Source organism: Lithobates pipiens, unplaced genomic scaffold (genome assembly GCF_037356315.1).
Source record: "Lithobates pipiens isolate NorthernLeopardFrog02 unplaced genomic scaffold, aLitPip1_a1.2 Scaffold_28, whole genome shotgun sequence".
NCBI lineage: Eukaryota > Metazoa > Chordata > Amphibia > Anura > Ranidae > Lithobates > Lithobates pipiens.
The window spans coordinates 49,839,960-49,984,138 of NW_027507789.1; the positions used below are offsets into that span (position 1 = coordinate 49,839,960).

At 43.6% G+C, this 144,179-nt stretch overlaps 1 protein-coding gene across 1 annotated transcript; it reads left to right on the plus strand.

Moving 5' to 3' along the window:
* The first annotated feature begins 26,310 nt into the window (after nucleotides 1–26,310).
* LOC143935371 (protein-glutamine gamma-glutamyltransferase E-like) lies at nucleotides 26,311–94,438 on the plus strand. The gene is made up of 12 exons (XM_077459192.1): nucleotides 26,311–26,478; nucleotides 43,534–43,776; nucleotides 46,261–46,379; nucleotides 52,433–52,561; nucleotides 52,647–52,818; nucleotides 58,087–58,225; nucleotides 59,911–60,014; nucleotides 62,772–63,014; nucleotides 66,540–66,845; nucleotides 71,551–71,708; nucleotides 85,149–85,282; nucleotides 92,989–94,438. The coding sequence occupies exons 1-12, from the start codon at nucleotides 26,385–26,387 to the stop codon at nucleotides 93,137–93,139; spliced, it is 1,992 nt and encodes a 663-aa protein (XP_077315318.1). The 5' UTR covers nucleotides 26,311–26,384; the 3' UTR covers nucleotides 93,140–94,438.
* The last annotated feature ends 49,741 nt before the right edge of the window (nucleotides 94,439–144,179 follow it).

A 144,179-nucleotide genomic window follows, 5' to 3' on the forward strand; every position in this document is an offset into this window, starting at 1 on the left:
CATCCGGAGTTGATGGCCAGCTTGGGCGTCCGGAGGCCGCCCCTTGGGGGGGGGGGGGGCACTATCAGGGAAGTAATTTGAATCAAACTCACTATCTACCTGCGCATAGACGCACACAAATTTGCCATGGATCGGCGCTCTGGCGCACGCACATTCGCAGCCCTACTGAGAGGCGTGCGCGAGTGCGCTCAAGCACACGCATAACGTGAATTCCCTGACCAGTCTATAAAAGGATCCTTAGCACACAGACAAGTTGCTGGTTTGTCTCAGCTCACCTGTGTTTCCCTGCTTCCTGTTCCTGTTTGCCACTTCCTGTTTTGACCCGGAGTGCCTGAAGACTATGCTGATTCTCTCCTGACCTGACCCCTGGCTTGTTTAAACGGACTTCCTACTCTTAGCCTTGCTGCGCACTGGACTGATACTTGTGTTTGACCCTCGGCCTGCCTCTGGATTATTCTCTGTCTGCTGCACTTAGCCTTGCTGGCTCCAGGACTGATCACCTGTGTTTGACCCTCGGCCTGCCTCTGGATTATCCTCTGCATTCAGCCTTGCTGGCTCCAGGACTGATTACTGGTGTTTGACCCTCGGCCTGTTTCTGCACTTTCTTTACTTGTTTTACAGACCTGCTGGCTGCTTACCTTCTGGTCCGGTCCATCCTGCACAAGCCTTCCTCCAGACCTTCACTCAAGTCAGGTATCCCGCTGGAGGCTTGTGCCTCTTGGTGCAACCCATTCCCTGTATCACCTCCAGGGGTGGTGTGCGCTGAGTCGCAACAGCCCCCGCTCTCTGCATCTTGGTCTCGGTGTGCACCTCTTTGCTGATAGGTAGGAGGATAGCTGGACTTGCGAAGAGGGTCTGGAATACAATGCCCTAAGAGCAGCGATAAAGGGACCTTCAATGCCAAAGTGAGAGAGCGTGGCAAACATAAATGGCCATCTGAGTCTATGGAACGCCTTTTGAGCGTCAAGGCTCAGTATTAGAGCCGGGCGGTTTGTTTTATTTAGTAAGTCAATCAAATCTACGGTACGTATAGTATTGTCCCCTGCATGTCTAGCCAATACAAAACCTACTTGGTCCTTGTGGATGAGCTGTGGTATTAAACGAGATAGCCTATTCGCCAAGATTTTGGTGAAGATTTTGTAATCGGAATTTAGCAGCGCAATAGGCCTGTAATTATCTTGTCTTTATCTGGTCTTTACCCGGTTTCGGGATCACTGAGACGTGGGCATGAAGAAACTGGGGGTCAGGAATGGTGCCTTTTAGTAAGGAGGAGAATAGGGAAAGTAGGTGTGGACTCAGAAACGGAAGAAAAGTTTTGTAGTAGGAATATGGTACAAAAGATACTATGTGGGGGCGTGACCGGATGTGTAAGGTGGAGTGAGAGATGTGAGACGCCGTGTGTTACCTCCTCTATGGCCCCATGGGGAGAGCGTGGCGTGTATGACGTTGTGGCTGGATGCACTGTGAGGAGGGTCGGAGCCACTTGCTGAAGCCGAACGGGAGGAGAGGCGACGATACACGTTCGCATTACGGAGCCGAGCCCCCGGGGGAACAACGTCTACTTCCGGGTTCCGAGTCCCTGACGAAAACGGCCGAGGACATACGAGGATACACGAGCACCCCCCAGAGCCGACTGTTTCAGAGCCGCCGAGTCTCGCTGAACTTCAGCAACCAACTTTACATACAGCTGGCAACAAGAGGCTCTCCCCGCCCGCCCGTAAGCCGCGACAGGAGGAGGGAGGTAAGCGGTGGCGTGCGGGGGGGGGGACGAAGATAGAGGAGTGAGGTGTGGAAAAATAACGCTGTGGACATAGTGGACATTGCGGTGTCTGAAAACAGTCAAAAACAGTCAAAAAGCCAACAGGAGAGTGCTGGTTGAGGGTGAGGAGGTCTTTGAGCGTCTCTTATTTTTCTTTCCCCCTCCCTCACTGGAGTGCATTGCATTGCTCTGTATTGCTCTGTATGTCTCACCAGGATGTATTGCCTATCAAGATGAATGTATGGTATCAAGCGGTGTATGCAACTAATCACTTGCTGTAAAGGCAGTAGTTTGCGGCTAGTGAAGCCAGGAAAACTGTGACGCTTGAGTTGAATATTGGAATATCTGTGGAATGGCTATAAGGCAAGACTGCTGGTGCACTAAGTGATTTATCAAGGGATCGTGGCAGTCCTGAAAAAACTAACTGATTTTCTGAATCTGTGCATGTGAAATAAGCATCGGCTGTGAAGTAAAAAAAAAAAAAAAGTAGGGAGTTAAATGTGATTCATGAAGTGTACACTGGAATGCTGGACTAACACTGTATTAAACCTCTGAATGAGTGGCGGTGGAGGACGGATGTGTCACAATGTTAAGAAAGTGTTAAATACAATATTCAGGACTGATTTGAAGATCGGATGGGAACAAGATAAATAAAGAGGGGGGCGCATGCGCGGAGCTCAGCATGGCGGACGCAAGTCACTAGAGCTCCGCACTCACCGCTGCTGTACCGGCTCATAAATCGCTATATTTCGCTGCTAACGATCTCCGAATCAGCTCCGGTCCTCGGGAACCCCACTGCCCCTCACCCGGGATGGTTCTTACAGGTCAGCGAGGGAAGCAAAAGCAGAAACCTATTAAAGAGGCCTTAGCGCGCGATACCTCTAAAATGGCGGCGAAGGCCCTTGCTGCCACACAACTACAAGGCCTACCTCGAGGCCATGGTAGCAGTAGCGAGGAGGATGATGAGAGGCCTCAATCTCCGGCCTCCCCAACACCACCGGTATCTGGCATGTCTCAGGCCGATTTTCTGGCGCATATGGACCTAATGCTTAAGAAAGCACTGAAAACGACATCGGATCAGATAACTGATAGACTTTCCCGAGAAATTCGTGAGCTGGGTCAACGCACGGCGGACTTGGAAACCAGGGCCGACGACACCGAGCTCAATTTGCGTGAATTGGCACAAGAACAGGAGGCTCTCCGGGAGGAAAATGCTGCTCTGCTGTCCCGACTGGAAGATACCGAGAACCGGTCGCGTCGGTCGAACCTTCGTTTGAGAGGTATTCCTGAATCAGTTGATGATCTCCAGTCATTTACGATGGCTTTGTTTCAAGAGCTATCCCCCTCTATTCCAATCGAACGGTTGGAATTCGATCGTATCCACAGAGCGCTCACTAGACGCCAAGCGGACGGACCACCGCGCGACATTATCGTTAAGCTACATTACTTCCGAACGAAGGAACAACTCATGTCTATAGCCCGCGAAAAGAATAACCTTCAGTTCCAGGGCCATTCCTACCAGCTGTTCACAGATTTAGCCCCACTAACCATTGCAATGAGGCGTGCAATGAAGCCACAGTTACTAATCCTTCAACAGCATCAAATTAAGTATGCATGGCGGTTCCCATTTGCTCTCTACTTTTCATACCAGGGACAGCAACATACTTGCTCTACACCGGCGATTCTTCAAACCCTCTTAGAGAACCTCCAATTGGCCCCGTCAGCCCCACCCCCACCAGTGGGAGAAGTGGTGCCTCGGACCCCGGCACGAGCTGCACCCTACCCTAACATGGCTACCCCGAGGAGGAATCGGCAGGATCTCTCTGGCGTTTCTGTGCCTCGGGGAGGCACTCCTAAATCCTCTTCTAGACTGAGTTATCCTAGCCCAAAGGTATTCATACCTCGCTGATCTCCCTTTGTTCAATTACTTCTTCCTTTATCTTTCTCTATCCAATTTTTAATGCCGTAACCTGAACTCACCATGAGACTAACGTTATTTGAGCGCAGGCCAGCAAGCATATACTGTTCCAGGCAGAGAGCCGAGTCTAAGACGCTGCCACTTTCTTCGAAGTACTTTAACCACATCTTTTCCCCTCCAACCATTTGCCCCCCCCCCCCCCCCCTTTTTTTTTTTTTTTTTTTTTCCTAAACCGGTCCACTTTTATATGTGTTCTACGTGACAGTTGACGACCAAGTTGGACCGGTAATGGTTGTACCTACTGACCATCCTAGATACCAGCTCGCGGGCCGATGATCTGGCCAAGATTGGCGGGTCACTGACTCGCAGGCCTGACCGTCTCCTCGCGAGTTCTTTGTTTATTTATATACTCTTAACTACTTTTAGAATGTTAATGTCGCACGATGCTTTTATGGTCTGTGCTTATTCTTATCATCCTGAATCCCCCTCCCTACCTTATCTTGTCCCCCCCCCTCCCCCTGTTCCCTTTTCCCCCCCCAACACCTTTTTCCTGTTCCCCGTCCCCCCCTTATCTCCCTATTTTTAAGCAGCTGCGATTTCCCAAATCCCGGCAGAACAGTAACAAGGTTTAAAATAGTTAGTATTACTTGATAACCTTTAAGTATCACAGTTTGTACCCCTAGGTTTTCTAGCCTGTTTTATTATTGGATCGTTTTCTGTTATTATCTATTTTATCTATTTGCAAATGTATGTTTTTTCGTTACCGGTTCGCAGCGGTGAATTGTCACTGCTCCCCCTCCTAATGGTGCGACCCCCTGTTGACTGGCGAGTCGGCAGGTTGATTGTCGTTCCCCCTAGTTGCTGGGTTCGGCCCACACCGCCCCGTGCAACACTCTTTTTTTCCTCTTACCTTTGCTATTCTTTACTCTAACCTTTGTTCTTTCAGGTCTCTCTCTATCCTCTCCCCCTTCTTTCTCTGGTCGATCGGTCCGTGCAGCCTTGGGTAGGCTAATGTTCGCTTATTTTTACCAAGTCTCATGGCCCCCCTGAGTATCTTATCACTTAATGTGAAGGGACTCAATTCCCCCAACAAGCGAGTTAAGGCCTTTAGAACCTTTGTCTCCTTGAAAGCCCAAGTAGTCGCACTACAAGAAACACACTTTGCAGCCCATACCACGCCTAAATTTTTCAGTGCCAAATTCCCTCAAGTCTACACAGCCTCCTCCTCCACGAAACACAGAGGTGTTCTCTTAGCTTTCCATCATTCACTTCTATTCTCTATCTCGTCGGAAGTAAGAGATCCGGAAGGTCGCTATCTATTGGTTTCGGGACATATACAGGACACCGAAGTTACCTTTGTGTCATACTACGCCCCCAATACTAACCCTAACCCCTTTTTCTCGCATTTACTACAGATAATTCAGACGCATGCTAGAGGAGTGCTGTATGTCTGTGGCGACTCCAACTTAGTCCTACATCCACACCTAGATAAGTCCCCATACTCGTCAGAAAATTTTTCTCTCTCTAAAAGACTAAGCAAACAGCTTGCTCACGCGACCCTCCTCGATACATGGCGTGAATGCAACCCCCTTAAGAAGAACTATACTTTTTACTCAAACCCTCATAAATCCTTCTCGAGGATCGACCACATTTTTATCCCGCTTGCTGCTGCACCCACTCTGATGCATTCCCGCATACACCCGATATCCTGGTCTGACCATAGCGCGGTGATCACGACAGTTTCGTCAATAATCCCACAGAACACGGACAGGACTTGGTCTTTAAATGAATCTCAGCTTTCTAACCCATCATATTGTTTAGACATTCAGACAGCCTTAAATGACTATGTTTCCTTTAATGACACCCCGGGAATTTCTCCTACCCTTCTCTGGGAAGCTCATAAACCAGTTATCCGTGGTACAATTATCTCGGTATCCTCTCAACTTAAGAAATTCAGACAGGCCCAACTACAACAGCTAGAGGAAGACCATCAGCGTTCTTTTCTTCTCTTTCAGTCAGACCCCACTGAGGCTAATAAACTTGCTCTAGATAAAGCCAAGTTGGCCCTGGATCTTGTGCTTGCTGAAGAGGCGGATAAGTCTATCCACAAATCGGCGCATAGACTTTATACAAAGACGAATAAACCTAGCACCTTTTTAGCACTGCGCCTACGGCATCCTCATAGGTCCTTTAAGCCTATTAAGCTTCGGCTGGCACAAGGTGGCATGACCAATAACCCTATGAAAATCTTAACAGAATTCAGCACTCGACTATCTAAACTGTATGAATCAGGTACGCCTTTCTCTAGCACCCAGGCGAGTTCCCTCCTCAATCCGCTATCTCTCCCTAATCTTTCAAGCGCTGACCGCTCAGCAATAGAAGAACCTATATCGACTGTAGAAATTCTTGCAGCTATCAAATCCCTTAAACCTAACAAAAGGCCCGGCCCCGACGGTTTACCGGCCTTATACTACAAAAAATTTGCCCACACCCTCTCCCCCCTCTTAACTAAATCCTTTAATTCTCTCCTCCAGCAACACTCCTTCGGCAGAGATGCGCTAACAGCCATTATCTCAATGATTCCTAAACCAAACACTGACTCGACAATATGGTCTAACTTTAGGCCGATATCATTACTCAATGTTGACGTCAAAATTCTAGCCAAGGTCCTGGCGCTACGGCTCAATCCAGTCATTGGGAAGCTAATACATAGGGACCAGGTTGGGTTCATCCCCAAGAGACAGGCCAGTGATAATGTCCGGAGGATCATCTTGCTGCAGCATATTGCTAAAGCTCGTAAGATCCCCATGCATTTGCTCTCATTGGATATACGCAAGGCATTTGATACGGTCTCGTGGCCATACCTGCAATATATACTTCAATACTGGGGATTTGGTCCTCATTTCCTCAAATGGATAGGGGCACTTTACACCCAGCCTTGTGCTTATGTACGCTATGCTGGCTTTAAGTCGGAACGCTTTCCTATACAGAGAGGAACGAGACAGGGCTGTCCCCTCTCCCCCTTGTTGTTCGCCTTGGCTATCGAACCCTTGGCTGCTTTAATTAGGGCAGACCCGAACATCCGGGGATTGGAGATAGCAAACACGACACATAAATTGTGTCTGTTTGCCGATGATGCTTTGCTGTTCGTTACTACTCCTCATACGACCTTGCCTAATTTATGTAAATTGCTGGAGCAGTTCGCTGCTATTTCCGGCCTAGAGGTCAATCAGGCTAAATCTAGAGCTCTAGACGTATCTCTGCCGAGTGATGAGCTTAATCTTCTTCGCAGCAATTTCCCTTTCCAATGGTCCTCATCCTCTATCCCGTATCTTGGTGTCAATCTCACAAAAGACCCGTTACATTTGTTCCAATATAACTATCTTCCGCTGCTTCGGAAGCTGACCAGTCTCCTGTCGTCCTGGCAGCCACTGTGCGTATCGTGGTTAGGTCGCATAGTGGCAGTCAAAATGACACTGCTGCCTAAACTATTGTATCTATACCGGGTCCTTCTGATTCGTGTCCCGCTATATTTTCACCGATTGATTCAAGGTAGAGTCTTTAAATACATCTGGGGAACAATTAGGCCTAGAGTCACTAAAGCCACCATGTACCGCCACAAAACATTAGGTGGGTTAGGAGTACCTAATTTTAGACACTATTACTGTGCTGCTCAAATTGCACAACTCACCCTGTACCATGCTAGAACGGAGATACCGATATGGGTTAGCCTAGAAGCTATAGACGCCTCTCCGATAAATATATCCAATCTATTGTGGCTCCCCCATACACTGAGAAGCAGACTTAGTAATCTGATCACAGCACACTCCCTCAGAGTCTGGGACGAGACCCACAAATCTTTCCAGCTTAAATCTCGTCATCTACCATTACTCTCTATTATCGGCCACCCATCATTTATCCCTGCCTTTTCTGAACCTGGACTCTTTACGGCTTGGTCTGGGGCAGGGCTCGACCGAGTTGGCACCCTTATACGCAATGGCAAAGTCAGGTCCTTCCCTGCTCTCCAGGCCCAATCACGCTTACCTAATGGCGAATGTTTTCGTTACCTGCAGATCGCCCATTTCCTCAACTCGATCCCTAAACCTATTAGTCCCCATGATACTAACACTTTTTACGAGCAGATATGCGAAACAGACCCGCATGCACCAGGCATTATCTCCCAACTGTACACTCAATTCTCTTCCCCCCCTACAACTCTCCCATCTTATACTAGGGGCTGGTCCGCAGACCTTGAATTAGACCTCGAAGAAGATGCATGGAATACAATCTGGACTAACACAAATAAAGCAACGCAGAATGTTATAGCCTCTGAAGCTAATTATAAAGTCCTTATGCGCTGGTACTTGGTCCCAGCCAGGATTGCCAAATTTGTTCCGGGATATCCCGCTACATGCTTCAGGGGCTGTAACGCAGCGGGCACACATTTCCACATATGGTGGTCTTGTCCAGTAGCACAGCGTTTTTGGATAACTTCCTTCCAGATAGCATCGACCCTTACGGGACACTCTATTTTACCAGACCCTTCGCTAGCCCTTCTCAACTCTACTCCCCATAACTATACTCGTAGTCAATTGGCTTTATTTTTGCAGCTTACCACAGCAGCTAAACAAACTATTGCCAAGGCGTGGAAAACCCCCACGCTTCCAGTGGCTGAAATGAAGAATAGGGTTACAAAGGCCATGATTCACTCTAAATCAGAGGCGAAACTCCTTGATCGTATGCCCCAATTCTATAAAATATGGCAGCCCTGGATACAACACTTTCTCCCCCCAGATCTCGACCCCTATCTACTTGAGCCCTAGGTTAATTGCAGAACTGGGTTGGCCTCAGACGTTTGAAAGCCTGGGTCTGTGCGGACCGGTTGACCAACTCTCCTGCTTTCCTTTTCTCCTACTCTCTCTCCCCTTTCCCTTTACTCTATCTTCCGACTTGTATTTCTGTCCTCTTCTAGCTGTTCTCTCCTTCTCCACCCTTCTTTTTATTTGGAAATCTTTTTGTACATGCAGTACCATTACTCCTCTATTAGCTACCAATATAGAGGAAGAGTGTATCTAAGTTGGCTGACTCCGACTCAATCGGAGTGTTTCAATTCTGTTCGATATATGCTTCGGTTGACACTCTTTGTACAACTCTAAGCGGCATACGCATATGTTTGCTTGTACCGTATTCTTTAGTATGATGTCGCTTGTTCCCTAGTTTATTGTTTTATATACTCTGTTATACTGAAACTACGTAAACAGTGTACTGTATACTCTGTCTGTTTATTGATAATAAAACTTTTTGAAAGAAGATAGATAAAGAGGGAAATACCTAAAGAGAAGGGGGAGGAAAGTGGCGAGAAAAGGAAAAAAGAAAGAAAGAAAGATGCAGCATCTGCGCTCGGCCAAGGAGAGGGGGGAAAAAAGCACGCAACAGTCTGTTACAGCAGCCAAACTAGAACAATTTGCCCACAATCCAACACAAACATCTCAGACCCCTCCAAAAAAGGGGCAGACAAAGGGTCAACAAGGGACACTGCCTGAAAGGAAAAGTACGGGGCATTTAAATACTAATATTAATATACAGGCTTGCGCAGTGGCAAAAGGATTAGCTAATAAGAATCCGGGTGCAGGGGAATTGAATTTGGAGAATTTAGAGACTATAACAGCTGATCCTCTCCCGTTGGAAAAAGAAAAAGAGCCTACTATTAAGGATGTGCTAATAGCCGTAAACGCATGTAACACCTCACTGAAGGAATTGTGTACCCAAATGAAGGGAGTGAAGGAGGACCTGCTGGTGGTAAAGCAAGATTTACAGAAAGTGGTGGAGAGGACAGTAGAACTTGAGACAAGGACCAGTAGGTTAGAAGATGATACAACCTTCTTAACTAAAGAGTTGGAAGCTTTGAAGGAGCAGTTTATAGGATACACAATAAAAATGGACGAAATGGAAAACAGACTTCGGAGGGACAATGTGCGTGTAGTGGGTCTCCCTGAAAAAAGCGAGGGTGTAAATCCCGCTGAGTTCATGGAACATTTATTAATTGATATGTTTGGAAGAGACTCATATTCAGCAATGTTTTCTGTAGAAAGGGCGCACAGAGTCCCCTTTAGAGTTCCACCTGAGGGAAGTCGCCCTAGGCCATTATTGATGAAATTACTAAATTATAAAGATAAAGTGGTGTTGTTACGGAAAGCAAGGGAAATGGGGAATATGTTGTATAAGGGGGTTAGAATCTCATTATATGCCGATTTTTCCCCAGAACTTCAGAGAAAAAGGGCAGAGTTCTTCCAGGTGAAGCGCAGGCTACAGAAACTTAGATTGACATACGCTCTTCTTTATCCTGCAAAGTTGAGGATTAATGCATTAGGGTATACTCAGGTTTTTAGCTCCCCAATGGAGGTGGAAAAGTGGATTGAAGTAAATAGAGAAAAATTTTAGCATCTATGGTTCCTGGTTACGAGTGTGAGTCTGGTTGGAAGGCAGAAGGGTGGGGGGGTGAGTTTGAATGGGTTTTTTTTTTTTTTTTTTTTGGGGAAGAGTGGTAATACACGGCGGGAAGGAGTGGAGAAGGGATATGTGGTATATATGGTGTGAAAAGAGTGGAATAAGGTCACTAAGAAGCCCCCTGAATATCACCTGGGTAGGTGGGGGGAGGGTTGTTGGGAGGGGGGGAGGGGAGGGAGGGGAGAAAAGGGGGAAGGTTGGGGGGCAAAAAAATATGTGTGTACTATTGAATGGGGTTCAGGAGATAACTCAAATAAAGAAAAAATATAAAACACTGAGTAGCAAAAAACAAGTAAAACTGACTGGTAACACGGGGAAAAAATGTGATAAACAAGTAGATAGCACAACTCACGTTAGGAGATATATAATAGATGAAATAGCGGTGTTGGTCAAAAAATATGGCATCTTAGTGGGGATCAAGGTCTTGGAAGCCAGGTTTAACTTAATAAAGAAGATAGTGAAGAGGTGGAAGGTGTGGGGATATGGGAAGACCTTAATCTCTACACTCTCCAGAAATATATTCTGCCCTTTCTCTGTTTTTTTACTTTGCGGATGCAGGACGGGGAAATTAAGATAGGCTCCTGGAATGTGAGGGGCCTGGGGACGCAGGTGAAACAAAAAGCGGTGTTTCTATGATGGAGGGATACGGAGTTGGGCTGGTCTGTCTGCAGGAGACGCACTTGATGAAAGATACAGTGCATCGGCTGCAGAACAGAAAATATCAATATCAATACCACTCCGTATACTCGTCATACAGTAGAGGGGTGAGCGTTATGGTAAGAACAGGGGTGAACTTTGTTTGTAAACGTGCCATCCAAGACGAAAAGGGTAAATATATATTTTTACATTGTTTAATTGAAAACAGAGAATGTGTACTGGCAAATATCTATATCCCCCCACCATTTAGAATGGAAGTGTTGTTTGAACTATATGAATTTTTATTGGGGATAGATGGAATCCCTATTATAATAGTAGGGGACTTCAACACAGTTTTAGATACTAAACTGGATAGATTCTCAGAAAAGATACTGGTGGAATCTGCTGGGCATGGGAGGCTGGGTCAATACATGGAAGAAGTAGGACTACTGGATCTATGGAGAACGGGGAATCCGGGAGCCCGGCAGTATAGCTGCCGTTCGGCCTCGCATGCCACTTTATCCAGAATAGACATGACATTGGGGAACGACCTGGCCCTACAGCTGGTGGAAAAGATAGAATATCAGCCCAGGGGTATATCAGATCATTCCCCAATGATAGTAACCTTAAAAATGAGGGAACGGAGGGGACAGAAGGTATGGAAATTGAACCCTCTGTGGTTAGAACTAATAAAAAAAGAGTGAGGAGAAGGTCTAGAGAAAATCCAGATGGAACTAAAAGAATTCTTAAAAAACAACCGAGGTACAGTATGTCCAGGGATGTTATGGGATGCCTTGAAAGCATTTTTGTGGGGACTCCTGATTCAATCCATTGCAAAATCTAATAGAAAGTCAAGAGAGCAGGAGGCGAGTATAGGGAGAGAAGTGCTAGAGGCTGAAAGGAATTATATCAGTGATCCCACCCTGGAAAAAGAAAAATTGTGGCTAGATAAACAAGAAGAATTCAGGTTGATAGCCTTGAAAAAAGCAGAGACACAACGCATGTTCTATCGCCAAGTCTCCTTTGCAGAAGGGGAAAGCATGGGAAAAGTGTTAGCACAACTAGTGAAGAGCAATTCTGGCCCATCTTCAATCCCGGGGATTAGAACAACGGAGGGGGTGGTTACAACGGAAACTGGGAGTATAGGTCAAGCATTTAGAGAATATTATAAAAAATTATACACTGCACAGAAAATAGGGATGGATAAGCAGATGGAGTCATTTCTGGGCCATCTAGAGGTGCCTTGTTTGAAACAAGAAGAAAGAGAAGAGTTGGAAGCCCCAATCACTTTGAAAGAACTTCAGGAAGCAGTTGCAAGCATGTCAAATCAAAAATCGCCTGGGCCAGATGGCCTTCCGATTGAAGTTTATAAAAATTTTGGTGAAATACTGCTCCCTGAATTGTTGGAGATATTAAGAGGAGTAAGTGGGGAGGGCAAATTGCCTCTATCAATGATGGAGGCAATTATAATTTTACTGTATAAGGAAGGTAAAGATCCATTAAATGTAGCAGCGTACAGACCAATTTCTCTTCTGTGCACTGATGCAAAGATACTGGCCAAAGTATTAGCAATTAGACTTAACCGAGTTATAGTAAGATTAGTGCACATGGATCAAACAGGATTTATAGCTAATAGGTCAACCAGCATGAACATTAGGAGAGCCTTCTTGAACTTACAGATTCCAACAGATAATGATTCCCCGGGTGCAGTAGTGGCACTAGACGCAACAAAAGCATTTGACAGTGTAGAATGGGGTTACATATGGAAAGTATTGGAGAAATTTGGTTTAGGCCCATCCTTTATTGGTTGGATTAAGATGTTATATGATAAACCCAGTGCTAGATTGAAAATCAATAATGAGCTTTCCGATAAAATAGAGCTAGGGAGAGGAACGAGGCAGGGGTGCCCATTGTCACCCCTACTCTTCGCCCTCACTATAGAGCCCTTGGCCTGTGAAATTAGGGCAAACCAGGAGATAGTCGGTTTTTTAAGAAAATCTGGGGAGGAAAAAATAGCGCTCTACGCAGATGATATTTTGTTATTTTTGGGAGATATGGGACATTCTTTGACAAAAGCAATAGGCACAGTGCAGGAGTTTGGTGATTTTACTGGGTTGGAGATTAACTGGGAAAAGTCGGAATGTCTCCCAATGGACTCAGTTGACCAACAAACAGCCCTAGGAGTACCCCAAATGGTGATAGTGGACAAATTGAAATATCTCGGAATTACTCTGACTAAGGATCCCAAGCAATTTATAAGTTATAATTTAGCCCCTTTACTAGTTAAGTTTAAACAAAAAACTGCTATATGGAGGCGACTTCCTCTGTCGGTGGCTGGCAGATGTAATTTGATAAAAATGATTTGGATGCCCCAACTTCTTTATATATTGCATAATTCCCCGATATGGATTAACAGAAGCTGGTTTAGTAAGATCGAGATGCTGTTCAGGGAATTGATATGGAAGGGGGGACAGGCCAGATTGCTTCTGCGGGTACTCCAGCTACCAGTAGAGGAGGGGGGCTTTGCAGTCCCATACCCAGAGTGTTATTTTTGGTCAGCACAACTTCAACAGTTAGAGGGAATTGAGGTGGCGAATGGAGGAAGCCCAAATGGGAGACTGGTGTTAACAGGTTCGCCACATAGGACGCTGATCGAGACCTTAGAAGCAGATTCATTTCAGCTTAGATGCCCTACAGTAAAAATGATGTTAAAGATATGGCATATGGTCAAAAAAAAAATGGGATACAGGGAAATAACTAAGTACACCCCTCTATGGAATAACAAGAAGCTACAAGAATTAGGGCGAGTGGGTAAAATCTTAGAATGGGAAAAATGTGGTATTGTAAGGTTGAATCAGGAATATGGTAGGCCATCAGGGCCAGGGGCTTTTTGGTTGGGAAGATTCTCCACCACCTCAGATAATTCCTCAGGGGAGATAGCGGAGTTCAGGGATGGGAGGTGGTCAGGAGAGAGCTTGGGAAGGGGCAATGATTCCACAAAGGAGTTGAATTTCTCCTGTGTGAAAGCGTATTGATCATCAGTGAGTAAACAATTATACAACTTATGGTAGAATTGGCCAAATATTTTGGACATTGTGAGAGGGCAGTAAGAGGGGGAACCATCAATTTGTTTAAGGGAATCAGGATATGCTTGGAAGGGTCTAGGTTTAAGTTTGTTTACTAGTATCCTGTGGGGCTTATTAGAGTACTCGTAAAATTTCTGTTTAGACCATAGGAGGGATTTATCTATTTTCTGCATATCAAGTGATCTAAGGTGGTTGCGTAAGTAGACAACAGTCCTAAGCCCTGACACCGTGGGAGAGGAGAACAAACGGTCCTCGGCCTTGCAAAGCCTAAGAAGAGCCGAGGCTCATTGGTGTGTGGAATCTCTTTTGAGTCAGGAGCTTACTGCAATACAATGCCCCCTGAACACAGGTTTATGTGCCTCCCACAGAGTCGAGGGCTCTGAGACGGTGCCAGCGTTAAGCTTAAAATACTCGGTAAGGCAAGCGGACAGTTGAGCCTTAGTCTCAGGGTTACGCAGAAGAGTCTCATTGAGCCGCCAGTGACAGGTGCGGGGGAAGGCCGAGGATAGGGAGAGTTCCAGATGGACATTAAGAATGACCCGAGCAGGGGACGGGATTCATTTCCGAGGATACTGCAGCTGTCAAGAGGGTGTGGAGATGAAAAAATGGTCTAATCTAGAGAAGAGTTTATCAGGGTGGGAGTAGAAAGTATATTGTTTCTGAGTGGGGTGTTTAATCCTCCATATATCTAATAAACGTCGGGCTCTGATAAGTCTGCGGAACGATTTGGAGAGTGAGTCTACATTGGAGGGGGTTTTAGAGGGGAACAAGACATGTTTGTCTTTACCAGGGGACATGACCATATTAAAATCTCCACCAATCACTGTAAAAGGGTGTGCATATTTATCTAACATGTCAAAGACAGCATTGAGAAAGTGTACCTGACCATAATTGGGAGCATATACATTCAGGATCGTGATAGGTTGAGACTGAAATGTGCAATCCAGAATAATAAATCTGCCGTGGGGGTCCAGGTAAGAAGATTGAATTCGCAACGAGCAGGAGCGGCCAATCAGAATCGCCACGCCCGCCTTGCCAGATGGATCTGAAGCCAGAAAAGAGGTCGGAAATGCTTTGCTGGCAAATTTAAGGGAACCCCCAGGACGGAAGTGTGTCTCCTGGATCAGTATCACGTCAGCCCTGGAAGCTTTAAACTCTTTCAGAGCCAACCACCTCTTCCGAACAGAGTTTAAACCTTTCACATTACTGGTAAAAAATTTCAGCGACATATCAAAGGAGACTGGTGAAAAAGCATAGAAAGAATTACAGAACAATCAGTGGGTACTGAGTCCCAAGTGGTAGGGAGTAAGAAGCAAGAGAAGAAAAGGAAATAAAAGAAGAGAAAGAGAGAGAGCCTGACACTCTGGGGTACATTGGTATAACAGCAATATTGACAGTGACATTCATCTAAAAAATTGTGGCAATCGGTCACCAAGAAATACAAAGGAGACCGAAACCTGAACAAAAGGGACTTCCCAAAAAACCCGAATGTAATATTGAGCGGCGTCACAAGGATATGTGAATATGTGATATATAAACAAAAAAACTAAAGGAAACAAAAAAAACAGCCTATGGGGAGACTGCATGGACAGCAACAACAAAAAAAAACTGAAAAAGAGAAAAACCAAAAATAGAAATGACATCCGAAGAGAAACCTGGAGAAAAATAACCTCCAGGAAGCCCAGGTCTGAGCCCGGGACCAGAGCGGGGGTCACGAGGACCACCTAGTATGGGGGAGGGGAGCCCAGAGGCCACCCCCCGCCTTCTATAGCCTGAAAAACTGATTCAGCCAGCCTTCAAAAAAGAGCCAAGCAACTGTGTAAGAAAATGTAAAAAAGATAAAATAACAGTCAAAATGCAATATACCAGAGCTGTAAACAGTAAATAATGAGCAATGAACAATGAACAATGAACATTGCACCCCGTGGGCGTCGGGGAATAGGTATGGGGGATCCACCATGGTATAGCGGCAAAAGATTACACCATGGAAAATCCAACAAAGCCCCATCAGAGGGGGTATATAGACTCAATTGTGTTCCGATGCGGTGTCCCTCATGTCGGGGGTCTGAAGGACGGTCTCCGTTGAGGGGTGAGGTTGGATCTAGAAGGCTTTGGTCGAACTGGGGTCCAAATCCGGGCTGGAAGTGCGGACGGCTGAGGTGTAGAGGGAAGTGGAGTAGGCTCTTCATCTGGAAGAGGAGGGAGGCCAAGGCTACGCAGGAAGGCGTCGCTTTCATGTAGATCACGAAGAGAGAATTGAGTGCCTTCTCGGGTCACTGAGAGGCGGAAGGGAAAACCCCATCTGTATGGAATCTTGTGGGTTTGGAGATGAAGCGTCAGTGGACGGAGGTTCCTTCGTCTCGCTAAGGTAATGGGCGAGAGATCATTAAATATTTGAATTTTGGCTCCTTTAAAGTCCAGCCTGGGTTGATTACGAGTGGAGAGCGTAAGTGCTTTCTTGCTGTCAAAGTAGTGGAACCGAACCACCACGTCCCTTGGGTTAGCACCTGCAGGGGGTTTAGGCGCCAGTGATCTATGAGCCCTGTCTAATCGCCAATCAATATCCGGAACTTGGGGGGCTACCACGTTAAACAAGCTTAGAAGGTAGGAGCAGAGATCCCTGTCCTCTACCGCTTCAGGAATGCCTCTGATCTGCAGGTTCTGTCTGCGTTCACAATTTTCGAGGTCTTCTTGTTGTGTTTGGAGTTGAGAAACAGAGTGTTTATGGAGTGTGTGATAGCTTTGAGCAGGGATTGGAGCTTAGCGTCTAGGACATCTGCCGTCAACAAAGTGGGTGAACCCTGGTCTAGGGTGGGCAAAAGAGCGCCCGAGACGTTCAAATCTGGTTCATGGCGAGCATGAGGGTCTGATGCAGGGTCTCCCTCCAGTTGGGAGGAGGGGGTGGGTTTGTGTAGATAACGGTCCATGGTGGATGAAGCTTGGGGGATAAGTACAGAAGCGTAGGACTTTCTTTGGTCTCCCATTTTCCCCATGGGGTGCACGGCTGGGCTGAGTGGGTGAGGATGCGTGTCCCGGCGGTAGTAAAGCTGCAAAATGTTGAACAGGAGTCTTAGGAAGGCGGGGGTGAGGGCATAGCCCCAAGATCACATGGTTGTCATAATAGAGGGATTCTCACATGTTCTGAGAGTCAATAGGCCTGGCCAGGTTGGCACAGGGGTGGAAGGGGGGGGCAGGAGAGGCACAGGGAGACTCAGGGGGGCAAAGCAGTCAGCCCAGATGAGCGTGGGGGGAGGCAAGGGCACAGGGGGGAATGAGGAGGGGGGGATGGATGTAGGAGAGAAGGCAGGAACACTGTGCTGTATATCAATGAGTCCAGGCAGGGGTCAGTTGCGGTGGGGGAGAGCAGTCCGGAATCCTCCAGGGCCCTCTGACAGGCTGTACCACAGATGGGGGGTGGGGATGGATGCAGACCACCACAACAGAGGCCACCAGCACCTCCGCTGGGCGAGTGAGCTGTACAGGCCTGAGGCCTAAAGATGGCGGCCGGCCGTGCGTGGATGGGGCTCCGCAATAGGCCTCAGTGCGGCCGGATCGGCCGGAAATGATTCAGGCCACCTCCGCTTGTTGGCCTCTTCCCAGATGGCTGTAGGGAGGCGCCTGCCGCGCCGTAGGACACCGGGGGCAGCGCAGAGGTCCGGAGGTGAGGTAGGCCCCAAGATGGCGGCGGTGGTCCGGCAGACAGGAATAGGCCACGAGCCTGAACGGGGTTCGAGCGGCCGACGAGACAGGCAAAAAACACCCCAGGAATCCCATCATCTGGGTCTGATGCGATTCTTGGGTCTCAAATCTGCGAACTAAGCCCTGCAATGGATCATCTGCGGGTAGCGGCACATCAGCTGGGTCCATGGCTGATCAAACTGTCAGGTCATCTGAGAACAGGTGACAGATGCACTCCGTAGGAGTCGGAAGTGCACCGCTAGGTAGTGGACCTTAGGAATGACTGCTACGGATTGTACCCGGGAGATTCAGGACACAGGTCTACAGGATCACTAACACAGATCCCAATGGGGGATGGAGCATAGATTCCCCAGGGCACTGAGTCTAAGAGCCAGCAGGTGTTCGCCAGAGCCTCCAGTGGTGAGGATGGACTTCGCTGCAGTCTGGCTCCAGGTTGCGGTCCCTAGGGTCTCACAGCTCACGCTCACAGTAGACTAAAGGAGAAGGAAGCAGCAGGCTGGGATGACAAAGATAGTAAGGGGATAAGGCAGAGGTCAGGGCAACTAGCAGACAGGAACAACAGAGTACATGCCAAAGGTTCAGGGTCACAGGCAGGCAGGGATAGTTGGGGACATGCCAAAAGGTCAAGGTCACAAGCAGACAGGAATCGTTGAGAACACGCCAAGGTCGGTAACAGAGACAAACGTAGAGCACACGGCAAGCAGGAAACAGGAAGCCAAACACACAATGGATACACAATGGTTGGTGGTATACCACTGACTTGCAGTGCACAGGTTAATATATGGTACTCTGATAGGGCCTGGGGTGGAGCCATACGTAAAGGAGAGGTTATAAAAGCCACCAGGTGAGAGTGGCTGGCCTCTTAGTCTGAACACATGAGAGGTAAGCAAACAGAGGAAGATTACTGCATAACCATGACAACAAGCTTCTGGATAAAATTTAACTTGGACTTTATACATTATGCTTTTTGTGCTTGGTACATTACACACCCTTAACTCAATATATGACTTGATGACAGAAGTGAATTAATTATTCAAGCTGCTGGCACCTATGTAGCTGGAGGAATGCCACACTGATAAAGGAAACTTAACAAACTCCTTGCAGGTATAACCCACTATTAATGTGCAGCAGATTTAGTCAATCTTCACTTGTGTCAGTCTGTCATCCTCAGCTGAATATAAATGGACTTAAAGCGTAACTCCACTTTTGTTGAGAAAAAAACATTCTATGTACATTGTAAGGATTATAAAAAAAACTTTGTTTCAGATTCCTGCCTTTTGTTATCCTGAAGAAATCACTGTTTGTTCCACTGTGCCCCTGTGCTTAGTGAGTCTAATGGGTGTGGTTTCATAATTAGCAACCACCTGCTGCTGCTTTAGGGCTCTAATGAGAAAAACTGCATCCCTTTAGACGTGTTCCTATTGGGAGAAGCTCACCAAAAATTACATTTTTGTTGCAGGGGATGCCAGAAATTTGACTTGTATCTTAGTGCAGACTTCTGGGAAAATCAGTGAGTCAATCACACAAGCAGGAAATTATGTTTTAAGGGGGCGTTCTGTACAAATTCTGTGTGCATAACACTTCCAGGTAGCCATATTGCTTTGCATTTTACAGAAAATTACAGGGCTATGAAGGGAAGGTCATGTTTAATAACATTTCCTTGCAATATGACTATCAATTAAAATTGTGTCGCAATTGTTTATGCTATATTATTTTTTTTTTATTTGCTATTTTTTTCCCCATGAAAGTGGTGTTACCCTTTGAAGGCATGATAGGGAGACATTGGATTCTGCAATCTTTATTGAGGTTTATGTCCAAGTCAGGACATAAATTGACTTGGACATTTGTTAACTCCTAGACAGTCAGGATCCATCTGATAAACGGACAGGTAGATTTAGACTGAACGCCCATATGAAAGGGCCCTTATTCATACAAAGCAGCCATTTCAGAGTCTACATATGCTGCCCAGTTAGTCTTCAATATATAGTTCACTCACATGCAGTTTAGTTCCTAAAACTACTAGACATTCTTTTAACTAAATCAATACAAGCTATAGAAGATATTAGGCGAAAAGGAACAAGTTTTGTAGAACATTACACTGAAGTTTGTATAGGGAGAATATTGCCAGAGTCTTACCTCTCTAAAACGTCTCTTCCGATTGACTAAACCAAATTCAGAGCATAAAGAGGTAGGTTGGTAAAGGCTGTTTTATCACTTTTATTACTGTCTTACAAAACATTCCTAAACAAAATGGTGGTTGGCTGTGAGACTAGTCCTGAAGCCTCCTGGGATGTGTGTAGAGATCCCAGGCGACTGTGGGCATGGTGGAGAAAGGGGGGCTGGCCAAGGTGACATCATCCTCAAAAAAAGGTATTCGCTTCATGAAAAAAAATAAAAACTGTGATTTCTTTTTTTTTCCATACATTTTTATTCAGAGTAACATGAGCATACATGTCATAACAGGTAACATATGAAAGCGAAAACAAAAATACCAAAGAAGGTTACCAATGGTAAGATATCACATTATAGTCCAAAACATAGGAGGGTGGAGGGGAGCATTATCTATTATCCCTTCCCCCCCCCCTTTCCCCCCACAGTATACACAAGGGGAGGAAAGTACGTATTGGGTCGATCTCGGTTGGAATCTGATGTGTGACGTATCCTAACAGGGCATAAATACTGGTGAGTGAGAGGTACCTACTTTATATAAGGAAAGTCGAAGTGAAGAAGAAGAGGAAAGGAGGTTACAGAGGGGGAGACAGAAGGGGGGGCAGAGACCCAAGAGAAAGAGAGAGAGGGGAGGCCTGGGGGGAGGAGGCTGACAGATGGTCGGGGGGGAGAAGGAGAAAAATGGTAAAAAAAAATGGGGGGGGGGATGGGGTAGAAGGAACCACACCTGCCCCCAAGGCTTCCATGAAGTTAAAACCGTATTTTTAGTTCAGCCCTGAGGGACATATTACTTGTATCGGTCAGTGGTTTTGAAGTAAATCTAACATGCCCATTTTGGAGATCCTCTGAACCATTCACGAATTTCTGGAGTATGGTGGAACGCCAATGTATGGGAATACAAAGTCTGGCAGCATTGACCATATGCATGACCAAGGATTTATAGTAATCTTTTTTGGATAGTGATGTATGATGCAAGAGAAACTGGGCCGGGGTGAAATCTAGGGTGAGCGTGGTGATACGCGCAATGAGACTGTGGACCTCCCTCCAAAAGGGCTGGAGTCTCTCACAATCCCTCCACACATGGAGCATGGTGCTCACTCCCGACCCACATCTTGAACACACGTCAGGGATACTAGGGGAGAATTTGTGAAGGCGTGATGGGGTTCTGTACCATTGAGTGGCTATCTTGCATCCATTTTCTTCAATAGCCACGTTAAGTGAACTTTTATGTGCATATTCATATATAGTACTCTTGTCCTCAGTAGCAATGGAAGTTTGCAGTTCTCTATTTCAGGATATTTGCGAAGGGGTTGGGGACTGGGTAGAGGTCTCAGAGAGAAGGTTATAAAGGAGAGAAATCAGGTGTCTTTGTGGGGCCTTTCGATGACACTGGTGCTCGAATGGGGTCAGCTATCTTGTCCCATGTGACTGTTGAGCCTGGGTCGTGTGGAAATGTCAGATCTGCCTGTAAGTCCAGAAGGAGAGTGGGGGTGTCCAAGAGGTAGAATTTAGCTGGTAAAGGGAATGGGATTTCCATTAGAGTAGAACTGGAGGGCAAGGACGTTCTTGTGTGGCCATTCGCTCTGTAGAAAGGAGTCCCCCGGAGGGAAGTCGGGGGTTTCCTCTTAATGTGGGAAAGGGGCTCAGAGAAGGAAAAAAAAACTGTGATTTTCTGGGGGGAGGATGGGAAGGATGAAACTCACATTTTTGGGTGAACGTCCACTTTAACAGCTTTTTTACAACACTGACTTTGCATTGAAGCAGATACACAGAATCCTGGATACTGCAGTTCTTTTATTTAGCATGACTTTTGAAGTTAGTTGCCATTTTCTGGATAGCCTCCACCCAGAAGACTCACATAAAGTCCTGGGAAGCACAGCCAATGTAACTGTGATCCCTCAAGATGATAAAATATTGACTCACGCTCACATAGTGGGTGTATTTCACTTTCATTAATGTTCGCTAAAAGATCTTAATCAATAACTAGTGACTATTTTAATAAAGTCACTACCCCTCTTTCTGAACACATATGATTTTCTATTGACGAGAGAATGATTTAGTTAAGAGAAAAGACAGGCCATTGCTACACGGAAAGGGAAAACAAATTTACTCTAACACCGGCCATACATGGATCCAAACTCGGACAGTTTGGTAGGTACCGGTCGCATTTTGATCCATGCATGAGTAGGCTGATTGTACCCAAGTCAATCCATCGACTGCTTTTTGGTAATCATTGTGTTTTGCCGGCCGGCAAAACATAATAGCACTGCAGGAGGGATTCCCCCATCGATAAGGGAATTGGGCTGTTTTCTTTCCTGCCACCCGTGGGGGAAGGAAAGATAATGAAATCATCTATGGGCTGCTTAACTCTTCCCATAGAGCGGGGATATGCAATTAGTGTACCTCCAGCTGTTGCAGAACTACAAGTCCCATGAAGCATAGCAAGACTCTGACAGCCACAATCATGACACCCAGAGACAGAGGCATCATGGGACTTGTAGTTTTGCAACAGCTGGAGGTCCGCTAATTGCATATCCTTGCCATAGAGCCTGTGTCAATGGTCTTCTGTTCTCTTTATTGGATTCAAAACCTGCTTGAAACAGGTCAAGTGCAGGTCAGGAAGAGGACAACTGCTGGTCAGAAGGACAACTATAGGTTAAATATACCTGTCATTATATTCTCAATAATATCAGCAGGATCCGGAACTGATGAAAAATGTATGCTGTCAACTGAAGCCCAAAACCTATTGACACAATCCCTTACATACAATTTTTGTATTTCCAATCAAAGTTTATTTATAACTGATATGAAAGTATGGTTTGTATTGTCCGGCTTGGACCAATGTATGTATGCATATTTCATATCTGTGGGATCACTGCAAAAGCTGGAAGTCACTGTAGACTTTGCTGCTACTATATTGACGATTGCCACAGTTTTCCAAGTCCTGTGCCTAGTGGCTGCCCTACCATTGTAACCATAGGGAGATGCTCTCTCAGCAAGGGCCTCATTCAGAGTATGCATCTCATTTTTTTCAATAAATGCAAAACGCTCCGTGATTGGAGGAGATAGAGGGGAGGGGCAGTAATGTAATGACAGCCATGTTATTATTTCTCTTAGCACAAGTTTCTTTTAGGAAATTGTATCCAGGCAAGTAATATAAGATCCTCCAATTTGTAATTACCGGTAAATATAAAATGTGATCAAGCTGTATGTATGCATATTTCCCTATAGAAGCTATAATTACATTTGTATATGTATGAGTAGCTCTGACTGGCATGTCTCCAGACAACCTGCTGTTGTGACTATGAGACTTCAGTAATTACATATCCAGCACTGAGCAACCCCAATATGTGTGTACAGCAGTAAAAAAAAAAAAAAAAGGAAGAAAAAACCTCACCCAGATGTTTTGCATACAGAACACAATATAAGAACACACAACAACAATGTTGGGTACAAGTATACCAAAGACTGACTGATGCACTGAGATACAAAGATCAAGATGTCAAGTAAGTGTGTATATATTGGATGTGTGTACCTGGTAGCCTACCGAATGTTGTAAGAATGAATAAGTGACTGGCAGAGCAATTAAAATAATTATACTATTTAGGCATTTTAAATACTTTTATAATAGGAGTTTTATAACGTAAAACAATCTAAAAAAAAATTAAAAAAATCTAACAAATTATATAACGAAATATTATAAAGTTGTGTAAATACTGAACATTTTAACAATATTACAAGCCTCTGTTAAATTTTGCAAAGCATCAATGATTGAACTATCAAGAAGACATTTATGCTGAGTTTTAGCCCAGGGGTATGTCTTGATGGCAAGATGTAATTGTTACCATAAAAGTTTTCAGGATGAGAATAAGTGAATGGCACCCTGTCTATAGGATACATGGGAGTATCAACATATCAACGTTCATGTCCTAGATATCCTTAATGTATTTATGAATCTCCGATCACTTGATAAGCAGATTTGTTATATGGTCTAAGCTAAGGCATGGTATGTGGATCCTTGGGTACCCCAAACCCTGACAGACATCACTTATAAAAAAAAAAAGACTATTAAATGATTTTGATTTTTTCAGACAATAGCCTGTTGCAGTGTAAAAAAGTAATGTTGATGATGTCACATGTCCTATATACCTAGACTAGTGCAGAGTTAAGGTGGATCTTCTACCTCAATTTGATGTTGCCTCCTCTCCACCCCTCTTTCCCTCCATTGTGCAAATAGGGCTTCTTTACTTAAGAAAAGAGCATCTCAGTAGGACAACACTGAATCCGCTGGGTGGGTGAGTATCCCAACTGTGTAGGACCAGCAACCAGGTAACCAGGGGTTAAAAAAAATGTGGAGGAGGTAAAGTTCCTCTTTAAACTGATATTAAATCTAAACCCAAAAATGAAATGTGTTACAGCTTACCAATCATGAGATGTGGTGGTTTGCTTTTTTTAGGATTTTTTTTTCTGTTTTCACCTGGTGATCTGGCCAGTAACACACCTCCTGTAATTAGAGCACCCCCCCCCCCCCCCCTCTGGATGAAGGAGCTCAGGGGGTACATTTGGGACAGTAGCATTGTCAGTCTGGGGGGGGGGGGGGGGGTTGTTAGATGGACTAGAAGATTTAAATGCAACAAATTGAAGCCAAACTCCAGCTAACAGTCTATAAGCAGTTACAGCAAATAGTTTCTTTTTATTTTTGGGATAAAGGTTTTACATAAATAAATAGAAGCTGACCATTGTAAGCACCCCTGCCACTGGCAAATGTTTTGTCTCATCCTTGTAACTGATACATCTGCAAGAGAGCTTGTTCTTTTGAAAAACAACAGACTTACTGGCTGGGTCACCAGATGAAAACAGAGGAAAGAAAGCCTAAAAAAGAAAACAAATACAGTCATCACATCTAAATCGCTTAAAGATTACAGGCTTATCTGTTTATGTGCTCTTATTTATGGATGAAAGAAAAATTATTTTGCGCTCATCACATACGGTAGATAAGATCTTTTGAGCATTGGATAATCATACAGTATATTGTTAAAAATTGGTGGAGAGTAGCTTGGATCACCTACTAATTCCACTCATCTTAGCACAGAGGAAACCTGTACAGATGGAAGATGTACAGTAGGTGCCACTGCTGACCTTTCTTTCTGAGTAGGGATTAGCTGGACACGCTCGGTTTGGTTCACACCAGAACATGCGAACAGACAAAAAAATTGTACGAACACTTTTTAAAATCAAGTGTTTATTTGAAAGGCTTATATGCAAGTTATTTCCATAAAAATTGTATGGGGACCCGGGTGCTGCCCCAGGGGACATGTATCAATGCAAAAAAAAGTAATTTACTGGCCCCTTCTCTTTCTGAGTGTGTGATCAATAGTGTGTGTGTTTGATCTTTGGGGTGCACAACCTAATGCAATAGGCTGCACACACCTATGAATGCAGGTAAGCTGTGATTGTTATAACTATCCAGAACGTTTTCTATCTTTTTTTTTAAACCTATTCCAAATTAACATTTTTAGTTGTTTTTTTGTTTTTTTTGTATGAATCCTCAGAGGAACATTTAACCTTCAATAAGTGGCCATTCAGACAATAGGCGAGATTACATTTCCAAATAAAAAACTTACGGCAAAAAAGCACTTTTTATTACAGGGGGTGATAGTTAGAGCATCTGTCATATGTTGCTGTGCTGTATACTTTCCAAAAAAGGATATTCTCCTCAACTCCTTTGTGGTCACAGTTATACTGTGTACACACGACCGGACTTTCCGGCAAATTAGGTCCGACGGACTTTCGGCGGAGTTCCGACGGACTTCCAAACAAACAGACTTGGCCACACACAAGCAAACCAAAGTCCGATGGATTCGAACGTGATGACGCATGCCGGACTTGAATAAGGAAGTTCATAGTCAGTAGCCAATAGCTGCCCTAGTGTCGTTTTTTGTTCGTCGGACTAGCATACAGACGAACGGATTTTATGACCGGACTCGAGTCCATCGGAAAGATTTGAAACATGTTTTAAATCTAAAGTCCATCTTATTTTTAGACAGACAAGGTCCGATGAAGCCCACACACAATTGAATTGTCCGGCGGTTTTGTTCCGTCGGACCTAGTCCGTCGAAAAGTCCAGTCATGTGTACGCGGCATAACAAAGGTGGGGACAAAGGTTTTACCACTTATCCATCCTGTACAATTTCAAGCTCTGGCCAAAGTGGCGCTTTCATACGAAGTTAATTTTTATATATGAAAATTCTCATGAGTCTGCTGTAAATATAAAGTACTGCTCTGATTGCACTGTGAAAACTAGGCCATAGAATCTATGAAGGCCACCACACCTTGCTTGCTTGAAGGTGCCAAATACAGTAAAATTTTGCCCAACCTACTCCAATGAATCTGACTATGCAAATTAAGAGTTGTTCAGTTTTCTATATTAATAATGCAATGACAGCAAACACTATGCATTTCAAAGCAGTGCATGCATTTCCAAAAATGTGTTTTTATTTGGTTGTAACATAAAATAATCTTTGTTTCAGATCTTTTTTTGACCAATACTGACTTCAGCAAAGTCCGAAATGCCACAGCTCACAGGACCCTGGACTATGACACCAGTGATATGGTGCTCAGAAGGGGACAACCATTTACAATGGCTTTTACATTCAACAGACCTATAACGTCAAGAGATGAGCTTAAAATAATTGTGGAAACAGGTAATGTGATTTTCTAAAGTGACCATTCTGTTAACTCACAAGAAGCAGATGCAGAATACACATAGGCAATGATCTGAGCAGAATAAACTGGGGGTATAATATCATTATTACTAGTAGTAGTATTATACAGGATTTATATAGTGCCAACAGTTTACGCAGCACTTTACAATATAAAAGGGAGACAACACAGTTATAATACAATAAAATACAAGAGGATCAAGAGGGTCCTGCTCAGAAGAGCTTACAATCTAATAATTACAAAAGAGGTTGTGGATGTAGGTGAGTGGTGCCGTGTATTAACAGAAAATCACGGAGTTGCTAGGAGAAAAACATATATAAAGCACAGCCTATACATTTCAGGAGATTATGGCTGACCCTTTGGGGCCTTTGGTAGGGTGTATGTTGCTTGCAGAGACAACTGCTGATGCAACAGACAAACATTGTTTGACGATTTGAACCTTCTATGGCTGGCTTCATAGTTTGATGTAGCTACTGCTACCACATCAAATGTCAAACACTTACTTGCAGACAGGTGCAGGTCAAAGCAAACAGGCTGCCAATAGCTGGCACAGTCATGCTTCCCTATCCAACCCCGTGTTTGGTCAAGAGATTTGTAATGTCACATGATTGAATGCAGGAGGGGGGGGGGGGGGGCATTATAACATGTGAATGAGACAATCTTCAGCAGATCTCTATTTTTTAGTGGAGGTAATCAGCACTATTGATGGACAAACTTCCGACGGGACGTTTCACGAACGGGACCCTATTGACTTTAATGGCAGGCGAACCTTAAAAACCTCCAGGTCATATTTTCAGCCACAAAATACTTACTAGCTGTGCACACATAGTCCCACAACATGGACACTGACATAACAAAAGTATTAAGTGAATCTGGGATAGACAACGACAAGCATTCTTTTTTTTCTATGAAATTTTGACAATTCAGGAGCGCATGAAGGCCATGGAGGAGAGGCAAGGTCAGGGCAGGCTATGAAGGGGGTGCAGGAGATGATCAGTGCCACAGTCAGGGTAGCGCAGTCCTGTGCCAGTGTCCCACTGTGCCAACCTGTGCTTGAGCCTCTCCCTCTGCCCGGCCCTTAACCCCACCTATGCAGGGCTCCACTGCGGTGGTCCGGAGGTGCCAGTCCAGTGCTGATCCTCAGCCATGGTGCTGGCACTGCCTGCTGATTGGCTTCTCCGCTGCTATCTCCCTCACTGTCTGAAACCAGCACCGCTATAGAGACTGAGCACTGACACCAGCACCACGATAGAGAGCACTGACACCAGCACCAAGATAGAGAGCACTGACACCAGCACCGAGATAGAGAGCACTGACACCAGCACCGTGATAGAGAGCACTGACACCAGCACCGAGATAGAGAGCACTGACACCAGCACCGTGATAGAGAGCACTGACACCAGCACCGAGATAGAGAGCACTGACACCAGCACCATGATAGAGAGCACTGACACCTTGAGAGCACTGACACCAGCACCATGATAGAGAGCACTGAGACCACACCAGCACCGAGATAGAGAGCACTGACACCAGCACCGTGATAGAGAGCACTGACACCAGCACTGAGATAGAGAGCACTGACACCAGCACCGAGATAGAGAGCACTGACACCAGCACTGAGATAGAGAGCACTGACACCAGCACCGAGATAGAGAGCACTGACACCAGCACCGAGATAGAGAGCACTGACACCAGCACGGTGATAGAGAGCACTAACACCAGCACCGAGATAGAGAGAGAGAACTGACACCAGCACCGTGATAGAGAGCACTGACACTACACCAGCACGATGATAGAGAGAGCACTGACACCAGCACTGATACCAGCAACTCACTGCGGGACCCAAAAATATGACACCTCTTCAAACAGGAGGGTATGGGCATATAGTACGGTGTGCTTTTTTTGTACAAGGAAGTGAGCCAAAGGTAGAAAAAAGGTCCATGTGCTAGATTAAATAAATTGTTTATAGAGTTATGCATATACAAGGTCTACTGGTCACATGTGTTGAATTCCTCCAAGATCCATGCCTCATTCATTTTTATAAATGTGAGGTAGTCAACACTGTCGTGAGCTAGGTGAGTGCGCTTATCGGTCACGATCCCCCCTGCTGCGCAGAACATTCTTTCGGACAGGACACTGGATGAGGGGCAAGCCAACAGTTCAATTGCAAATTGGGCAAGCTCTGGCCAGAGGTCAAGCCTGTCCACCCAGTAGTCCAGGGGTTCATCACTTCTCAGAATGTCCACATCGGCCGTTAACCCGATGTAGTCGGACACCTGTCGGTCTAGGTGTTCCCTGATGCTGGATCCGGATGAGACCTCTCGATGAGTCGGCTGAAATAATTACCTCATATCAGAAGTCACAACACATCTTCAAACCACCCTCTTCTTGCTGGCGCTGTTGGATTTGTACACGCAACTCTTTCTCTGGGAGTGGGAATTCTTCCTCTGCCAGCGCACACAAACGCAGAATGCAGCATTTCTAGAAGCAAGGCCTGGAAGTGCTTCATTCTGACAGCCCTCTGTGATGGTGGTAAAATTTCCGCCATTTTGTGTTTGTACCGGTGTCTAAGTACGTTGCCACCCAGTACTGGTCCTTGACCCTTATGCTTTTTATACGGGGGTCCCTGTTAAAACACTGGAGCATGAAGGCCCCCATTTGCACTAAATTGGAAGCGGTGTGGTGGCCTGGCTCCTGCTCATCATCCAGGATAATGTTGTCCTCCTTGTTCTCCTCTCCCCATCCATGCACAACAGGTATCCTAGAAAGGTTTAAAACATGCTCTTCTTGCTCCTCCTCATCCGTCCCGGCACCATCCTCCTCTGACTCCTCTTCAGACTCCTGTTGTTGACTTGTCTCAGATAGAGTAGCCCCCCAGGGAATTCATCCAGCATTGTGACTTCCTCATCTTCCTGCTCCTCCACGGCTTGATCAATGACACGACGCAATGCACGCTCCATAAAGAAGGCATAAGGTACCATGTCACTGATGGCGCCATGGCTGAGACTGACCAGTTTGGTGGTCTCATCAAATGGCCGCAGAAGTCTGCATGCGTCGCGCATGAGCAGCCACTGGCGTGGTGAAAAAAAAACAAGCTCAGAACCTGTTCTGCTGTAGAGTTTGTACAGGTAGTCGTTAACTGCACGTTTCTGCTGGAGCAGCCTATCAAGCATATAGAAGGTTGAGTTCCGTCGCATCGGGCAATCGCAAATAAGACGTCTGACCAGCAGATTGTGTTGCCGCTGAATGTCAGCTAGGTGAGCCATGGCCGTGTAAGATCTTCTGAAATGGGCTGAGATTTTCCTTGCCTGCCACAAGATGTCCTGGACCCCAGGGTATTTGACAATGAATTGCTGCACAACCAAGTTTAAGACATGTGCCATGCATGGCACGTGTGTAATTTTGCCCTGTTTCAATGCACTAAGCAGATTGGCACAATTGTCACACACCACTTTACCAACTGTCAAATTGAGCGGGTTAGCCACTGATCTGCCTGTGAACGCAAAGCTCAAAGGAGTGCAGGGCCAGTGTGGCACAACAGACGCAGCACAGCATGGCAACGTCTCACCTGGCATGTCGAATAGGTTCTGGGGATCTTGGGCGGCGCAGCAGAGGAGACACTAGCAGTGGAAAAGGAAGGGTCAGCGAAGGAGGGGAGGGAGGAGGATGGAGTAGGAGGAGGTGAAGAAGAGCCAGGCCTACATGCAATCCGTGGCGGTGAAACCAAATCGACACGGGTGCCACGGGTTACATGCTTGACGGCCATCAGAAGGTTCACCCGGTGGGCAGTAAAAGCTATATACCTTCCCTGCCCATGTATGCTAGACCACATGTCTGTGGTCAGATGTATCTTGACACCGACACTGTGTGCCAGAGATACATTCACTTGCCGCTGAACATGGCCATAAAGCTCTGGGATGCCCTTCTGTGAGAAAAACTTCCTTCCCGGGACCTTCCATTGTGGTGGTCCAATGGCCACAAATTTTCGAAAGGCCTCGGAGTTCACCAGTTTATTTATATTTTTTTATATATTCTTTATTTTTCATTTTTTTGAAACAGTATGTATTAAATACAGATATCTTTTATATCATTAAATCATTATCACACTTTACAATTGTATTTCACATCCGATTGCTTAACCTTACCCCCCCCCCCCCCCCCAAAAAAAAAAAGGCAAAGCCCCCCCCTTGCCTCTCCCTTCTATTCCTCTCCCCCTCCCTCCCCATTCCCTTCACACCTCTTAAGGCCATCCTCCTTCAAGAAAGTTCTCCATTGTTGCCATTTCCCTTGGTATTTTTGCCCTGTTTCCTCCAGTTTCTGTATAGACTCCTCTATTACCCTTTTGTATTCTACTTTCCGCACCCATTCTGATATTGTCGGGACCTGTGTGGTTTTCCAGTGAGTTGGGATCAGGGATTTTGCTGCATTCAACAGATCTGGGACCAGTGTGTTTCTATATTGTGTGATCCCTTTCTCTGTATCGTGGAACAGACATTTCCATGGGGATTTTTCAATCCTTTCCCCTGTGACTACAAATATCATTTCTATTATCTTCTCCCAGAAAGGGACTATTTTGGGGCAATCCCACCATATATGCTTAAAAGTCCCTGGTGCCTTGCATTCCCTCCAGCAAAAAACCCCGATGTCTTCTCCAAACCTCTGTACTCTTTGGGGGGTCCAGTACCACCTCGCTAATAATTTGAAGGACATTTCAGCCGTTTGGACGTCTCTTGGAAGTGAGTGGGTCATTTTAATTATTTTTCCCCTGTGCTCGTCATTTCTTAATGGGCCAATCTCCTCCTCCCATTTCCCTAAATATGCTGGGAACTCAGAGTCTGCCTCATGCCTTAATATTTTATAAACTTTAGAAACCCTTTTCTCTAAACATTGTGCTTCTTTAAATAATTTTTCTAATGGTCTAAGTAGTGTATTTCCTCTCAACGGCTGTGGAAGCCCTTGGATAAAGTGTGCGATTTGCGTGTATCTCCATCTATCTAATGGCTTCTGTCCCCATTCTTGTATAATTTCACTAAAAGTGCTTATCCTATTTCCTTTCATCACTTCCGCTATTGTTATTTCCTCTCTCTTTGCCCACCTACTAAAATATAAACGCTCCTCTTTCCCTGGAAGAAAATAATTTGTGTCTAAAAGTGACATTAAAGGGGAATTATAGTGCCAATTGTGCCTCTTATTGATTTTATCCCAAATTTTTAAAGTGTGTCTTGTTAAAGTGCTCGTGCTAAGCCCTAAGTCCCTATATTGGGGGGGTATCCATATCATCTTTACCAACTCTGTGCTGCTTAGTGTTCCCTCTAACTCTACCCAACTCTTCTCTTGCTTATTATGGTTCCAATCAGCTATCCTTGAAATGACTATGGCTTCGTAGTATTTTTTGAAATCTGGCAGTGCTACACCTCCTTTATCTTTCTCCTTCACTAGGACGTTATAGGCTATTCGCGGGTTTTTACGTGCCCATATAAAGGCTGTTATCATAGATTTTAATTTTCTGAGGTAACTTGAGGGTAAGGGGACTGGGATCATCTGGAACGTATAGATTACTAAAGGCAAAATGAATATTTTAATTGCGTTTATCCTCCCCATCCAAGTCAGTCTTTTATATCTCATTTTATTTAAATTATTTTTAATTTTATTCAGCAGGGGTATGTAATTAGCAGCATATAGATTGGATACTTGTGCCGTCAATTTTATGCCTAAGTAAGACAGTTCTCCTTTGCACCACTTAAATGGGAGGTGGGTGGCTAGTGCTGTCTGATTTTCCTCTGATAGATTCAGGTTTAAAATCTCCGACTTGGTCATATTTATTTTAAAGTTGGACAATCGCCCACACTGTTTGAACTCTTTTAGGAGGGTTGGAATTGTTACTCTTGGGTTGACTGTATATAGCAAGACGTCATCTGCAAATGCAGAGACTTTGTACTCCTTCTTGCCCACTCGGATACCTCTGACATCCTGGTTCCTCCGGATTGCCGCCAGGAGAGGTTCTAAGGCAATCACAAATAGAATCGGCGAGAGGGGGCACCCCTGCCTCGTCCCATTAAACAATTCCAGGGGGCGAGACAGGGACCCATTCACTCGGACTCTAGCTGTCGGATGTGAATATAACGCTTTGAGCCATCTCATCATCTTCTCTCCTAGTCCCATATATTTTAACGTCTCATATATAAACTCCCAATCCACTCTATCGAAAGCCTTTTCGCCATCTACCGATATCAGTACTGTGGGGGTCTCTCTCCTGATGACTTCCTGGATCAAGGCTATGGACTTCAAAGAGTTATCCCTCCCCTCTCGCCCTTGAACAAACCCTACCTGATCTGGATGGATCCATCTCGGGAGGAGGGTTTTTAATCTATCTGCGATTATTTTCGCGAAGATCTTTATGTCCGTATTTAAGAGAGAGATCGGATGGTAGCTCTCTAGAGCTGCTGGGTCCTTATCCTCTTTTAAAATCAGTGTTATGTGGGCACAGAGGGCCTCCTCCCGAAACTTCTCCTCTGCTCCTACTGCAGTAAAGTAATCGCAAAGTTTCGGCGCTAATTGTCTCTGAAATTTTTTGTAATATAGAATAGAGTATCCATCCGGGCCCAGGCTTCCTCCGAGGGGGGTCCTCCAACTACTACTCCTCTACTGCTGCTTTCCTTTTCCCCTTATCGCCCCCTTTCCCCCTTATATTATATAACTCGCTATAAAAGGCATGAAAGTTCTCTGCGATTTTTGGGGTGGAGAACTGTTTCTCCCCCCCTCTATCTTTAATCATTGGGATGTGGGTCCTATTTTTGTATTCTTTCACTCTATTTGAGATCCATTTGCCTGACCTGTTTCCCCATTGGTATCTTTCTTTCTTTATTTTATGAAATGCTGACTCTCTTTCTTGTTCTAGGGTATCTTCCAGTTCTCTCTTTTTCTCTATTAACTCCTGTCTATCCCGTACCCCCATTGGTTTAGTTTTCTGCTCTAATTCCTTAATCTCTCTATATAGTTGGACTTTTTGTTTCTCCCTCTCCTTCTTTTTCCCCGATCCGATACTCATCAAGAGCCCTCTTGTGATTACCTTATGTGTTTCCCATAGTGTGGCTCGAGGAATGTCTGGTGTGTCGTTTAACTCGAAGAAGCACGACAGTTCCTGTTCAATCTTGCAGATAACGTCCTGGTCCTGTATTAGTGAATCATTTAGTTTCCATATTCTCTCTGCCCCCCTCTCTCCCTGTACCTCGAGTTGTACTGCTACTGGGGCGTGATCTGATAGTGTGATTGGTTTTATTTCTGCTTTTTTGAGGTTCGTCACTAGTTGATGCTCTACTAAAATATAGTCCAATCTTGCAAAAGAGTTATGGGGTGCTGAAAAGTGAGTGTAATCCCTCTCTTTTAAATGGCATATTCTCCATGTATCCATTAACTGCATATTGACCAAAGTTTTCCTCAGAGCTCTATATCTCCGCTCTGGTGCCCGGGTACAGCCCCCCGAATTATCCAGTTTAGGGTTTAGGGTCCAGTTCAAGTCCCCTACTATAATCAATTTTCCTGCTCTGAATCCCTTTACCTTCTCTAGTACCTTCTTTAGGAACTTATCCGGGTTTCTATTGGGGGCATATATATTCACTATTGTACATTTCATGCCAAGCAGTTTACCCTTTAAAAATAGGTACCTACCTTCCGGGTCAGCCAAACGCTCCTCTATTTCGAATCTAGTAGATCTATCAAACCCTGTGGCCACCCCTCTTGAGTGGGCTGATGGCGTGTCCCCGTAAAACCAAAGTGGGAATTGCAATGATGTCAATTTTGCCATTGATACGTTAGTGATGTGTGTCTCCTGGAGGCAGACCACATTACCACGCAAGAATTGGAGTTCTTTATTTATTTTATACCTTTTTTCTTTCGTGTTTAATCCCCTTACGTTGTACGATATTATGTTAACTACCACCATCGATCACTGTTACCGGGGATCGGAGCTTCACGTAGGCTGATCCAGAGGCACGCACCTTTGGGGGTTGAGAGGGAGGGAGAGAGCGGCAAGGAAAAAAAAAAAGAAAGAAAACCCCCCCCCGATCCCCCCCGCCCTTATAGCCCCAGCCCTTCGACCCTTTCCCACCCCCACTCCGCAACAATACCCCTAAAAAGGTTGGTCGGAGTCCTCCCTTTTCCTTGTTGCTCTTATGGGTTTGACACATATCTCGCTGGTGTCCTCTCGTCCCCATATTTACCCGGGGTCTCACACCGGTGGCTCTCCAAGGATCTCCTCCCTCCCCCCGCGTCTCCCTTCTCTTTAACAATCCTCTTCCCCATGTCTCTTTCCTTCCTCCTTTCATTTCTCTGGGTCTATCTTTACGTTATCTTAGGGTATCCCCCTCTGGATTGGACTCTGCTCCTCTCCTTCTCCTCCATCTTAGATCCCTTTGTATGGGCCTAGTGTCCTTCTCTTCTTCCTCCCACCCTGGTAACTGGGGGGGTGCTATGTCCAACCTTTCACAAAACCCATTCAAATCCTCGGGGAATCGCAGAATTGCAGAGCGGCCCTCTTTTTTCCCTTTCAGGCAGGCTGGGAAGCCCCATTGGTAGGATACTCCTTCTGCCAACATCCGTTGTGTAAGGGGTTTTAATAATCTCCTTCTCTTCAACGTTTCTGTTGCAAGGTCGGGAAACACCTGCAATTCTGCGCCTTCAAAGGTCACCCCTGCCCTTGTCCTCAGTTTTTCCATTATTAACCCTCTCTCTTCCATGTAGTGGAACCTGACTATCACATCTCTAGGGGATTCCTCCCTTACTACCCTCTGCCTAGTAATTCTGTGGACTCTATCTATCTTTAAGGTGTCAGTGAGCTCTCTCTCCAATAACGGGTTAAATATCTGCTGTACTATACCCCCTAGTTCCCCAGTCCTATATTTCTCTGGGAGGCCTTTAATGCGTACGTTCTTCCTTCTGCCTCGGTTCTCTTGGTCCTCTAATTTATACTGGAGGTTTCTGTTCGCTATCTGAAGAGAGGAAATTTGTTCTGTTATCTCATTCAACCTTTGCTCCTGATTGTCTAATCTTACCTCTATTTCCTCCACCCTCCCGAGGACCTGACCTATGTCTGCCCTTACTCCTGCTATTTCTGCTTTTAATGACTCCTCCATTTTGGCAAACATCTCCGCTAGCATTACCTTTATTGGGGGTACCTCCTCCCCCTGGGGTATAAGTTGCAGCGTCCCTTCCCCTCTATTGTCCTCTTCTGCTGCTCTTATCTCTTCCCTTTCCTGATGGGGTCTGGCATTGTTATGGCTGGGGGTACATACTTCCTTCAAGCCCCCCATCTTGGCTCCATTTACCTTACCCCCTTTACTTTCTTCTGATATCTTCTGCCTATTGAGTCCTGATCTCCGTGCTGTTCCTGACTTGGGGCTGCTCGGGCCTTCCTCTAATATGCTGGAATTGCTTGCCATATACCGCTGGATACCCCCTGGGCTGGGCACCGGCGGCATATTTTTACTTGATTTCGTTTTCCCTCTCATTCTTCCCTTTAGGTCTACCCAGTTCTATTCTACCTCTCCTGCTCCCCTTCTCGCCCTCTGTCTCCTCCTATCTATCTTATCTTTATGACCGAGGCCTACCACTTGTTACTTCCCCTCTCCCCTCTAATCTATCTGGGGGTCTACGGAGGTGTCAGGTCGGGAGTAAGGGTAGTGAAGTCAGGATAAACATGCCCCCTTCAATCAACCAACTAGACCAGGGTGTCCTTCCCCGTAAACCTATTAGCCGGATCTCCCTCCTTCCTATCCCTCTTACCCAGCGAGGGTAGGGATACAGCCGTGAATACCCGAAGTTTTGGGGGACACCGACACTCTGATCAGTTTCTGCCTTGGTCTAACTTCCACTATCCACGTCTCCACTTCCTACTACCGGACCTCGAACCCCCTTACTTCAATGGATTACATAGGCCCTTTGAACAATTTCCAAAGATGTCCCGATTCAAATACAAATACAAAATATATATGTAGGTAAAACAAGGTGAAACAAGGTAGGTAAAACAGAAACCAAACAAAAAGGAGGGCAGAAAAATCGGGAAGACCACTTTGAGTGATGGTAATTGTCTGCCCAGTCTTTGTCCCTTTGTCTATCTACACAGGTGGGCACAAGCGGAGTATCTACAAAGTATATATATTCCGACTTAAAACTGCAAGAATGGCAGTAATACTAGTTGTCTACAGTGTCTTTATCCATTTAACCATCTCCTGCCACCAGAGTGTCCTGTCCCCTTCTCCTTCCTTCAGAGCGACACTTCTCCACCTGTTACCACGGTACCTGCTTGGCTTCTCTATTCTCTATTCCAGGTTTGCTACCCTCCTTCCAGGCACAATCCAGGTGGTAAAAATCTGGGCTCAAATACTGCAGAGTCAAGTTGGGGGGTGTGCTGTTAACCGGGGGCTATTTGCGAGCCCCTATTTACACTAATTAAAGTTCTTCATCCTCTGACGTTCCCCTGCAATAGAGTCAAACTTTAGGGTACTTTAGGGTACTCGTTGTCAAAGTGGGGTGCTTCCAGAGGTCTACTCCTCCCCTCTCAGTACGTCGGGGCCAGAATGTAATGATGTCTCCGTTTATACCCCTACCCTAATGTTTGTCACAGATACTAACGCAGGTATTTATGTTACAAACTATAGACAGCACCACATGAGACACAAGCCACCGCTCCAAATGCTCACAAATGCTCACGCATCTCCACCGGTCCTCTACACAGACCCAGTCTCCTCCGTCCGAACATTAACTCAGGGGGTTGGTGTTGCGTACAACTTGGTTCGCTGTTCGGAGGGCATACGCACCTCTACGCCTTTTCTGACTGAGCGAATCTCCAGGGCTTTTGGCTTTGGCTTTATAAAGACAGACCCCCCTCTAATAATACTACTATGCGCTCTCTTAACGCATACAGAGCCTTTAAATACGGGCGGGTTTATAGCGATCTTTTTAAAGTCTTTCCAGGGTTACTTTCCTGCCTTCCCTCAAGTTAGCTCCTCATGCATGCCCAAAAGAAGAAAGAAAGAGAGTCTATATTATTGCGTCTCTTATAGTTACTGAGCACCTCTCCGTGTCACAATTCACTGTTCACAGAGTTCACACAGGTCTGCTGTACTTCTCCCGGGTCAAGCACCCCTCACTCCCAAGCTTAACTCCAGTTTTGTTGGTTTGCAGCGATCTGATCCAGGGGCCGGCCTCTTCCAGTGTCAGACCTTACCATCCCTTACCATAAGGACGTGTCTCTCGCTTTGCTGTGAAGGGCCGGTACGTTGTTCATCTTTGTCTCGGGGAATACGTCTGACCTGCGACCTGGTGTGTCTTCTGTGTGTGCTGCGTGTGGCGGGGGCCCGCTGTGCTACACGCCTCTTCGTCTCCTGGGGCCCTGGGCTGGCATCTGGCGTCCGGCGTCTGGATGCAGAGGCGCAGCGTGATCTCCTTCTGACGGGGGAACGAGTCGCCTCACTCCCAGGCTAAACGGTAGGCTGTGGAGGGGTTGGCGCGAATTGCGAGCGCAGTCCGGCTCCCCTCCGCATGGATTGGAGGGGGTGACCGGTCCGTTCGCCGCTCAGCTGTCACCGCGTGGCGGGGGAGGGAGCGATGGTACACGGGGATTCCATAGGGCGGGGAGGGATGGAGACGCTCAGAGCGAGCCTACCTCCTGGTGCTCCGCCCCATCCCGTCCTCAACGTCGAGTTCACCAGTTTATATGGCAGTAGTTGGCGGGTTATGAGTTCTGACAAGCCAGCCATCAACCGGTTATCCGGCGTCATACGCTTTAAACATTTGGCCCACGGAAGCCTGCCCTTTTCCAGAAAAACGTGAGGACGGCATGATGGAAGGTGAAGTGGAGGACAATTGTGAGGAGAGAGGAGAAGGAGAAGTAGAAGACGAGGCTGGACGGTGAGAGCCTGGATTGTGGCTTTGTGGGTTCCGTTGCTCCCACTGGACTCGGTGATGGCAGCTCATGTGCCTTCTTAAGGCAGTCATCCCTAGGTGAGTGTTGAGCTTACCGCGACTTATGCATTGACTGAAAAGATTGCAGAAGGCAGCACTTGACACTATTTGACACGATAAAAAAAAGCCCACACTACGGAGCCATGTGCCGGCGTCCTGGGAGCACCAGATGTGACCGTAAATGGTTGATGCCTCGCTCCTGATACATTAGCAATCTGCTTTGTCTCTCCTGTGCTATCTAAGTTCAGCCTGCTTCTCCTCCCTATCTGCTGGTCCATATCTCCCTCTAAACTCCCCTCCTCTTCCTCTCTTGTGGGCACCCATGTGACGTCACCTTCCCCACCGCTATAATTAGAGATCTCGGAGTAGGCAGCAATACTGGGGACCAACCTCCTCCTTGGGCTGATCTGAGTACTGTCGTCAGACTGCTGAGTGGCGGTTGTTGCTACCTATTCTTCCTGATCCAATTCCAAGAGTGGCTGTGCATCGGCAATGTCTTGTGATGGATCGGAAAATAATACCTGTGACTCAAGCAGAGGGTATATGGTGGTGGTAGTGTTGGTGGTTGTGTCTTTAGGGGTGCACACAGCAGAGAGTGAAGAAGAGGGTGCAGATCGAGAGGATGAGGAGGGTGCAGAAGATTAAGGCTGAGGGAGCCACTCAACCAAGTCTGGTGCGTCCTTTGATGTAATCAAACGCACCTTCTGCAATTTCCCACTTTGGCTCAAGCCTGTTGCTCCTGCCCTACCCCTGCCACCCCTGAGGAAGGGCCTGCCTCTTCCTCTGCCTGTAATTTTTTTAAATGACCCTGTGACAAAAGTCTCTAGAGAAGTGGAGTATGTATGTGGAAGAAGGTATATAACACCTCGCTTCAATCAGTCGTTTTGGGGGGCCACTGGGGGGCCACTGGTCTATCAATCTATCAGCTAGTGAATTGCAGACTGTCCCTGCTCCAAACACCAAACTGTCCCTCCCTACATTGAGAAACGACAGCTGCAGAATCGGTAAGCAGCGCAGTAGGGCAGTGCACTATAATATGCTTTCTATATTTGAAAGAAAGTATATTATACGTGTACAACCCTATATAATATACACCTATACCAGTCCCTAAAAGGACCTTTGTGGACCTAGTAGCTAGTGATTTGCAGACTGTCCCTGCTCTAAACACCAAACTGTCCCTAAGTCCCTACACTGATAAAAGACAGCTGCAGAATCAGTCAGCACTCAGCAGCACAGCAGTCAGCAGTGCACCATAATATACTTTTTTTATTTGAAAGAAGCTATATTATATGTGTACAACCCTATATACTGTACACCTATACCAGTCCTTAAAAGGACCTTTGTGGATCTAATAGTAATAGCTAGTGATTAAACTGACTGTCCCTGCTCCACACAGCGTCCTTTCCCTACACTGACAAATAACAGCTGTAGAATCGGTCAGCAGGGCACTCAGCAGCACAGCAGTCAGCAGCAGTACACCAGAATATACTTTGTATATTTGAAAGAAAGTATATTCTAAGTGTATTACAACCCTATATACTGCACACCTATACCAATCCTTAAAAGAACTTTTGTGGACCCAATAGTAATAGCTAGTGTTTAAACTGACTGTCCCTGCTCCACACAGCGTCCTGTCCCTACACTGACAAAAGACAGAATGTAAAATGGCTGCCAGAACAGGTCTATTTATAAGGTAGGGGGTATGTCCCATTGCCCATGTGCTGAAATGTCTCAATTGGCTGTCCTGAACCCCATGATGGATGTGTCATCATGGGTCAAAGTTCTTCACTATGTAAATGCATATGTCCATCGCGCGAACAGCACCAGAAGTCTGCCGGTTTGGCGAATCACGAACGAGCAAAATTCACTGTGAACCGACCACCGGGCGAACCACAAGGCCATCCCTAATCAGCACCTACAATATACACTTGGTTATCTGTGAAAGTCCCTTTTTTACTCTATGCAAAAGTACAAGTATCATAATTGGCTTTAGATGCACTTTACTACTGTGCTATTTGACCCTGGTATTCATTTTCAGGAGGAGTTTACCAACAGTCACATAGGAGGTTATTTACTAAAGGAAAATCCACTTTTGCACTGCAAGTGCACTGGGAAGTAAAGTCACTGTAGATCTGAGGGGGACATGCACGGAAAATAAAAAAACAGCATTTTAGCTTGCACATGATTGGATGATAAAATCAGCAGAGCTTCCACTCATTTCAGATCTACCCCTTAGATTTAGAGCGACTGCACTTCCAAGTGCACTTGCAGTGCAAAGTGGATTTGCCTTTCGTAAACAACCCCCATAGACTTCTGGGGCACTTGCCACTTCCGACTTTGAGGAGTCAGGTTTAAGCAAAGTCAGTAAACTTAACAAAGGAGAAATTGCTTCAAAAGTATGACTGCAGAGCATGACTATTCAGTTTTTTTTAAGCCTTGTTTTTAACAATTCTCTGTAAAAGTATATCCATGGTTAGAAATTACAATAACTTACTACTAACACTATCTTTATGTGACTTGAAGGACTAGTGTCTGAAAATGTAATTTTCTCACGGATTCAAAACAATTTTTTTCAGAATTGTCTAATTTCCTTTCTTGTCTAGCCTAAGATTTGTCAAATTTCATAATCCATGAATATTAAAGATGACAATTAGGCCAAATGCATCTTTTTGTAGCTATTTCCAAACAGCCATCAATCAAACTGAAATTTGAATGTGACTTGGGGGTAGGGAGTATCTCCAGTTTTTCAGAAGAAGATAACACATCAGGCATTCCTGATGAGTTTGTTTTGTAAGAAATGAACAGCTAGTAATGGTCATGTAGTTATATGCATGTCACTAGATGTGGACCTCCCACTGAAACAATTTTGCTTGAAATATTTTGCACAAAAGAAACATTTGATAGTAGAGATAAAGATAGAGCAGACGAATCAGCTATATATGCCAAATGCCAAAGAAGAAGTAATATTCAGTGGAAACTATGTGTTAAAGTTCTTAATACAAACAACACTGAGTTGATCAGATCATGCATTGATGCAATGGCAACAACTGGAGTAGTACACATCAATGCAGTGGCAGAGAGAATAAAACTGCAAATTACTCCAGTCGCAATTAGTAGGGTCCTGCACGTTCATGCAGTGCCAGTAAATCCTTAAGTGCACATCAATGCATTGGCCTGAATTGGGTCAAGTATGTTGATGAAGTAGCATCAAGTGCAGAAATATGCATCAATGCAGTGGCAGCCAGTACGGTTGCTCAATTTGGTGCAGTGGCAATGAATGTGAAAGTGGGCGTTGGTGCTCCAGCTGCTTCATGGTTCCCATATTGATGCCCATACACACTGTGGATCCATTAGCACCTACCTTCCTCTCACTTCCAGTCTGTGGCTGCCAAGCTGCTTTCTTGTTGGCATAGTGACGCTCACAGCACAAAACAGCAGTATTTCCTACTGTGTGTGTAGATGACAATATGGCAAGCAGGAATCTGTTGGGTACTAGTCGAATGTATGCAGTAGAGGTCATGAGAGCCACAGCAATAGGAGTGTAAGTACCAGGAGAGGATAGCGTGTATAGGCATAATTATGTCAACCAGGAAGCAGCTGGTGACCTTTCGCACTTGTGGCTCTCGACTGCTCTTGAGCCATGTACATTAATGCCGGAGAACAGACACACAACCAGACTTTCCGGCAGAAAAGGTCAGACGGAATAATTTCATCGGATATTCCAATCCTGTGTGGGCTTCATCTGACTTTTTTTCTTCAAAAATTCTGACGGACCTAGAAATAGAACATGATTTAAATCTTTCCAACAGAATCAATTCCTATGGGGAAAACCGTTCGTCTGTATGCTATTCCGACGGACCAAAAACTATGCAAGGGCAGCTATTGGCTACTGGCTATTTAAAGCGGTAGTAAACCCGCTAATGTTTTTTTTTTTACCACCTGCAAAGCAAAAGGCATAATGAGCTAGTATGCACCGCATACTAGCTCATTATGAAATACTTAGCTTAGAACGAGGCCCCGATATCTGGCCCGATCGTTTCTTCCGGGTATTGCGGCTTTGGCGCTGTGAGTGGCCGGAGCCGCGATATCGTCACTCCCGCGCATGCGCGTGGGAGATTTCATCCCGGCCGGTCGGCCACTGCTGGATTTTCAGCCGAGAATCCCCTTGTGCGCATGCGCCGCTGCAGTCAGCGGTGCATACCGAGGGGAATATCTCCTAAACCGTACAGGTTTAGGAGATATTTTTTTTACCTACAAGTAAGCCTTATTATAGGCTTTCATGTAGGTAAAAGTAAAAAAAAAGAGTATACAACCACTTTAACTTCTTTTTTCTAGTCCCGTCGTACGTGTTTTACGTCAGCACGTTCTAAACAAACTGTCAGATTTTATTCTGACGGAAAACCCAGTCGTGGGTATGCGGCATTTCAGTTTGAAGTTCAGCTTTAGATGTGTATGTATGTATTAGATCACGTATGCCATGCCAGTATTCATTTTATGCTCACAAAATTGCATGTTCCATTTACAACAAAAATGGGAAGCTATTTTTATTAAAGCGGAACTAAACCCTCCTATCGTTTTTAGCCAAATAAGGTGCCATCTTGGCCTTTGTTTGATCTTCAACTGCTATGATGCTGCCCATGTGATCGTGTATGATACCAGCCATTTAAATTGTTTGACAGTGTGATTGAGAGCACAACAGGTGCGACAGTTACTGTACATTCCCAGCAAGTGCGACAGTTACTGTACATTACCAGCAAGTGCGACAGTTACTGTACATTCCCAGCAAGTGCTAGTAATGTAACTTTTTGGAAACTGTTAAATCGATGGGTTTAGTTCCGCTTTAAACCTAAAGAAAGAAAAAAAAGGCAATGCCATAATAACTATTCAGATGGTTACATCAGTTAGGTGTTGATTGGTTGCTAAAAGCATTACAAACCACCCTAGTCATACCAAAACAGTTTTACTTATTAGATTGCAATGGCTAATATGTAACTGGTTTCATTGCATGTAGCTGAGAAAATGGTATATAAAATTATGTAATTTTCATTTTAACAAATAATTGCTTTTATTGTCAGGTCCCTCTCCTTCAACACAGACAAATACAAGGGCAGAAATGCTAGTGTCCAGCTATAGCAGTGGGACATCCTGGAGTGCGGTACGTGGATCAAGCAGTAACAACGTCATGAACACTACAGTAAATATTCCAGTCAATGCCAGTATTGGCCGCTATAACATGAGTGTACAGACTACCAGTGGAGGAAGGCCAAATGTGTCCAGAGTGGGAACCTTCATTGTGCTGTTTAACCCATGGGCAAGAGGTAGGTTATCTAAATTGCTTTGACAGCATGTTTTACTTGTTTACTTGATGGTATGATTAGCATGTTCAGCCCCAACTGAAGAAACATCACATCAACATCGCATACCCCCACACACAAATCATGAGTTAGAGGGTAAATCTCTGCAGCATCATCACAGATGGCAGTTAAAACCTATATACAAATACAACCAGCACCTAACTCTGAAAGTCTCGGATAGGGAGTGCATGACTAGCTGTGATATGGTGTGTCATCTTGATAAAGGGGTCCTGCGTGGCCCCACAATGTCAATGGAGGAACATGTTTTTGACACCATATTTGTCATCTGTTTTGATGAGCCCCCAAAAAACAACTGAGGTTCACTATAGGGTGTTGGCTTTTTCTATTTTCTGAGTAGTTAAAATCTTACAGGAGTCCTAATTAATCCACACTACCTAAAACTGAAGGATAAGCTTTTGTTTTAAATATACTTTAAATACGAACTCTGGCTGGGAAAAAAAAATACTATTAGTTACACTCCTTTATTGGAATTTGATAGGTTTTATTTTAAAATAAAGGTTCTAAGACCTACATATACTTATTTTAATCTGTGGTCCATGACAGCAAGTTTTTTTGTCCTGTGATATTTCAGCACTGCAGTGTATTCCTCTGGCAATGTCCATGTCCTTTGCTAATGCCTGCAAGCAATCACTGAAATAGACTTGCACTAAGGGCTTGTTTACATATGTGTCAATACCATGTGTAGGATAAGTTTGCTTCTTAGAAAAAAATAATAAATGCACATTTTTTTGCTGTTAAAAATATGTGCATTTATTATTCATTTTTTGAAACCTGTAAAGCATTGCACCAACGATCAGCAGATCGCTGATGCCATGTAGGTCTCTCACAGAACTATAAGTGTATAGGTGCGCCGGAACATCCCGTATGAGCAATCAGATACAAGAAGAATCATGGAACTAGCTCATTGAGAACTACAAGTCAACAGCAGTAAAGGGTGTTGGGGTTTGTAGTTCATTCACACACTCAGCTCAGCAATAGAGGTTCCTGTATCCCACAATGCACTGGGAAATAATAGAGAACTAGGACAGAGCAGCTGCAGCCACTTCCTGTTTGTACAGAGCAGCCATGTGGTAAAAAAATTTACTTCTGTGTGCAGGCAGAAGTATAAAGCCAGCCAGCAATACTGACAGTGCCAGCCAGGCAGGAGCAGAGGAATGGAGCAGTATTGCCGTGGCAAAGCTTTTTGTGTCCCCAAAGTTCAGTTTGACCAAGCAAAGTGTCAAAGAGATTAACGTATACAAATAAATTTTTCAGAGAATTCACAAAAATGTCAGCCATCACACCACAGCTTAAACACACCTCAAAGTAGATTTTTTCCTCTACATCACTTCCTCTTTAAGCACTTCCCACTAGAAAAGTGGTCTCCAAACTGTGGCCCGAGGGCCAAATGTGGCCCTTTGCTAGACTCCATCTGGTCTTTGGGAGACTATTCCTCCCATGGACACCAACATTGGGGCATAATATCTGTCACTGACACTTAAGATGGGGCACTATTCCTCCCACTAGTATCAATGATGGGGCACTATTTCTCCCACCGACACCAACAATGGGTACTATTTATTTGATACCAGTGATGGGGCACTATTACTCCTCCTACTGACCACCATCTCTGAGGCCATGTTTATTCTCACTGATGCTGGGCCCAAGACATTTTCTATCCTCATTGGACCCCCTAACATCTGAAGGACAGTGAACTGGCCCTTTGTTTGCAAAGCCTGGGGACCCCTGCACTAGAAAAACAACACTTTCATGGGCATTTATCAAGCATTCTTGAAGCTTTTTCAATGCTTCAAAAACACTACAAAAGCCCTAAGGGCCGGTTCACACTGCAGGCGATGCGAGGCGACACCGACTTGCCTCGCCGCGACCTGCCGCGACCTCAGCGGCAACTTGCAGATGACTTCTGTATAGAAGTCAATGCAAGTCGCCCCGAGGTCGCCCAGAAGTAGTACAGGAACCTTTTTTCTGAGTCGGAGCGACTCGAGTCGCTCCTCTCAGAACGGTTCCATTGTACAGAACGGGGGCGACTTGTCACACTGCGGCGAGGCGAGTCGTGTCGCCTCGCATCGCCCGCAGTGTGAACCGGCCCTAACAAAGCTGCTATGATGTAATCTGCATGACCAGTTGCCTTAACGAGAACTTCAATTGCTAAAGATCATGGGACCACTGATTAAGATTAGTATAAAGTATATGGGTCTTAGAAACAATTTTTTTTTTTTTAAAGTTATAGAATGCCTGGTAGCAAGCGGAGAGTAACAAACAGAGTTTCATCCCTGGCCAGAGTTCAGCTTTGGGCAATCTAACATTTTCAGAAGTTTAAAAGGGTGGATGGGACAATTGTTTTTTTTTCATGCTATACACACCATGTTCTACGCTACCTTTTCCTGCCTAATGAATACATAATTGAAGGTTCCTTTCTCTCCTCAGCTGATGAGGTGTACATGAGTAATGAAGCAGAGAAAACAGAGTATGTTCTGAATGAGACTGGACTCTACTGGTTTGGAAATGTGAACAGTTATGGATCTAGAAGATGGGATTATGCACAGGTGATTGCCATTCCTAACTATTGTGCTTATAATTAGTATAAGTAAGCTGTTTCCTTTTACTACACTAATGATGGCCAACAAGCCTGAAGCCCTTTTATTTATGTTTGGGTAGCTGTTGGAGAGATATAGGCCCCTTTTACATGGGCTTTCCGATCAGGTCCGCCTGTTAGTTTTTCAGGCGGACCAGATCAGACGCTCCATTCATCCCTATGGGGCAGGGGCGTACCTAGAGCATTCGGCACCCAGGGCCCATCCTATATCTGGCACCCCCCCCCCCAACTGTAAAAACACCCTCCTCTGCCAAGATCAGTGTTTTTTAATTCTGCTTTCTTTTTTAAATGGCGCTGTTGGCTACCGAGTAAACCGGAAGTGACACTGTGCTGTCGCTTCCAGTTTTCTACATCGGAGACCTGATCAAAGGCAAATTCGGCTTTGTTCAGGTCTCTGGCCAGCTGGCTGGTGGCTCAGGTCTGCGGGTGGGATGGGAGACCTGTGGGGGGATGGGGACGTCCCCTCCCGCTCCTTGTAATAACAGCCGATGCTGTTCATCCATGGTAGCCAGTGACAATAGACAGGACAGGACAGAGGTGTCAGTCACTCAGGTGTGAGCAGATGCCACATTTTTGGACAGATCGTGCCAAGGTCAGGAAAGTGGAGAGCTGGACTGGAGCTGCTATGAGGGAGACATCAGAGTGAGACGGGGAGACAGCTGACAATACAAAGTATGGCCCATACTTTGCATTATATACTGTCCTCAGGGACAGATCTGATCCAGAGATCCCACTGTATGGCGATCTCTAGATCGGATCTGTCCCTGGGGACAGCATTGGCATTGATGATTTGATTCAGATTTGGGAACTGACCTGCTGACAAGGCATGTTGCTTGCTGGACGTGGATGGGATCTGAGGGCTGCAGGGAAGATGGCAAGATGCTGCTATGACCTGCTGCTTGCTGGACGGATCTGATGGCTGCAAGATGTGGGTGTAAGTCCCCCCTTTATCAGATCAGCTCATCTACTCTATACCTGGTTTTGTGAACACAGCAAAACCACCCCTCCCCCTCCCCTTACCAGGTAAGATCACAGCTCAGCTACTATAGGTGGGTGGTGGTCACACAGCAATATACAACACACGCCTGCATTCTGCAACCTGTACACAGCACACATCTGCATTCTGCAACCTGTACACAGCACACGCCTGCATTCTGCAACCTGTAAACAGCACACGCCTGAATTCTGCAACCTGTACACAGCACACGCCTGCATTCTGCAACCTGTACACAGCACACGCCTGCATTCTGCAACCTGTACACAGCACACGCCTGCATTCTGCAACCTGTACACAGCACACGCCTGCATTCTGCAACCTGTACACAGCACACGCCTGCATTCTGCAACCTGTACACAGCACACGCCTGCGTTCTGCAACCTATACATAGCAAAAATCTGGAGTCTACAACCTGTACATGGGTACATGGCACATGCCTGCATTCTGCATTCCCCCCCCCCCCATCAGGTCAGCTACACTATACCTGGGTGGTGGTGGACACAGCAACCCCCCCCCCCCCTTCCCCTTCTATGACAGGCCAGCACAGTTAAGGATGACAGGACAGACACACTCCTCCAGCGTCTTCTCACAACCCACACACCCCCTATCACCACCTCACCTCGGCTCTCAGCTTCAGCTGGGGAGGTTTAGATGATGTGGACACAGAGTGTAACAGCAGCCACCCCCCTGCTGAATGATGATGACACACTCAGCTCGGCTGCTCAGCAGTGGTGGGTGGAGCTAGCAGGTGAAAACAGAAACTAGACCATACTATTTTGGCCGCAGTGCTGGGGGTGTTCCAGCTCACAAAAAACTCACAAAAAACATAGCAGCCAGAGCCAGGGATTCCCTTCAGGATTCTGTCAGACAGTGTCTGAGTGCAGAGTGAACCCCATAGCAATGCCACCCAGCCACTTACACCCCCCTCAATGTGTGGCACCTGGGGCGGAACGCCCCCCCGCCCCACGCTTGGTACGCCCCTGCTATGGGGTACTGATGTCAGCGGTGACATGCCCGTTGACAGTGACACCCACTGCTATCCGATCCTGTCTGTGAAATCCAGAAGGATGGAAACCCTATTTTCCATCCTTCTGGTGGATCGGATGGGATCGGATGAAAACGGACAGGCAATCTCCCCACAGAGGCGATCAGAGATCACTTGATTATCAAATGCCCCCAGAGGAAAGCTAGGCTCTGAAAGGTCCATCTCTCCACAGTGACCAGAGAAGGACCTGTCACCCGCCTGCTCAGCGGGGATCAGTGGATTGATCCCCCGCTGAGCAAAGCTGAGTTCGTCACTTCCTACCTAGTAAAAAGTTATCTGCAGGATAAGAGAAGACAAATCTCTCCAATAGAGCCCAGGTTGTAGGAAAATGTTGACATCTAACCCTTCTTCATTCTATCCAAAAAATAAGAAAGGAATGTCAGTTGCACCTACTGTACACTTTAATATTTAACTAAAGCATTTAACAGGTAAGGTGACTAGGATCTCCTATCCCATAGTATTCCCTACAGTGTAAATGTAGGTGCAGTGTGGAAACAATTTGGTGTTCTGTGTCTGATAATGTCATCTATTCACTATTATAAAGAAAACCCTAAAACATAATTTTTTAAAGATTTTATATTACGTAGGCTTCAGAAAGATGGCTGTTGTATATTTGCTTTTTCCAATGCTTTTTTTCCCTCAGAGATTAGGTGCAGGAGCCCATCCCCGTCATCCCATGGAGGAGAGTAGCGATGTGGTGCTTTATGCATGCTGCATCATAGGGTGGATTTGACAACAGAATGTAGGGTTCAGGAGTGAGTTATGCACAAAATGCAGGGTTCAAGAGTGCACTACATACAGTGTCCAGGGTTCTGTATTGTGTTACACACACAATGCAGGGTTCAGGAGTGTGCTACTAAGGAGTGCAAGGTTCGAGAGTGTGGTGTACACAGACTGCAGGGTTTAGGAGTGCATTATGCACAGAATGCAGGGTTTAGGAGTACACTACACACAGAGTGCAGGATTGAAGAGTGCATTACACACAGAATGCAGGATTCAGAAGTGCATTACAAACAGAGTGCAGGGTTTGAAATTGTGCTATGCACAGAATGCAGGGTTTAGGAGTGTATTATGCAAAAAATGCAGAATTCAGGAGTGCGTTATGCACAGAATGCAGGGTTCAGAATTGCACTGCAGCGAGTGCACCTCTACATCTACATCCAAAGTTCACCTCTGCAACCTTCTTTCACAGCTTATCTCCACAACCCCCCCAACCCTACCTCCTCAGCAGCTAAGCTCTGCAGGTATTGTCTTCAGGTCTGACCTCTGCACCTCCACAGTTCTCAACTTTGCACACACAAAACTCACTTTCTCACCTCTCAATAGTCTTCTTTTCCCACACAGTGCACACTCATTTGCGGCTCCACCTCTCCCCTTTTGGCCAGCGGCGGCAGTGAGATCATCCAATAGGGGGCACTGCTATCCAAGCTCCAGACTGCAGCTGAGTATGGGTTGCCCCCCTGCAGTCCATAAACATACTGCACCCTGGTAGCTGTTCCTTCCTTGTACCATCCCTGAGTGCAGGCCAGGCATGGTTCTGTGGGAGCTGCCATGAGAGGTGTGCTGTCACAGAAGCCAGGTTTCTGTGTTTACAAGTGACAGCAAATAGCGGTGTGCACAGAGCCACTGCTGGAGGTGGCAAAACTCTATTCGCCCACGTTTTGCATGAAAAAAACGTGGGTTTTACCACAATTTTTAAGAAAGTAAATTAGAATGACCTCAGTACAATCAGTGTTTATCCTTTATGGGTCAATAATTTTAAAATATCCATGATTAGGTCTCTGTTGGAGGACCTCTCTCAGACATCAGTCTTACTGGTCACACTGTTTAATTAACTCCAAACATTTGAAATTTAAAGTGGCTGTAAACCCAGTCTCTAAAATCTCATAATGTATAAGCCTTAACAAGGTAATATAATTTCAAAAGTTGTTTAGCCTCTGTAAATCTAAAGCTCTCATTAAAGTATTACCTGGTGGCCCTACCATGCTTCTCTGGTGGTGACTACAAGCAGCTGTGCAGACATCACTGAAAATGTAAAGAAAATATTTAGTAAAATAAAAAATGGCAATTGTTTCTGATACACATACTGTAATTTAGAAAACAATTTCTGTCCAGTTAAGAGTTGAGATCTAATTTAAAATGTACATATTAAAAATGTAGTGAAGCATGGTGGACTCCTCCTTCTCACTAAAGCTTTGTCCAAAGACTAGCCCTAAATAGCTTTTGTGCCTAGATATCTGTGAGTATATACTTATACTATATGCCTTTATTTATTTATGACATCACTGTTTCTGTTCTGACTTGGATTGAGATATATATATTTATATTTTTTTCCTTTTTTGCTTTGTTTTTTGTTTTAATCACCATCACACAGTTTGAAAGAGACAGTGTCCAGGGTTCTGTATTGTGTTACACACACAATGCAGGGTTCAGGAGTGTGCTACTAAGGAGTGCAAGGTTCGAGAGTGTGGTGTACACAGACTGCAGGGTTTAGGAGTGCATTATGCACAGAATGCAGGGTTTAGGAGTACACTACACACAGAGTGCAGGATTGAAGAGTGCATTACACACAGAATGCAGGATTCAGAAGTGCATTACAAACAGAGTGCAGGGTTTGAAATTGTGCTATGCACAGAATGCAGGGTTTAGGAGTGTATTATGCAAAAAATGCAGAATTCAGGAGTGCGTTATGCACAGAATGCAGGGTTCAGAATTGCACTGCAGCGAGTGCACCTCTACATCTACATCCAAAGTTCACCTCTGCAACCTTCTTTCACAGCTTATCTCCACAACCCCCCCAACCCTACCTCCTCAGCAGCTAAGCTCTGCAGGTATTGTCTTCAGGTCTGACCTCTGCACCTCCACAGTTCTCAACTTTGCACACACAAAACTCACTTTCTCACCTCTCAATAGTCTTCTTTTCCCACACAGTGCACACTCATTTGCGGCTCCACCTCTCCCCTTTTGGCCAGCGGCGGCAGTGAGATCATCCAATAGGGGGCACTGCTATCCAAGCTCCAGACTGCAGCTGAGTATGGGTTGCCCCCCTGCAGTCCATAAACATACTGCACCCTGGTAGCTGTTCCTTCCTTGTACCATCCCTGAGTGCAGGCCAGGCATGGTTCTGTGGGAGCTGCCATGAGAGGTGTGCTGTCACAGAAGCCAGGTTTCTGTGTTTACAAGTGACAGCAAATAGCGGTGTGCACAGAGCCACTGCTGGAGGTGGCAAAACTCTATTCGCCCACGTTTTGCATGAAAAAAACGTGGGTTTTACCACAATTTTTAAGAAAGTAAATTAGAATGACCTCAGTACAATCAGTGTTTATCCTTTATGGGTCAATAATTTTAAAATATCCATGATTAGGTCTCTGTTGGAGGACCTCTCTCAGACATCAGTCTTACTGGTCACACTGTTTAATTAACTCCAAACATTTGAAATTTAAAGTGGCTGTAAACCCAGTCTCTAAAATCTCATAATGTATAAGCCTTAACAAGGTAATATAATTTCAAAAGTTGTTTAGCCTCTGTAAATCTAAAGCTCTCATTAAAGTATTACCTGGTGGCCCTACCATGCTTCTCTGGTGGTGACTACAAGCAGCTGTGCAGACATCACTGAAAATGTAAAGAAAATATTTAGTAAAATAAAAAATGGCAATTGTTTCTGATACACATACTGTAATTTAGAAAACAATTTCTGTCCAGTTAAGAGTTGAGATCTAATTTAAAATGTACATATTAAAAATGTAGTGAAGCATGGTGGACTCCTCCTTCTCACTAAAGCTTTGTCCAAAGACTAGCCCTAAATAGCTTTTGTGCCTAGATATCTGTGAGTATATACTTATACTATATGCCTTTATTTATTTATGACATCACTGTTTCTGTTCTGACTTGGATTGAGATATATATATTTATATTTTTTTCCTTTTTTGCTTTGTTTTTTGTTTTAATCACCATCACACAGTTTGAAAGAGACATATTAAACATCACCCTCACCATACTTGACAAGAGTCTAGACTACAAGAAGAACCCAGCTACAGATGTGTCTCGCAGAAATGATCCCATTTACGTGGGAAGAGTACTAAGTGCTATGGTGGGTGAAATAAATTTAACTTGTCGTAATTCAAAAAGATTTAACTCCCAAAAACTAAACAAAGTAATCTGAATATGTTCTATAGGTGAACAGCAATAATGACAATGGAATAATTCTTGGGAACTGGACCGGAAACTATAGTGGTGGAGTGAGCCCAACAACATGGAACGGAAGTGCTGCCATTCTCCGCCAATGGATGCAGAGTGGACCGGTCAGATTTGGGCAGTGCTGGGTGTATGCAGGAGTACTTTGTACAGGTGCAGCTTTTCAAAATGACTATGGCTATCAGTATAATCCTTTTCAGTAGAAGATTGGTGGGGAAGGTTGAGATATGAGGCACCAACTTTCTGAGATGAGAAAGTATTTAGCACAAAGGGCACACTCCACCATACCCCTATGTAAACCTAATATGCAAATGATTAGTGAAACCCTCCAGTGCTTTTTCACCACCTTTTTTCTATAGTGGCTTAATAACAATGCAATTATTTGAAGGTCAGATAAAAAGTTAAGTACACTCTTGATAGTTAAACCTAAAATTTATAGAAGTACATCAGATTAAAAGTGGAAATCTCCCTCCCCAGTTATGGGACATAGAAAGCAATAAAGCTGCCAACATTTCAAAATCTGTCTCCAACTTCTAAAATATGTGTTTCCTCTTCTTTATCACAACCATCAAATACACATGAATTGAAAAAGATTTATCATTATAATTTTTTGTTTTGCAAAGTACTTTATTACCATATTGCAAGTTCCAACCTGCCCCCCTCCTTTTCTGCCATGGCTGATCTGACAACAGCTTTGAAGGAGAGGGCTGATCCATAGCTGCAGCTTGTCTTGGCTGTGAGCACTTTCCAAAGACAAGGAACAGCAAGAGGAATGCAGAGGAAGGGGGATGTGTCAGTCTCTTGCCACTGTGATTGGCACTTGTCATTCCTCTTGCCACTGCTTTTCTATGGAAAATGCTTACAGCTGAGATAAGCTGCACTTATGAATTAGCCATCTCCTCCAAAGCGGTTGTTGGACCAGCCACAGTAGAGAGGACAGGGTAGACCCTAAAACTTTAGTCAGAGAGCACTTAACAACATGGGATGAAGTACTACGTATACTTTAACCAATAGGATACACGACTAACAAAAATATTATGATAGATCTTTAAGATTTTCCTTTATTCCTGAGTCATCTGACATCCATCAAATAAAGAGCAAGGGGAAATCCCACAAATGAAGGTCAGCAGAGGTTTTAACCCTTCTACGAAATGAAAAACCCAACTCCATTAAAAAAAAAAAAAAGGTCCAGCAAATCGAGAAAAGAGAGAAAGTGTTATTATAAGCAGAAAGACTGAGTAAGATTTGGCCTTGTCTCCAAAAGTCTGATTTCTTGTCTGAGTGATCCCTACATCACCTAGGGCTTGTTTACACTTATGGTTAAGGGGCCATAAACCACACTTTTTTTCCTTTCCTCAAAAGCTTCCTTTTTAGATGCAAAACTTTGCAGCTGCCACAGGAATTATAACCCCTATCACGCTTAGGCGGGCCGTACTGCCCACTGAACATGACCCATTCAAGAAAATGATGCTGCAATGCAACTTTTTCTACGCATCTGTGTGTATTTATAGGGTTAAAACCACCTGTCAAATGCCTCTGAAAAGCAATCCACACTTAGAGCACTTTTCAGAGGCATTCGGCAGGTGGATTTAACCCTGTAAATACACACAGACGCGTAGAAAAAGTGTCAGACCTTACCATTAGTGTAAACATGCCCTTAACCACTTTCAGACCGGACCATTTTGCTGGTCAATGACCAGAGGTCTTTTTACAATTTGGCACTGCGCTGCTTTAATTGGTAATTGCGCGGTCATGCAATGTTGTACCCAAACAAAATTTGCGTCCTTTTCTTCCCACAAATAGAGCTTTCTTTTGATGGTATTTGACTGACTCTGCGATTTTTATTTTTTGCGATATAAACGTAAAAAGACCGCAAATTTTGAAAAAAAATGATATTTTCTACTTTTTGTTATTAGAAAAATCCAATAAACTCAATTTTAGTCATACATTTAGGCCAAAATGTATTCAGCCACATGTCTTTGGTAAAAAAAAAGTCAATAACTGTATATTTATTGGTTTGCGCAAAAGTTGTCACATCTACAAACTAAGGTACGTTTTCTGGAATTTACGCAGCTTTTAGTTTATGACTGCCTATCTCATTTCTTGAGGTGCTAAAATGGCAGGGCAGTACAAAACCCCCCCAAATGACCCCATTTTGGAAAGTAGACCCCCTAAGGAAATTGATAAGAGGCATGTTGAGCCCATTGAATATTTTATTTTTTTGCCGCAAGCGATTGAATAATGACAAAAAATAATTTTTTTTTTTTTTTTTACACAAAGTTGTCACTAAATGATATATTGCTCACACATGCCATGGGCATATGTGAAATGACACCCCAAAATAAATTCTGCTGCTTCTCCTGAGTACGGGAATACCACATGTGTGGGACTTTTTGGGAGCCTAGCCGCGTACGGGGCCCCGAAAACCAAGAACCGCCTTCAGGCTTTCTAAGGGTGCAAATATTTGACTTCACTCCTCACTACCTATTACAGTTTTGAAGGCCATAAAATGCCAAGATGGCACAAAACCCCCACAAATGACCCCATTTTAGAAAGTAGACACCCCAAGCTATTTGCTGAGAGGCATTTTGAGTCCATGGAATATTTTATATTTTGCCACAAGTTGCGGGAAAATTACAAACTTTTTTTTTTTTTTTTTTTCACAAAGTTGTCACTAAATGATATATTGCTCACGCATGCCATGGGCATATGTGAAATGACACCCCAAAATAAATTCTGCTGCTTCTCCTGAGTACGGGGATACCACATATGTGGGACTTTTTGGGAGCCTAGCCGCGTACGGGGCCCCGAAAACCAAGAACCGCCTTCAGGCTTTCTAAGGGCGTTACAGTTTTGAAGGCCATAAAATGCCAAGATGGCACAAACCCCCCCCAAATGACCCCATTTTGGAAAGTAGACACCCCTAAATTTAGGGGTACACTAGTCAGACTAGGTAATAAATGGCGGGTGCCCTGAAACTATAAAAAAATAACTAACCAACCAGCGTCACCTGTAACAGTTATATGGTGATCACTGGTGAAAGGGTTAACTAGGGGGCAATCAGGGGGCTTTATGCGGTAGTATATGGGGGTCCCTGGCGCTATAAAAAGTTGCGGCGAACCTAAATACCTACCTGCCTAACTAGCGTCACCTGTGACACTAATACAGCGATCAGAAAAACGATCGCTTATTAGGCTGGGTTCACACTGGAGCGATGTGGGAACGCCACGAATCCGCGGCGGGTTCCCGCATCGCATGCCTCCCGGCGGCAGTTCACACTGCCCTATGCGAACTGCTGGGAGTGTCAGTGAAATGTTACTGACACCCCCAGATCAGTTCGCATATCGCAGTGCGATCTGCAAACTCGGATCGCATGGTGTGAACACCCATGCGATCCGATTCTGCTGCGGACCAAAAAAGGGTCCCGTGCGAGTTTGCGGCGGGTGCGACACGAATTCAGCCATACTATCTGTATACTATCTGTATACTATCTGTATGGCTGAACTCGAATCGCACAGAGATCGGATGTGATTTGCACTGCAGTGCGGTGCGAATCACATCCGTTCTCATAAACCGCTGCAATGTGAACCCAGCCTTAGTGACACTGGCGAGGGGGGGTGATCACGGGGTTAAACCTTTATTGGGGGGGTTAGGGGGGTACCTTAGAACTAAAGGGGGCTAACCCTAACTGCCCTAACAGTTATTACAGTCACAAATGACACCCGCCGGGTGATCAAGGGGTTAAACCTTTATTAGGTAATAAATGGCGGGTGCCCTGAAACTATAAAAAAATAACTAACCAACCAGCGTCACCTGTAACCGTTATATGGTGATCACTGGTGAAAGGGTTAACTAGGGGGCAATCAGGGGGCTTTATGCGGTAGTATATGGGGGTCCCTGGCGCTATAAAAAGCTGCGGCGAACCTAAATACCTACCTGCCTAACTAGCGTCACCTGTGACACTAATACAGCGATCAGAAAAACGATCGCTTATTAGGCTGGGTTCACACTGGAGCGATGCGGGAACGCCATGAATCCGCGGCGGGTTCCCGCATCGCATGCCTCCCGGCGGCAGTTCACACTGCCCTATGTGAACTGCTGGGAGTGTCAGTGAAATGTTAATGACACCCCCAGATCAGTTCGCATATCGCAGTGCAATCTGAAAACTCGGATCGCATGGTGTGAACACCCATGCGATCCGATTCTGCTGCGGGCCAAAAAAAGGGTCCCGTGCGAATTTGCGGCGGGTGCGACACGAATTCAGCCATACTATCTGTATACTATCTGTATGGCTGAACTCGAATCGCACAGAGATCGGATGTGATTTGCACTGCAGTGCGGTGCGAATCACATCCGTTCTCATAAACCGCTGCAATGTGAACCCAGCCTTAGTGACACTGGCGACGGGGGGTGATCACGGGGTTAAACCTTTATTGGGGGGGTTAGGGGGGCACATTAGAACTAAAGGGGGCTAACCCTAACTGCCCTAACAGTTATTACAGTCACAAATGACACCAATGCAAAAAAAAAAAAAAAAAAGCAATTGGTGTCACTGTGACTGGGGGGGCAGGGGTAATTGGGGGGTGATCGGGGGGTAAAGGGGGGGTGTGAGTGTGCCTGGCATGTTCTACTGTGTAGTGTAGTGCTTGTGCAACTCACCGATGCTCTCTCCTCGGTGCCGGAACGAAAAATACCGACACGGAGGAGAGAATACATCACTTCCTCTCCTGTGTTTACATTACAGGAGAGGAAGTGATGTCACCGGACATTTTCATTCGCCGGGAGCGATCGAGAGGGGGTGGCCATGAATGAATGGCCGTCCCCTCGTCCGGGATCGCTCCCGAACGAATACCGACCGCCGCAGGCACCGGGCGGGGGCCCGATCGGGCCCCCGACCCGCGGGCAGGCAAGGACGTACATGTAAGCCCTTATGCCTGCCCGTGCCATTCTGCCGACGTACATCGTCGTGCGGCGGTCGGCAAGTGGTTGAGGACTCTGCAGTGACCTAATGTTTAGAGAAGGCAATCACAGCACCTAGCAGGGGACACAGGCATCCGCCAACTCCCAAATGATTTGAATGACAAAGAGAGTGTCTCAGGCTGCAGAGTTTGATTTGGAAAAGGTAGGAGATATAGGCCACTGGAGACATGAGTATATTGCCTCTTTTCCTAAAGGACCTGACAGGGTGGCTTTCAACCCAAAACTGTGCAAAAAATATTTAATTTACAATTTATTTTGGCTGACCAGCCATAATCAACATAAGCATAAAACATATATTTATAACATATAATATCAGTGTTATATAAAACTACTTCCATACAGAAAGTTTGTAGTTTATGAAAAATTATATAATGGACATCTACATGACATGAATATAAAATAGTTGTACAATAATATATATTTTTTTCTTTTGTTGCCCAGTGCTTAGATGTTTGGGGATACCAGCTCGTGTAATTATAAATTTCCAGTCTGCTCATGACACTGATAGAAATCTCTTTGTTGATGAAGTCTATGATGAAAATGGTGTAAGGGATGAATATGAGAGTCGGGACAGCATTTGGTAAGTGTCTCAGGTGCACCTAATGAAAGAAAAAACTGTTGTTGGACTATTTGAGCCTTTTCACACAGGCTTTTCGATCAGGTCCACCTGTCCATTTTTCAGGCGGACCTGATCGGACACTCCATTCACCCCTATGGGGCAGAGGATGTCAGCAGTGACTAGGGATGAGCCAAACACCCCCTCCGCCCGTTTGGTTCGCACCAGAACATGTGAACAGGCAAAAAATTTGTTCAAACACTTGAGTCTATGGACACAAACTTGAATAATCAAAAGTGCTAATTTTAAAGTCTTATATGCATGGTATTGTCATAAAAAGTATTTGGGGACCTGGGTGGGTGCAAATGCAAAAACAAGTTTTAAAAACAGCCGTTTTTTGAGGAGCATTGATTTTAATAATGCTTAAAGTGAAACAATAAAAATTTAATATTCCTTTAAATTTCATACTTGGGGGGTGTCTATAGTATGCCTGTAAAGGGGCACATGTTTCCCATGTTTAGAACAGTCTGACAGCAAAATGACATTTCTAAAGGAAAAAAAGTAATTTAAAACTACTCGTGGCTACAATGAATTGTTGGTCCGCAATACACATAAAAGTTCATTAATAAAAACGGCATGGGGATTTCCCAACAGGGGAACCCCCCGAACCAAAATAAAAAAAAAAATCTCAACATATCTCCTGGATAAAATACATCACTGTAGAGGTAGTAAATGATGGTCATCCCCAACACAACCTATTTAGGGGATGGGAAGCCATACTGCAGGGTACAACCCTTGTATAGGCACATCGCATTACAAAAGATGGTTACGGTGTGAGTATATTCATATATATATATATATATATATATATATATATATATATATATCGATATTTTTTTTTTTTTTGCACAAATGTTGAGGTGGTATACTTCCCTTTTTCTTTCTCCCCCTGCAGTCCACCAAAGACCCCTCTGGGCTCTAGTGGTGGCCTTCTTTAGTTTACAATTGGCACTTAATAGGATCCCTTGGGTGCAATACAAAAGCGCAACACAAATATTTTTGATGAGAAATGATTGTAAGACATATACAGTATATCTGTATACAGTATTTAGTATTTAGTTTAGTATTTCAGTATTTTTGTTGTCTTCATAATAGATCATTTGGAAAGAAGTACATCTTCCTGACACAACTTGCACTGAGGAACTGCAGACCATCTGTACTGAATATTCATAGTTTCAATAAGGGGTATTTGTAACCTATTAACTCTATTGTAATGCGATGTGTTTATACAATAGTTGTTTGTTGTAGCATGGCGTCCCTTAAAATAGATGTGCCCACGATGACCACCATTTACTCTCTTTCTACAGTGGTAGTTACCTTAATAGTCCCATCCTGGTATGGTATATTTTATTATATGTCAACAAGGAGAATGTGACCCACTCCTAATTAGTACAGTAGGTGTTCAGAAACTCGGTTGCAGATGTGAATGTGACATCAATGGAGTCCCTGAGAGACATATAAGAGAAATATAAGTGATATAGGAAATCGTCAATTTGTTTTACTCTCCAGCATCCAGCATTTTGGATGGACCCTTTAAATAACCCTTTAATAAGATGATTACTTGAAGGCCCATTCAAAATATTGTGTTGCAGTAATTCAGCAGGGTTCATTTTTCTTAAGTAATGATGTATATGTTTTTCTATTACTAGGAACTTCCATGCATGGAATGAAGGCTTTTTTGCAAGAAAGGATCTTGGACTCGTTTATGGTGGATGGCAAATATTTGATGCAACTCCACAGGAAGCCAGCGAGGGTGTGTGACTGACTGAAGTTAAAACAGATATGCCCCGTATAAATACACATAAAGTATATTTCTATTCATTACATATACTAGATGGACAGATACCATAGATAGATAGATAGATACTGTAGATCAGCCTTTCTCAACCTTTTCAACACAGAGGAACCCTTGAAATAGTTCTCCGGTCTCGAGGAACCCCTGCTAAAAATTTGAGATCTACAACTCATAATACATTAGTGTGATGGTCAGTGAGAGGAATGGTCCTTACACTTTTGGTCATTTGTGAAGAATTACCTCCTTACAGACAGCTAAAAAGATCAATGGTGTCAGTGGGAACTTATCTGAGAGGCAGAAATTGCCCAATGCTGAAGGAACCCCTAGCAACCTCTGGCGTAACCTTAGGGTTCCACGGAACCCTGGCTGAAATTCACTGTCATAGATACATTTGGTGGACAATAGCATCTTCTTATGTATTCTTTTTGATCCTTTTGAAGCTAGGCAAGAACAGATCAGCAGATCTGAATCCTGGCATGTTAGATTTACAACTTCAAAGGCTGCATACGTTGTATTGTTTTGCAAAATACTCTTATTACATCAGGGCTTCCCTGTCTATTTATTATCCTGGTTTCTATCGCCAAAAATCCTGCAGAAAAAAGTTAGAAAATACTCTTACCTTTCATTGTGAATTCCAAACTGACAAAAGTGACGTCCTTTCGAACGAGATCTGGGAAAACTGAGTATCCAAAATCTTTTTAAAAGATACTCCTATTCTGTGTGAGGTGATTTGGGAACCTTAGCTGTCCCAGGAACTCACCCGAAGGAATGTTATGTCATACAGAAGCCAAATATAAAGCAGTCCATACATTATTTTTTTTTGTTTTTCGTTAAACCAGTGGGTTTAACAAAAAACAAAACAAAAAAATAAGACCCAGTTTCTCGTTCACACATTCTGTGTGGATTGGAGAATCTTTCCTGCTGAACTATTCTAACAGCAGGGAACCTTCTCCTCCATCAGAATATACTGATCAGTGCTGCCTATGTGGCACTTCTCGGCAGCACTGATCATTCAGAAAAACCTGACAGGTTGGGGAAAACCCAACAGTCTGGTTGTACAGACATCGATTAGTTGATCAACTTCTGTACAGCCAGCCTATCCATACATGGATCGAAATTTAACCAGTCCCTGCTGAACCAGACTAATTTCAATCCATGTATAATCACTTTAAGATAAGTAATTTTTTTAACTTTTCTCCACAGTTGGTTTTACATGTTTAAAGCTGCAACTGTAAATGGAGTAAGCTTGATATAATAGGTAGACCATATAATGTAAGGCCTGTAGATCTTGTCCTATAATATAGGAGAAACCTGACTGGAGAGTTTCTTCCTTATACATTTTTTTAAATAAAAAAATACAATATTCATACTCAGCCTGCCAAGATTTAAACATAATAGTCCTTAGCGTATGTTCCAAAAAGAAAGCACATTCTGTATATTTGGCATAGAATATCCACTAGCCCATCAATTCAATAGTGTAGGGGCTACAGGTATGAGCCAGCGTTGCTGGAGCACAGAGGGATCTGTCAGGATAGATCCAGGATCCTGAGACATACCCTGGGGCAAGACACCTAAGGTCTAGCAAATGCACATACCTAAAATAGCAGATTGCAGGGCTGGACCTACTAGGGAGTATAAGGCTTATAGCTTTTTTTCACTTTTTTCACTGGATTCTTAAACAATGGTAAGTCCGCAATGGAGTCTCCAAAAGGAAATGGCTGGGTCCATAACAGGGACAGAACTTTTCTTTAGGAACCCCTCCTCCATAGGGTATTGTTGTGCAAAATGCATAGGTGAAGCAAAGATCTATTCTGGCCTACTACCATCTGTGATTCATCACGGGAGGTAGCAGCGTAGCCCAAATACCCTTGCAAACCATCAGAGGTCCAAGTCTACTGAGGTAGTGGTGGGAGAGGCTTTGCCAGCATGGCAATGTCAAGAATCAGCTGATCTGATAAGCTGAAAAATGAGCCCCTTCTGATTCTGCAGCAACTATAGAAACTTGCTAGTGGAAAAAAATAAATCTTGAGTAAAGTAAAGCTTTTTCGTATAGCAGAGGAGAGTTGTTCACTCTCCTAGGACAATAGCATAAAACCAAGGCATGCTAGAACTGGGAAAGGTTATCTTGGACTGTCCTTACAACTTTGTTTTGTCTGATCTCCTGAAGCTATTTTACCTCAATTCTGTGTCCTGTGTATGTAATGTAAGATTAAGGCCTCTTTCACACAGGACGGATCCGTGATGATCTGCCCCATGGACATCCACTTGCTCAGCGGGGATCGCTCCGTCGATCCCCACTGAGCAGGAAGATGACAGGTTTGTCTCTGCACACTGTGCAGGGACGGACCTGTCAGAGCGTTGCTCTCCCCTATGGGGGATCGGATGAGGACGGACCGCAGAGTCCGTCATTACCTGATCCTCAGATGGATGGAAACGTAGGTTTTTCCTCTGTCACACTTTTTCGGATCGGAGTGGGTAGGATGTCAGCGGACTTGTCACCACTGACATCCAACGCTCCATAGAGGTCTATGGAGCATCCATTCAGGTTCACCTAAAAAACTGACAGGCGGACCTGAACTGATCGCTCGTGTGAAAGAGGCCTAAGGAGAATAACTTTCTTATGAAGTATTACATTCCATAATCTTTAACACGTATCTAATCATAGATCTAATCATGTTATACTAACAAACAATACATGACTGTGCTTTCATACAGGTATGTACCGATTAGGACCAACCTCATTGTATGCTGTGAAGAACGGAGATGTAGACAAACCTCACGATGGACCATTTGTGTTTGCTGAAGTGAATGCAGACACAGTAACCTGGGTAAAAAGTAGAGATGGAACCAGGAGAAAGGTTTACACTGATACTGCATCCGTGGGGAAGCTCATCAGCACCAAAGCCGTTGGTATCTTTGAACGCAGGGATGTAACCTATGACTACAAATACCCTGAAGGTATCTTTTACTTTGATATGCCTCATTTAATGACAGGATAATGTGTTCAAATCTTGCTTGAAGCTTATGAGTTATATACAAGTCATATGATTAAGAAATAAGCAGCACAAGGGATGAATATAATGGGTCAGGGGAATAAAACACCAATAACAAGCCAAGCTTTGAGCTGACTGTATTTATACTGTATATATGCATGTAAAGATGTACAGTAAAGAACTTGCTCAGAGAGACACACAGAGGCACAGAGGCTGCCTTGGACCCACTTCTCAATGTGCTAGCTATCTGGCGCTCATGCTGACCCTCTGACTTCAGTTCTTTCAAAAGCGCTGACTCAGAACAAGTGTGAAAATCAGTAGTTCTCATTTTTTTCTGATATCGCTGACCTGTACTCTTGTTACTGCTCAGAGACATAGCAAATAGTGAGTCCCTAGGTAGCCATGACAGCCTGGCATTTCAGTAGAAAGCAAAATTTTGCCTTGCATTTTTATTAATGGGTTTACTGTAACATTTGCTTGTGTTTGTTAGTGGTGCAGGGCCTAGCTGTTTCACAAAAGATGCCATTGGATTTTTTAAATAATAATTATGATGTACAGTTGCACAGAACACAAGTACACCAAACGAAGGATGATGTAAAAAAATTACCCAACATTAGTACCAAAATACAAACACCGGGGCAATTGAAAACACATCTCTAAAGTATTGTCAATTATGCATATTAGCTGGAAACGGTAAAGATATCAATCCTATGGGGATTCCTCCATTGAAAAGCTGTAAAGTGCCCCTGTAGGGCGTGGAATGGGCGAATGAATTCACTCATGGGTCAGGCACGAACATTAGAAAAGAGGAAGAATAAATAGAAACAGTGAGCTAGAAAATGTGAAGGGAAGAGGAAAAGAACACACACAGAAGAAAAAACTGGACATGGGAAAAGAAGAATAGAGAAAGGGGGGACAAAGGTACATCGATTTTCTCGAGGCTCGACCAGACGGCAGCATCCATAATTAATGTGTCCTGCTATCACACTGTGAAAGTAAGGAGCGGTCCACGTTGAAGTGATCATTATAGGTCATCCTCAGATTTCAAACCTTGATAAATGTAGTGTGTCATTAGGTTTGGAAGTGAGCTTCTCATGTGTCATAGTCCCCATAAGCCTCTGTTTAAAGAAGTTCTAATGGCTCAAGGTTTTTTACTTTCATGCATTCTATCAATGAAAGTAAAAAGCCTTCTGAGCCCCATCTTGATCCAGAGATTTGCAGGAGAGCCTTCGCTCTCCGGGCACTCTCCCTCCTCATTGGCTAATCATTGGCTAATCAATCACAGCCAATGAACCAAAGAGGAGAGAGTGAGGCTGAGCCACGGCTCTGTGTGTGAATGGACATGCAGAGCAGTGACTTGGGAGCGAACCCACTTGGGTGCCCCCATAGCAAGCTCCTTTCTCTGGGGGCACTTGGCAGAAGAGGGGCCAGGAGGGCTGGTGGGGGACCCAAGAATAGGAGAATCAGGGGCTGGTCTGTGCAAAACCACTCGTATGACATGTTTGTTTGTTTTTTTAGGAAAAAAAATGCATTTTATATCACTTGAACTTCAGCTAACATCTCCAAGCTTTAGCTAACCTCTGCCAGGCTGCCATGAACACAAAGCCCACCAGCAGTTTCTAATTTCTATTAGGAATTGGGATGGGTCTATGTAATAGGGCTTTCCACAGGTTAAGAGTAAGATTAATAGTTTTTCTGTTAAGTAACAAGAAGGACCTCCTCTGTAGCTTCTAGGCTTTCTTTGAACACCGGGTTAAACCAGGTAGTGTCACTGCCTGCCAAGTGCCTCTATAACAATCCATCACAGACTGCACTTCTGCATGTGTAAACCTATCCTTAAAGTGGTGTTTCACCCAAAAAAATAAAAAATCATGAATGACAAAAAAAGTACTCACCTCTAAATGGCTGTTGCTAGGGGGTCCCTCGTAGTCTGCCTCCTTCAGTGCCTGGGCTCTTGACGTCACTTCTCCTTGGCGCAGGAGGGGCTCAGCTCTGCCCCTTCCTTCTTGTCAATCATATGGGACACGTGACAGGTCCCAGATGATTACGTGGCCAATCACGGTGCGCGGTGCGGCTCGCGAATGCGCGGTGGGTGTCCAGCTGTGAAGTCACAGCCGGGCGCCCACAGTTATAATGCCAGCACCGCTGAACGGAGTTGGAGACGAGCACATCGCTGGACCCTGGGACAGGTAAGTGTTTTCCGATTATTAAAAGTCAGCAGCCCAGTATTTGTAGCTGCTGAGTTTGAATTTTTTTGTTTTATAATGGAAACACCACTTTAAAAACTTTTTTTTTTTTTCAAAAGAAATCAAAGAAATATTAAAGCTCTGCACAATACTTATTCCAAAAAATCCTGGCTTAATGCACATGGGGTGTCTGTTTAAGCCCCTCTGAATGCCAGAACTCCTAGAAATTACTGCTTAACCACTTAAGGACCAGAAGGATTTTCCCCCTTAATGACCAGGCCATTCTTTGCGATAGGACACTGCATCGCTTTAACTGACAACTGTGCAGTCATGCGACGCTGTACCCAAACAAAATTAATGACCTTTTTTTCCCACAAATAGAGCTTTCTTTTGGTGGTATTTGATCACCTCTGCTTTTTTTGGGTTTTTTTGCGCTGTAAACAAAAAACAGCGACAATTTTGAAAAAAAAACTATATTTTTTACTTTTTGCTAAAATGAATATCCCAATTAAAAAAAAAAAAACATTTCTTCATGAGTTTAGGCCGATATATATTCTTCTACAAATTTTCGGTTAAAAAAAAATCGCAAAATAAGCGTATATATAAATTGGTCTGCGCAAAAGTTATAGTGTCTACATAATAGGGGATAGATTTATGGCATTTTTATTATTATTTTTTTACCAGTAATGGGACAATTTACATTTATACAGCCAAATAGCCACTGATTACTGTATAACTGTCATGGGGGGGGGGGATCACGGGGTAGAATGTGTTTCCTTGTGTGTTCTAACTGTGGGGGGATGGGACTGCCTGGAGGAGGAGACTGATCGCTGTTCTTAATCTTTAGTATATTAGCAGATCTGTTTCTCCTCCCCTGACAGAATAGAGATCTGTCTGTTTACATTGACAGATCTCTGTTCTGTCTCTGACAAGAGTGATCAAGGATGGCCAGCGGGCATCACGACCGCCGGCAACGCACATTTGTGTCGCGTCGCAGGCACGCGCATGCACCCCTACAGCTCTTAAAGCAGCCGATGTACCATGGTGGCTGGTCCTTAAGTGGTTAAAAACCGCACCAAAAGTCGCATATTGCATACACGTTTTAAGCACGTCTAGCGTTTGAGCATTATTGCATTCTGTTGGCAAGGATATTAATTTTCCTAGCCATTGAAATGCATTAACAATCAAATGCTAGATATGTCTAATGTTTGTGCATGTTTAGACGCATTCAGGCAAAAAAAAAAAAAGATTTTAAAAATGTTAAGGTCCACATTTACTCACGCTTATGTCAAATTTGTTTTCAGGTTCTTTTAAGGAAAGAGAGATTTTTGAAAAAGCAAGAAATATAATGGTGCCACCTAAATTTTTCACAATGTCTTTGCGCGAATCTGTTGCTGCTCCTGAAAAACCTTTATTTACTGCCAGTTTTAAAAGGGCCGCTGAAACACAAGTTGGTGAAGACCTGAAACTCACCTTGATACTCAAAAACACTGTAACTGATCCCCAGAAGATAGAGATCAAAATGACAGCCACCGCCATAATATACAACAGTAAACCAGTTAAAGATTTTCTTACTAATTCCCATTCAGTTTTACTAGGACCTAATGAAGGTAGGTACAATGTACAGTATGTATGCCTATGTATATATAAATGCATAAACTGCAAATATTGCACACAGGGAATACATAAAACCACTCTTCTACAAATGGTAAATAAAAAAAAACAAGATTCCCATTGAAGATGAACATTGGTTAGTATGTTACAAACATGGCATCCCTTTTCCCGCTGGGGTGGGCAGAAAGACCCAACTGATTATGTGACCATTGTGATTGGCTGACACCAATATTGGTAATTCCCTAATTCGATTAGTTATTTACATACTTTTGTTTAGTTAAATTTGTTTAATCCATTTAAATCGTTTTCGGAATTTGTTTTGTTTATTCGTATATGAATTGATTTGAATTCTTATTCAAATTGGGATCGCTTCAAGAAGTTTTTGAATCAATTTCAAATAGTTTTAGAATTCAAATCGTTTCCGAAGTCGAAAAGTTTTCAAATTCAAATAGTTTTCAGATTTTCAAAGAGAATAAATTAAAGGAATAGAATAGGAAAAAATTGAATATAAAAGAATATAACAGAAAATAAAATAATAGAATATAATAGAGTAAAACAGAACAAAATAGGATGAAAAAAAAAAGAACAGAATAGAATGGAATCGAATAAAATAGAAAGGAATAGAATAGAATAAAAAAATAATATAATTAAATAGAAAGATTATAACCATCTTCTGAAATTTGAACAGAATAGACCAAAATAAAATAATATAACCATTTTCCAAAAATCAAAGATAAATCTATTTGAATTTGAATAGAATAGAAAAAATAGAGTAGAATAGAATAGAAAATAGCACAATAGTATAGAAAAAAAACAACAGAATAGAATAGAATGAATATATCCATTCTCCTATTCTAATCTATTCATTTCTATTCAAATTGATTCTATTTGAATTTTTGGAAATAGTTATATTCTTTCTATTCAATTCTATTGTTTTTTTATTGTATTTTTTCTGTTTGTTTATTCTATTTATTATTATTTATTTATTGTTTATTCTATTCTTTTGTTTCTATTCTATTCTCTTTTATTTTCTATTCTATTTTATTCAAATGCATTCTATTTGAATTTGGGAAGATGGTTATATTCTTTCTATTCTATTCTATTGTTTTTTCTATATTATTCTGTTATTCTCTATTCTAATCTATTCTTTTAAAATTCGAATTGATTCTATTTGTATTTTGGGAAATGGTTATATTCTTTCTATTCTATATTTTTTTTATACTTTTCTATTTTATTCTTTTTATTATTCTATTATTTTATGTATTTGAAGTCAAATGTATTCTATTTGAAATTTGAATTTATTATGTTATTCTATTCTATTTGTTTCTATTATATTCTAGTCTATTCTATTCTTTTATTTTCTGTTATATTCTTTTCTATTATATTATTATTATTTTTTAAACTATATTATTCTCTTTGGAAATTCGTAAACGAGTCGTATTTAAAAACGATTTGAATTTGAAAACTATCAGAGTTTGAAAACGTTTTGAAAATCGATTTTGAAAACGATATGAATTCAAAAAGTATTAAAAAAGTATTCGAAAGCGATTTGAATTCAAATTTTGTCCGACGTTTTTTTTTTCATTATTTCAGGTTTGTTTAAATTCGGTACTGTTGTAATACAAAAATTAATTCCAATTTCAATTCATAACGAAACAAACCGTACATGTCTACAGTAGATCACAGGTGTGATATGGGACATGTCCTCCGGCTTTCAGCCCTTACCTCCATACGGGCTTTCTGTTTGAGGATGTGTCAGTGGACTATGAGAACACTCATTAGCATCCCTGCAGCCCACTGAAATCACAAATCCGTCTGCCACAGTGGAAGACTGTATTGGTAGTTTACTTATTCTTAGTAATCTGTGAAAAAATGAAACCATGTTCCAAAGTTAGAAAATAATTTAGTTTTTAACACTTGCAGTGTTGGTGGAAGATGTTCTCAAAGTGCATTTTTGTGCTTTTAAATGTAAGTCACCATTAATGTTTATAAGTACTAATTGCAGGGGTGTCAAACTTAATTTAATTGCAAGCCGCATCAGAATTATGGTTGCCCTTAAAAGGCCTGGTTGTATCTGTAGGGCTTATTACATTTATTCAGGTTTTTTTTTTCCCACGGAGAATAGGTGCAGGAACTCAACCATGCATGTGGCCAACAGTGGGAAGATCTTAAAGGGACAATAAATACCAGGAGTGTGTTATATGCGGAGTTCAGGGATGAGCTATGTTTAGAGTGCAGTTTCAGGGGTACCTCACCTGTCCAGCCTGGAAATGGAGTCAGCTCCAACTCTCTCTCTCTCTCACTTGCAGGGAGATCTTTGGTTGGGCACAGATGGTGATCACATTGCAGCTTACCATGTGATACCCCATCCCACACTCCATCTACATCTGCATCTCCCTTGTCCCCACTGCGAGTGCAGGGCAGGCAGGGATCTGTGAGAGCCCCTGAAAATAAATCTGTCCTTGTTAACACAGAAGGCTTCTTTGTTTACAAGTGACAGTAGTGATTAGGGAGTGCAGGGTGAGAGCCGGAAGTGGAGGAACACTGTTCTGCCACCTTCCAGTCTAAATAAAGCCCTGGGTTTGAGGGTCACACAAAATGGTCTGGCGGGCTGGATTCGGTCAATGGGCCTTGTGTTTGACACATGTGCTGTAGTATGTTGATTCAGTGATCATCACTGCAGTCACAATTTGAGCATGTTTACTTCAGAAACATGTATGAAGTTTTTCCCTTGTTGGAGCAAACTAGACCATGCTTTAGATGAGTCTTTAGCCTTACTCTGTGGGCTTCTTCTATTTGTTGAACTTGATGAACCTGTACTTTCCTGATGGCTCCATGTCAGCACAGCTGGATATAGGCTCTTCCCCTCCCCCCCCCCCCCCCATGCCTCCAGGACTTAACTCCTATAAATTTGAGCCCACCTACAGCCTCAGCATTCTTTTTTCCTCCTAAGCAGAGGTGTGCTCCTCTACCTGGCTGGTCTAAAAGGCTGGCCATCCGTCCATGCATGTGGATTAGGCTGGACACAGTCCCTGGTGTCTTGGCTAAATTACTCATAATCCAGGGAGCCCTGCTGCTGGTCCTTGGGGTGGCTTTTATCAGGGCAAACATGTAAAGTGGGTAGCGGTGTTGGCAGAGTCTCCACTGTGCACGTGCACCTACGCTGTGCTGGTGTTTATGGTCGGATGACGGAGGATGGGTGAGCTAAATTTGAAAATGCTTTCTACCCAAATGAATGCTGCATTATTGGGCATTGTTGTGCCTTGCTCCCTGCAGCCTCTATGCATAGCCCAAGCTCATCCACAGGGAATACTCTGCATAACAGGTACACAAAGTAACACTTTGTTCACACATGGCAATAACTTGTTGGTGGCTTCTCAAGTTTGCTTTACTGTTGTGTCATTATGCCAACCCCCTCAAAAGACCAGCATTTCCAGAGAAGGTAACAAAGTCACCTGTGGATGACTACTGGGCTAGCTATGGCCTGTTGAGGTATGGGATATCCTTTTATATTTCTATGTGCTCTCCAGTTTTTTATCAAAAAAACAAAAAAAAAGGGGAGAAGCATGTTTATGAGGTCTACAATTCCCTTGGTTTGTGTACGTTACAGAATATCAGTGTAATTCTGTTGCAAATTCCTACCTTTTTGCTGTTGTACTGAACAATTTTTTTCATTATGTCCTGATTCTTGGCAGGGTAAGGTTTAGCTCATTAACCACCTGGTGAATCAGGGCTGTGGATGTAGGCTTCATCCTTAAGGTTTGTTACTAAGCAAACTATTTTACTGCATTTAATTATTTTTATGGGCTGGTTTGTTAATTGGCATGCAAAACCCTGTGGAAAGGTTATCTATTGGTAATTACCAGTCTCAGAACAAACAGCCCTCTTCAGGCTCTTAAATAAAGAAGACGTGAATGAACATGACAGTGTGAATCTTTCTTTGATTAAGCAACCAGAGATGAGGATTGATACCTAACAGGTTGTCTTATTTATTAAACAAGTGGCCAATACACTCAAAGGAGTTATTCCTACGTACCATGTGAAGGGGTTAAATTCTTTGGCAAGGAGCAGTCTCATAGCTTTCCCAAGCAAACATCCCTCTTCAGACTCTAGAAGAGGAATACACAAATGGTCATGACAGTATGTATTCCACTGGCTCAAGCAGCCAGGGATAAGGATGACATCTATTAGGATGTCACATTCAATAAACACATTGGCAACGCACTCTAAAGGTGTGGTTTCGGATCACCCTTTAAAAAGGGTTATCTGCTCTGGCAATGAGAAGCTGCCTAGCCATGCCAGGTGAAACAGACCATTTTCCAAATTGAGGCGTGTGTAGCATTACCCCTCCCCTGTTTTGGCTAGTTAGTTCTCAGCTGTGCTGACATGAAGCCGTCAAGAAAACGGAAAATTGGATTCAATACACGCTCCTTGGCAGCACAGATCCCACCCAGCTTGGAAGGACTAGTTACAGAACGCCGAGGCTGTAGGTGGGCTCAAATTTATATGAGTTAAGTCCTGGAGGCAAGGGGGGGAGGGCGGAGCCTATACCCAGCTGTGCTGCCATGGATCTCGTTAGGAAAGGAAAATTACGGTAAGTATTTGAATTCAATTTTCCGTTTTTTCAGCCTGAATGTGAAACCATATTTTGTTGTGCTTTGATGCCTCTTCATAACCTTTCTTTATGTACTTGTTTTCCAGAGAAACCTATTGAGATGAAATTACCATATGTTGTTTATAGAGATGCCATAACTGCAGACAACATGATTCAAGTTGTAGCTGTGTGTACCAAGGAAAAGGGAGCCAACATGCTAGTACAAACAGTGACTACGCTGAAGAATCCAACACTGCTGTTAAGGGTAGGACTCACAATCTTCTTACTGCACTCCAATGTCCAAAGGTATAATAAGGGTTCTAGTTAAAAAACAGAGGTATGGTCATACCATGGGTCATAACACTGATTTAACAAAACAAAAAACGTTTGTGCATTTATAAAATAGTGGTGTGTGATACAACATTGCATTGCCTCCTCTAGCTTCCGACTTTTGCAAATTTAATGAACAGAAGTAGAAGAAAGAGAAAAGCGCAGTCACTTGATCAGTTCTTCTCTAATTACAGAGTTTTCTCTGCTGCATAGGATTCCATAAGGTGCAAACCGTGACCCACATTTTATCAATGGGACGCTTGTGCTGAGAGTGGGATTGGATCATATAGAGCAGCCATTCTCAACTAGGGTTCCTCCAGAGGTTGCAAGGGGTTCCTCGGGCTGCACCATTAGACCTCCAATTTCATACTGCCTGCATAGTTCTAAGGCCAACGCTTGTTGTGCAACGTTTGTATAGGTAGCATTTTGACCATCTGTAACAATGGCACATTTTAACCATAACTTTAACCACTTAAGGACCAGAAGGATTTACCCCCTTAATGACCAGACCATATTTTACGATACAGCACTGCATCACTTTAACTGACAATTGTGCGGTCGTGCAAAGTTGTACCCAAACACCCACAGTGGCTCCTGCACAAAACGACATACGGGCATGTCGTTTCGCGCAATAATGCTGCCCAGCCGTAGTATATGTGCGGTGGGCGGTTCTATAGTGGTAAAGGGTGGCATTCTTTACATTCTTTGGTTTTAGCAGGGGGTTCCCCAGGATCTGAATTATTCCAAGGGTTTCTCTGAAGTTAAAAGTTTGACAAAAGCTGATACAAAGTATTTAAACTCAAGTACAAAAATTTAATATGTTGGAACCTACCATTCCATAAATGCGGTGGCTCCATTTGTTTTAATTTATTCAGGCTTTTTTCTCAGTATTTTCACTGAGTGACCCTGCCAGTAATACACTTCCTGTCCTAGGGTGACAACACTCATTCATCATACAGTAAAACTTTGGATTGCAAGCATAATTTGTTCCGGAAACATGCTTGTAATCCAAAGCACTGGTATATCAAAGCGAATTTCCCCATAAGAAATAATGGAAACTCAAATGATTTGTTCCACAACCATTTATTCATAAGTCCTTCAGTTTATAGTCCATATAAAAAGAATATAGCAATGTAACCAGGTTGTGTAAATAAAATGTCCATCCACAAATGGCAGCCTCCACAAGGGGATTAAAAGCAAAATACAGCAGAAGCTACAGAGTATAAAAGAGAAGAGAGGCACCTCTAAGTGTAGCAATATGGTTACATTTATTGAAGGTACAACATTTAGCAACTCACGTAGTTGATAATTAAAAGAGGCACGTATGCAGGCATGCATAGCTAAAACTGCCAACTGTCACCGCTGTCAGGGCCAGATTAAGAACATCATGGGCCTGGTGCTGAGGATTTTGGTGGGGCCTTTTATAAACAATAAATAAATAAAAATGCAAACTATTTTTTGTTATAACAAATTAAATTGGGGGCGTGGCTTGGCGAGCAGCGTGGATGGACGCTGAGTAGAGGAGCTCCGAGGACACAGGGGATTCGGATCGAAAACGGACTGCTATAAAGGGCGATTATGCCAAACCACATGAAAAAAGGGGCACACATTCGGCCCCTACGCTCATCGGGCACACCGAAAAGCAAACAATCGCCGGCAAACCTCAGTAAATACCGGTATAACGACGGGAGCTGCAGTCCCAAGATGGCGCCGATGAACTATCCATACCAGCTTCTAGGACTCCTCCAGAGGTATTGACACCTGTGACCCCCCTTTAACTTACGCAACCATGACAGAAATAGCTGCTGATATTAAAAATTCCTTTTCAGCAGCTATCACAGACATCAAGTCTGAACTACTCAGGCTATCTGAACAAATGGCGGTCAATGACAGGGCAGGCAAGAGGAGAGACAGAGCTTTAGTGAGACTGGATGACATTACAACAACTCACTCCCAACAGATGGTTGAAATGAATAGGCAGATCGAAGACCTCGATAACAGAGGAAGGAGACATAATATCAGAGTGAGGGGAATTCCTGAATCCGTCGCCCCAGAACAAATTAAACCAGCTTTATCTGCCATCTTCAACAGACTCATAGAAAGGCCTGATGACTCCCCGATAGAGTTCGACAGAGCGCACAGAGCTCTGAGACCCAAAGCACCTGATAACAATCCGCCGAGGGACATCATATGCTGCCTACCTAATTTCCCTTTGAAGGAGGAAATACTATTAAAGGCCAGAACAAACGATCAAATAACGTTCAATGGCGTCATTGTGCAACTATTCCAGGATCTCTCCCCTATAACTCTGCGGAATAGAAGAGCTCTGAGACCGTTACTGGAAGTACTTAAGGAGAAAGGGATCTCGTATAGGTGGAAGTTTCCATTTGCACTGCAGGCTACATACAATGGCAAACAACACATGCTCAGAGTCCCTGAAGATCTGCTCGCTTTTTGTGAACACCTACAGATTGCACCTGTTGACCTGCCTGATTGGTATGCTGAATATAGGCTACCTCCCTCAGTCAACAACTTGCCATCTACAACAGGCCCTTCACCTGCGAAATCCCCTTACCATCTTGGGAGAAACAGAGGTAATGTGAACAGAAACAACCACAATCCTGCTTACGCCAGCAATCCCAGACTGTAATGAACAGACCCGCGGATGTTCCCTAAGGAATGACACTCGCTGTGAAAAGTCAGGCTTCACTTTTCCTATCTTGACTAACAAGTTCACTGTTCACTCCTGAACCTTTGGTCGTATTCGTCTTTATTTTTTTTTTCTTTCTCTTTTTTCTTTTTATATTTTTTCTAATCCCTATGTTTTCAGGGAACAGTTTCTTCACGTCCGAAGAGTAATAGATCTACGTTGCGCAGGACTTCACCTGATGTTAAAAGTTGACAGACCCCTGGGCCTATACCCATGACAACCGTCCTCTCTCATCACAAGTGGACGAACATCGCTCTGCAAGGTACGCAATTTTACTTAAAGACAGGCTGGGTGACTTGATACGATCGACAGTTCCCAACAATCCGCCTGGATCTCAGTTGTCTTTACACGGCCCTGGTTCAACCGGTCGGAACTATATTGAACGCTCGTAAAGCCGTCCTCATTACTCGAGGGTAAGATACGTTCTGCCACTTAAGCATTGTCTTTCGAGACAACGAAGAGCATGTTTAAATACCTCAAATGGGCAGATCTCATGAAACTTCACGCCTTCAGAGGTCAACACCGACCGTACAAAGTGTACCACACACTTTCCATGAATCCAGTTCACACACCATTGTTTCGTTATTACTCTGACGGCTACATTGCCAAATGTATTTTGTTTACTTAAAGGTTATGTTACTCTTAAAATTGTATCTAGGACCTGCTTCCCTGCTTATATATGACCTTCCTTTTAAGTTTTAATGTTCTCATTCCTCCAATGGCTCAGCATATTGCCACCAAGCTTTTGGACGATCTTGAACATATACTGTAGCGACAGGCGATACAGCAGCTATTACCAGCGCAATAGATACAGACAAAATGCACAATCTAAAAGTGGTACACAACAAGCGACCTTCTGGTCTCGTTGCTTTAATTACAGACGCTTTGCAATCTTGCATTTTACCTGTTATTACCTATGAAACTTGTTATGTTAACTCTATTCCATCCACACAGCGAACTTATGTAATCCCTTGGCAAATACTGCGCTGGTCTCCAAAAGAAGGCCCAAGAGATTTAGCAATTTCTTTTAATACAATCACTTCCCGAGTCCCCGTGAGTCATCCACTCCATATCCCGGTAGTTTCGTTAGTGAAACTTCACCTTTCCGTCCACCGGCCCACCTCCCACTCACCCCCAAGAGTCGACCCAGGTGTTTGGCAGGCCACACCTTCCACTGACATCACGTCAGTTGTTGACGTGGATCAGCATCTCGACTCCAGAGAGACACTCTCAATCCATTTCACTACAACTATCATTTGGTCTTTACCATCCCTTTAACCTACACCCCACACCACCTCTAACCTAACCTACTCCCTTAACCCCCCCCCCCTTTTTTTTTTTTATTTATTTATTTTTTCTTCTTCTTTTCTCCCCCCTCTATTATGGCCTACTCTTTTTTAGGCAAGTCCCCAACCCTAATCTCACACAACATTAACGGGCTAAATATTCCTGAGAAGAGAACCAAATTTTTAAAAGAAATCAAGAAAACGAACCCGTCCATAGTATTTTTACAAGAAACACACTTCAAGGGTCAAAATATCCCCAAACTCACTGACAATCTCTATACCAAGGCTTTTCATGCAACGAACCCACAAGCTAAGACAAAAGGTGTTTCCATCCTCCTACACAAACACGCACCATTTGATCTGACCAACCAACTAATTGACCCAGAGGGACGCTATATCTTCCTGAAAGGCACTTGGGAAGGCTCCCCAATTACATTAGCGAATCTATATTTTCCGAATAAGGCTCATATTACCTTTTGCAATGTAATTATAAATGAATTGAAGTGGTTCGCGGAGGGTTGCACTATTCTAGGAGGGGACTTCAATATACCTTTATCCCCACTTCAGGACTCTTCCACAGGACACACTCACATTGCCTACAAAATTCTAAAAAGAATTAAGGTTCTATTGAGCTCTATTTCCCTGGTGGACTCATGGAGATCCATACATCCAACAGGGAAAGACTATACTTTCTACTCAGCAGCACACAAAAAATATTCCAGAATTGATCTAATTTTCGTCTCCCAGAGGGATCTCATTAACTTAGAAAGGGCGAACATTGGTATTATTACTATTTCGGACCATGCCCCCACTGCTGTCACTCTTAAACTAACTCCGCACAAACAGAAATTCTACAACTGGAAACTGAATGCCGCTCTACTGACCGACCAGATCATCTGTGATGATATTCACGAATCCATTAACACATATTTTCTTAACAACGCTGATTCCGACACCAACCCACTTACTAATTGGGAAGCTCATAAAAGCGTAATTAGGGGAGAATTTATTAAATGGGGAGCCAAAAGGAAAAAGGAGCGAATAGCTGCCATAACGGAACTAGCCAATAAAATCTCAAAACTAGAGGCACAGCATAAGCAATCCCTTACGGCTTCAGCAGCAGAAGAGCTTGCCTACTGCAGGCATTCCTTAATACAATTGCTACAAATTCAAACTCAGAAAGCTCTTTTTTTCCGTAAAAGCATATTTTATGAACACAGCGATAAGAGCGGAAAACAACTCGCTAGAGCCCTAAGGGATGCAAAGATGTCTAACCATATACATGCGATACGAAACGACAAAGGCTTCCTGGAACATATGCCTGAAAAAATAGCTGTCCTTTTTCAAGAGTTCTATTCTAAACTGTACAGGATTCCCCCACAGCACAGACCTGCCCACATCCCACACACACGAGAGGAGATGATACAACAGTTCCTTTTAAATAGCGAAATCCCTTCATTACCTCCCTCTGACGCAAAACAACTAAATGACCCAATTAGCATAACTGAATTACAAAACGCAATACAAGACTTGAAATCTGGTAAAAGCCCAGGGCCAGACGGGTTCACGTCCCAATATTATAAAACATATCCGCAATTATTTTCTAAACCCCTTCTGAAGGCTTTTAATCACTTAGCAAGCCATGAAAATAACTCCCACTCCTTTCTCATGGCGCATATAGCGGTTATACCAAAGCCAGATAAAGACCCATCCCATTGTGCCAACTTTAGACCAATATCACTCCTGAATATTGATGTGAAATTACTAGCAAAAATCATTGCGAATAGGTTAAAACCACTACTTTCAAAAATTATTGGCCCGGAAACAGGCAGGCTTCATGCCTGGAAGAGAGGCAAGAGACAACATTGTTAAATCCCTGAACCTGCTCCACTACGGAAGGAGCTCTAAAATCGGAGGCCTCTTGGTGTCAACAGACGCCGAGAAGGCCTTCGATAGGGTTTCTTGGGACTTCATGTTCTCTACCTGCGCTCATATAGGCCTGGGTGGAGGCATGCTGAACTGGATCAGAGCCCTTTACCAGTCCCCACAGGCTAAAATCAAAATTAATAACATCTTGTCTCACTCGATCCAGATAAACAACGGCACTCGCCAGGGATGCCCACTATCCCCTATCCTGTTCATTTTAACTCTGGAACCACTGATCAGAACAATCAACCTCTCTCCAGATATCAAAGGTCTTATTGTTCATGGACGCGAATATAAACTTGCCGCTTACACGGATGACCTTTTATTTTTCATTACACAACCACACGTTTCCCTCCCGAACCTCTTCAAGATTTTTGAGACGTTTGGTTTTATTTCAAATTTTAAAATTAACTACACAAAATCAGAAGCACTTAATCTCAATCTCCCAACAGCAGAATTCGATAGTCTCAAAGGGAATTATAAATTTAGATGGGAACAGAACACACTTAATTATTTAGGAATCAAACTTACCCGCACACTAGAGTCTCTTTACACAGCAAATTACGTCCCCTTACTAAATTCTATAGCCAAAGACCTCACCCGCTGGACTCCCAAATCATTCTCCTGGTTTGGTAGAGCTGCCATTCTAAAAATGACTATTCTCCCCAAACTACTATACGTCTTCAATGCTCTGCCTATTGCGATACCCAATTCCTTTTTTTCCAAACTACAGTCGTTGCAAAGAAAATTTCTCTGGGCTAATAAGAGACCTAGAACTAATTTCTGGACCCTTACCCTTCCTAAAAACGAAGGAGGACTGGGCCTACCAGATTTCAAAAAATATTGCTACGCTACCCACATCACTAGACTTATTGACTGGCATTGCCACACCGAAGTTAAGGACTGGGTACAACTTGAATTAGCCAACAACACAAGACAGGCACTATTTTACCCATGGACGTTGCATTCTAAATCTACAAGACACATGTTGAACCCATTAGTAGCCAACAAATTAACCATATGGCACAAGATCGCCCAGCAATACAAATTGGCAACCATACCAGGCCCGCTGACTCCCCTGACCAACAATCCGGACTTCATCCCTGGACTATATCATAAAACTTGCCCCACCCCAGGTCATAACAAGAAACTATTAGCCACACATTGTTTCCACAAAAACAAACTTAAGTCACTAAACACCCTTAATTCTGAGTATAGCGACTCTCTCATAAACCCTTGGTTTTATATTCAAATAAAAGATTTCTTGCTCAACAGCTCATATAAATCCTCCTTTACCCAACAACTGACACCACTGGAAGACATTTGTTACAAGGGCGCCCAGATTTCTAAAACAACATCTGTTGCATATAGCTGGCTGTCCCAACCAACGCACAATGAAAGAAATAAACACAAAGAAAAATGGGAACTTGACCTAAACACTCACTTACAAGACACACAATGGGAGAAAGCCTGCATTTTTGCACATAAATGCTCACTTAGCACTAAATATCAAGAAATCTCATATAAAATTCTCACGCAGTGGTACCTAACTCCCCTAAACACCAAGAAATGGTCACCCACGGCTTCAGACACTTGCTGGCGCTGTGGGAATGCGATAGGTTCCTTTATACACATCTGGTGGGAGTGTACTGCAATCCGGACTTACTGGACTGAAATCGCTAACTGGACCAGACAAATCACCAACACTACAATAACTCTAGACGCAGCGGCATGTCTACTACACATTACTAAATACACAACAAGTAAATACAAGAAGTCCTTATGCAGACATCTACTTACGGCAGCTAAAAGCTTAATCCCCCTACACTGGAAAACTATCAGAGTCCCGACAATTAAAGAATGGGTTGAAAGAACACATTATATATATAAGATGGAGGAAATCTTAGCAATGAAGCGAGAAAGTAGTAACACCTTTCATGAAACCTGGCAACCCTGGTTACTTTTCACCCTCTCGAATGAATATCAATGTATTCTTACTTGATGTGTAATGGCTCTTTGTGATATATGAATATTCCTAGTACTCCTTACTCTATATACACTGCTCTCCCTTCATATTGTTATTCTCCTTTCTAAGTATGAACGATATATCAATACCTGACACACAATTTATTACTCATTTGATTTACTATGCAAGCATATTTTGCTCCTCCACTTGCCGCTCCTGTTCTGAGTCTTCAAACAACACATACCCTTACCCAACCGTCCACCTGCCCTTAATTTCCTTTTTTTTTTTTTTTTTTTCTTTTTCTCCCATTACTTTTATTAATTTTATTATTATTATTATCATCACTATTGGTAATTTTACTTCTTCCACTCCATCCCACTCCCTACTCCCTACTGTTCCTCTTAATTCACTCATTGATTGTATAACTGCTCTCAATAGAATTCTTATTAGCAACTTATACTGTATTGCTCCAAACCAAATCGGTTTTATCATTTACATGTTATATAAATATTGTATCAATGTTTACAACTTTTGAACTCAATAAAATTTTAATTGTGAAAAAAAAAAAGTTAAATTAAAGAGAGAGAGGGAGGATGAGAGAGACAGAAAGAGAGAGAGAGAGAGAAAGGGGATGAAAGAGGTGTGAGGGGTAAGGGAGGGAAGATGAGAGAGAGAGGATGCACATGAGCATGTCTGGGAATGACATCAACGCAGCCTGGCCAAGGCAAGTGACGGAAGGCACAGAACCCAGAAGGAAGAAAGGGTGAAGATGGAAGTGCCCGGGCCCCGCCGGATTGATCATAGAGTAGCTGACATCCCCCATGTTCCTCTATACATCACAATAGTAATTACAAAATTAAATAAGTACTAATAATGGGGCAGAACAAATATGAGGACTGTGAGATTTCCTTTAGTTGAACTAACAAAAGTGCCCATTCTAGAGCTGGCAACATTGGGGATATTCAATATAATTTTAAAGAACAGTTTTTGTAGGTAAGAGGCATAGGGGTGGAGTATGGATAGTATAAAAGTGGGAAGTATGTGCAGGTGAGGGAGAGGAATGTGGAGGGTCTAACAGTGGGCACTATGTACATGAGAGGAGTGCAGAGGGTATGGCAGCAGGCAGTATGCACAGCAGAGGAGTGTAGAGGGTATGCCATTGGGCACTATGTATAAGAGAAGAGTGTGGAGGTTATGACAGTGAGCAATATGTACAGGAGTGTGAAGGGTATGACAGTGGGCACTATGTACAGGAGAGAAGTGTGGGGAGTAATGAATGAATGAATGAAATACTTATATAGCGCACAATGCGAACTGAATCGCCTCTAGGCGCTGTGGCGAGCTTTGATCATCTGCTAAAAGAGGAAGGTCTTGAGTTTTTTCCTAAAAGCCAGGTGATTTTCTTCCAGGCGGATGTTGATTGGTAGAGCATTCCATAGCCGAGGCCCTTGGACAGCGAATCTCCGATCCCCCTTGGATTTATACCGGGCTTTGGGCACGAGGAGGAGGTTTTTGTTGGCTGATCGAAGACTGCGGTTTGGTGTGTAATGATTTATTTTCTCCATTAGGTATTGCGGAGCTTCTCTATGCACGCATTTGTGGGTGAGGCAAAGGGTCTTGAACGTGATCCGATTTTTTACGGTTAGCCAATGTAAGCTCCTCAGTGAAGGAGAAATGGATTCCCAGGGTTTTTTTCCTGTTATCAGCCTTGCCGCTGTGTTTTGGATCAGTTGTAATCGCGCAAGTTGATATTGTGGTAATCCTATGTAAAGCGAGTTTGCGTAGTCCAGTCGTGAATTAATGATTGTTCCAACTACCACTGCTTTGTCATTCTTTGGGATAAAAGGGATGAGTCTGCGAAGCATGCGCAGCAGATGGTGAGATCGACTGACTACTGCTCCTATTTGCGCATCCATTGACATTTGTGCGTCTAAAATAACCCCGAGACTCTTCGCTTTGGTCTTTGGGGAGATAGTCTGCCCAAAGATGGTTGGTGGAGACCAGGAGGTTTTGGTTGCGGGCTTATGATTTTGGTGTAAGATAAGAAGCTCTGTCTTTGATTGGTTCAGCTGGAGGGAGTTGGTGGTCATCCAGTCCTCTATTGATTTGAGGCAGTTTTCAAGTTGTTGTTGGTGATCTTTTTTTCCATTGATCCGGAAATAAAGTTGCGTGTCATCAGCGTAAGAGTGGAAGTCAGCGTAAGAGTAGGACAGTAAGCAGTAATTACAGGAGAGGAGTGTGGAGGGAGGGTATGACGGTGGGCACTATGTATAGGGGAGGAGTATGGAGGGTATGACAGTAAGTAGTATGTAAAGGAGAGGAGTGTGTAGGACATGACAGCGGGCGTTATGTATAGGAGAGAAGTGTGGAGGATATGACAGTAAGTAGTATGCACAGGAGAGGAGTGTGGAGGGTATGACAGTGGGCACTATGTATAGGAGAGAAGTGTGGAGGGTATGACAGTGGGCACTATATATAGGAGAGAAGTGTGGAGGGTATGACAGTGGGCACTATGTATAGGAGAGGAGTATGAAGGGTATGACAGTGAGTAGTATGTACAGGAGAGGAGTGTGGAGGGTATGACAGTGGGCACTATGTATAGGAGAGAAGTGTTGGAGGTATGACAGTTGGCACTATGTATAGGAGAGGAGTATGGAGGGTATGACAGTGAGTAGTATGTACAGGAGAGGAGTGTGGAGGGTATGACAGGTGGCACTATGTATAGGAGAGAAGTGTTGGAGGTATGACAGTGGGCACTATGTATAGGAGAGGAGTGTGGAGGGTATGACAGTGAGTAGTATGTGCAGGAGAGGAGTGTGGAAGGTATGCCAGTGGGCACTATGTATAGGAGAGGAGTGTGGAGTGTACGACAGTGGGCACTATGTACAGGAGAGAAGTGTATGACAGCGGGCACTATGAAAAGCAGAGGAGTGTGTAGGACATGACAGCGGGTGTTATGTATAGGAGAGAAGTGTGGAGGTTATGACAGTGAGCAGTATGTACAAGAGCGAAGTGTGGCGAGTATGCCAGTGGGCACTATGTATAGGAGAGAAGTGTGGAGAGTATAACAGTGGGCACTTTGTATAGGAGAGGAGGATGAAGTAATCTGGGAAGAAAAAAAATGTAAAGGTTTGTGGAAGGATGTTTAGGGACTGCGTAGTGGTTAAGCGGGCCATACATGGATTTAAATTACACCAATTAAGCAGAGACCAGCCATAGTCGATCTATGTATGGGCTAGCTGGTTTTACACAAGTCAACCTATTAACCGACTTGAGTACAACCAGCCTGTCAGGTTTTCCCCAAAACAATCAGTGCTGCCAGCTATAGTTAGCAACACTAATCATTGTATTCACTGGCAGAACACAATAACACTGCGGGATAGATTGCCCCATTCACAGGTCAGCAGGTGAGAGGGTGTGTGGGGACAGGCTGGGGAGAGATACTAGTCAGTCCCTGGGTAGGCACTGGTTAGTATCAGAGCCAGATACACACAGGTTACATACGCCAAGATCGTTAGAGCGAGAGCAATAATCCTAGCACTAGACCTCCTCTGTAACTCTAAACATGTAACCTGTAAAAAAATGTAAAGCATCGCTTAGTACACAACAAAAAATCGTGCCAACTTTAGTGCTTTTTTTATGAATGAAACAGTTTCTTTCCAAAAAAAAAAAACTTTAAAAAAAAATGCTGCGCAAATATCGTGTAATATAAAAAGTTGCAAAGACCACCATTTTATTCCATAGGGTGTCTGGTAAAACAATATATAATGCTTGAGGGTTCTGAGTAATTTTCTAGCATAAAAAAATGTTGATTTTTACATGTAGGAGAGAAGTCTCAGAATGGGCCTGGGTGGCAAGGGGTTAATTATCATGAGTAATATACAAATAATTATTATAAGCACTGTGAGTTCATCCTCTCGGTCTGCTGCAGAGTGTTCCAGCTTGTATTTAAACTGGCCGCTCTGTATGCAGCTTCTGACAGGCTGTGCAAGGAGCCCTGTATCTCCGGAACCATTGATGATAGCAGCCCCATATTTTACCCAGTGCTGGAGTGGGTCTTTGGCTACATACTCCCCAAATATGGGGTCTCTGTGACTCCTGATCGTCGAGCTACAATCCTCAAAGTCGATCTTTTTTTTTTTTTTTTTTTTTTGGCAAATGGGCCTATCTTGAGAAAGGGGCCTGGAGCTGCAGCTCCAATAGCCCCTATGCTAATCCGGCCCTGACCGCTGTCAGTCTACAATTGTGATCGGGAAGACTACCCTGCAGTAGAACGATCTGAAAGTGAGTCTGGAAGCGCAGCATGGAAGGGATGACGTTACTTGTATATCAAGACATCGCTTGTTTATCAAGTCAAAATAAAAAAAATAAAAAATAATTGCTTCTCTTGCAAAACACTCTCGGACCAAGTTACTCTCAATCCAAGGTTTTACTGTACTTTATATGTGGAGTAGCAGCATTGTCCCCTTAGCACAGGACTAATAACTTCTGATAACTTCTCCCTCTCCCCATCTCCATTACAGAGAGGGAAAGTGTACTGTAGTCCACAGAGAGAGAGAGATGGGAACAAAGATAACTCATAAGGGCTTGTTCAGACATTCTTTGAAATTTTACATACCATGGATGCCCATTAACGTGTCTGTCATGTTATTATTCATTAGTGATGCATTCTGCATGCATTTTAGACACTTTCCAGGTTCTTCTTTTGTGTTGGTTTTCTTTTGCGTTAATTATTTTACAATGATCTTGGCTAGTAAAGCTTTCTAATAGCATCTAAAGCCCCATACACACGATCAGTTTTTCTGCTGAGTTTTTCCTTCAGATTTACCAAAACCATATAATATGAGGTCAAACCTTATTAGTTTCAATTTGTATGCAATCAGGCAGGCCCTTGTACTACATGGTTTTGGTAAACCTGAAGGGAAAACTCAGCAGAAAAACTGATAGTGTGTATGCGGCTTTAAATGCACTGTAAGCACCATAGGGTAATTTGTGGTGAGTTGCAGAGCATTTACATTGACATTAATGGAAGCATTTGGAGAGCAGTGAAGTCAGGCGCATGCTTCTTGTGAGATAAATTTTGGTGCAACACACCACAAAGTGAAGCAAATGCAACCATGTGAACAACACTGTTTGCTTCAATACATGTAAGTAACACAGAGCATTGATAGGCATTCGTCAGACTTCAAAAACAAGGATGAAATGCCGGCTTTTGACGCTAGTGTAAACTTAATGTAAGAGGGCAGTACAGGAAGTTACCATTTCACAAGATTCTGGCAGGATCACCTACCATGGATCTAACAAAAAGCTCTGAATAATAACCTTAACAGACTGAAAGGAAGCGAAGAGAAGTTCATTATTAGGGTTAACATACACTTTCATTTATACATATTATTTTGCATCACCACTATTATTAATAATGCATCGCCACTACTACTAATAATAGAACTAATAATAATACAGATTGTATATGTATTTTATTTATAGCCTATCGAAGATGTAAAATTTAAGAAAACTGCACGTGTGGATTGCATATTTACTAACCCAATCAAAGAGGATGTCCCGGACAGTATTATGATCATAGAGGGGAGTGGCCTTTTGCGTGACCAAGTATTTATCAAGTGAGTATAAATATTATTTGAAAAATTATATAAAATGTAAGTAATATGAACTATCATAGCTTAACCACTTGCTTACTGGGCACTTAAACCCCCCTCAGTCCCAGACCAATTTTCAGCTTTCAGCGCTGATGCATTTTGAATGACAATTGCGCGGGCATACAACACTGTACCCAAATGAAATTTTTATCATTTTTTTCCCACAAATAGAGCTTTCTTTTGGTGGTATTTAGTTACAGCTCGGAGTTTTATTTTTTGCTAAACAAATAAAAAAAGATGCAAAAAAAAAAAAAAAATCATGTTTTAATAGTTTGTTATAAAATTTTGCAAACGGGTCATTTTTCTCCTTCATTGAAGTGCGCTGATTAGGCGGCACTGATGGCTGCATTGGTGGGCACTGATGGGCTGCATTGGTGGGCACTGATGGGCTGCATTGGTGGGCACTGATGGGCTGCACTGGTGGGCACTGATAGGCATAGTTAAGGCGGCACTAATAGGCACAGATAAGGCGGCACCGATGGGCACAGATAAGGCGGCACTGATGGGCAAAGATGGGCACAGATAAGATGGCATGGATGGGTGGCACGGATAAGTGGCACGGATGGGTGGCACGGATGGGCACTGATAGGTACCACTGATAGATGGGACTGATGGGCACTGATAGGTGGCACTGATAGGTGGCTCTGATAGGTGGCACTGCTGGGCACTGATGGGCGGCACTGCTGGGCACTGATGGGCGGCACTGCTGGGCACTGATGGGCGGCACTGGGTCGCAGCACCTTTGAGGCAGATTGTGGGCACTGTGGGTGGCACTGTTGGTGGCACTGCTGGATGGCACTGTGGGTGGCACTGTAGGTGGCACTGTGGGCACTATGGGCACTGATGGGGGGCACTGATGGGGGGCACTTACTTTTATTCAGGATGGCACGGCGGTGGGCAGGTGGGCACTGGCAGGGGGCAGGTGGTCAGCTGTATTGCTGGCCGTGATCGGGACTGATGTCCCGATCACGGCCGCCGGTGATCGGCTTTTTTTTTCTCTCCTCGCGCTGTCAGCGCGAGGAGGAATAATAGCCGATTACCGGCTCCGTTCTATCACATGATCAGCTGTCATTGGCTGACAGCTGATCACGTGATAAGGGGTCGGGATCGACCCCTTGCACGGATCGGTGATCAGGCGAGTCTCACGGACTCGCCGATCACAGAGCGCGCCGCGCGCGCCCCTCGTATCCGGGACGACGTCAATAGACGTCGTCCCGGAAATGTAGGTCCGCGCTGATGCCGTCATTTGGCAATAGCGCGGATCTGTAGTGGTTAAAGCAGTTTTTTTTTCACTATCTTGACCAATGCCAGGCATGGCAGGCTGTTTAGCCAGTACTGAATGGACAGTTTTCAGACAAGGCCTATTATAAAAGTGGTCTACCATATGCCGAATAGTTTTTTCAGTTTAAAGACGTTGGAATTTTGTTCAGCTAGTTTTGTGCTTAACATGCCTTTGCTATACATAAGATGGGAACCATCTTTTGGTTCAGCTCTTCTGCTGACTGGACAAATGAATTAGTATTTGGTGATGCTGGTGACTCCGCAAGCTATAAAAGCAGTCCACAAAATTCAATTGTGACCTATTGGATGTGCAGAGGATGTCACAAGACTGGTTGAGCAGAATTGCAAATGCTTTCACTGGAAAACTGGTTCAAATATAAGTGGAATTCTAGCTAAAACCAAGCTTTAGACAGAATAAAGAGAGGTTAGAGGCTGTCTAAGTAGGGAGCTTGCTTATCAATTCTTGTTCCAGAGAATTTGTCCCAGGAAGTAAGAGGAAATCTCCCCAAAATCAGGAAGAGTTGCCAAAAGTGAAAGTTTTTATTTGTCAATTTTAACATTTTGGGTTTCTCATATTTTGTCCAGGTGACAGTGATCACCAGGACAATTGTGGAGTACTCTAATGCCCTGTACATGCCGTCGGACTCTCCGACAGAAAATGTGCGATCGGACTGTGTTGTTGTCCAATCGTGTGTGGGCCCTTTATAGTCCCGTGCTACGTCACCTCTTTCTGAATGATCCGATTTTCCGACAACTTCGTGTGACCGTGTGTATGCAAGACAAGTTTGGGCCAAAATCCATCTGATTTTGTTGTCGGAATGTCCGACCATGTGTACAGGGCATAATGCCACGTACACACGAGCGGAATGTCCAACAGAAAATTCCGACAGAAGCTTTTCATGGTATATTTCGATCGTGTGACTTTTTTTTCCTAAAATTTTGACGGACCTAGAAATAGAACATGTTTTAAATATTTCCGATGGAACCAATTCCTATCGTCAAAAATGGAACCAATTCCTATCGTCTGTATACTGTTCTAACGGACCAAAAACGAAGCATGCTCTGAAGCAAGTACGAGACAGAAGCTATTGGCTACTGGCTGTTGAACTTCCTTTTTCCTTTTTCTAGTCCTGTTATACGTGCTGTACATCACCGCGTTCTTAACAATCAGACTTTGATTGTGTGTACACATGACAGTTTCAGCGGAACTCCGTCGGAAAAACCTTCGGAGGTTATTCCAATGACATGAGAGAAAGAAATACAAACCTGACATTGCTTGCTCCTAACCTTTCTCTACTTACACCAAAAACAAATTGCTGTAGTGCTACTTTGCCGACCCAAATATGGGTGTAACATGTAACATATTACTAAAGGTGAACTCATCCTTTAATGTTAACCAGCAGATAGAAACACAACTGAATTTAGCCTGGGCATCTAGGCTTCAATGATCTTTGGAGTTTGCATAATACCAAAGTGTGCTATTACACCTTACCTTATGGTACAAATTATACAGCCTAAGTTTTAGTATCCTATCTATCAATCTATCTCTATCTATCTATATTTCTATCTCTATCTATTTCTATCTAGCTATTTCTATCTATTTCTATCTATCTATCTATCTATTTATTTTCAAATATTTTATTGACAACAATCAAGAAAAAGAAACAGGCACAGTTACAGATGTTATAGACGTAGGAGAACATTCCAGCAGAGCATCGGAGTAGTAAAAAGTCACGACCATGCATATAGATATAGATTGTACAACTGATTCCCATGCAATGTGGATCAAAAATCAACAAGTAGCATCGATGGGAGAAGTATGTGAATGTGAGTCCAAAAACTATAACCAACACATAAGGCAGGGATACTCTGCCCGAGCAATCTGGGCAACAGTAACAGGTACATAACGTGTATTATATGCCACCATATTCAGAATAGTCAGTGAAAGGAGAGAAAAGAGCAAGTAAAGGGAAAAGGGAAAAGAAAAAGAAAAGGGGGAACTAAAGGTAAAGAAGAATAGAGACTAAAGGAAAAGATAAGGAGAGAACAAATAAGGTAGAGAGAGAAAAGGTACTGGCCAGGCCGCCCCCACGCCCCATGGAAAATTGGGAACAAACCACCACCACTAGGAATAGGATCAGGGTTCCAGGAGACGGTTGTCAAAATCGGGGGGGAGATAATGATCTGCCCAAGGGCGCCAAATTTTAAGGTGTTGAGGAATCTTATCCAAGATTGTGGCTTCGATTTTACTGTGTATCATAGCCAGAGTGACTCTATTTTTAACTTCCACAATATTCAAAAGAGGGGATTTCCAGGCTTTCGCAATGGTCTGTTTGGCGGCAGTGGTGAGCTGGAGGAAAAGACGCAATTGTGCCCTAGAGAAGTTGTGTGGGGGGAAATTAAGCAGTGCAAGGGCTGAGTCCGGGACAAGGGTTGTATTAAACAGGGTGGAAGCCATTTGGAATATGAGTGCCCAGAAGTGTTCCACCACAGGACATGTCCACCATATATGAAGATGGGTACCCCCTGCATCACATCCTCGGAAACAGTTGGGAGAATAGGTTGGAGTGTATTTAGCAATCCTAACTGGGACCAGGTACCACCTCATAAGAACTTTGTAACTAGCTTCTAATGCCACCACATTCTGTGATGATAGTTTAGTTGTTGACCACATCCTTGTCCAGTCTTCCGCATCCCAATCTATGGATAAATCTTTGGACCAAGCAGAAGCATATGACGGTAGTGGGGAAGGGGAAGACATGAGATGCGCATAGAGGCTAGAACTGATACCCGGTGCATGTGGGTCCGAGTCGCATATATTCTCGAATGTGGATAGGTTGTTCGATACTCTGTGGGGGCCTATAATTGTTTGGATAAAATAGGATATTTGGAGGTATCTAAAACACTCCCGTGGAGAGATGTGGTTCTGTGACTGTAGAACTGGGAAAGGTGTGATGGCACCGTTAGAAATAAAATCGTGTATTCAATTCAAGCCGGCATGAGTCCAGGTCTGAAAAGAAACTGGTTGGGAGAAGGCTGGGTAAAATAAAGGTTGACCTAATAGCGAGAGTAAGGGTAAGTGTGGCGTGAGTAACTTAAAAGATTTGCATAATTTGTCCCAGATGCGTAAAGAATGCTGGGTTAGGGGATTAGTGACAGAGCCCCGAGCCGAAGCAGGGAGCCACAGAATGTTGGCAATGGAGATGGGGTGTAAGTCTATAGCCTCCAAGGCGACCCAGAGGGGGATCTCCGTCTTCGCATGATACAAGGTTAGTTGTGCCAGCTGGGCGGAGTGATAGTAATGGAGAAAGTTGGGGACTCCCAAGCCCCCATTAAGTTTACTGCGAAGTAAAATGGGTCTAGAAATACGGGGGGTCTTAGTGCCCCAAATATATTTATACACCCGACTCTGGATCGCCCTGTGGAAATAGGTTGGTATTGCGACTGGGAGGACTCTGTAGAGATATAAAAGCTTGGGTAATAGAGACATTTTTACGGCTGCGATTCGTCCAAGCCAGGAGACGTGGAGGGGTAACCAAGTATTAAGTAAGGAGGACAAATACTTTAGCATCGGGAGGTAATTAGATTGGAATAGATGGGTGGGTTCACTAGTCAATTTGATACCTAAATATGGAATTGATGAAGAGGACCATTGAAAGGGAAAGTTGTGCTGTATGAGTTTAATTTCGTCTAATGGGAGGGATACGTTAAGGGCTTTGGACTTCGCCTGATTAACCTCCAAACCTGAGATCCTAGCAAACTTTGTTAAGAGTAGGTGGAGGTTAGGCAGGGAAATGTGTGGGGAGGTAATGAATAAAAGAGCGTCGTCGGCAAAAAGGCAAAGTTTATGGGTAGTGGAAGCTATATCTAGGCCATGAATATTTGGATTTGATCTAATTAATGCAGCAAGAGGCTCTATCACTAAAGCAAATATTAGTGGGGATAAGGGGCAACCCTGTCTCGTACCTCTCCGAATGGGGAAGCACTCCGAACTATAACCAGAATATTTTACGTAGGCTTGTGGGTGAGCATACAAGGCGCTCACCCATTGTAGAAAATTGGGACCAAAGCCCCAGCGAGCCAGGATGTAATGGAGATAAGGCCATGAGACAGTGTCAAAGGCTTTTCTGATGTCAAGTGATAAAAGATGCATAGGGATCTTACGGGATTTTGCTATATGTTGTAAGAGAATAATCCGACGAATATTATCACTGGCCTGTCTTCGAGGAATAAAGCCTACTTGGTCTTTGTGAATCATGCCTCCAATTATTGGGTTAAGCCTCAGGGCAAGAATTTTAGCCAGGATTTTCACGTCCAAATTCAAAAGAGAAATGGGCCTATAATTGGACCAGAGGGTATGATCTGTGTTGGGTTTAGGGAGCATGGCTATAATGGCTGTCAGCGTATCACGACCTAGGGATTGTTGTTTTAGCAGGGCATTATACAAATTGGCAAGGAGTGGGGCCAGGGTGGTTGCAAATTTCTTGTAATATATGCTTGGAAGACCATCCGGACCAGGGCGTTTATGGGGTTTGAGAGTTTTAATAGCACCAAGAACCTCATCAACCGTGATTGGTTTATCTATTGACTCCCGGCTGGCATCCGGCAGTTTGGGTAAATGTAAGTCCTGAAAAAGTGTCTCTGCCTCCGTAGAGGGAAGAGGCCCCCTCCCTTCATAGAGATCAGCAAGACGCTTGCGAAACTCCGAAAGTACCCTAACAGGGTTACTGGAATGTGTGCCATTGGCCAGCCGAAGTCTAATAGGGTTGCGTGTATGATCTGGTCTACTGAGGCAAAGTGCCAGGAAGGTGTCAGGCTTATTAGCCTTGGTGTAGATCTTATGGCCGGACCGGCGGATAGATTTGTCAGCCGATTCGGCCAAGAGGAGGTCCAGTTCTAGCTTGGTCTTCTCTAGAAGCTTTTTATTAGTGGCTGAGGTGGACTTCTGAAACAACAGGAAATGGTGGTGAAAGTCAGATTCCAATTGATGTATTTTGGAGTTCTTAATGCGTTTAAGGTGGGTGGCAACAGAGATACAGGTGCCTCTGATTACCGGCTTATGTGCTTCCCAAAGCAAAGTTGGCGATATATCAGGGGTGACATTGTGTAGTAGATAGTCATCAAGAGCGGATTGAATATCAAGACAATAGGACTGATTGGTTAGGTGGGCTTCATTCATGCACCATGTGTTCGTGGCAGGGCGAGATATTAACGAGGAGACCGTGGTGATCACAGCACAGTGGTCTGACCATGTGATAGGGTGAATAACAGATCGTTGAAGGATTGGAGCGGATGCGACTGGGACAAGGATGTGGTCTATTCTAGAAAAAGAATTATGCGGGTAAGAATAATAAGTATAGTTTTTCTTCGAAGGATTACACTCTCTCCATGTATCCAAAAGAGAGGAGTGTTGAAGTAGTCTACGCAATTGTGATGAAGGGGAGTAATGGTCCGGAGAGTATGGGGATCTATCCAAATGTGGGTGAAGTACTAGGTTGGAGTCACCACACATGAAGAGCGTACCTTTGGAATGGGTTCTGATTACCTGCAGTAAGTGAGAAAAGAAAGGGAGAGGGTTAGTATTTGGGGCGTAATAAGAGACCAAGGTCGTTTCCACATCTTGCAGGAAGCCAATCAAAATGATATAGCGGCCAGCTGGATCTTTAATTTCTGTGGTCGCTTTGAAGGGCAAGGAGGAGTGGAAGGCCAGTAAGACCCCTCTGTGCTTTGATTCAGCAGAGGCGGTGTACACTTGGGGGTAACGGGAGCTGAAAAATTTAGGGCTACTATGGGTTGAGAAATGTGTCTCCTGAAGGGCTACAATATCGGCCCTCAGGGAAACAAAGGTCCGAAAGGCCTTGACTCTTTTATTTGGAGAATTTAGTCCCTTAACGTTAAGGGAGAGGATGTTTAAAGGGGCCATCCAAGCGGAAGTAGGGGCTTATTAATATATAATAGGTGACATCTGGGGGCAACCCGGCCAGCAGAAAAAGCTAGAAAAGCAGAAAGAAGGAGAGAGTGAAAAGAGGAAACATAAAGAAGAAGGAGAGAGTAAGGGAGAATAGGCGTAGGGCATGACATTTCAATTGATAAATATAGCATGACTTCTTTATAGCCCGACTAAATAGCACGCTAATTCTGCAGCCAACAAAAGAAAAACGGCCACATATCTATTTCTATCTATCTATCTATCTATCTATCTATCTATCTATCTATCTATCTATCTATCTATCTATCTATCTATCTATCTACATAGGAATAGAGAAACATGTATGCTAAAAAATTGATGCAATACAATATTTCCACCCATCTATCTGCCTTTCTGTATATCTACATAAACAGTTACATACTTCCCACAACTTACTAATAAACATATTTTTTTCTTCTAGGGTACCAAGTATGAAACCAAATCAGAGGATTACAATTCAGTTTGAGATGACCCCACACAGAAAAGGTGACAGATGTCTCCTAGCGGATTTCTCCAATGAGAAGTTTTCAAATGTGAAGGGCTTTCAAACAGTTCCAGTGGCTTCATCATAAAAAGCCATACCTGCCGGACGGAAGAGAAAATAAACCTAATTTAGAAGCTTCATTTGTTGTTGGTGCATGGAAACATCACCATGCAAAAATATTTTTAGGCATTTTGTCATTTGCATTTATTTCCAAATAAATGACAGCCTATTTAATTTATTAAGAAAAAAGTTGTATCTTTACTTTAAATGTAAGCTATGCTGACTCTACAAGTTAAAAAGTGAATGATAACAGACAAGGATTGGAATGTCCCAATATATTCTTAAAGAGAAGCTCCAGGCTCCTGCAGAAAAAAATTTAGGTCAGCAGCTACAAATACTGTAGCTGCTGACTTTTAATATTAGGACACTTACCTGTCCAGGATTCCAGTGGTGTCTTCACCCGAGCAATTTTTCAGTCTGCTTTCGGGTGCTGCCGCCGACATCTCCAGTAAGTGAAACCAGCAATGAGCAGTGCGCTCTGTGTATAGGCCGGGTGCGGGACAAGGAGAAGGGGAGCGGAGGTACTCGCTCCCCCCCAAAAGGTGCCAAATGTGGCAGCGGAGGAGTGTGGGGGGGCCGACAAGCAGAGTTTCCCCTTTTGGGTGAAGCTCTGCTTTAAAGGAATGTCACAAAGTCTGAGTATGAGATTAAAAAGGTATTTAGCGTATGCAAAGCAAATCCTTTTTCAGTTTATTCTTTACCGTCTGTGTTTCATTTCATGTATAGGAAGTAGGGAATAAGATAACATCTCTACAAAGCGAATGAAATGCCTTTTTAGACAATTGTTACCAGAAGAGATATCCGTGTTGGAAGATTTCTAGTCATCTACTGTAACATTTTGGATTTCCTGTTGCATTCTGTACCAGTGCCAATGATCACAAATAAAGAGGGTGAATCTTCTCAGGGGGGACACAGGCAGAAATATTGATAGGGTTCTAATCTTTCCCTGCTCCATCCAAAATGTAAAAAATTAACTAAAGGTAGAATTTGATTTGTTATATTTCATGATGACTTACAGGTTGACATACTTTGTATTATTTTCTGGGTTTGCTATGTTCTGTCCCTAGTTTTGTTTTCCTTATACCCTTCCCTTCTCCTTGTTCCTCCTTCCATTACCTTCTCCCCTTGGTTACATGTTATCTAAGCTCAAAGAAGAAACCATAGTGGGAAGATTCTGCAGCTGACATTTGGACCATTTTGTAGATTTCTCCTAATTGTTGCTCATCAGCAGACGATATACTTTGCCAATGTTTTGCTTTTATTGTACCTTTATCTTTATCTACTATGACCATTATTGTCTTTGCTGAAATGACATTGTAAACCAGTTCCTTTGTTACATTTTGTAGAATTTAATAAAATTACATCTATAAAAAAAATAAGTTTTGGCTGTACATGTACAGTGCCTTGCGAAGGTATTCGGCCCCCTTGAACTTTTCAATCTTTTGCCACATTTCAGGCTTCAAACATAAAGATATAAAATTTTTATTTTTTGTGAAGAATCACCAACAAGTGGTACACAATTGTGAAGTGGAACGAAATCTATTGGATTTTTGAAACTTTTTTAACTAATAAAAAAAATGAAAAGTGGGGCGTGCAAAATTATTCGGCCCCCTTGCGTTAATACTTTGTAGAGTCACCTTTTGCTGCGATTACAGCTGCAAGTCGCTTGGGGTATGTCTCTATCAGTTTTGCACATCGTGAGACTGAAATTCTTGCCCATACTTCCTTGCAAAACAGCTCGAGCTCAGTGAGGTTGGATGGAGAGCGTTTGTGAACAACAGTTTTCACCTCTTTCCACAGATTCTCGATTGGATTCAGGTCTGGACTTTGACTTGGCCATTCTAACACCTGGATACGTTTATTTGTGAACCATTCCTTTGTAGATTTTGCTGTATGTTTGGGATCATTGTCTTGTTGGAAGATAAATCTCCGTCCCAGTTTCAGGTCTTTTGCAGACTCCAACAGGGTTTCATCCAGAATGGTCCTGTATTTGGCTGCATCCATCTTCCCCTCAATTTTAACCATCTTCCCTGTCCCTGCTGAAGAAAAGCAGGCCCAAACCATGATGCTGCCACCACCATATTTGATAGTGGGGATGGTGTGTTGAGGGTGATGAGCTGTGTTGCTTTTACGCCAAACATATAGTTTTGCATTGTGGGCAAAAAGTTTGATTTTGGTTTCATCTGACCAGAGCACCTTCTTCCACATGTTTGGTGTGTCTTCCAGGTGGCTTGTGGAAAACTTTAGACGAGACTTTTTATGGATATCTTTGAGAAATGGTTTTCTTCTTGCCACTCTTCCATAAGGGCCAGATTTGTGCAGTGTACGATTGATTGTTGTCCTATGGACAGACTCTCCCACCTCAGCTGTAGTTCTCTGCAGTTCATCCAGAGTGATCATGGGCCTCTTGGCTGCATCTCTGATCAGTCTTCTCCTTGTCTGAGCTGAAAGTTTAGAGGAACGGCCAGGTCTTGGTAGATTTGCAGTGGTCTGATACTCCTTCCATTTCAAAATGATCGCTTGTACAGTGCGCCTTAGCATGTTTAAAGCTTGGGAAATCTTTTTGTATCCAAATCCGGCTTTAAACTTCGTCACAACAGTATTACGGACCTGCCTGGTTTGTTCCTTGGTCTTCATGATGCTCTCTGCGCTTTCAACAGAACCCTGAGACTATCACAGAGCAGGTGCATTTATACAGAGACTTGATTACACACAGGTGGATTCTGTTTATCACCATCAGTCATTTAGGACAACATTGGATCATTCAGAGATCCTCGCTGAACTTCTGGAGTGAGTTTGCTGCACTGAAAGTAAAGGGGCCGAATAATTTTGCACGCACCACTTTTCAGTTTTTAATTTGCTAAAAAAGTTTAAAATATCCAATAGATTTTGTTCCACTTCACAATTGTGTCCCACTTGTTGGTGATTCTTCACAAAAAATTAAAATTTTATATCTTTATGTTTGAAGCCTGAAATGTGGCAAAAGGTTGAAAAGTTCAAGTGGGCCGAATACTTTCGCAAGGCACTGTACTTTAGGTATACCGTGCAAATAGAGCACTCACCCTAAAAGAATCATTCTTATCCAGTTAAAATATTTATTTTATTTATTTTATTATTTTATTTATTTCAGTTACTTATATAGCGCCATCAAATTACGCAGCGCTTTACATAGACATTGTACATTCACATCAGTCCCTACCCTCAAGGAGCTTACAATCTAAGGTCCTTAACTCACATTCATACATACTAGGGACAATTTAGACCAGTGGCGGCCCGTCCATAGGGGGCGCCGCCCCCCCTTCTGTGTAGTCACAAAAAAAAAAAAAAAAGTTTAAAACTGCTCCTTTAAGCCCCCAGGTGCTGGGAGGAGGCTCAGCATGATGTGATGTGGGAAGGCTGGGGGAGGAGCCCGAGGCGGTGTCTGTGAGGACGGAAGGGGAGGCAGGAGATCCATGGCGGCGAGTCCGATGCAGATGCTGGTGAAGTGGGATAGAGCACCGTGTTAGAGGATCGCACATGGTGACCCCCGCAGATGCCTATTCCCCGCAAAATTGGATCAGGAGACCAAGGAGGAGCGACTGAAAGATGGGGGTGGACAGCAAAGGATGCAGGAAACTGAACAGGGGTAAGTGAGAGATATCCCTGGTTCAATCAAAAAAAAAAAACGGCTGCAAGAGAAAACACCTGATCCTGAGACCCCACGAGTGTCTGTTGGCGCTCACCCCCCCTCTGTCTCCTCCATACGCCCCCCCTCTTATGTCTGCCTTTGTGTGCTATGCATACTACCCTCCAGAGCCCCTAGGTTATCCAGCACTGTTGCATTGTGAACTGTGTTTGAACTGTGTTTGCTGTGGAAGCTAAAGAGATTTGGTGACTAACTGAGGGAGAGATGCAGCAGCTGGGGCTGGCTAAAAATTAAATGACTGGAGACATAAGAGAGGTCTTGATGGAGCAATGATTCTTTTTGAAACCTATGAATCTATGAGAGCTACGGAATTCAAATGTCTGTATGAACTGTATCAATGAGAGGACCTGTTTAAATGTCAATGACTGCCTAATAACCCTAGGAGTGGCTCAATTGATTAAATGCTGGAAGTACTGGAATTACTAAACTGATAGTTGAAACTAGTACTGAGTTTTAAGTTCACTTAAGGACTAAGTATTGATACAGCTTAGTACTGACTGAAAAGGTTATGAACTATGTTACGAACTAAGCTGCAAATTAAGTGATGAACTCTGCGATTTAACTATGCGATAAGCTCGGAGCGATATCTACTGGAGAGTAACTTTCCTTCCTGTGGTGGATAGCAGCTGATTAGATAATTGGGTTAAGCTGAAATAGAGCTGCAAAAGTATAAGGACATTCCTTTTTTTCTTCCGCCCCCCCCCCCCCCCCCTTGCGGTTTTCTTTTTTTTTTCTTGTACCCTCCCGCCTCTCTTACGCTATACAGAGACCGGGAAAGAGGGATGAATGGTACATTTTTCATAGGTTCTTTATAGGATTTTCATAGGTGCCCCAGCAAAATAAAATACAAAAAAAATATAAAAAATCCACCAAGTCGCAGAATTTTCAATTCCATCTAAACTAGGGGGCCTGAGAGGGTTAAGTGACTGGAGACATAAGAGAGGTCTTGAGGGAGCAATGATTTTGTTTGAAAACTATGAACCCATGAGATTTATGGAATTTAACGGTTTGTATGAACTGTACTAACGAGAGGACCTATTTAAATGTCAATGACTGCCTAATAACCCTAGCAGCGGCTCAATTGATTAAATGCTGGAATTACTAAACTGATAGCTGAAACTAGTATTGAGTTTTTAGTTCACTTAAGGACTATGTATTGATACAGCTTAGTACTGATTTGAAAGGTTATGAACTATGTTACGAACTAAGCTGTGAATTAAGTGATGAACTCTGCGATTTAACTATGCGATAAGCTCGGAGCGATATCTACTGAAGAGTAACTTTCCATTCAGTGGTGGATAGCAGCTGATTAGACAATTGGGTCAAGCTGAAATAGAGCTGCAAAAGTATAAGGACATTCCCTTTTTTTTTTTTTTCCTATGCGTTTTTTTTTTTTTCCTCTCTCTCTGCGTGTCCTCCCGCCCCTCTTATGCTATATAGAGACCGGAAAAAAGGGACGAATGGTACGTTTTTTATAGGTCCTTTACAGGATCTTTACAGGTGCCCTAGTAAAATAAGTAAAAAAAAAAAAAATCCACCAAGTCGCAGAATTTTCAATTCTTAAAGCAAAAGTGAAGAGAAGTATCCCATCTAAACTAGGGAGCCTGAGAGGTGAAACGGCAGGATATTCTTCTCTCCCCTTACCCCTCCTTTCAAATCAATAAAAGCAAAGATTGGAACCGAGAGGTACTCCCCTCTATACAGGACAAGTAATTTGTCAAACAAGATAAATGAACAAGATACATGATGAGGGGAAGATCACATAAAACAACAGAACCTAAAACCCAGAGGGAGAGTTTAAATACTAGTGTAACTGCTATTTCAATAGAAAAATATTTGACAACTAAAGAGGGTAACCAAAAAAGCCCAGATGTAGAAAAAAAAACATCCTTGCCAACCAAAAACGCAAAAAAGGAAAAGTTAAAAGGAGCCCAAAGAGATAAAACAAGAGAAGATACACAAACAGAGAGAGAGATGGAAACTAACAAGGGGGAAGGGGAAGAACAGCGAAGTATAGCTCAAATGCCCACAAAGATCGAGATGATGGCAATGTTTGAAAGGATGGAAAGTTTAATTAAGAGTGAGATTACAAATGTCCGGATGGATCTGGGCCATTTGCTGCGGAGAGTAGAAGAGGCTGAGGAGAGAACTGAGAAACAAACACAAGAAATCGCAGAATTAAAATCGCAAGTGAAAGCACTGCAAATAAACCAAAGAAATACCTTTTATGAAATGGAAGCACAGGAAAATCAAAATAGACACCAAAATCTAAGGATAAGAGCCCTCCCAGAGCAAAACGGAGAGAAACTGGAAGAAAAAATAAGGAAAATATTTAACCCCCTACTAGGACGAGAAGAGGACGAGGAGTTAAAGATCGATAGAGTACATAGAATCAGAAAGCCTCTAGGAATGAAGGAGGAAACCCCACGAGATGTCATTGTTAAATTCCATCGGTATACAGACAAGGAGAAAATATGGAGGAACCTCAGAGAGAGACACCCGTTGCAATACGAGCAAACAACTTTGCAAGTATTTGCGGACTTGTCAAGTGAAACATTATCCAGAAGAAGACAATTAAAACCATTACTAGAACATTTAAGACAAGCTAATATTAAATATAGTTGGGGGTTCCCTGCAGCATTGATAGTACATAGGGACGGAAAGACGGTTAGATTGAAATTTCTGGAAGAAGTACAGGACTTTTGTACAGAGTTACAGATTCCAACTATTAGTATACCTAAACGATCGGAAAGAGAAGAAAGACTAATTGAAGAGGGAATAGGGCAGAGAGCTTAATGTAGGGGAGGGGTAGGGGGAGAGGGGGGAGGGGGGGCTGGTGTAATTTATTACAAAAGAAACGAGATGGGAGAGATAAAGTAAATAAAAGTTAATGTGGGTATGGGTGGAAACGGGAAGAGCCTCCCTGGACTATCTGCTCCCTCCTCTCCCCCCCCTATGTCTACCGGGCCTTCATGGCCGGGGGGGGTGGAGGGACACGGAATGCCGGGCTTGGAGCTTCACCCCAAGGGGTGAGGTACATATTCCAGGATGGGGATATATTCTGGATATAGGTACAAGGACCAAAGAGGGGTCTGGGAGGGTTGGGAGGAGGTTGGGAGGGGGGTGGGAGGGGTGGGGGGAGAAAGAAGACCCGACAGCAGAGAACCTCGCTAAGTGAGAAAAGAGAAAAAAACAGCTTGACTAAAATCTATGTCTATAGTTAATTGTTTGTCATATAACGTAAGGGGGCTAAATGAATCAGCAAAGCAGTTTAAAATTTTGAAAGAAATAGAACAATATGAAGCGGGTATAGTGTTCTTACAGGAAACCCATCTATCATACGAAAGCAAGATTAGAATATATTCCCCTAGGTTCCCGGTGTGGTTTTATGGAGATTCTTACTCAAGGAACTCAAAAGGGGTAGCTATCGGTATAGGACGGGAGGTATACTATAAAATAGAAGATTAGTCGACCCGGAGGGTAGATTCCTCTTTCTGAAGGGGAAACTATGGGGAGTAGACTATACCCTCGCTAACATATACTGCCCAAATAGAAGTCCAACGGTTTTTCTGAAAGGAATATTGGAGAAATTATGGGATTTTAAAAGAGGAAGAGTAATTATAGCTGGAGATATGAACTTTTGTATGAATCCGCAAATGGATAGTTCGTCCCGTGTGCAGGGGATTGGGAAGGAGCAGAGGAGAATAATAAAACATAGGCTATATCAGTATCAGCTAATGGATGCGTGGAGAACAATGCACCCAAGGATACGAGACTACTCGTTCTATTCCCCTGTACACGGGACGTACACAAGGATCGACTACTGGTTAGTGGAACATAGGGTTCTGGACGAGGTGATATCCACAGATATAGGAATTAGAACATTGTCTGATCATTCTCCAATATGCCTGAAGATCAAAATCCCAGGATTTCAGAAATCTCCTTTTTCCTGGAAATTGAACTGTTGGACGAGAAGGGAGAGGAAATAATTAGAAAGGAAATTGAGTTTTTTTTTACCACTAATTTAAATGAAGAGAATATGGAAAATATTATTTGGGAGACACATAAAGCTTATATAAGAGGGATATATATTTCACTAGGTACAAATGGGAAGAGAGAAGGTATTAAAAAGAGTAGGGAGTTGAGGGAGGAAATCCATGGATTAGAGCAAGAACATAAAAAGGCAAATGGCAGGGAAAGTGGACAGGTAGCGGACCTATTACATAAACTGGCTATGAAAAGAGAGGAACTTGGGGAATTAATGGAACAGGAAATGAGGACGATATATAATAGGATTACTAAAGAGAGATATTATAGCGGCATTAAAAATAGTAAGATCTTAGCAAAGATATTGAGGAAAAAAAGATCGAAGAATTATATAGAGAAAATATTAAATAAAGAGGGAGAGTCGGTCTATAAAACTAAGGAAATAGCAGAAGTTTTTAGAGAATATTATGGGCAGTTATATTCCGTGAGAAAAAAAGAGACAGAAAAACAAGAGATGAAGAGAAGGGGAAAAATCAAAGACTATATATTTCAAGCAAATATCCCTAAAATACTGGGGGAATTGGCGCAGGAATTGGAGAATCCAATCTCAGTCCAAGAAGTAATACAGGCAATAAAAGAGACCAAAGGAGGAAAGAGTCCAGGGCCTGATGGCTATATAATAGAATATCTAAAAAAGTTTGGAGACTTACTAGTAGTGATGGCCGAACGGTTCGCCCGGCGGTCGTTTCGCGGCGAATTTCCGACTTTCGCCGTCCGCGGGTTCGAACGCCTTTTTCCGTCGTTCGCCCCGGCGGACTTACGTGTTTAATGTATACAAGAACTTTAACCTTTCGTGACACGTTTATCATGTGTTACAGGACAACCAATTGAGACATGACAGCTCATGGACACTTGGACATTCCCCCTAACCTATAAATACACCCGATCCGGTGGCCATTTTACATTCTTTCTTCTGTCACTGTAGGGAAAGGATCCTGTGTGGAGTAGGGACAGAGAAAACGCTAGCTATTTGGTACACAAAAGTTCTTTTCAGGACTGGTATAGGTGTTAGGTCAGCAGCCTGAGTTTCTTTTGTCAGTTTAGATAAAGGGACAGAGCGCTGTATGCTGCTATTTTAGGGACAGCTCAGCCAGATTAGTCTTTCTTCATCATCATCATCATCATCATCATTAGCTGTTACTATCAGGTCCACAAAAGAGCTGTTCCAGCTAATCGTTCCAGCCTACTCTTTTTTGCCAATTTGTATAGGGACAGGCAGGAAGCAGTGTGTCAGGCAGTGAGGATAATTTTAAAGACTTGCTGTTACTATTAGTTCCACAAAGGTTCTTTTCAGGACTGGTATCAGTGGTACGGTAATAGGCTTGTACACGTATAATATTCTTTCTTCCAAATATAGAAAGAATATTATACTTGACTGCTGCCCTTCTGCTGCAGTCTGCTAATCATTCACAACTCACTTGTTCCACAAAAGTTCTTATAAGGACTGGTAACTTGGTCTGTCTAGGGTGCTACGGTACATAGGCTTGGGTGCGGTACAGTCTGCTGTTCTGTAAGGACCGCTATCGGTCCACAATAGATAGGGTTGCCGTGCACTACTGCTGACCGCTGCCCTATACTGCAGCAGTCCTTCAGCGGTATAGGGACTGACGCACAGTCTGCTAAACACTAATACACAACCTGCTTGGTCCACAAAAGTTCTTATAAGGACTGGTAACTTGGTATAGGGTGCTACGGTACATAGGCCTGAGTGCGTTACAGTCTGCTGTTCTGTAAGGACCGCTATCGGTCCACAATACATAGGGTTGACGTGCACTACTGCTGACCGCTGCCCTATACTGCAGCAGTCCTTCAGCGGTATAGGGACTGACGCACAGTCTGCTAAACACTAACACACAACCTGCTTGGTCCACAAAAGTTCTTATAAGGACTGGTAACTTGGTATAGGGTGCTACGGTACATAGGCCTGAGTGCAGTACAGTCTGCTGTTCTGTAAGGACCGCTATCGGTCCACAATACATAGGGTTGCCGTGCACTACTGCTGACCGCTGCCCTATACTGCAGCAGTCCTTCAGCGGTATAGGGACTGACGCACAGTCTGCTAAACACTAACACACAACCTGCTTGGTCCACAAAAGTTCTTATAAGGACTGGTAACTTGGTATAGGGTGCTACGGTACATAGGCCTGAGTGCAGTACAGTCTGCTGTTCTGTAAGGACCGCTATCGGTCCACAATACATAGGGTTGCCGTGCACTACTGCTGACCGCTGCCCTATACTGCAGCAGTCCTTCAGCGGTATAGGGACTGACGCACAGTCTGCTAAACACTAACACACAACCTGCTTGGTCCACAAAAGTTCTTATAAGGACTGGTAACTTGGTATAGGGTGCTACGGTACATAGGCCTGAGTGCAGTACAGTCTGCTGTTCTGTAAGGACCGCTATCGGTCCACAATACATAGGGTTGACGTGCACTACTGCTGACCGCTGCCCTATACTGCAGCAGTCCTTCATTGGTATAGGGACTGACGTACAGTCTGCTAATCACTAACACACAACCTGCTTGGTCCACAAAAGTTCTTATAAGGACTGGTAACTTGGTATAGGGTGCTACGGTACATAGGCCTGAGTGCAGTACAGTCTGCTGTTCTGTAAGGACCGCTATCGGTCCACAATACATAGGGTTGACGTGCACTACTGCTGACCGCTGCCCTATACTGCAGCAGTCCTTCATTGGTATAGGGACTGACGTACAGTCTGCTAATCACTAACACACAACCTGCTTGGTCCACAAAAGTTCTTATAAGGACTGGTAACTTGGTATAGGGTGCTACGGTACATAGGCCTGAGTGCAGTACAGTCTGCTGTTCTGTAAGGACCGCTATCGGTCCACAATACATAGGGTTGCCGTGCACTACTGCTGACCGCTGCCCTATACTGCAGCAGTCCTTCATTGGTATAGGGACTGACGTACAGTCTGCTAATCACTAACACACAACCTGCTTGGTCCACAAAAGTTTTTATAAGGACTGGTAACTTGGTATAGGGTGCTACGGTACATAGGCCTGAGTGCAGTACAGTCTGCTGTTCTGTAAGGACCGCTATCGGTCCACAATACATAGGGTTGACGTGCACTACTGCTGACCGCTGCCCTATACTGCAGCAGTCCTTCAGCGGTATAGGGACTAAGAGTTTTGTCACAGGGTGATTTAAAAAATGACAGGCAGAGGAAGAGGCAGGCCCTTCCGCAGGGGTGGTAGGGGTAGGGCAGGAGCAACAGCCTTGAGCCAAAGTGGGAAGTTGCAGAAGGTGCGTTCAATTACTTTAAAGGACGCACCAGACTTGGTTGAGTGGCTCACTCAGCCTTATTCTTCTGCACCCTCCTCATCCTCTCGATCTGCACCCTCTTCTTCACTCTCTGCTATGTGCACCCCCAAAGACACTACCACCAACAACACCACCACCACCACATACCTTCCGCTTGAGTGCAAATGGGGGCCTTCATGCTCCAGTGTTTTAATAGGGACCCCCGTATAAAAAGCATGAGGGTCAAGGACCAGTACTGGGTGGCAACGTACTTAGATCCCCGGTACAAACACAAAATGGCGGAAATGTTACCGCCGTCGCAGAGGGCTGTCAGAATGCAGCACTTCCAGGCCTTGCTTCGAGAAATGCTGCATTCTGCTTTTGCGTGCGCTGGCAGAGGAGCAATTCCCACTCCCAGAGAAGGATTTGCGGGTACCAATCCAACAGCGCCTGCAAGAAGAGGCCGGTTTGAAGATGTGTTGGTGACTTCGGATATGAGGTCATTCTTTCAGCCGACCCATCGACAGGTGTCATCCGGATCCAGCATCAGGGAACGCCTAGACCGTCAGGTGTCCGACTACATTGGGTTAACGGCCGATGTGGACGCTCTGAGGAGTGATGAACCCCTAGACTACTGGGTGGGCAGGCTTGACCTCTGGCCAGAGCTTGCCCAATTTGCAATCGAACTGTTGGCTTGCCCCTCATCCAGTGTCCTGTCCGAAAGGACGTTCAGCGCAGCAGGGGGGATTGTGACCGATAAGCGTACTCGCCTAGCTCACGACAGTGTTAACTACCTCACATTTCTAAAAATGAATGAGGCATGGATCTCGGAGGAATTCAACACATGTGATCAGTAGACCATGTATATGTCTATAAACAATTTTTGGAATCAAGCACACAGACCTTCTTAATTCATTTGGCTCACTTCCCTGACCCAAAAAAGCACACCGTACTATATGCCCCTACCCTCCTCTTTGAAGAGGTTGAGCGGTGTCATATTTCTACTGGGGCTGCTTATTATGAGGGGTTCCCACCATCCCTGTGCTGTGCTGACTTCCTCCTGGGTGTTCTTATTATGAGGGGCTCCCACCATCCCTGTGCTGTGCTGACTTCCTCCTGGGGGTTCTTATTATGAGGGGCTCCCACCATCCCTGTGCTGTGCTGACTTCCTCCTGGGGGTTCTTATTATGAGGGGATCACACCATCCCTGTGCTGTGCTGACTTCCTCCTGGGGCTGCTTACGGTGCTGCTGTCAGCGCTGTATGTCACGGAGCTGCTGTCAGCGCTGTATGTCACGGAGCTGCTGTCAGCGCTGTATGTCACGGAGCTGCTGTCAGCGCTGTATGTCACGGAGCTGCTGTCAGCGCTGTATGTCACGGAGCTGCTGTCAGCGCTGTATGTCACGGAGCTGCTGTCAGCGCTGTATGTCACGGAGCTGCTGTCAGCGCTGTATGTCACGGTGCTGCTGTCAGCGCTGTATGTCACGGAGCTGCTGTCAGCGCTGTATGTCACGGAGCTGCTGTCAGTGCTGTATGTCACGGAGCTGCTGTCAGCGCTGTATGTCACGGAGCTGCTGTCAGCGCTGTATGTCACGGAGCTGCTGTCAGCGCTGTATGTCACGGAGCTGCTGTCAGCGCTGTATGTCACGGTGCTGCTGTCAGCGCTGTATGTCACGGAGCTGCTGTCAGCGCTGTATGTCACGGAGCTGCTGTCAGTGCTGTATGTCACGGAGCTGCTGTCAGCGCTGTATGTCACGGAGCTGCTGTCAGCGCTGTATGTCACGGAGCTGCTGTCAGCGCTGTATGTCACGGTGCTGCTGTCAGCGCTGTATGTCACGGAGCTGCTGTCAGCGCTGTATGTCACGGAGCTGCTGTCAGCGCTGTATGTCACGGAGCTGCTGTCAGCGCTGTATGTCACGGAGCTGCTGTCAGCGCTGTATGTCACGGAGCTGCTGTCAGCGCTGTATGTCACGGTGCTGATGTCAGTGCTCTGTATTACGGTGCTGCTGTCAGTGCTCTGTATCTCCTGCACCCTCTTGTTTGCCTACCCTGGTCCCTGACCTTCCCTCTCCTCCATTGCCTTCATTAGCTCCATAGTCCTGAATTGTCAGAACAATTTCCCAAATAAAAAAAAAATGCTTGTAGTTATCGATCCCAAATTCACCTCATACATGTATTATGCTATTGTCCAGGTGGTGGGACTACGTGCTACCCCCTAATAATTACCCCGTGGCCGCAAATTCGACCTAAAGGTTTGCGAAATTCGCCTCCCATTGAAGTCAATGGAGCCCGCGGCGAACGGTCGTTTTCGCGAACGTTTGTGCCCGTTCGCGTTTCGCGTTCGCGAAACGTCCCGTCGGAAGTTCGTCCATCACTACTTACTAGCCCCAATTTTATGTGCATATTATAATGGTCTAGGTACAAAATATGGACTGAGCGAGGAGGCCTCCACTGCGACAATCTCCACGATATTGAAAGAGGGAAAAGAGAATACAATATGCTCAAACTATAGACCGATCTCACTACTCAATACGGACGTTAAATTGTTCGCAAAAATATTGGCCGCTAGAATAAAGAAGTTAATGCCTAGCTTAGTCCATGCAGATCAGGTGGGATTCATTGAGGGGCGAGAAGGAAAAGATAATGGAGTAAGGTCAATATTACTGCTTCAGAGGATGAAGGAGAGTAGAACCCCCAGTCTACTCCTATCAATAGATGCTGAGAAAGCTTTTGATCGAGTAGACTGGGGATTCATGATGGGTACCCTAAGGGGAATGGGGTTTGGACCCAAAATTTTTAAGTGGATAAAGGCACTATATTACAGGCCCAAGGCAGCCTTCAGAATGAACAATGGGACTAGACAGGGGTGTCCGCTGTCCCCCCTATTGTTCGTTCTGGCATTGGAGCCACTCCTGGAGACGATAAGGAGAAACCCAGATATAAAGGGGGTTGAGATAGAGGGGGAAATACATAAGACAGCCGCATTCACGGATGATATTCTGTTTTATGTATCTAGCCCACGAATCTCCATGCCAAACTTGTTAAAGGCTTTACAGGAGTACGGGGAATTATCTAACTTTAAAATTAACCCAAGCAAGTCAGAAATCTTAAACGTAAATATAAATTCGAGACAAGAACTTGACATTAAGAGAGAATTCCCATTTCTATGGCAAAAAGAAATTAAATATTTAGGGATTAAACTGACTGCATCAATAGAAAAAATATATCAAATAAACTATATCCCCCTTCTAGAAGAACTGAGAGAAGAAATAAGGAGAATGAGAACAAAGCCCCTATCATGGTTGGGAAGAATTAATGCCTTAAATGATTATTCAACCTAAAATCCTTTATAAATTTCAGCTATTACCAATATATATCCCCCCTCTATATTTTAAAATGATAAATTCTTTAATTTCTAAATTTATCTGGAACAACAAGAAACCTAGAACCCCACTAAAGACTTTGCAAAAGGGAAAAGACGAGGGGGGTCTGAATGTCCCAGACTTTAGAAAATATTACGAAGCAGCAGTGTTAACACGGGTGGTGGAATGGGCAAAATTAGAAAGTAAAAAAAGATGGGGAAAAATAGAACACAGTTTATCAGGCACAAATCTAGGTAGAGAAATCTGGACTCCTTTAAAATATAGATCACTAGGGAAGACAACACCTTTGGTCACAAAAAATGTGTTTAGAGTATGGGAGGGAATACACAAACATAACAAGTGGAAATATAATTCCCCTTTAATTTATTTAAAAGATAATGATTTTTTTTGCACCTTGTAAAAGTACAATAGGAGGGAAATGGATAAAACAAGATAATATGCAATTACGACACATAATTAAAGAGGGGGAATTGAAAACACTAGCAATATTACAGAAAGAAAATGATTGGATGGATTTGAACGAGTGGCGATACCTGCAGCTTAGACATTTCGTCTCAAGACTACCACAACCGCTTAGAGATGGAGAAAATTTGACTGCCTTGGAGCGGATATGTGAGGGGAAAACCCCAAGGGCAGGTATTGCCCAGCTTTATAAGGTCTTGAGACGGGAATGTGAAGCGGAGGTACCAACTTTCATTAAAAAATGGGAAGAAGAGATAGGAGCACGGGGTGAAAACCAAAATATAGAAAAAATATTGAAGATGGTGCACAGATCCACGGAAAATAGTAAGATGATACAAACAAATTATAAAATTTTAGTAAGATGGTTTAGGACCCCAGATATAATGGCAAAGTACCAGGAGGGACAATCTGGGAAATGTTGGAGGAATTGTGGACAAACGGGAAGTTTGGCCCATATATGGTGGGACTGTCCCAAGATTAAAGAATATTGGAGAGAAATAATAAGATATATAGAAGTAATAGCTAAAATACAGTTACCTGAGAACCCATGGTTATGCCTATTCCATGCAGTAGATACCCCAATTAAGGAGTATAGGAATTCCCTTACAAGCTCATTAATAAACATGGCAAAAAGTCTGATCCCGAAAAAATGGAAAGAAATAGAAGCACCCAAAGTAAAGGAATGGTTAGGAAAAGTTGAGGAAACGTATAGTATTGAAGGGCTGGGAATGGAGGAAGAAAGAGATTCCATGTGAAATGGAAATACTGGAAAATCTTTAGACAATCTATGATTTTTAACGAGGTAATGGGTCGGTAGGGGTGGGGAGAGGGGTGGGAGGGAGATATTTTAGAAGAAGTCGAGAAGTAAAGAAAGAAAACCAGGATAATGTGAAAAATTGAAGGGCATGAATGTATTTTGGTCCTATGGTTTTCTTTTAATACTTGATTATGTTTTGTACGCAACTTAAATGAAAAATTTAAATAAAGATAAAAAAATAAATAAAAAAAACTGCTCTTTAAAAAAAAAAAAAAAGTTCTTTAAGGAAGTGCACTGTGTTCGAGCGCCGGACACAGTGCACTATGGGAACCGCCACGTCAATGCAATCATGAGATTGCAGACGTGGCGCTTCATTTGCGGGCGTTTAGCCCGCCTTGGGGCGCTTTCTGAAGCGCTGAGTAGTTTCCGCCCAGCGCTGTAGTATGTATTACTACGCTGGGCAGTTTGATTGACATCTGACTGATGTAACTTCCTGTCTTCTCTCTCCCATTGCACCCGAGAGAGGAAACAGGAAGTAAGAGGAGTAGAGCACACCGCAGGAGAGGAGCGGAGGACACCGGAGAGGAGCACACAGTCATCAAGGTAAGTGCTGATGCTCCCATGGAGAAGGGGGGGTGGAGGGGGACGGTTTAGGTGGAACTGGCTAGCTGTTGCTGGGCAAGGAAAATGCCAAAAGCTTATCACTAAGCACCGGTAATTGGAAGGGTAGAGTGGCTGCAGGCAAGGGAAAACTTATCTTGCATGCAACAGGAGTACCAAGCATGGTGGGGCCTGGCCAGGGTGGGAAAAAGTCTGAACTGCTATAGCGGAGTTGTGCAGTGGATCTGACATGTCTTCTAATATACTGTGTATACAACCAGGGCTCCCAGCACTGCGTCCTACTGTCATCCTCCACAGGTCAGTGTTCTCCCTCTCACCTCTCACCCTCTCTCTCTGTCTATCTGTCTATCTGTCTGTCTGTTTATCTATCTATCTATCTATCTATCTATCTATCTATCTATCTATCTATCTATCTATCTATATCTATCTATCTATCTATCTGTCTGTATATCTATCTATCTGTCTGTATATCTATCTATCTGTCTGTCTGTCTGTCTGTCTGTATATCTATCTGTCTGTATATCTATCTATCTCTATGTATATCTATCTATCTATCTGTCTGTATATCTATCTATCTCTATGTATATCTATCTATCTATCTGTCTGTATATCTATCTGTCTGTATATCTATCTATCTGTCTGTATATCTATCTGTCTGTATGTATATCTATCTATCTATATGTCTGTATATCTATCTGTCTGTATGTATATCTATCTATCTATCTGTATGTATATCTATCTATCTATCTATCTGTCTGTCTGTCTGTCTGTCTGTCTGTCTGTCTGTCTGTCTGTCTGTATATCTATCTATCTATCTATCTGTATGTATATCTATCTATCTGTCTGTATATCTATCTGTATGTATATCTATCTATCTATCTATCTATCTATCTATCTATCTATCTATCTATCTATCTATCTGTCTGTCTGTCTGTCTGTCTGTCTGTATATCTATCTGTCTGTATATCTATCTGTCTGTATATCTATCTGTCTGTATATCTATCTATCTGTATGTATATCTATCTATCTATCTGTATGTATGTATATCTATCTATCTGTATGTATATCTATCTATCTATCTATCTATCTATCTATCTATCTATCTATCTATCTATCTATCTATCTATCTGTCTGTATATCTGTCTGTATATCTATCTGTCTGTATATCTATCTATCTGTATGTATTACATATCTATCTATCTATCTATCTATCTATCTATCTATCTATCTATCTATCTATCTATCTATCTATCTATCTATATGTATATCTATCTATCTATATGTATATCTATCTGTCTGTCTGTCTGTATATCTATCTATCTGTATGTATATCTATCTATCTATCTATCTGTATGTCTATCTATCTATCTATCTATCTATCTATCTATCTATCTATCTATCTATCTATCTATCTATCTATCTATCTATCTATCTGTATATCTATCTATCTATCTATCTATCTATCTATCTATCTATCTATCTATCTATCTATCTATCTATCTATCTATCTATATGTATATCTATCTGTCTGTCTATCTATATGTATATATATCTATCTGTATGTCTATCTATCTATCTATCTGTATGTCTGTCTATCTATCTATCTATCTATCTATCTATCTATCTATCTATCTATCTATCTATCTATCTATCTATCTATCTATCTATCTGTATGTATATCTATCTATCTATCTGTATGTATATCTATCTATCTATCTATCTATCTATCTATCTATCTATCTATCTATCTATCTATCTATCTATCTATCTATCTATCTATCTATCTATCTATATGTATATCTATCTATCTATATGTATATCTATCTGTCTGTCTATCTATATGTATATCTATCTATCTGTATGTCTATCTATCTATCTGTATGTATGTATGTCTATCTATCTATCTATCTATCTATCTATCTATCTATCTATCTATCTATCTATCTGTCTGTATATCTATCTATCTGTCTGTATATCTATCTATCTGTCTGTATATCTATCTATCTATCTATCTATCTATCTATCTATCTATCTATCTATCTATCTATCTATCTATCTATCTATCTATATGTATATCTATCTATCTATATGTATATCTATCTGTCTGTCTATCTATATGTATATCTATCTATCTGTATGTCTATCTATCTATCTATCTGTATGTATGTCTATCTATCTATCTATCTATCTATCTATCTATCTATCTATCTGTCTGTATATCTATCTATCTGTCTGTATATCTATCTATCTGTCTGTATATCTATCTATCTGTATGTATATCTATCTATCTATCTGTATGTATATCTATCTATCTATCTGTCTGTATATCTATCTAATTATCTGTCTGTCTGTCTGTATATATATCTATCTGTCTGTATATCAATCTGTCTGTATATCTATCTAATTATCTGTCTGTCTGTATATATATCTATCTGTCTGTATATCAATCTGTCTGTATATCTATCTGTCTGTATATCTATCTATCTGTCTGTATATCTATCTATCTATCTATCTATCTATCTATCTATCTATCTATCTATCTATCTATCTATATGTATATATATCTATCTATCTATATGTATATCTATCTGTCTGTCTATCTATATGTATATCTATCTATCTGTATGTCTATCTATATGTATATCTATCTATCTGTATGTCTATCTATCTCTCTACCTATCTCTCTATCTACCTATCTATCTGTATATCTATCTATCTCTATGTATATATACAGTGGTGTGAAAAAGTGTTTGCCCCCTTCCTCATTTCCTGTTCCTTTGCATGTTTGTCACACTTAAGTGTTTCGGAACATCAAACCAATTTAAACAATAGTCAAGGACAACACAAGTAAACACAAAATGCAATTTGTAAATGAAGGTGTTTATTATTAAAGGTGAAAAAAAATCCAAACCATCATGGCCCTGTGTGAAAAAGTGATTGCCCCCCTTGTTAAAACATACTATAACTGTGGTTGTCCACACCTGAGTTCAATTTCTATAGCCACACCCAGGCCTGATTATTGCCACACCTGTTCACAATCAAGGCATCATTTAACCACTTGAGATCCGCGCTATAGTAAAAAGACGTCTACAGCGCGGATCTCAATTTCCGGGACTACGTCTATTGACGTCGTCCCCTTTAAGACTTCCCCGCGCGCTCCCGGGAGCGCGCATCGGGGAAAATCTGTGTTGGCCGTGTCCGCTGGACACAGCCAATCACAGATCGCTGTAAACGGCCAATCACAGCGGCCGTTTACAGCGCGATCGCCTCCTCCAATGGGTGATGATCTCAAATGTAAACAAATGAGATCATCACCCATTGCCATACGTGTCTCCTCACACAGCGATAGCGTGTGAGGAGACCGAAGGTGTTTGTGAGTTTGTGAACATTTAAAAAAGTGACAGTAAACCTATAAAAACCCCACCTGTGCCCAGATCTACCCTGCCAGTGCCCAGATCTACCCTGCCAGTGCCCAGATCTACCCTGCCAGTGCCCACCTGTGCCCACCTGTGCCCACCTGTGCCCACCTGTGGCCACCTGTGCCCACCTGTGCCCACCTGTGCACCGCCAGTGCTCCATCTGTGCACCACCAGTGCCCGCCAGTGCCCGCCAGTGCCAGCCAGTGCCCACCAGTGCCAGCCAGTGCCCGCCACTGCCAGCCAGTGCCAATCGGTGCCCATCTGTACCAATCGGTGCCCATCTGTGCCTCAGCAGTGCCCATCTGTGCCGCCTAAGCAGTGGCCATCTGTGCCGCCTCAACAGTGCCCATCTGTGCCGCCTAAGCAGTGCCCATCTGTGCCGCCTAAGCAGTGCCCATCTGTGCCCATCTGCTACCTTATTAGTGCACATCCGTGCAATAAATCAGTGCACATCTGTGCCGACCTATCAGTGCCCATCTGCCGACTCAGCAGTGCCCATCTGTGCCGACTCAGCAGTGCCCATCTCTGCCGCCTCAGCAGTGCCCATCTGCCGCCTCAGCAGTGCCCATCTGCCACCTCAGCAGTGCACATCCGTGCAATAAATCAGTGCACATCCGTGCAATAAATCAGTGCACATCTGTGCCGACCCATCAGTGCCCATCTGCCGCCTCAGCAGTGCCCATCTGTGCCGCCTCAGCAGTGCCCATCTGTGCTGCCTCAGCAGTGCCCATCTGTGCCGCCTCAGCAGTGCCCATCTGCCGCCTCAGCAGTGCCCATCTGCCGCCTCATCAGTGCACATCCGTGCAACAAATCTGCACATCTGTGCAATAAATCAGTGCACATCTGTGCCGACCCATCAGTGTCCATTTGTGCCACCTCAAAAGCGCCCATCTGTGCCACCTCAAAAACGCCCATCTGTGCCACCTCATCAGTGCCCATCAGTGCTACAATGGCTAAACGCGTCTTTTCCGCTGAGGAGGCGTACCAAATTATTTCCGCGGCCGACGAGAGCAACGGGGAGCTCTCCTCTTCCGATTCCTTTTCGGATTCGGATTCTGAAGACGTCACTTATGAGCCAGTCCTCAGCAGTGAAACACTGACTGATGAATCCGAGGAGGAAGATATCCGGCCCATCAAGCGAAGGCGTTCTAGTGAGGCAATGCCGTCCACCAGCACCGCAGTGCCGTCCACCAGCACCGCAATGCCGTCCACCAGCACCGCAGTGCCCCAGCAAGAAAGGCCAAGTACCAGTGGGGTGTCATCTCAGCCCCAAAGGGTTAGGAGCCATGCTAGCCTTCCCTATGCCCTTCAGAACCCCTTGTGGCTTCCTCCTAATTCAGGAGAGGCCAATGTTCCCCCTTTCACCGCCCAGCCAGGAGTCCAGGTGGACACGGAGAATTTTAGCCCCATCGATTTTTTTAATTTAATTTTTACGGAGGACATGTTGGCGTCAATTGTGGCCCAGTGCAACCTGTATGCACAACAATTTATTTTTCAAAATCCGACCTCCTATTATGCCCGTCCCTACGAATGGAGAGACCTAACGGTGGAGGAGTTCAAGCTTTTTTTAGGCCTCACATTTAATATGGGACTCAACAAAAAAAACCAATTACGTACCTACTGGTCAACCCACCCCCTCCACCACTCACCGCTCTTCTCCGCGGTAATGCCCAGAAGCAGATATCAGATGATCCTGAGGTTCTTACATTTCAGTGACAATTCCCAATGCCTTCCACGAAATGATCCAAATTATGACCGCCTTTACAAAATTCGACCAATACTAAATTATTTTTCTGAAATATTCCCCAAATTGTTTACCCCGGACCAACACATATGTGTGGATGAGTCCCTTATTAAATTTAGTGGCAGGCTTAGGATGAAGCAATTTATGCCCAGCAAAAGGGCCCGCTATGGGGTGAAGGTCTACAAATTATGTGACCGAGCCACAGGGTACACATATTCCTTCAAGGTGTACGAAGGGAAGGACACCCAGCTACAGCCCCCTAATTGTCCGGATTATTTGGGATCCAGCGGAAAAATTGTTTGGGACCTCATATACCCCCTACTGGATAAAGGCTACCACCTCTATGTAGACAACTTCTACACATCTCTGCCCCTGTTCCACAACCTTCACCGGAAGAAGACGCCAGCATGTGGCACTGTAAAAAAGAACCGGAAGGGCTTTCCTCAAAGTCTGGTGAACAAGAAGCTGCGGAAAGGAGAAACCGCAAGTCTAAGAAACAAGGAGGTTCTGGCAGTGAAGTGGAGGGACAGAAGGGATGTGTATATGTTGTCTTCTATCCACAACGATACCTTCGTAGAAATCCCCAGAAGGAATGGCCCCGTAAAGAAACCCAAATGTATTTCAGAGTATAATTTGTTCATGGGAGGAGTCGACTTCAACGACCAAATGATGGAACCATATCTGGTCTCAAGACGGACATATCATTGGTACAAAAAAGTAGTAATTTATTTTTTTCAATTGGCCATTTACAATTCATATGTAATTTACAGCAACGCCACCCAAAACCCCAAACGTTTCTTTGGCTACCAGGAGGAAGTTTTCACAGCCCTTATTTTCCCAAACGGCCCACCAGAAAATATCAGATCAGACGTTGTTAGTCGACTCTTCGAGCGCCACTTTCCGGATAAAATTCCCCCCACACCAGCAGGCAAAAGACGCCAAAAAAGATGTAAGGTGTGTACCAAAGCAGGAGTCAGAAGAGACACATCTTATTATTGTGCACAATGTCCTTCCCAACCAGGCCTCTGTATAGGCGACTGTTTTCGGCGTTACCATACTTCAATAAATTTTTAGTGAAGTATGGTAAACATAATCCTCAGTTCCTGCCTTCATACACCTTCACACCCCTTATGCCACTGCCTGCTCTGTAACGGACCCTGGCTTGTTATTTGACCACTCTTATGCCTGCCGATTCTGTACATACCGCTGCCTGATCTGGAACTGACCCTGGACTGTTATTCGACCACGCTTCTGCCTAACGATTCTGTACATACCTCTGCCTCATCTGGAACTGACCCTGGACTGTTATTCGACCATGCTTCTGTCTAACGATTCTGTATATATCTCTGCCTGATCTGGAACTGACCTTGGACTGTTTGACCACGATATTTGCCTGCCTCTTGGACTGATCTTGTATTCTGCAACTGGACTAGTGGGATTCAACACGGGGTCTCACATATGTGAGGGGCTCCAGTATAGTTTTTCTGGAAGAAGAAAACAATTTTCTTTGTTTTCTTATTCCTAGATTAGGGTCTGGAGACTCGGAGGCTTCAAAGAGATTTGGGAGGGAGAAGCCTCTACCCCTATCCCCATTCTGTCCTGAACGAGGCTCTACTTTTGTCTGCTGCCTGTAGGACTTACTGCCATCATGCCGCACTGACCACACCACAAGGACCTGCCTACTACCAGGACCAATATTTTTGGCACTGCTGACATCTCTGCACTAACCCTGGACTGTAATATGGACAGTATCCCTGCCTGCTGCCTGAAAAACTGTGTTCGCTGTTGCTGACCAAGTCCCTGCCTGCTGCCTGGACCAGTGATATCCTCCTGTGGACAACTGCGCTTCTAAAACCACAGGTAATCTTTTCTTTACCCTTTGCTCAGCATAATGTATTTGGGGGTGTAATTCTTGGTATGTGCAGGCTATGTGTCCCTGGAACGCCGACGGTATTTCTTGCATGTTGCGCCTCTGTATTTGGTCAGGCTGTGTAAAAGTCTCACACATGTGGTATCGTTATACTCAGGAGGAGTAGTAGAACGTATTTTGGGGTGTTATTTTTGCTATGTAAATGCTATGCGTTGGAAATATCTTATAAACAGACAACTTTGTGTAAAAAAAATGCGTTTTCATTTTTTTCCACATTTTCCGAAAACTTCTGGAAAAAAATGAACCATTGAAAAGACTCATTATGCCTCATAGATTATACGTTGGGGTGTTAGCTTTCCAAAATGGGGTCATTTTCTGGACGTTTCCATTGCCCTGGTGTTCCAGGGCCTTCAAAACTGTAATAGGTGGTTGAGAAATGAAATGTGTAATTTATGCTCCTAGAATGCCTGAAGGTGCTACTTCAAAATTAGGCCTCTGTATGTGGTCAGACTGTGTAAAAGTCTCACACATTTGGTATCGTTATACTCAGGAGGAGTAGTAGAACGTATTTTGGGGTGTTATTTTTGCTATGTAAATGCTATGCGTTGGAAATATCTTATAAACGGACAACTTTGTGTAAAAAAAAATGCGTTTTCATTTTTTTCCACATTTTCCGAAAACTTCTGGAAAAAAATGAACCATTGAAAAGACTCATTATGCCTCAGAGATTATACGTTGGGGTGTTAGCTTTCCAAAATGGGGTCATTTTCTGGACGTTTCCATTGCCCTGGTGTTCCAGGGCCTTCAAAACTGTAATAGGTGGTTGAGAAATGAAATGTGTAATTTATGCTCCTAGAATGCCTGAAGGTGCTACTTCAAAATTAGGCCTCTGTATGTGGTCAGGCTGTGTAAAAGTCTCACACATGTGGTATCGTTATACTCAGGAGGAGTAGCAGAATGTATTTTGGGGTGTTATTTGTGGTATGCACATTCCGTGTGGGAGAAATAAGCTATTACAATGAAAATTTTGTGAAAAAAAAAAAAATCGTAATTTTGCAAAGAATTATGGGAAAAAATGACAACTTAAAATAACTAACCATGCCTCTTACTAAATACATTGGAATGTCTACTTTCCAAAAAGGGGTCATTTGGGGGGCATTTGTACTTTCCTGGCTTGTTAGGGTCTCAAGAATGGAGATAGGCCTTAGTACATCAGATGTGATCTTTTTTTGCAAATCTTTATGATTTGCACCATAGCTTGTAGACTCTATAAATTTCACACAGATCATATAATATGCAAAAATTTGGGTTATTTTTACCAAAGATGTGTAGTAGTATAAATTGTGGCCAAAATTTATGAAGAAAAATTGCTAATTTGCTAAATTTTGTCACAGAAACGAAGAAAAATTCATTTTTTTTCAAAATTTTCGGTCTTTTTTCATTTATAGCGCAGAAAATAAAAAACCGAGAGGTGATCAAATACCACCAAAAGAAAGCTCTATTGGTATGAAGAAAAGGACAAAAAAATCATTTGGTTACAGTGTTGCATGACTGAGTAATTGTCATTCAAAATGTGAGAGCACTGAAAGCTGAAAATTGGTCTGGGACTGAGGGGGGGTTTAAGTGCCCAGTAAGCAAGTGGTTAAATAGGAGCTGCTTGACACAGTAAGGTCCACCAGAAGATCCTTAAAAGCTACACATCATGCCGAGACCCAAAGAAATTCAGGAACAATTGAGAAAGAAAGTAATTGAGATCTATCAGTCTGGAAAGGGTTATAAAGCCATTTCCAAAGCTTTGGGAATCCAGCGAACCACAATGAGAGCCATTATCCACAAATGGCGAAGACATGGAACAGTGGTGAACCTTCCCAGGAGTGGCCGGCCGCCCAAAATTACCCCAAGAGCGCAGCGACGACTCATCCAAGAGGTCACAAAAGACCCCACAACAACGTCCAAGGAACTGCAGGCCTCACTTGCCTCAGTTAAGGTCAGCGTTCATGCCTCCACCATCAGGAAAAGACTGGGCAAAAATGGCCTGCATGGCAGAGTTCCAAGGAGAAAACCACTGCTGAGCAAAAAGAACATCAAAGCTCGTCTCAATTTCTCCACAACACAGCTTGATGATCCCCAAGACTTTTGGGACAACATTCTGTGGACCGATGAGACAAAAGTGGAACTCTTTGGAAGGTGGGTGTCCAAGTATATCTGGCGTAGAAGGAACACTGCATTTCATAAAAAGAACATTATACCAACAGTAAAATATGGTGGTGGTAGTGTGATGGTCTGGGGCTGTTTTGCTGCTTCAGGACCTGGAAGACTTGCCGTGATAAAAGGAACTATGAATTCTGCTGTCTACCAAGAGATCCTGAAGGAGAATGTCCGACCATCTGTTCGTGTACTCAAGCTGAAAAGAACTTGGGTTCTGCAGCAGGACAATGATCCTAAACACACCAGCAAGTCCACCACCGAATGGCTGAAGAAAAACAAAATGAAGACTTTGGAGTGGCCTAGCCAAAGTCCTGACCTGAATCCTATTAAGATGTTGTGGTATGACCTTAAAAAGGCCGTTCATGCTCGAAAACCCTCTAATGTAACTGAATTAGGACAATTCTGCAAAGATGAGTGGGCCAAAATTCCTCCAGGACGCTGTAAAAGCCTCATTGCACGTTATCGCAAACGCTTGGTTGCAGTTGTTGCTGCTAAGGGTGGCCCAACCAGTTATTAGGTTTAGGGGGCAATCACTTTTTCACACAGGGCCATGATGGTTTGGATTTTTTTTCACCTTTAATAATAAACACCTTCATTTACAAATTGCATTTTGTGTTTACTTGTGTTGTCCTTGACTATTGTTTAAATTGGTTTGATGTTCCGAAACACTTAAGTGTGACAAACATGCAAAGGAACAGGAAATGAGGAAGGGGGCAAACACTTTTTCACACCACTGTATCTGTCCATCCGTCCGTCTGTCTGTATATCTATCTATGTATATCTATTTATCTGTTTAACTGCATATCTACCTGTCTGTATGTCTATCTTATGTATATCTGTCTATTTGTCTATCTGTCTGTCCTATCCAATCTATCCCTCTGTCTATAGGCCCAGTCACGGCAAGTGACGTTGGGGGGGGGGGGGGTTTGGGGGGGTTGGTTGGGGGTTTTTTGCGCCCCCCTAAAAAAATGGAGCACCAGCCGCCACTGATTTAGACAGGATCCAATTAACCTACCAGCATGTCTTTGGAGTGTGGGAGGAAACCGGAGTACCCGGAGGAAACCCAAGCAGGCACAGGGAGAACATGCAAACTCCAAGCAGGTAGTGTCGTGGTTTGGATTTTGAACCAGCGACCCTTCTTACTGCTAGGTGAAAGTGCTATCCACTACACCACTGTACATAAAATACGATATGTACATAGCTCAAGAGCTACTCTACTGGGCTACTGCATTCCCACTGTAATACAAGTCAACATGCTGTATGGTTGTCAGAGAGATATTATTAAATGATAGAAGAGCTAACCAGTGCCATCTTAAGAGCATTATAGGCCACCGGGCAATACAGTGCACTGGGACCCTGTCTACACAATCATGCACAAGAATGAAAATGCAAATTATTAATAAGGCTATATTTATTGATAATTCCAACAAAATCAGTTTTTAACCACTTTCAGACCGGACCATTTTGCTGGTAAATGACCAGAGGTCTTTTTACACTTTGGCACTGCGCTGCTTTAACTGGTAATTGCGCGGTCATGCAATGTTGTACCCAAACAAAATTTGCGTCCTTTTCTTCCCACAAATAGAGATTTCTTTTGATGGTATTTGATTGCCTCTGCGATTTTTATTTTTTGCGATATAAACGTAAAAAGACCGCAAATTTTGAAAAAAAATGATATTTTCTACTTTTTGTTATTAGAAAAATTCAATAAACTCAATTTTAGTCAGACATTTAGGCCAAAATGTATTCAGCCACATGTCTTTGGTAAAAAAAAAGTCAATAATTGTATATTTATTGGTTTGCGCAAAAGTTGTCACATCTACAAACTAAGGTACGTTTTCTGGAATTTACGCAGCTTTTAGTTTACGACTGCCTATCTCATTTCTTGAGGTGCTAAATTGGCAGGGCAGTACAAAACCCCCCCAAATGACCCCATTTTGGAAAGTAGACCCCCTAAGGAAATTGATAAGAGGCATGTTGAGCCCATTGAATATTTTATTTTTTTGCCTCAAGCGATTGAATAATGACAAAAAAAAATAAAATTTTTTTTTTTTTACACAAAGTTGTCACTAAATGATATATTGCTCACACATGCTATGGGCATATGTGAAATGACACCCCAAAATAAATTCTGCTGCTTCTCCTGAGTACGGGGATACCACATATGTGGGACTTTTTGGGAGCCTAGCCGCGTACGGGGCCCCGAAAACCAAGCACCGCCTTCAGGCTTTCTAAGGGCGTAAATTTTTGAGTTCACTTCTCACTACCTATTACAGTTTTGAAGGCCATAAAATGCCAAGATGGCACAAAACCCCCACAAATGACCCCATTTTAGAAAGTAGACACCCCAAGCTATTTGCTGAGAGGCATGTTGAGTCCATGGAATATTTTATATTTTGCCACAAGTTGCGGGAAAATTACAAACTTTTTTTTTTCTCACAAAGTTGTCACTAAATGATATATTGCTCACGCATGCCATGGGCATATGTGAAATAACACCCCAAAATAAATTCTGCTGCTTCTCCTGAGTACGGGGATACCACATATGTGGGACTTTTTGGGAGCCTAGCCGCGTACGGGGCCCCGAAAACCAAGCACCGCCTTCAGGCTTTCTAAGGGCGTTACAGTTTCCAAGGCCATAAAATGCCAAGATGGCACAAACCCCCCCCAAATGACCCCATTTTGGAAAGTAGACACCCCTTAATTTAGGGGTAAACTAGTGAGACTAGGTAATAAATGGCGGGTGCCCTGAAACTATAAAAAAATAACTAACCAACCAGCGTCACCTGTAACAGTTATATGGTGATCACTGGTGAAAGGGTTAACTAGGGGGCAATCAGGGGGCTTTATGCGGTAGTATATGGGGGTCCCTGGCGCTATAAAAAGCTGCGGCGAACCTAAATACCTACCTGCCTAACTAGCGTCACCTGTGACACTAATACGGCGATCAGAAAAATGATCGCTTATTAGGCTGGGTTCACACTGGAGCGATGCGGAAACGCCACGAATCCGCGGCGGGTTCCCGCATCGCATGCCTCCCGGCGGCAGTTCACACTGCCCTATGCGAACTGCTGGGAGTGTCAGTGAAATGTTACTGACACCCCCAGATCAGTTCGCATATCGCAGTGCGATCTGCAAACTCGGATCGCATGGTGTGAACACCCATGCGATCCGATTCTGCTGCGGGCCAAAAAAAGGGTCCCGTGCGAATTTGCGGCGGGTGCGGCGGGTGTGGCGGGTGCGGCGAATGGCTTAACTCAAATCGCACAGAGATCGGATGTGATTTGCACTGCAGTGCGGTGCGAATCACATTCGTTCTCATAAACCGCTGCAATGTGAACCCAGCCTTAGTGACACTGGCGACGGGGGGTGATCACGGGGTTAAACCTTTATTGGGGGGGTTAGGGGGGTACATTAGAACTAAAGGGGGCTAACCCTAACTGCCCTAACAGTTATTACAGTCACAAATGACACCAATGCAAAAAAAAAAAAAATGACATTGGTGTCACTGTGACTGGGGGGCAGGGGTAATTGGGGGGGGTGATCGGGGGGGTGTGAGTGTGCCTGGCATGTTCTACTGTGTGTGTAGAGTGTTGGTGCAACTCACCGATCCGCTCTCCTCCGTGTCGGAACGAAAAATACCGACACGGAGGAGAGAATACATCACTTCCTCTCCTGTGTTTACATTACAGGAGAGGAAGTGATGTCACGGGGGATTTCTATTCGTCGGGAGCGATCGCGAGGGGGTGGCCATGAATGAATGGCCGCCCCCTCGTCCCGGATCGCTCCCGGACGAAAACCTTCCCGATCGGGCCCCCGACCCGCGGGAAGGCAGGGACGTACAGGTACGCCCATATGCCTGCCCGTGCCATGCTGTCGACGTACATCGTCGTGCGGCGGTCGGCAACTGGTTAAACATTAACACAATGTATGGACAATATAACACGAGCTTGAAAAGCAAGAAATTGAAAAACAAGAAATTACAGTGTGAAATGGGACAGTATGGGATGGGATGGGATGATTGATCCTGTGGGGGTGTCCAGGGCCGGATTAACATAGGGGCTATTGGAGCTGCAGCTCCAGGCCCCTTTCTCAAGATAGGCCCATTTGCCAAAAAAAAAAAGATCGACTTTGAGGATTGTAGCTCGGCGATCAGGAGTCACAGAGACCCCATATTTGGGGAGTATGTAGCCACAGACCCACTCCAGCACTGGTTAAAATATGGGGCTGCTATCATCAATGGTTCCGGAGATACAGGGCTCCTTGCACAGCCTGTCAGAAGCTGCATACAGAGCGGCCAGTTTAAGTACAAGCTGGAACACTCTGCAGCAGACTGAGAGGATGAACTCACAGTGCTTATAATAATTATTTGTATATTACTTATGATAATTAACCCCTTGCCACCCAGGCCCATTCTGAGACTTCTCTCCTACATGTAAAAATCAACATTTTTTTATGCTAGAAAATTACTCAGAACCCTCAAGCATTATATATTGTTTTACCAGACACCCTATGGAATAAAATGGTGGTCTTTGCAACTTTTTATATTACACGATATTTGCGCAGCATTTTTTTTAAACGTTTTTTTTGGAAAGAAACTGTTCCATTCATAAAAAAAGCACTAAAGTTGGCACGATTTTTTGTTGTGTACTAAGCGATGCTTTACATTTTTTTACAGGTTACATGTTTAGAGTTACAGAGGAGGTCTAGTGCTAGAATTATTGCTCTCGCTCTAACGATCATGGCGTATGTAACCTGTGTGTATCTGGCTCTGATACTAACCAGTGCCTACCCAGGGACTGACTAGTATCTCTCCCCAGCCTGTCCCCACACACCCTCTCACCTGCTGACCTGTGAATGGGGCAATCACTCCCGCAGTGTTATTGTGTTCTGCCAGTGAATACAATGATTAGTGTTGCTAACTATAGCTGGCAGCACTGATTGTTTTGGGGAAAACCTGACAGGCTGGTTATACTCAAGTCGGTTAATAGGTTGACTTGTGTAAAACCAGCTAGCCCATACATAGATCGACTATGGCTGGTCTCTGCTTAATTGGTGTAATTTAAATCCATGTATGGCCCGCTTAACCACTACGCAGTCCCTAAACATCCTTCCACAAACCTTTACATTTTTTTTCTTCCCAGATTACTTCATCCTCCTCTCCTATACAAAGTGCCCACTGTCATACTCTCCACACTTCTCTCCTATACATAGTGCCCACTGGCATACTCGCCACACTTCTCTCTTGTACATACTGCTCACTGTCATAACCTCCACACTTCTCTCCTATACATAACACCCGCTGTCATGTCTTACACACTCCTCTGCTTTACATAGTGCCCGCTGTCATACACTTCTCTCCTGTACATAGTGCCCACTGTCGCACACTCCACACTCCTCTCCTATACATAGTGCCCACCGTCATACCTTCCATACTCCTCTCCTGCACATACTACTCACTGTCATACCCTCCACACTCCTCTCCTATATATAGTGCCAACTGTCATACCTCCAACACTTCTCTCCTATACATAGTGCCCACTGTCATACCCTCCACACTCCTCCTCTGTACATACTACTCACTGTCATACCCTTCATACTCCTCTCCTATACATAGTGCCCACTGTCATACCCTCCACACTTCTCTCCTATACATAGTGCCCACTGTCATACCCTCCACACTTCTCTCATATACATAGTGCCCACTGTCATACCCTCCACACTCCTCTCCTGTACATACTACTTACTGTCATACCCTCCACACTTCTCTCCTATACATAACGCCCCGCTGTCATGTCCTACAGACTGCTCTCCTTTACATATTACTTACTGTCATACCCTCCATACTCCTCTCCTATACATAGTGCCCACCTTCATACCCTCCCTCCACACTCCTCTCCTGTAATTACTGCTTACTGTCCTATTCCCCACACTTCTCCTGTACATAGTGCCCACTGTCATACCCTTCACACTCCTGTACATATTGCTCACTGTCATACCCTCCACACTCTTCTCTTATACATAGTGCCCAATGTCATACCCTCTACACTCCTCTGCTGTGCATACTGCCTGCTGCCATACCGTCTGCACTCCTCTCATGTACATAGTGCCCACTGTTAGACCCTCCACATTCCTCTCCCTCATCTGCACATACTTCCCACTTTTATACTATCCATACTCCACCCCTATGCCTCTTACCCACAAAAACTGTTCTTTAAAATTATATTGAATATCCCCAATGTTGCCAGCTCTAGAATGGGCACTTTTGTTAGTTCAACTAAAGGAAATCTCACAGTCCTCATATTTGTTCTGCCCCATTATTAGTACTTATTTAATTTTGTAATTACTATTGTGATGTATAGAGGAACATGGGGGATGTCAGCTACTCTATATATAGCACTTGTAAAAAAAAGCGTCCCTGAAAATATTTTTGAAATGTTGACAACTATGCACTTAGGCACTGCCCAAGGGCCACAGGGTCGGTAGGGGGCCCCATGAGAGGCTCCTGTGATATTAAAGCGGTAGTAAAATAACATTACTACTTTTTAGAGGCCCTGGGGTAGGTTATGCCATAATGTACAAGTATGCCCAGCATATTAGCACATTAGGGTACACTTAAATTGTCAGACTGAGCCCTCCAGTGCTGTGCTGTGATCAATCCGGCGGGGCCCGGGCACTTCCATCTTCACCCTTTCTTCCTTCTGGGTTCTGTGCCTTCCGTCACTTGCCATGGCCAGGCTGCGTTGATGTCATTCCCACACATGCTCATGTGCATCCTCTCTCTCTCATCCTCCCTCCCTTACCCCTCACACTTCTTTCATCCCCTTTCTCTCTCTCTCTCTTTCTGTCTCTCTCATCCTCCCTCTCTCTCTTTAATTTAATTTGTTATAACAAAAAATAGTTTGCATTTTTATTTATTTATTGTTTATAAAAGGCCCCACCAAAATCCTCAGCACCAGGCCCATGATGTTCTTAATCTGGCCCTGGGGGTGTCAGGGTCTCTCCCTTCAGCTTACTCAGCAGACTCAGTGCTCAGCAGCAGCAGGACAGGTCCTCTCTTCCTCCTTCTCCATGGCTTCCTCCAGTCCTGGGAGGTGGGTGATTATGTGGCTCCTGGCCGGGGGTCACATCTACTCCACAGTACTGTTACTGTACCTACCACCAGCCAGCAGCAGCGTGCCCAAGCCAGCCCAGGCTCAGCGCCTAGAGGCGATTCAGTTCGCATTGTGCGCTATACAAGTATTCATTCATTCATTCATTCAGGCCAATGTCACGTGGTGTTTTTACACAGTGTCCAGCCAAACAGAGGCACTGGGGCAGGCAAAATTTCCTGGATTCCGACCACGGCAATGGGAGTTGTAGCACGCAGTAGGCTGGCTGCGCTGCTCTCCTCAGACTCCTCAGACTGACTCCTGCCCCCGGGAGCAGGGAGCTTGAGCATGCAGCCACCGCCTGAATGAGTCATTCAGCGATAAGCGGGCGGACACTCGGACATCCGCGGCGCCGGCCATTGTTTCGGTTATACAAAAACAGTACAGCACTTAATTTGGGGGGGGGGGTACAGAGTAAAATTGGGGGGGGGGGGGTCGTGGTCCCATCAGGCCCCACACTGGTGACGCCATTGCACAGCGGCAGCGAACTTTGTGAGATGCTTGGCTGGGGTCGCTGGGCAGGTGGGGCCCCCCAGGCAAGTGGGGCCCATGGGCAAATGGCCAGCATGCCCATGCGAAAAGACGGCCCTGCAGCTAATGCCTAGTCCATCCGTCCCCCCCCCCAGTACCATGTAACTTCTCAGAATATTAGGACAACCACTAAACAACAAAGCTAATAATTTGTACACTCTATCTTCTGTGCTGGAATATGGTGCTAGGGGCAGGCTCTCCCTTCTTTTTAGATGCAGCGCTCACAAGCTTTCCAGCCCTCTTGGGACTATGGGTATTCCTACAAAACAAAAAGGGGCGCACCAATCTAGTGCATTACCATAATACACGTTTATATTTATTACTAAATATAAACAAATGACATACTCACAATGTGCTTGAACAAACATATCAAAGGACCAAGAGCCAACTATCTCTAGATCAGCAACACATATCCTATAGGGCAGAAAGCCCTTTTATGCACTAAATATTGCTTGTGCATTTCGAGAGGCAGCCCCTCTTCTTCAGAGCCAAATCTGACAATGCCTGAAGTCTTGTTTATATGTAGTGGTTGGTTACCACTAGTTACTAATATCCATCAAATCACCCTGCTGCCAGACCCCCATCTGAGACAATGAGCAGCCATTTGCGTAGCTTTGTTGTGTTTATTGCGAGATACAACTTGGTTGGGGTAAAGGAAGATATGGGATGCCCATAGCACTTATTGGATTGTCATCACATTGGTATAACATTGAGTAGCAGCTTTAGCCCTGAAAATTATGCACTTCTAACATTCAGAATCTATTTCCTCTGCATATCTCTACTGCAGACTATTGCTCCTCTTTCTCTGCACTTACTCCTGCAGATGATCACTCCTCTAGATTCCTTGCTTCTTGTACAAATCCTCTACTGCAAAACTGTTAGATTCCTGTTGCTTCACTTCCAGTAAGACAAAAAGGGATCTATCTGAATAACCCAAGTTTGCTGGCTGTACTTGAATGGTGTTGCTTCAGCAAATCAGTAAGCCAGAGGCAAGCAATACCTCTACCCGGCAGCTCAGTGAATTTGGTAGCTACACAGTCTCTTGGAAGGTATTACCAGAGTGCTTTACCAGGCCAGAGATACTCGGTTCCTCTCACCGATGACCTAATAAACGGACTACTGTTTCCAGCCAGTCCATAACTGCAAACACTGCATTCCCCGGCCACAGCATTTTGCACTACTCTCAACAATTCTCCTTTTGCTTCTTTCACACTGACCTTCTCCTGTGTGCAAGTTCTGTGTTCCCCAGTCACAGAACTTTGTTCTACTCTCCTCAGTCCTATTTTTGCTTCTCCTTCACCGACCTTCTCCTGTGTGCAAGTCCCATGTTCCCCGGTCACAGCAGCTTGACACCAACTCCATGATGAAGATCTTTATCCAGGAACACATCCTAGCAGCTCCTCCATCCCTCCTCCGCGCTTGGCGCGCCCCTCCCCCACGTGGGGACGCCCCACGGCAGCTACCTAAAACTCCATTCTCCTTTTCTCCTGCACCGTCAGAACTCCCTGGCAGCATGTGACCCCAACTTATATGGGAGACCTGCCCCCTGCCAATATCGAATGATAATTGGTCAGAACTCCTCACATGAGCTGCCTGCCACTCAAACATCAGGTCCAACCTCTGTTCCAGAACAATCTTCCTGAAAGCAGGGGAGGCGCCTCCGAGTCAGAGCACAGGTGCTCACACCCACCACTACACCAAACACTCCCAATCTCAAATCAAAACAAACAGGCCTAACCTACATCACAGGCCTATCCAAATTTGCCTACACTAATATTTTGAACCCAGAAAAATCCTATTCTAGCACCTACTTTCTGGTAAAGGGAGATATAGATATATAGCACAGGGATAAGGAGAGAAAATAGCTAAGCATAAAAGAGGAAAACCAGGTAAACAGGAAAAATAACTTCAAGCTAACAATAAACAGCCAAATGTTTCAAAAAGCTAGTGGAAAAAGATGATGGAAAAACACGCGTATAGGTCTAATAAAATTGTATTTTTTATTTCATTTTCATTTCTATTTTTTTTTTTTTTTTTATGGCTTTCAAATTTTGAATGGATGGATGGAATTATGAACTCTACACACTAGACCAAGCTGTCCAGCAAACATGGAAGTTAGAGGGTTGAGACAAACCTTTTAACACTGACAGGTGCTGTTTGGTTTTAACATACTACACTATGGAGGGTATTTGTATTCATTTGATTTCCATGCTAACTGAAGCCTATAACGCAATGGTTAGGGATGAGCCGAACACCCCCCGGTTCGGTTCGCACCAGAACTTGCGAACGACCCCCGCGTTCAGTACGAACGTTAGAACCCCATTGAAGTCTATGGGACTCGAACGTTCGAATTGGAAAGTGCTAATTTTAACGGCTAATATGCAAGATAGTGTCCTAAAAAGGGTTTGGGGACCTGCCTCCTGCCTCAGGGGACATGGGTCACTGCAAAAAAAAGTTTTAAAAACTGCCGTTTTGGCGGGAGCACTGATTTTAATGACGATTAAAGTGAAAAAAAAAAAAGTGAAATATTCCTTTAAATATGGTGCCTGGGGGGTGTCTGTAGTATGCCTGTGAAGTGCCACGTGTTTCCCGTGTTTAGAACAGTCCCTGCACAAAATGACATTAAACGGAAATAACACCATTTAAAACTACTTGCGGTTTTAATGTTATATCTGGTTCCTGCAATATGGTTGAAAATCATTGAGAAACATGGCATGGGTAGCCCTCCCTGCCCATTACCAGCCTATTTGGGTCTTGTACGCATATTAAGGGGAACCCCGTACCCATATTAAAAAAAGGAAATGCGTGTGGCCCCCAGGCCCTATATACTCAGAACAGCAGTATACAGGCGGTGCAAACAAGACAGGGACTGTGTAGGTTTGTTGTGTTAAGTTGAATCTGTTTGTCATTTTCAACCGGTACATTTTTAAAGTGTAGCTCCAGTCAAAAAAACTATCTTTAAGCTTTTTGGAAAACATAGGGAAGGGTTATCACCCCTGTATAATTTGTTTTGTCGTCCATCTTTTTTCATCTCACTTGCTGCTGTCTCCTTGCGTTTGCAAGTAGGAGATGTTTGTAAGTTGGATGTTTGAAAGTAGGGGCCTGCCCTATATTATAGCGGTATGTACTGGGTACAGAGCACGTAGACAGCACGCACTATCTCCTAACACTACTGACTGCAAGCTCTATTATTAACCACTTGTTAGCCCAATGTTTGCATAAAGTGAAAGATGAAGTTATGCTGTGTAAATAGATATCAAACATGTCACTCTTCAAAATTGCACATGCCTGTGGAATGGCGCCAAACGTCGCTACTTAAAAAATCCCCATAGGCGACGCTTTAATTTTTTTTTTACTGGTTACATGTTTGGAGTTGCAGAGGAGGTCTAGGACTAGAATTATTGCTCTCGCTCTAACATTCTCGGCGATACCTCACATGTGTGGCACATGCGAGCACATGGGGACATGGGCGCTTTAATTTTTATTTTATTTTTTTATTGTTCATTTTACTTTATTTATTTTAGTTTGACATTTTTTTCCCTAAAAATATATTTTTGATCACTTTTATTCCTATTACAAGAAATGTAAACATCCCTTGTAATAGGAATATGGGGTGACAGGTCCTCTTTACAGTGAAATCTGGGGGGTCAATATGACCCCACATCTCACCTCTAGGCTGGGAAGCCTGAAATAAAAATAAAAAAAAAGATTCTGGCTTTGATCGTACTGGCGAGTTGGTAGAAGCACCGGAGGGCGGTGAGGGGTGGGGGGCGTCTATGGCTGGGTATTTCAGGGTATCACCGAGTATGGCTGGGTATCTCTGAGTATGGCTGGGTATGGCAATTTATGGCAGGGTATTACAGAGTATTGGCGGGGTATTGGCGGGGTACTACAGAGTAATAGCAGGGTACTGCAGAGTATTGGGGGGTACTACAGAGTAATGGCATGGTACTGCAGAGTATTGGGGGTACTGCAGAGTAATGGCGGGTACTGCAGAGTAATGGCGGGTACTGCAGAGTATTGGGGGGTACTGCAGAGTAATGGGGGTTACTGCAGAGTAATGGGGGGTACTGCAGAGTAATGGCAGGGTACTGCACTGCAGAGTAATGGCAGGGTACTGCAGAGTATTGGGGGTACTGCAGAGTAATGGTGGGTACTGCAGAGTAATGGTGGGTACTGCAGAGTAATGGTGGGTACTGCAGAGTAATGGCGGGTACTGCAGAGTATTGGGGGGTACTGCAGAGTAATGGGGGTTACTGCAGAGTAATGGGGGGTACTGCAGAGTAATGGCAGGGTACTGCAGAGTATTGGGGGTACTGCAGAGTAATGGCGGGTACTGCAGAGTAATGGCGTGTACTGCAGAGTATTGGGGGGTACTGCAGAGTAATGGTGGGGTACTGCAGAGTAATGGCAGGGTACTGCAGAGTATGCACTGGTATTGCAGAGTATTGGCAGGGAATTGAGGGGTTAAATTCGGTGAGCAGCGATGTGGGCACTGCAGATGCAGCCCACATCGCTGCTGACACCGATCTCTTTCCCCTCCGCTGTACCGATCGGTACAGAGAGGGGAGGGAGGAACAGGCGTCATAACATGACGCCGGTTTGTTTCCAAGTGATCACTCCGTCATTTGACGGAGCAATCACGTGGTAAATGGCCGCTATGAGCGGCCGTTTACCGTGATCCGTGATGCGACCCGGCGGTCACGGATGCTCTCGAGTGCGCACACCTCGGGGCACGCGAGAGCAGAATTCTGGGAGGCCGTTAATTAACGGCCTCTCAGAGTTAAACAACCCCCCTGAAGCCGTTAATCGGCAATGGGCAGTTGTTAAGTGGTTAAAGCTAGATCACTAGCTATATAGGTGAGGTGAATATAGTGGTGTATACTGCAGTCAGGGCACAGACAACAACCACTACACAGCAGCAAGATAGGAAATCAGCCAAAAACGATTGGTGTGTACTGTGTTGAAGGTACACAGAACACCCACTGCTTCAGATGCTAAGTAACACACTACACGAGGCCGCCTCAAAGGCGGCCTTATATAGTGTGGGGCGTGCACTACACAGCCTGAGCTATGATTGGCCACAGGCAGGATGCCTGTGGCCAATCATGGCTCTCCTCGCTGCCGGCGCTGCGATTGGCCAAGCATGCGGGGTCACAGTGCATGCTTGGCCAATCATGGGGCAGCAATGCACTGCTTCACCGCAGTGCATTGTGGTCCGCGCGCGCGTCACTCGAATTTTGACGCGAACGGCCCAAACGTTCGGAATTCGCCGAACAACCGAACAGCCAATGTTCGAGTCGAACGTACGTTCGACTCGAACACGAAGCTCATCCCTAGCAATGGTATAAGTTTAAAGCCTGTCGTCCTGAGTTTGTTATTGGATATCAGTGTTACTATATGTTTCTTGAGAAGCTGATGACACATCATCTGTGGCAATTTATTGTATCCTGTGGCTTGGAGCCTGAAGGCTGGATACTCCCATATCTTTGAGGCTAGATATACATTGTTTGGCGGTGAGAGTTCTGGGAGCACATAGCAATTGTGTGAGGACACTAAATGAATATTGTTTAATCAAGACTATTTTTGCACACTATTTCAAAATTTATTTTGGTGCATCACTGTTGCATATATTTTATTGTATGTGACAGTTCATTACTGCGCAAGATCATTACCCGCGGAAGGCTTTCTATAGAGACTAGAGGCTATCCTGCCACCATTGCTCATCAACAGAACATCCAAAAATTATATTTGTCCTGAGCTACAGTGTCCAGTAAATTGTGAATTCAGATCGTTGTCATTCAAGTAGCATAACCACTTGTCTAGATTAATATCCTGCCCTGACACCACAAAAAGCAAGTTGACTACCTGGTCCAAAAATGCGGGACCTCTCCCACCATCCCATGTAGAGACTGGCTAGGGATGGGGAAAACTTGGCTCCCATAGAGGCCCCCCACTTTTGGAAGTACTAGTCCACATCAAACAAAGAAATTATGGGTAAGTAAAAATTCTGAATTCATCAAAATAAATTCTTGGAGGGCGAGGTGTTTTTGAGTGTTTTCTTTTTTCTTTTTTTCCCTCCTCTTGTATATATTGTTTATTGGGGGGTTGCGGATACAGGGGAAGAGGGAGTGTCCTCCCTGAATACAAATACTATAAACTGAGAGAAAAAGTAAAGGAAGATGGAAACTTTAACAATAATGTCTCCTAATGTAAAGGGATTGAATACCCCTGAAAAAAGACAAATGTTATTCCATGACTTAAAGAGATTGCAGATTGATGTAGCATTTATCCAAGAAACACATTTCAGAGAAAATAATCTTCCTTTGTTAAGAAATAGTAGCTACCCATCGGTGTACCATGCAGTTAATCCTGATTCTAAAAGTAAGGGAGTAACCATTATGATATTGAATAACGTAGAAAGGAACCTCAGGGATTCCCTGACAGATGTAAAGGGAAGGTATCTGTTTATTAAGGGAACTATTCGGGGGGGTTGGTGTGACATTAGCAACATATTATGCCCCAATACACAGAAAGATTCTATTGTAAAAAATATATTAAGGAAACTTATGGGGTTCACGGAGGGACAGTTGATCATGGGGGAGATCTTAATAACCCCCTAATCCCCAGTGAAGATAACTCATCAGGGACATCGTCAATGCCGCCCAAAATAAGGAAGGGGATCTCTCAGGCAATAGCAGAAGCAAAATTGATAGATGTATGGCGATTATTACACCCAAAGGAAAGGGACTACTCTTTTTTTTCTAATCCACATTGAGTGTATTCACGGATAAATGTATTTTTTGTTCCACATAAACAGTTACTTTCAGTTAGAGAAGCCTCTATTGGTTTAATCACTTGATCAGATCACGCCCCAATCTTTTTAAAATACAATCTGGCAGAAATAAATCATTCCTAGGATGTGGAAACTTAATGAAAGTCTTCTTCAAGATCCTATAATGATGGAGGATGTCCGGAAAGAGATAAAAAATTTTTTTCAGGAGAATGAAAGTTCAGAAAGCTCTCCGGGAATAATTTGGGAAATACACAAAGCAATAATACGGGAAGTATTGATTAAGCATGGAGCAAGGATCAAGAAAGAAAGGGAAGCTAAATTAACAAAGTTGTTAGCAAAAATCCAATATTTAGAGGCATGACATAAACATGCCCAGACTACAGAAGTAGAACGAGAATTATTAAATACACGCAGACAAGTAACATATCTATTACAGTATAGAGCAAAAATGGCATTACAGATAGGACGTAAGTGAAGTTAAGAGTCAGGTAATAAATGTGGAAAACAACTGGCAAGAGCACCAAGTGAAATACACTCAAAGATGTATATACCCACAGTTAAGAAAGAGGATGGAGAGGAAGTGCAGATACCAAGACAGATTGCAGATGTGTTTGGCGATTTCTACTCCTCACTTTATAATTTGAACCTGGGGGTCCCAGATCAGGCAAAGATGGAGGAATACTTAATATCAAGTGGAATGTCGAGCTTGGCAACTACTGTGCAGGAGGAAATGGAATCGCCAATCACATTAGAAGAGGTACAAAGTGCAATAAGACAAGCAAAAAGCAGGAAGGCACCTGGTCCAGATGGAATTTCGGCCCATTCATTATTGCCGGAACTTGCCCCTTATATGGTGAAATTGTTTAATGAATTAGGAGACACAGCCTCTTTTCACTCAGAGATAGTGAAAGCTACGATTTTGGTGATACAAAAACAGGGTAAAGATCCAAAGCAATGTGGAAGTTATAGGCTAATATCTCTGTTAAATGCTGATTTGAAAATATTCAGTAATATAATTGCACTGAGGATACAACAGCAATTACCTTCACTGATCCATCAAGACCAAGTGGAATCCGTACTAACAAGAGAATCAAGAGATAATACCATCAAAGCCCTGAATTTTATTCATACAGCCAATTCAACTAAGACCCCCTGTGTGTTCCTAGGAACAGATGCAGAGAAGGCTTTTGATCGGGTGGCTTGGGGGTTTATGTTTGCTGTCCTTTGACATATAAAACTGGGGGGAAAATGATTGGCTGGATAGCAAGTATGTACAAAGGACCTACAGCCCAAGTAAAAGTAAACGGAGTAGTTTCCCCACCCTTCGCGATAGCAAACGGAACAAGACAGGGGTGTCAGTTGTCCCCTCTGCTATTCGTTTGGCCCTTGAACCACTGTTGTGTAGAATATGGCTTAATAGGGACATCCGGTGAATAGTTATAGGAGGAATTCAAAATAAAGTGGCAGCATATGCAGACAATATGCTTTTCACAATGACTAACCCTGTAATTTCACTCCCGAGTCTCCTTAAGGAAATTAAGCTATACAGTACAGAGTACACTATCTTATTTTAAAATACATTTTTCTAAGTCAGAGGCCTTGATGGTAGCAGTCCCAAAGGAATTGATGAAGTTAATTAAATCAAACTATAAACTTAAATGGTTCAATGTCTGAAATACCTAGGGACTTATATTGTAGCAGACCCCAATAAAACATATGAATTAAATTATTTGCCTGTACTAAGTATGGTACATGGACTACTGGAGGTATGGCACAAGGGAATATATTCTTGGTTTGGAAGAAGTAATATAGTTAAGATGACTATCTTACCAATACTCCTGTAGCTCCTCCAGGCAGTCCCACTTTCAATAACGAGGACATTTTTCAGAAATATCCATACATTATTTACAAAATTTATTTGGGCGCATAAACAGCCAAGGATAAGGAGGACATTACTGACATTGCCTAAACAATACAGGGGTGGGGGTCTGGCAATACCGGACATGTACAAGTATTATCAGGCTGTACATTTGGGCCCTCTGTTGGACTGGTGTCGACATGGAGATTTGAAAATTTGGCCTAATTTAGAGCAAGCGCAGTGTAGGGAGCTATTACACAGAGCACCTTGGTACTACAGAAATTTGACATCGGACCCCAAGTTGCATCACATAATAGGACCTACACTACAGGTATGTTATAATCTCTTGGTCAAGAATAGGTTATCTACACAGAATTCTCCCTTAGTCCCTATACTAGGAAATCCGCGATTTATACCAGGCACACAGAAAGGACATTTTAAGGTATTGATTAACCACTTCCCGACCAGCGCACGACGATGTACATCGACAGAATGGCACGGGCAGGCATATTGGCGTACAGGTACGTCCAATATGCAATGCCGCCCTGCCATCGGGAGCGCGCCGCCGGCGGCGCGCTCCCGCGCTGGTCCGGACCCCCGTGAGTCCGGTCGCGGGACCCGCGGACTCGATCGCCGTGGGCATCCCCGCGATCGTCTCACGGAGCGGCCGAGTGGAGGAGATGCCGAGTAAACAGCATTTCTCCATTCTGCCTAGCAACTAGTGACGCTGATCTCTGCTCCATGTGATTGGAGCAGAGATCAGTGTTCACTAAATGAAAGCCCAACCCCCCCACAGTTAGTAACACACCCCTAGGAACACTTAACCCCTACACTGCCACCCACTGGTTAACCCCTTCACTGCCAGTGTCATTTACACAGGAATCACTGCATTTATATAGCAGTGATTACTGTATAAATGACAATGGTCCCAAAAATGTGTCAAAAATGTCCGATGGGTCCCCCACAATGTCGCAGTCACAATAAAAATCGCTGATCGCCACCATTACTAGTAAAAAAAAAAATAATAAAAAATTATTAATAAAAATGCTATAAAACTATCCCTATTTTGTAAACGCTATAACTTTTGCGCAAACCAATTAATAATCGCTTATTGCGATTTTTTTTTACGAAAAATATGTAGAAGAATACGTATTGGCCTAAACTGAGGGAAATATAATGTTTTTTTATATATTTTTGGGGCATATTTATTATAACAAAAAGTAAAAAATAATGCGTTTTTTTCAAAATTGTCGCTCTATTTTTGTTTATAGCGCAAAAAATAAAAACCGCAGGGGTGATTAAATACCACCAAAAGAAAGCTCTATTTGTGGGAAAAAAAGGATGTCAATTTTGTTTGGGAGCCACGTCGCACGACCGCGCAATTGTCAGTTAAAGCGCCGCAGTGCCGAATCACAAAAAGTGGTCTGGTCTTTGACCAGCAAAATGGTCCGGTCTGCAAGTGGTTAAATGAGGAATATATCAAGCCTCACATTTTATAAGATCAGGTAAATGGCCAACATTGCAGGAGCTGATGGATAAAAAAAGCCCTTTTCAACCAGATTTTTGGCAAGCGGCACAATTAGGAAATTTAAGTACTGAGATAGCGCCAAGTCTTTTAGACCGAGTCTTAATGCCATTTGAGAAATTCTGTATGGAAAGGGAGCCAATTACACACATAGTTTCTAAAATGTATGCGTTATAGTTTAAACCACCAGAGAACTTCCAGTTGCCTTTCTTTCGAAAATGGGAAATAGATCTGGGGAGGACCTTTTCAGAGGATCAGAAAAAGAATATGATACAATCTATTAAAACAGCGACATGTACAAAATTACAGGAACCTAATTATAAAATTATTTCACAATGGTATAGAACTCCAGAAAAACTCTATATTTCCTGAATACATCAAGTGAATGGTGGAAATGCCAGCAGGAGCAGGGAACTTTTTTACATATATTTTGGTCATGCCCAGGAGTTGAGAAATACTGGAGGTACGAGAAATTATTAAAAAATGTTGTGAGGTAGAAATATGCGAGGATCCAGCATTTCTCGCCTACCGTGAGCATGTGGCTCAAGACAGTAGAGGATGTAAACAGGATGGAAGACCTAGTATGGACAGCTGGGAAAAAAAGAAGGTACTACTTAGAAATCTGGTCATCATGGAATTGCTACATCTCTTCAGAGGAAGGAAAAAAAATTATTGATGTCATTTAGAGAGAGGGGGGGGGATGAGGATGAGATTCTGAGGGGGGGGGGATTTTTTTTTTTGAGGGGGGGGTGTACAAGGAGGGAAATGGAAATGGACTGCAAATAGAGGAAGTAGGTAGGATATTAGAAGGTAGTAGTTGTATTTTTGTCAGATCTTGGGATTGTGTCCTCCTAGGGTCAGGCATAAAGTATGGGGGGTGGAACCTAGAGGGAGTCCTACCCTGTTTTTGACCTCTTGATTTTACCCTTTCCACTTATTAACCTAGTTATTTTGTTAATTTATGCACATAAACTTTTTTTTTTAAGTCTTGAGATATCAACCGCGACTCGCCCAGTTTTTTTCCTCTCCACATAGAAGTTGAAGCGCCATCAACTGCAAGGGGTAATCAGGGGGCATCATTACAATACATGGGCAACAAGTAGGCACTCATTACAATAGGCAGAAAATAAGCAGAAAATTTCCAACTATTGCAGTCAACAAGAGGGAAATCGTGGCAATGTGTTTGCATCAAACATTTAATTGTAATATTATCTTGATTACACAAGGGCAAATGGGAATAGAATGTATTGATCTATCTTGTGTTGTAAATATATGGTAATGTAATGCTGAGCATTGGAAAGACTGTTCATGTAAGTTTCTCTCCCTGTTTAAAAGAAAAAGAGAAAAAATAAAGAAATTACCAGGTGAGCTGGTATTTCTTGCAGTCAGTATCCCTGGGATCAGTGTCTACAGGAGAGTTGGAGATACTTCCGAAATGCAGCCTACAACACTTTGTGCTACTTTCTAGGGGACTGAGAGTTCCTACTCCTTAAGGGGCTTTTACATCTTTTATTATCAGAGACTGTCAGTGTTCTGGAGGAGGACCATTTTGGATCATGTACATAAAGAGGAAGTCATCCCTGTCTTGTTGCAAAGAAGCTGGGCATCCCATAATTCCTATTCCCCATCTAAATTAAACAACAAAAAGCAAGCTCAAAGACTGTTCAATATGTTTGGAGAAAATGTGCAAAATGCTTGTTGCCTGGCTGTGCAGGAGTGGAAAATCTAGTCATCTGCAATCCCTGCCGTGGTAGCATACTGTAGTTGTGTTTAGTAAATCAATCCCTGATGTTTTTATCTGTAACAAGCACCCAACCCAACATTTAGATATTTTGAAATAATTAGGATGACAAGCACCAAATGATGCTAATTAACCTATTGGCCTATTTGAACTCCTACACCTATTTTGTTTTTTCAATTAATTTCTTAATGTAAAGAAATTTCTTTCAGTAGATGCAAACAATGTACACAAATTTGAGCTTCTCTGAGTAATCATAATTGACATATACTTTGTCAAACCTTTTACAACACACACCCTTGTACAAGACTAAAGGAGAATTTATCACAATTATAATGATGACTCATTCCCAGATCATTTGAATATTTAAGGCACGGGGCTTAGAATGTCATCATATATGGGATACAAGAGCTGAGAAGACCCTTAAAGTAGGGTGCCCCTTAAAAAAAAAATTAAAAGTCAGCAGCTACAAGTACTGCAGCTGCTGACTTTTAATAATCGGACACTTACCTGTCCCAGGGTCCAGCGATGCAGGGGATCGAAGCCCTGATTGTTCCCCGCTCCGCTCGGCGGCGCCGGCATTCTTACTGTGGGCACCCAGCTGTGGCTTTACAGCTGGACACCCACTGCGCATGCAGGAGCGGCGCCATCCTCCGTCATACGCTGCGCAGTCATCTGGTACTTGTCACGTGTCCCAGATGACTGACTGTGCTGAGGGGAAGTGACGTCAGGTGCCCAGGCACTGAAGGGACCCCCTAGCAACAGGCATTTAGAGGTGAGTTACATTTTTTTTTTTAAGGAATTTTAATCATTTTTATTTTTTGGGGGGGAAGCACCACTTTAACCACCTCAATATTGGGCACTTTCACCCCCTTCCTTCCCAGATAAATTTTCAGCTTTCAGTGCTCTCGCACTTTGAATGACAATTACTCAGTCATGCTACAGTTGGCTAAAAATGTTTGTCGAAAATTTAGACCAAAATTTATTCTGCTACATGTCTTTGGTAAGAAAAAATCCTGATAAGTGTATGATAATTGGTTTGTGTGAAAGTTATAGAGTCTACAAGCTATACTACGCATTATTGAAAATTGATAAATTTATAATGCACTGATGGCCTGTCTCATTTCTTGAGGCCCTAAAATGTCAGGACAGTACAAATACCCCCCAAATTACCCTTTTTTTGGAAAGAAGATAGTCTGAGGTATTTAGTAAGAGGCATAGTGAATTTTTTGAAGTTGCAATTTTTTTACCCCCTTAATGCTTTGGAAAATTAAGAAATAAATATATATATATATATATATTTTTTCAAAACAAATTGTTATATTCACAAGTTATTTCTCACACATGGTGCCGGCATACTTGTAATTACACCCCAAAATATATTCTACTAGTTGTTCTGAGTATGGCGATACCCTATGTGTGAGACTTTTCCACAGCCTGGCCACATACAGAGGCCCAACATCCAAGTAGCACCATCAGGCATTCTAAAGGCATAAATTACACATTTCATTTCCTGACTACCTATCACATTTTTGAAGGCCCTGGAGCACCAGGACAATGGAATTACCCACAAAATGACCCCATTTTGGAAAGAGAACACCCCAATGTATATTCTATGAGGCATAATGAGTCTTTTGAACATGTCATTTCTTTCCAAAAGTTTTTGGAATATGTGGAAAGCAAATGAAAACGTATTTTTTTTCTCACAAAGTTGTCAATTTAGAAGATCTTTCTAACACATAGCATGTACATACACAAAATGACACCCCAAAATACATTCTGCTACTCGTCCTGAGTATGGCAATACCCTATGTGTGAGACTTTTACACAGCCTGACAAACAAGATATTTGGGGGTCACACCCTAAAAAAATTATTCTGACCAAATCCCTTTGGGTGGAGCACCCCACTCCCTCAGTAATTACCTCTCATTAGTGACCACCTGTGTCATGGTGGTGACCTCACGTTCTCCCATATAGAGGACTATAGCTCCCATGGTTCAAAGAAGCAGGCTCTCCCAATCTATTTATAGTGTAGGACCCAGTAATCCTGGGGTACTTTGTCGCAGTAAATGTATATAGCAATATGGTGTGACCAAATCCCCATATTTTTTGATGTTTTTTGAAAATATCTAATTATTTTAAAAAGCCTTGCTGGAGGTAAATGTTAGTTTTACATGTGTGCGCTGTAATATTTTTGTTCTTTTCCACAGCCTGGCCACATACAGAGGCCCAACAACCAAGTAGTACCATCAGGCGTTCTAAAGGCATAAATTACACAATTCATTTCCTGAGTACCTATCACATTTTTGAAGGCCCTGGAGCACCAGGACAATGGAATTACCCACAAAAAGACCCCATTTTGGAAAGAAAACACCCCAATGTATATTCTATGAGGCATAATGAGTCTTTTGAACATGTCATTTCTTTCCAAATGTTTTTGGAAAATGTGGAAAGCAAATGAAAACTTCTTTTTTTCTCACAAAGTTGTCAATTTATCTTTCTAGCACATAGCATGTACATAGCAAAAATGACACCCCAAAATACATTCTGCTACCTGTCCTGAGTATGGCAATACTCTATGTGTGAGACTTTTCCACAGCTTGGTCACATACATAGGCCCAACATGCAAGTAGCACTTTCAGCCTTCTAATTACACCCCAAAATACATTCTGCTCAGCAAAGGGTTAAAAATCACCTGTGGTTTTAGCAGGCAGGAACAGTGTACGGGGCTTTACACACACTGAAAGGGTACTGGAGAGACGGGGCAGCTATAATCTTGGGATTTTTAAAAAAACACAGATTTTTACATATTGTTCCTGGTTTTATTGAGGCTGGCATGGGGCCCTTGGGCAGTGCCCAAGTGACCGAATGGTCAGTCCGCCTCTGATTCTACCACTAGCAATTTTAAGATCAGGACTGAACTGCAATAAATCCTATCTATGGCTCAAGAAAATTGTTAACTCCCTTAGTACCAATAGTTTAAAATCATCTGTGCAGCCTCTTTATTCACTGCAAACTTAAAGCGGAGTTCCACCCGAAAGTGGAACTTTCGCTCATTTTTCTGCTCTCCTTCTCTGGTACCACAATTGGCACCTTTCGGGGGGGGGGGGGGATACCTGTTTTTGACAGGTATCCTGTTTCCACTCCAGGGAGTACGGGTTGTGGCCTGTGACATCACCGCGGAGCTCCCTCCTCCTCCTCTCCCTGTCACTGGGCCATTAGGAGAGAGGAGCTGAGCCTCGCGCATGCCCAGTAGGGTGCTCGGCGTGAAGCCGTAAGGCTACACTGCTGGGTACCCTTACTCGCAATGGTGGCAGCAGCACCCAACAGCTGATGGAAACATCAACTTTAGTGCCAACATCACTGGACTCCAGGACAGGTAAGTGTCCTTTTGTTAAAAGCCAGCAGCTGCAGTATGTGTAGCTGCTGGCTTTAAAAAAAATGTTTTTGGGTGGAACACCGCTTTAAAGCAAAATACTATATGGACTTACTGAAAATTTGACTATGTGTTTTTTTCTGTTTGTATAGATATAGAGCTTATTAATAGATGGAGGTGCCCTTACTGGAAGGAAACCAAGTATTGCCAGTGACTGCACAGTGAAAAGCACACATCCTTTCCACCACTTCACACACCAGCTGCAAAGATCTGGGTTGTAGCAAGGCAGAGCATTGTGGAGTGGCGGGCAACATATCCTGAACCATGTGGTCCATGACTTGGGAAATACTGTACCAGTCATCAGATCAATACAAATGACACCACAGTTCTTTAAGGGGCTTCCTCACAGTCTTTAAATACTATATGTATATACTGTATCTAATGTACATATAACAGAACAAAATATACTCTGAAATCAGACCTAATTATAAAAAACAGAACAAAAGCAATCATTTTCTTTAACATTACACATCAAAATAGCATGCAAAGCATGACCAGTCACTCCAGGGGAACTTTTAACTACTTTCAGACCGGACCATTTTGCTGGCTTAAAACCAGACCACTTTTTGCGATTCGGCACTGCGTCGCTTTAACTGACAATTGCGCAGTCATGCGACGTGGCTTCCAAACAAAATTGACATCCTTTTTTTCCTACAAATTTTCTTTTGGTGGTTTTTATTTTTTGCGCTATAAACAAAAAAAGAGCGACAATTTTGAAAAAAAACGCATTATTTTTTACTTTTTGCTATAATAAATATCCCCCAAAAATATATTTTTTCCTCAGTTTAGGCCGATACGTATTCTTCTACATATTTTTATTAATATATATTTTTTTTTTTACTAGTAATGGCGGCGATCAGTGATTTTTATTGTGACTGTGACATTATGGCGGACACATCGGACATTTTTGACACATTTTTGGGACCATTGTCATTTATACAGCAATCAGTGCTATACAAATGCACTGATTCCTGTGTAAATGACCCTGGCAGTGAAGGGGTTAACCGGGGGTGGCAATGCAGGGGTTAGGTGTGTCCTAGGGGCGTTTTACTAACTGTGGGGGGTGTGGCTGTGTGTTAGTGAACACTGATCTCTGCTCCAATCACAGGGAGCAGAGATTAGAGTCACTTGTTGCTAGGCAGAACTGGGAGATGCTGTTTACTTCCGCATCTCCCCGCTCAGCCTCCCCAGGAGACGATCGCGGGCACCCCCGCAGCGATCAAGTGAACGGGACCCGCGACTGGACTCACGGGGTCCCGACCGGCACGCGCGCTACGCTGGCGGCGTGCACGCGATGGCAGGGCGGCAATTTCAAATGTTCGTACCTGTACCCTAATTTGCCTGCTCGTGTCATTCTGCCGACGTACATCGTCATGCGCCGGTCGGGAAGTAGTTAATTACAGTAATTGCATTACATTTCTTCTTACTTAAAGGTGTGGAAGAGGGCTTAAAGTGAGTGTAAAGCTTTCTTTTATTTTCATTTTAACAACGAAAGTGATACTTACCTACTCAGTGCAATGGTTGTGCACAGAGCAGCCCTGATCTTCCTCTTCTGCAGTCACCCGTGGCTGGCAGAGTGGCAGCACAAGTGGCACTTGAGGAGGCTTTACAGGTACTATTACTGTAATTTCAGAGGTCAGAAAACAGCAGGGCATACAACAGTGTCCTTAATCTCTCACTTATCAAACAGGCACCTTTTCCTAAGATAAATCCACTGTCCCACCCTACTGTAGCCACTCGCAAATAAGTAGCAAATCCAGCAGGGCACTGGTATACAGTATATTAGCAGTGCCCATAAAAAAGATGGCCACCAAGAATCACTCATTGTTGCAGTCTCTTCTCCACCTGTACAGCATAACATCACACAACACCACCCACAGATTGGACAACAAACTGAACCTAAATAAAAAAAATTACAGTAAAAAGTCCCACATATGTTTGTGTCCTTAGAATGTCATAGCAGGGCTCATGTCAAATAGTCCAGCTAAGACAAGCTTTTATATGATTTCAACACATAAAAAATGAAGCAATTAAATAATTCAAACACATGTAGAGAGAAAGTGATGAAATAATCCCTCTGAAGAATTGTGAGTCTTGTTGCAGGGTTCTTATTGGGTATACATGGCTTCAAATGTGCTGGATCATGTGAAGGAATAAAAATATCCATATAGCGTAATCCTGTTTATAAACATTTATTGTTGCCAATGTCCCCCTTACGAGATATATGTACTAGCTAAAAGTGTTAAAAGAGCAGATATAAAGTGAAATGGAAGCATAGTCAACAGTCGCCGGTCATTCTGTGGAGGAAGATTCACCGGTGGGCGTGATCTCACGACATGACTTTGGCACTTACATAGGGCAAGTTCCGCCCCTCGGCCAATTAAACATTTGTGTTTACTCCGCAGCTCCACCCATATACCTCACCTAATTCTGGGGAATGTAGGGACAGAGAAACCTACTGAGCTCCTCACAACTGAGAGGCAGAAATAAATCCCCTTATTACATCAATACAAAATTTCTATATGCAACCATTCTGAGAAGGCAATAAAATTGATAACTATGTCATTCTTTAG

Bases quoted from the DNA above. Each gene is read 5' to 3' on its own strand.
- LOC143935371 (XM_077459192.1), top strand. From the start codon at position 26,385: ATGGTGCTCAGAAGGGGACAACCATTTACAATGGCTTTTACATTCAAC. The intron at 52,562-52,646 runs GTGGGTGAAATA...TATGTTCTATAG, and splicing joins GAAGAGTACTAAGTGCTATG to GTGAACAGCAATAATGACAA. The intron at 52,819-58,086 runs GTGCAGCTTTTC...TTTGTTGCCCAG, and splicing joins TGCAGGAGTACTTTGTACAG to TGCTTAGATGTTTGGGGATA.